Source organism: Neoarius graeffei, chromosome 8, assembly GCF_027579695.1.
Source record: "Neoarius graeffei isolate fNeoGra1 chromosome 8, fNeoGra1.pri, whole genome shotgun sequence".
Taxonomy (NCBI): Eukaryota; Metazoa; Chordata; class Actinopteri; order Siluriformes; family Ariidae; genus Neoarius; species Neoarius graeffei.
The window spans coordinates 16,570,852-16,715,030 of record NC_083576.1 but is presented as its reverse complement, the minus strand read 5'-3'; the positions used below and the strand labels follow the sequence as shown (position 1 = coordinate 16,715,030).

General features: G+C 43.0%; 1 protein-coding gene across 4 annotated transcripts; it reads left to right on the top strand.

Annotated features, from left to right (window-relative positions):
- Positions 1-81,961: 81,961 nt before the first annotated feature.
- On the top strand, positions 81,962-138,619 carry fmr1 (fragile X messenger ribonucleoprotein 1). 4 transcript variants are annotated; one of them, XM_060927384.1, is made up of 16 exons: positions 81,962-82,250; positions 86,348-86,400; positions 86,686-86,779; positions 86,873-86,944; positions 87,134-87,282; positions 89,900-89,993; positions 90,090-90,251; positions 99,903-100,073; positions 100,176-100,254; positions 102,487-102,599; positions 110,318-110,404; positions 110,760-110,955; positions 119,686-119,871; positions 126,722-126,801; positions 134,209-134,319; positions 134,498-138,619. In XM_060927384.1, the coding sequence occupies exons 1-16, from the start codon at positions 82,200-82,202 to the stop codon at positions 134,663-134,665; spliced, it is 1,866 nt and encodes a 621-aa protein (XP_060783367.1). In that variant the 5' UTR covers positions 81,962-82,199; the 3' UTR covers positions 134,666-138,619. The 4 variants fall into 4 exon arrangements, with proteins under 4 accessions (XP_060783367.1, XP_060783368.1, XP_060783369.1 ...); XM_060927385.1 differs by having other exon boundaries at positions 81,963-82,250; positions 90,090-90,206; XM_060927386.1 differs by lacking the exon at positions 134,209-134,319 and having other exon boundaries at positions 81,963-82,250.
- Positions 138,620-144,179: the final 5,560 nt, after the last annotated feature.

The following is a 144,179-nucleotide window of genomic DNA, read 5'->3' as shown; positions in this document are numbered from 1 at the left end:
AAGTCGCATATGAAAAGAGCGGATAGGAATCGGAATTAGGACCACATATCCAAACGGCCTGGGTCGGATTTGAAAAAATCGGATCTGTGTCGTTCATATTGTCAATAAAAGATCGGATACAGGTCACATATGGGCGAAAAGATCGGATTTGAGTCACTTCAGCCTGCAGTGTGAACGTAGCCTAAGAGGCAACATTTAACTTCTGATGGAATCTAAAAACTGATTGGTTGAAATTAATTTATGGGAAAACAAACTGTCCTGAGTCTCCCTGTTCCGAGTTTCCCTGCTCTCCCCAACTTGAAGCCATCATAAAATCCTATATACACATACCTATAATTGAATTTTGTATTCATAAACCATTGATCTGAAACATTAAGCCATTTTCCTGTCCTTAGAATATGCAAACCTTTGCCTGTTATATTGCTTAGCAACCATTATTAACAGACTACATTGCATGGCATAAGAATTGCCTATTGTGTAGACATTACCGTACAACAACATGTAATACATCATATATTAAAGTGTCATGTGTTACAGTGACGTCATCATGTGTACTTTTTTTTTAAGGCACTCTACTGAAATGCACTTTAACTAGTGAACACAGTAACGGGAATTAAAAGACAAAAGGTACCCCAGTTTAGAAATTCATTTTGACACATTCAAACAAAGAGGTCTAAGTACACAAAGAAAGACTAATTACAAAGGATATGCTTGAACAAACTAGACACCCGTGCAAACAACAGTTACTTCCCATTGCCAAGAATGTGGAGGACAGATTTCTGCTAATCTGAAGATATTTGCAGCCATGTTACTTTGAATAAGCTTTGCAAGTCCATAAAAACAGAGAATGCATTTGTAAGAGTTCAAAAGGTGCTGAGTATTTGTTTTTAGTTCTGGCAGCTTCATGAAGTTTCCAGCTTCATGAGCCATGACTGATAGCTAAATTACTTTCAATGTTCCTGAGCCAACAATGGGAACAGTCTGGTGGGAATGTGTTTGACTGACCTGGAATTAGTGAGTACATTGGAATTGTAATAAAGGTAATAAATAAAAGTAATAAAAAGAATTACGTAGTTGATGATCAATATCACCTATTTTCCAGGATCATACAACCCCAATTCCAAAAAAGTTGGGATGCTGTGCAAACTATAAATAAAAACATAGTATGAAAATTTGCAAATCGTGGAAACTCTATATTTCATTGAAAATAGTACAAATATAACATATCAAATGTTGAAAATGAAAATTTTTATTGTTTTTTGAAAAATATATGCTCATTTTGAATTTGATATCAGCAACACGTTTCAGAAAAGTTGGGACAGGGGTAACAAAAGACTGAAAAAGTTGTGTAATGTGAAAAAAAAAACAACAACCTAATTTGGTTAATTGGCAACAGGTCAGTAGCATGATTGGGTATAAAAAGAGCATCCCAGAGAGGCGGAGTCTCTCAGAAGTAAAGATGGGGAGGGGTTCACAGCTCTGTGAAAGACTGTGTGGGCAAACAGTGTAACAATTTAAGAATAACGTTCCTCAATGTAAAATTGCAAAGGATTTGGGGATCACATCATCTATGGTACATGATATCGTTAAAAGATTCAGAGAATCTGGAGAAATCTCTGTATGCAAGAGACAAGGCTGAAAACTGACATTGGATGCCTGTGATCTTCAGGGCCTCAGGCGACACTGGATTAAAAGCAGACACGTATCTGTAGTGGAAATCACTGTACGGACTCAAGAACACTTCAGAAAACCATCGTCTGTGAATACAGTTCATTACTGCATCCACAAATGCAAGTTAAAACCAAATATAAACAATATCCAGAAACACCGCCACCTTCCCTGGACCCGAGCTCTTTTACGATGGACTGAGGCGAAATGGAAAATTGTCCCAAGGTTTGACGAATCAAAAGTAGAAATTCTTTTTAGAAATCATGAACACCACATCCTCCAGGCTAAAGAGGAGAGGGACCATCCGGCTTGTTATCAGTGCACAGTTCAAAAGCCAGCACCTGTGATGATATGAGGGTGCATTAGTGCACTTGACATGGGTAGCTTGTACATCTGGGAAGACAGAATTAATGCTGAATGATCTATACATGTTTCAGAGTGATATGCTGCCATCCAGACAAAATCTTTTTCAGGGAAGGCCTTCCTTCTTTCAGCAAGACAATGCCGAACCGCTTTCTGCACATATTAAAACTGCATGACTCCTTAGTAAAAGAGTCCAGGTGCTAAACTGGCCTGCCTGCGGTCCAGACCTGTCTTCTATTTAAAACATTTGGTGCATTATGAAGCGTAAAATACGACATAGGAGACCCCAAACTGTTGGGCAACTGAAATTGTATATCAGGCAAGAATGAGACAACATTTCTCTTTCAAAACTACAGCAATTGGTCTCTTCAGTTCCCAAATGTTTACAGAGTGTTGTTAAAAGTAGAGGTGATGCAACACACTGGTAAACCTGCCTCTGTCCCAACTTTTCTGAAACGTGTTGCTGACATCAAATTCAAAATGAGCATATATTTTTCAAAAAACAATAAAATTGGTCAGTTTCAACATTTGATATGTTGTCTTTGTACTATTTTCAATGAAATATAAGGTTTCCATGATTTGCAAATTATCGCATTGCGTTTTTATTTACAGTTTACAAAGCATCCCACCTTTTTTGGAACTGGGGTTGTATTTTCAGAATCAGAATTACTTTATTAATCCCTGGAGGGAAATTCAAATTTGCTACCAAGTTCCTGAATCAAAGAAGAAGTAAACATGTTTAAGAAGTAAACATGTCTAAAAATCCCCTCCTAGAACTGCCACCTTATTGTGGTGGAGGGGTTTGTGTGCTTGAATGATCCTAGGAGCTATGTTGTCAGGGCATTACGCCCCTGTTAGGGTCTCCCAAGGAAAACAGGTCCTAGGTGACAGGCCAGGCCAAGAGCAGTTCACCAAACTCCTTATGGAAATTTATAAAACAAGGACCATGACGTTGCCCGGTATGGCGCAGCCGGGGCCCCACTCTGGAGCCAGGCCCGGGGTTGGGGCTTGTATGCGAGCGCCTGGTGGCTGGGCCTTTGCCCACAGGGCCCGGCCAGGCTCAGCCCGAAGCGGTGGCATGGGTCCCACCTCCTGTGGGTTCACCACCCACAGAGGTAGTAGTAGGGGGCCAGTACAGTGTGGATTGGGCGGCAGGTCGAAGGCAGGGGCCTCGACGACCTGATCCCCGAACACACCAGCTGTTGTGGACATGGAATGTAAACATGTCTAAAAATAGAAAATAAAATCATCTGAAAAAAGAATAAATAAAAATCAAATACATTTAAATAAGTTCAATAACTTAAGTAAAAGCAAAATGAAGTGATTTTATATATAATGATTCCTATATTGCACCTGAGTTAAGGATACAGTATACATGGTAAGACAGTGTACCACAGTTATACAGTGGCATTGTACAGCTTGACTGCAACAGGTAGGAATGATTTCCTGTGTCTCTCAGTTGTGCAGCGTGGAAGAATCAGCCGTTTACTGAATGTGCTCTTGTGGCTGATCAGCTCCTCATGTAGAGGGTGGGAAGGACAGTCAAAGATTGTCCAAAATAAAAACCGTGTCCTCTTCCCCAACACCACTGTCAGAGAGTCCAGTTCTATGCCTATAACATGGCCGGCCTTCCTGATAATCTTATTGAGTCAGTTAGTGTCCTTCACCTTCAAGCCACTGCCCCAGCAGACGACAGCGTACAGGATGGCACTGGCCACCACAGACTCATAGAACATCTGCAGCATCGTTCAGCAGATGTTGAAGGACCTCAGCCATCTCAGAAAATAGAGACAGCTCTGGCCCATTTTGTATACAGTGTCCACATTTTTGGACCAGTCCAGTTTATTATCCAAGTACACCCCCGGGTATTTATATTCCTCCGCCATGTCCACACTGACCCCTTGGATGTTAACAGGGTTCACTGGAGCCTTGATTCTCTTCAGATCGACCACCAGTTCTTTCGTCTTCATCACACTGAGCTGTAGGTGGTTCTTCCTGCTCCACGTGACAAAGTTGTCCACCACCGTCCTGTACTCACTCTCATCACCACCGGTAATGCGTCCAACCACTGCAGAGTCATCAGAAAATTTCTGGAGGTGGCAGGTCTCCATGCAGGTCTCTGTGCAGTAGTTGAAATCAGTGGTGGAGAGAGTGAAAAGGAAAGGAAAAAGGACAGTCCCTTGCAGAGCCCCAGTGTTGCTGATCACTCTGTCCAACACACAGCACTGCAAGCGCATGTACTGTGGTCTGCCAGTCAAATAGTTTTCAGTTAAAGGTATGGTGTGTACTGCTTAAACATGTTGCTAATGGTTCAAGTTGTTCGTTTTCTTCTTCTTTTCTGGCCCAGAACATAATTCCCATCCCATCCCATCCCACCCCCCATTCAGGACTGAGTTGCTTGACTCTACAACTTCTTCATCATAGTCCACAGGTGATTTGATCCAGAGCTCTGGATACAGGCTGTACAGAGTGTCACAGGCTTTCTCAATGTCCGTGTGGGCTTTCCCCAGTTCTTCAGTTTCATTTACCTCCCAAAATGCAATGCTATGGGTGCTGTGTGAGACGGCTGCCTCTCCAGTAGCTCTGTAGATTTTAGCTTTTTAAACCTCTTTTTTTCCACCTTTTTTTTACTTTTCTGCTCTTCTTACGAAGACATAGTGTGTTTTACTATATAACATGGATATATTTAACTTTAACACGCAACCAGGAACCAGTTTTCTCACTTATTCGAGAGAGGAGTTGCTGAGCCTGAAAACAATGGGACGAGCTGGGATATGACACCCCATCCTGGCCGAGCTGAGGAGGAAACCCAGGGGCTGCAAGGCTGGAGCTAAGCTAAAGGTTAGGCGAGCGGACAACCGGCAGCACTACAAACCATCCATTCCCTCCGTTATCATGGGGAATGTGAACTCGCTGCCGAATAAAGTCGACGAGCTGTCCGCACTGAACAACCAGCGGATTTACCGGGACAGCAGCTTATTTATCTTTACGGAGACATGGCTAACACATCTTGTACCAGATGCTAATGTGGACCTGAGGGGATTCACTGCTGTGAGAGCTGACAGAGACACTAACACATGCGGGAAAAGCAAAGGTGGGGGACTCAACATTTATGTTAACAACTGCTGGTGTAACCCGGGACATATCTCCGTAAAGACAGTTTTATGTTGCCCGGACTTGGAGCTGCTAGCCGTTAGCCTGCGGCCATATTATCTGCCGAGGGAGTTCAGTCACGTGATCACCATCTGTGTTTACATCCCTCCGAGGGCAGATGCAGACACTGCATGTGAGAGGATTCACTCTGTCACAGCAAGGCTGCAGACACAGCACCCTGAGGCATTTATGATCATTTCTGGGGACTTTAATCACGCTACTTTGGACTCTACTTAGGCTGCTTTTTACCAGGCTGTGGATTGTCCAAGAAGGAACAACAGGACAATTGACTTGCTGTATGCTAATGTGAGGGATGCATACAGAGTCACACCCCTCTCCCCACTACAGAAGTCTGACCACAACCTGGTTCTTCTACAGCCAAAGTACACCCCCCTGGTTCAAAGGCAGCCTGCAACAACTAGCTCCATCAGGAGGTGGTCCCCTGAAATGGAAGATGCCCTTAGAGACTGTTATGACATCAAGGACTGGGATGTGCTGCTTAGCCCACACTGTGAGGACATAGAGGGGCTGATACACTGTCTGATGCATTACCTTAACTTCTGTGCAGACGTGGTCTCCCCACTAAGACTGTACAGTGTTACCCTAATAACAAGCCATGGGTAACACAGGAAGTCAAAGCTGTCCTCAACAGGAAGAAGGCCACCTTCAGGAGCAGGAACAGGGAGGCAATGAAAGCAGCACAACAGGAGGTAAAATGCTGCATGAGGGAAGCTAAGGACAGCTACAGGAGAAAGGTAGAGCAGAAGCTGAAGGAGAACAGCATGAGGGAGGTCTGGGAAGGTGTGAAAACCATCACAGGCCACAATACAAAGACCAGAGTTATTGAGGGAACAGTGGAGAGGGCAAATGAGTTGAATGACTTTTTCAATCGGTTCAACCAGCCCATGTCCCCCCACCCTCTCCCTCACTGCAGCCATCTCTCCTTCTTCCCTCAACACACCTCCCCCCAGTCATCACAGCAGCCCCCTCCTCCCCCACCTCAACACAGACTCCTCCATGCATTACTGCAGACCAGGTCAGAGGTCAACTGAGGAAGCTTCACCCCAAGAAAGCAGCAGGCCCGGACAAGGTGTGTCCCTGACTACTGAAGACCTGTGCTGCTGAACTGGGTGAACCACTCCAATGCATCTTCAACCTCAGCCTGCAGCTAGGGAGAGTGCCCACCCTCTGGAAGACATCATGTATCGTTCCAGTTCCCAAAAAGAATCGGCCCAGCAAGCTGAACAACTTCCGACTGGTGGCAGTCACTTCACATCTGATGAAGACATTGGAGCGGCTCTTCCTCAGCCTCCTCAGACCCCAGGTACAACATGCCCAGGACTGTCTGTGGTTTGCGTACTGGGCAGGTGTCAGTGTGGAAGACGCCATCCTCTACCTGCTACACCGAGCCCACTCACATCTGGATAAGGGAAATGGCACAGTGAGGATCCTCTTCTTGGACTTCTCAAGTGCCTTCAACACCATCCAGCCCCTATTGCTTCAGGACAAACTGAACAGGATGCGAGTGGACCCCTGCCTGGTCACCTGGATCTCCAGCTACCTCACTGACAGGCCGCAGTACGTCAGGCTGAAGGACATCACATCTGACACTGTGACTAGCAGCACCGGAGCACCCCAGGGCATGGTGCTGGCCCCTCTTCTCTTCACTCTGTACACCGCAGACTTCTGCTACAACTCGGAGCTGTGTTACATTCAGAAGTTTGCCGATGACACAGCCATTGTTGGGTGTATCAGTGACGACAGAGAGGAGGAGTATAGAAGCCTGGTGAGGGACTTTGTTGTGTGGTGCAACAGGAACCATCTGCAGCTCAACACCTCGAAGACCAAGGAGCTGGTCATTGACTTTGGGAGGTCCAGAGCAAGGTCACGACCAGTTCTGATCGAGGGAGTCGAGGTGGAGGCTGTGGATTCCGACAAGTACCTCAGGCTGTGGCTGGACAGCAAACTGGACTGGACTTGCAACACCAAACACTTATACAGGAAGGGACAGAGCAGGCTATACTTCCTTAAGAGGCTGTGGTCCTTTAACATCTGCAGGAAACTCCTGTGGATGTTCTATCAGTCTGTGGTCACCAGTGTCCTGTTTTACACCGTGGTGTGCTGGGGGGGCAGCACATCCAAGAAGGACACATCCAGGCTGGACAAACTGACAGGTGGGCCGGCTCTGTGGTCGGCGTGAAGCTGGACTCTCAGACAGTGACAGAGAAGTGGCAGAAGGACAGTGGCAGAGAAGAGATCTATGGACAAACTATTGAACATCATGGATGATGCCAGTCACCCTCTGCACACCGTCATCAGCAACCAGAGGAGCCTGTTCAGTGACAGAATGCTTCTTCCCAAGTACAGGACGAACAGACTCAAAAACTCCTTTGTCCCTCACGCCATCAGACTGTACAACTCCTCTCTGGGGGGGAGGAGGAGTAACAGGAGGACAGAGGATGGGAAGGAGCAGTAGCCTAGCCTAACAATAAGCAATACCGGACAATGTGCAATATAATGTGCAATATAAAGTGCAATATCTCTCCTGCCACCACCCCCTTCTCCCCCCTTTCCCCCTCCTTCTCTTCCCCATATCTTATTCTTTTTATGTTTGTAAATGTAAATACTTCATTTATTTTAATTTATCTAGAAGTTTTCTCTATTTCTTTTCTCTGTTTATCTGTAATGATGCTGCTGGAATCTTAATTTCCCTGAGGGAACCCACCCAAAGGGATCAATAAAGTTTTATCTAATCTAATCTTATCTAATCAAGAACATACTAGTTGGTGGATTGACCATACTAGGTTACCTCTAATAGTGAATGACTGAGCAATATGTACGTATGTGTGCCTGGTGTTCAATATTGCTGTAATATCCCTGCAATAGGCTCCAGATTCACCGTGACCCTGACAGTTACTGAAGATAAATGAATGCTGTGAGTTGCTTAATTAACAGTTCACTGTCTTGGGATTGTGTTGTCACAATTAATTATGGATCTTTTTTGTTTATTATAATGGGAAGTTATCAACATGCACTCATAATAGATTCATTTTTGTAGGATCAAAACTTCTGGGTATTCTACTTGTAATGTACTTTATTTTAACTGGGGCAGCAGAAAGTAGAAAGCACTAATACTATACTATCAAGAATCTATAAAGAGCTACACTACAAAGAAACTATAAAACACTATACTATACCATAAAGAAACTATACAGCACTATACTATACTGTACTATACTTTAAATTTATAAATAAATACTATACAAGAAAGCACTATATTATACGATAAAGAAACTATAAATAACTATGCAAATAAATAAACTCTAAAGAATTATATCACAAAGAAACTATAAAGCACAATACTATAACGAAACTATAAAGCATTATAGTATACTCTAAATAAACTACAAATAACTATACTGTGCATGAATTATAAAGCAAATAAAGAACTACACTATACTATGAAGAAACTATAAAGCACTATAATCTCCTATCAAGAAAGTTTAAAGCACTATACAAATAAAGAAATTATAAAGCAAAATACGAGCCATCCATTATCCGTAACCACTTATCCTATGCAGGGTCGCAGGCAAGCTGGAGCCTATCCCAGCTGACTATGGGCGAGAGGCGGGGTACACCCTGGACAAGTTGCCAGATCATCGCAGGGCCGACACATAGAGACAAACAACCATTCACACCTACAGTTTAGAGCTACCAATTAGCCTAACCTGCATGTCTTTGGACTGTAGGGGAAACCGGAGCACCCGGAGGAAACCCATGCAGACAACATGCAAACTCCACACAGAAAAGACACTGTCGGTCACTGGGCTTGAACCTAGAACCTTCTTGCTGTGAGGCAACAGTGCTAACCACTACACCACTGTACTGTCTGCAAAATGCTATACTATAAAGAAATTAACAAGCACTATAATCTCCTTTGAAGAAAGTTTAAAGCACTGTACAAATAAAGAAACTATCAAGCAGTTCATTATACTATTTAGAAACTATCAAGCATTATACAAATAAAGAAAGTATAAAGCCATATACTATACAATAAAGAAAGTCTAAAGCACTATACTTTACTCTCAAGAAACTTTGCACTATTCAAACATCTATATCCCCCACCCTATATACCAACTATTGAGGTATTTCACCTGACGTCACAGGGTCACGTGACGCCCCGGTGTCCGACATTTTGGACGGCAAGCTAGCTAATGTCAACATCATAGTACCTAGTATGTTGCTGTAGCAACGTTAAGTTCAGTCATTTGGATGACTGTTAAAACCTTTCAGTCTCAAGTTTTTCCTTTACTGTATTTACTGGTTTACTGAGCCAGCCAGCCCCGGAGCGCTAGCTAGCGCCGGCCAGCCCCGGAGTGCTAGCTAGCCCCGGAGCGCTAGCTAGCGCCGGCCAGCCCCAGAGCGCCAGCTAGCGCCGGCCAGCCCCGGAGCGCTAGCTAGCGCCGGCCAGCCCCGGAGCGCTAGCTAGCGCCGGCCAGCCCCGGAGCGCTAGCCAGCCCCGGAGCGCTAGCCAGCCCCGGAGCGCTAGCTAGCCCCGGCCAGCCCCGGAGCGCTAGCTAGCCCCGGCCAGCCCCGGAGCGCTAGCTAGCTAGCCCGCCCCGGCCAGCCCCGGAGCGCGCTCAGTAAACTAGTAAATACAGTAAAGGAAAAACTTATAACGGGCCATGTCTCAACAGACTAAGAAGTTATTTCAATGACATTTAATAACATTTTGTTTATCCTGAGGACCGAAAGTAAATGAAAATGTGAATAAATCTTAGCTGTCAGTGAACAATCCTGGTGGAAGCAGGTAAATGTCATTCTCTAAGCCTGCTAACCTCAGTTTTTGCAAATACCTCTCCCTCTGCTCGCCCTGTAAATGCCCTACGTCGCTGGATAGTGAAGGTGTTTTCTGCATCTCGCTCCTTTTTCTTTTATGTTTTTCGTTTGTCGCCTTCCTCGCATTCAAACTGATTCAAGCCGTGCCGTCCAAAATGGCAGCATCACATGACTTGGTCACGTGAGTGAAATACCTCAATATACCAAGTTTCAAGATATTATTTGTCACATTTTTCAAGTTCTGCTGCAGGAAACCAACCCTACCTCTTTACACTGACCTCAGCAGCCCATGGCATAAACCCACCGGACCTTTGGTCCAGGTGAGCTAAAAATGAAAATTTCTCATATTTCTTAGTATCAAAAGGCACATATACATTACTTAATCAACACACATACCAACTTTCAAGACCATACCACTCATAGTTTTCAAGTTCTGCTCCGGAAACAAAACTTACCCCAAGACTAACCTGAGAGACTAAGTCTGAAATTGTTTCTATAGAAACATGAAAAATTAAAATTTCTCAAATTTCTTAGTATGAAAAGGCACATCTACATCACCTTGTTAACATGTACACCAAGTTTCAAATCCGTATCCTGAGTAGTTTTGGATATATGCTCCGGAAATGAACGTTGCTCTTAGAACTAAGTCAAAATCCATTTTTTATGTAAAAATTAAAATTTTTTTTTTCAAAAATCCAAAATAGCAAAAGGCACCAGTTCATATGTTATTTGATATGTATACAAAGTTACATGAAGATATCTTCAGTAGTTTTCAAGATATGGTCCAGAAACAAAAATGTGACCAGACGGACAGAACCCGTTTCAATATCTCCCATCAAACTTCGTTTAGGTGGGGGATAATAAAGCAACTAGAAAGCATAGTATGATGCAATAAAGAAACTATAAAGCAGTATAATCTACAAATAAACAAACTATGATAAAGTCTAAAGCACTATACAAATAAACTATAAAGAACTACACTATATTATAAAGAACCTATAAAGCACGATATCATATATAGCCAAGTGATATATAAAGAAAGTCTAAAGCACTATATTATAATATAAAGAAACTATCTGCTTTGTCCCCGAGGATTAAGTCCAGGGAATGGGGGAGGTAACAAAGTACATCAACCGAAAGAAGAAGAAAAACAAAAAAATAGAGGGGAAATGGAAATATGTGAGTGAGTTTATTTATAAAACAAAAAAATAAAAGGGTCACAACAAAACGGAAAACAAAACCCAAAACCACTCCCTATGAAGTCAAGGTTGCGCACGTAGGCGCACTGCGACACCACTATTAACACACACACACAGCGTAATCACTGTTATCAGAAATCAGATTTCAGTTATCCACACAGCATAACTGCTGTAATCCGACAACACCAAAAAACACACACACAGAGTGAGCTCTGTAATACAGGGTTAAATTGTGCACACAAGCACGCACACTCGCAGCATCCACACTGCTGTCTGGCCAACGGCTCCGTCTGTAGGTTTCCCCAGGTCTTTTAAAACAGCCACTTCCGGTGAACAATTAAGCGCCGGTGCAGCTAACCACTCACAGCAACGGTGGAGGGTGGTACCTGGAGAGAGACATTAAAAAAACACACACCCAACACCACAGCCGTAACACCCCCTCCCATAAGAGCGAACGGGTAGTTTGCTAAAATACACATTGCATACAAATACAAATGACATTACATAACGACAATGTGTACACCATTCCATTTTTTTTTTTCAATTAGACCCTCTTACCCACAGGACAGTGCGTCAGCCACAACATTGTCTGTCCCTTTTTTATGCCTGGTTTCAATGTTGTAGCCTTGTGCCAGCAGAGCCCAATGCATCAACCGCTGGTTATGGTTGTACATCTGGGCCAAGAAGACAAGGGGGTTCATCTCATCTCATCTCATCTCATTATCTCTAGCTGCTTTATCCTGTTCTACAGGGTCACAGGCAAGCTGGAGCCTATCCCAGCTGACTACGGGCGAAAGGCGGGGTACACCCTGGACAAGTCGCCAGGTCATCACAGGGCTGACACATAGACACAGACAACCATTCACACTCACATTCACACCTACGGTCAATTTAGAGTCACCAGTTAACCTAACCTGCATGTCTTTGGACTGTGGGGGAAACCGGAGCACCTGGAGGAAACCCACGTGGACACGGGGAGAACATGCAAACTCCACACAGAAAGGCCCTCGCCAGCCACGGGGCTCGAACCCGGACCTTCTTGCTGTGAGGCAACAGCGCTAACCACTACACCACCGTGCCGCCCGACAAGGGGGTTATGATCAGTATATACAATTACTGGAGAAGAACTGGAGCCAACATACACTTCAAAGTGTTGAAGTGTTGGCGAATAGCATGGCTAAGTTTTCTTTTTCAGTAGTGGAGTAGTTCAGCTGATGATGTTTGAACCTGACCAAGAAGTAGCATACAGGATGGCAGACACCATCATCCCCATCCTGTAGTAATACAGCACTGGCACCAGAGGCACTTGCATCAACTTCTAGTTTGAAAGGAAGAGAGAAGTTAGGTGCAGCCAGGACTGGAGTGCTACTGAGGAGAGACTTAGCAGCATCAAAGGCATCTTGACAATCATCATTCCAATCAAAAGGAACAGCAGGACTACACAGTTTGGTGAGAGGCGCAACCACAACAGAGAAGTTTTTACAGAAACATCTGTAGTAGCCAATCATGCCAAGAAAACGACGGAGTTCACGTCTGGTAGTGGGAACTGGATAGGACAGCACAGCTGTGACTTTAGCATCTACTGGACGGACCTGCCCATGACCAACCTGTTTCCCCAGGTAAGTGACAGTGGCCTTAGCGAACTCACACTTGGTAAGATTAAGGGTTAACTGACAGTCAGCTGTATGGTAGATTTTCAAATTCTGAGTTTCTGTCTAACATAGAAACCCATTTGTCCTATCTTCCTAAGTGTCAGAGGGATGATGTTGTTACGCTCCTTCACTCCTACCCCACTTTGTTCAATGATGTGCCATCACGTACAAGTGTGTTACACCATGACATTGATGTCGGTACTGCTGTCCCCATTAAGCAGCATGCCTACTGCTGTCCTATAGAAAAGAGGGAAATAACGAAGGACGAGGTTAAGTATCTGTTGGAAAATTTATTCAGAAACAGTTCATTATACTATGAAGAAACTATAAAGCACCATGCGCCATAAATAAAGAAAATCTAAAGCATAACATTACACTATAAAGAAACTATAAAGCAGTACATTATACAATGAATAAACTATCAAGAACTCATTCTCATTATCTCTAGCTGCTTTATCCTTCTACAGGGTCGCAGGCAAGCTGGAGCCTATCCCAGCTGACTACGGGCAAAAGGCGGGGTACACCCTGGACAAGTCGCCAGGTCATCACAGGGCTGACATATAGACACAGACAACCATTCACACTCACACCTACGGTCAATTTAGAGTCACCAGTTAACCTAACCTGCATGTCTTTGGGCTATGGGGGAAACCGGAGCACCCGGAGGAAACCCACGCGGACACGGGGAGAACATGCAAACTCCACACAGAAAGGCCCTCGCCGGCCCCGGGGCTCGAACCCAGGACCTTCTTGCTGTGAGGCGACAGCGCTAACCACTACACCACCGTGCCGCCCCTATCAAGAACTATACTCTGTAAATATACTTTTAAAAAACATCGTCGTTTATCTTTAATACAACTCATTTAATAAATAACATGACTTCAATGTTATTTTTTTTTCTCCACATGATTCATTTATGTTTTTTTTTAACACATGAATCATAAACCATGGTTGTTGGGTTTTTTCTTGTTTGTTTGTTTGTTTGTTTGTTTTACACACTTAATTTTTTCATGTTAGTTTTTCATACAGTTAATTTATTTTGACTTTTGTACACAAAAGATTTCTTGCTTTTAATTTGAAATTTTCAAATGTGATTTATTTTCATGTCAGTTTGAGACAAGAATCATTTATTGGAAATCAAGTAAAATTTGTACGCATGATTAATGTATTTTCGCGTGTTTTTCTACATGGTTCATGTCGTTACTGTAGTCAGTCTTTCATGCTTCATTCACACACTCACGTCCTTCATTTTTCTCTCCTATTTCATATTTGTATCCCTCAGTGCCTCACGTGAACAAGGAAAGCCCACCATGTGATGCATGACGTAGTATTTTGAATTGCGTCATGGTGAAGCAGGAAAAAATAGCAGAGAATTTAAGGCCATGTGGCCCTAAATTCATTAATTGTTCTACAACCCCGATTCCAAAAAAGTTGGGACAAAGTACAAATTGTAAATAAAAACGGAATGCAATAATTTACAAATCTCAAAAACTGATATTGTATTCACAATAGAACATAGACAACATATCAAATGTCGAAAGTGAGACATTTTGAAATTTCATGCCAAATATTGGCTCATTTGAAATTTCATAATAGCGACACATCTCAAAAAAGTTGGGACAGGGGCAATAAGAGGCTGAAAAAGTTAAAGGTACAAAAAAGGAACAGCTGGAGGACCAAATTGCAACTCATTAGGTCAATTGGCAATAGGTCATTAACATGACTGGGTATAAAAAGAGCATCTTGGAGTGGCAGCGGCTCTCAGAAGTTAGATGGGAAGAGGATCACTAATCCCCTAATTCTGCCCCGACAAATAGTGGAGCAATATCAGAAAAGAGTTCGACAGTGTAAAATTGCAAAGAGTTTGAACATATCACCATCTACAGTGCATAATATCATCAAAAGATTCAGAAAATCTGGAAGAATCTCTGTGCGTAAGGGTCAAGGCCGGAAAACCATACTGGGTGCCCGTGATCTTCGGGCCCTTAGACGGCACTGCATCAGGTACAGGCATGCTTCTGTATTGGAAATCACAAAATGGGCTCAGGAATATTTCCAGAGAACATTATCTGTGAACACAATTCACCGTGCCATCCGCCGTTGCCAGCTAAAACTCTATAGTTCAAAGAAGAAGCCGTATCTAAATATGATCCAGAAGCGCAGACATCTTCTCTGGGCCAAGGCTCATTTAAAATGGACTGTGGCAAAGTGGAAAACTGTTCTGTGGTCAGACGAATCAAAATTTGAAGTTCTTTATGGAAATCAGGGACGCTGTGTCATTCAGACTAAAGAGGAGAAGGACGACCCAAGTTGTTCTCAGCGCTCAGTTCAGAAGCCTGCATCTCTGATGGTATGGGGTTGCATTAGTGCATGTGGCATGGGCAGCTTACACATCTGGAAAGACCCCATCAATGCTGAAAGGTATATCCAGGTTCTAGAGCAACATATGCTCCCATCCAGACGACGTCTCTTTCAGGGAAGACCTTGCATTTTCCAACATGACAATGCCAAACCACATACTGCATCAATTACAGCATCATGGCTGTGTAGAAGAAGGGTCCAGGTACTGAACTGGCCAGCCTGCAGTCCAGATCTTTCACCCATAGAAAACATTTGTCGCATCATAAAACGGAAGATACGACAAAAAAGACCTAAGACAGCTGAGCAACTAGAATCCTACATTAGACAAGAATGAGTTAACATTCCTATCCCTAAACTTGAGCAACTTGTCTCCTCAGTCCCCAGACGTTTACAGACTGTTGTAAAGAGAAAAGGGGATGTCTCACAGTGGTAAACATGGCCTTGTCCCAACTTTTTTGAGATGTGGTGTTGTCATGAAATTTAAAATCACCTAATTGTTCTCTTTAAATGATACATTTTCTCAGTTTAAACATTTGATGTGTCATCTATGTTCTATTCTGAATAAAATATGGAATTTTGAAACTTCCACATCATTGCATTCTGTTTTTATTTACAATTTGTACTTTGTCCCAACTTTTTTGGAATCAGGGTTGTATTAAAAAAAAAAAACAATGAATAAAATTGGAAGTCAGTGATTCAAATTCAGTAGCTTTCAGTCCGCTAAACAAAAATAATTGAGTGTCGGGAAAATTCTTTTTATGACGTAAACTTGAAAAATCTGAAACACAGTCTAGCTTTAATATCTTAATGTCACCTGGTCTCAATTTCTGTTGCAACATGCAGACAGAAGTCACAGTTTGAGATCAAAATCATGAATCCATGGTATTCAGTACTCAAGTCCTTCACCTTCCAAATAAAGACACTTGGGGTCAAAGGTCATTTCTGATGTTATGGGGTTTTTTTTGGGGGGGTTGGGGGGTTGTTTGTTTGTTTTTTTAGACTAGTGCTGTCTTTATCATACACAGTACATCTTCAGTTTCAGTTCATGACTCTGTTTTCATGTTATTTTTTACATGATTCATTAATTTTCATATTATTTTATGACAATATTTATTTATTATCATGTATTTTCAAGTATCATTTCTTTTCACACAATTCATTAATTTTCATATGTTCGTCACATATTAGTCACATACAGTGGTGTTTGAAAGTTTGTGAACCCTTTAGAATTTTCTATATTTCTGCATAAATATGACCTAAAACATCATCAGATTTTCACACAAGTCCTAAAAGGAGAAAAAGAGAACCCAGTTAAACAAATGAGACAAAAATATTATACTTGATCATTTATTTATTGAGGAAAATGATCCAATATTACATATCTGTGAGTGGCAAAAGTATGTGAACCTTTGCTGTCAGTATCTGGCGTGACCCCCTTGTGCAGCAATAACTGCAACAAAACATTTCCGATAACTGTTGATCATTCCCTATTCTTCTTTAACCATTCTTTGGTAGAACGACTTGTGTGCTTAGGCTCGTTGTCTTGCTGCATGACCCACCTTCTCTTGAGATTCAGTTCATGGACAGATGTCCTGACATGTTCCATTAGAATTCTCTGGTATAATTCAGAATTCATTGTTCCATCAATGATGGCAAGCCGTCCTGGCCCAGATGCAGCAAAACAGGCCCAAACCATGATACTACCACCACCATGTTTCACAGATGGGATAAGGTTCTTATGCTGGAATGTAGTGTTTTCCTTTCTCCAAATATAACGCTTCTCATTTAAACCAAAAAGTTCTATTTTGGTCTCATCCATCCACAAAACATTTTTCCAATAGACCCTTCCCACTGACGTCACCAGAAACCGGAAGTAAACAGACCCTGTGCCATATTGGAAGACCAACAAACTCGTGATCAGGGGGAAATAACGGCAGCGTGCGGAATTTAAACCCACGAGGCACTTGATTCATCATAAACCTACAATGGTAAACTTTTGTGCTGTGTTAGGGTGTTCCAACAAAGCTGATGGGAAAGGTGAAAAGAAGTCGTTCTTCAGAATACCAGCTGTGATTGAGACACAAGGGGAGCAAACTAAGGAGCTTTCTGCCAGGAGACAGAGAATAAGTGCATTACTGAGTGTCTGTGAGCAAAGAAGAGCCTGAACGTTGCAACCTCCCTACTGGCTGTTTATTGGCTGTTTGTAAAAATGTATCAATTGTTGCCCTTCATCGCGGACTCGAGAGACGAGACCTGACGAGTTAGTTCGTTGGTAGCAGAACAAAATGTCTGGACACAAATCGGGTTTTCAGAAAAGGAAAGAAAATAAACGCAGGGTCGAAAATACAAAAAAGGAGGCAGAAAATGCAAAACAAGTTTTAAGGTAGGACAAATGGTTACTTTTCTGAGGCAGCCCGCCGTGGCTGCAGGCTTTCAGTTGTGTCATTGAATGGTTACTTTTCTGAGGCAGCCCGCCGTGGCTGCCTGCAGGCTTATTTATTATAGCCCATTTAGTTAAAATAGTTGATCTAAAATGTTTATAGTTATAGTTATGTGATGGTTGTCCTCAGTGTTCGAACTATGCCGATATTTTCGGGGGGTCCCTTTTTTTCCCTGGGGGGTGCTTGCGCTTGTCTCGGAGCGCGGCTCTCCAAACACATGAGAAGCCTATCTTACGCACACATCACGTGAACTCCACACCTCCACACATGCATCGCATCTGAAGTCATAACTCATCAGGGGAAATCGTGTCCGCATTGGCATGTTCAAAAAACAACCTCGCGTCAACAATGATACCACACGCAAGAAAAAAAACAGTCAGGCTACTCAACAACCAACCTGGCAGCAGCAGTCGTTGTCATATCGGTTTATTTTATCTTTGATGTAAACACAACACTTCGGATATGCAAATGCTTCCCGTTACACACGATTGCTATGTCAATAAACATCATTTTGCCAATATTTTAGAGACCCCTCAACATTTCCCAAATCATGTTTTCAAGGGATCTCATGTCTGTTTCAGGGGATCTCGGATCCCTCAAGTACCCCCGCAGTTCGAACACTGGTTGTCCTGATTTAGACTGGTGTGTTTTGTTTTGGTTTTTTTTTTTTTTTTTGGGGGGGGGGGGGGGGGGGGGTTGCGCGATGTTGCACCCGGGTCCAGATTAGGGCAGAACCGGCCCTGGCTACATTTCAGGTGTAGTTTGTTTTATGTATGTATGTACTTGCATAGATGTGTACTTGGTCTTCCAATATGGCGACTACCGAAATCTCGCGGCGCGGTGACGTCATGCGGGATCCCTCTATAGCCTTCTGGCTTGTCCACATGATCTTTAGCAAACTGCAGATGAGCAGCAATGTTCTTTTTGGAGAGCAGTGGCTTTCTCCTTGCAACCCTGCCATGCACACCATTGTTGTTCAGTGTTCTCCTGATGGTGGACTCATGAACATTAACATTAGCCAATGTGAGAGAGCCCTTCAGTTGCTTTGAAGTTACCCTGTGGTCCTTTGTGACCTCGCCAACTATTACACGCCTTGCTCTTGGAGTGATCTTTGTTGGTCGACCACTCCTGGGGAGGATAACAACGGTCTTGAATTTCCTCTATTTGTACACAATCTGTCTGACTGTGGATTGGTGGAGTCCAAACACTTTAGAGAGGGTTTTGTAACCTTTTCCAGCCTGATGAGCATCAACAACGCATTTTCTGAGGTCCTCAGAAATCTCCTTTGTTCGTGCCATGATGCGCTTCCACAAACATATGTTGTGAAGCTCAGACTTTGATAGACCCCTGTTCTTTAAATAAAACAGGGTGCCCACTCACACCTGATTGTCATCCCATTGATTTGAAAACACCTGACTCTAATTTCACCTTCAAATTAACTGCTAATCCTAGAGGTTCACATACTTTTGCCACTCACAGGTATGTAATATTGGATCATTTTCCTCAATAAATAAATTACCAAGTAAAATATTTTTGTCTCATTTGTTTAACTGGGTTCTCTTTATCTCCTTTTAGGACTTGTGTGAAAATCTGATGATGTTTTAGGTCATATTTATGCAGAAATATAGAAAATTCTAAAGGGTTCACAAACTTTCAAGCACCACTGTAATCCCAGGTGAAAAACACATGTTCACTTGTGAAATGCATGTGACGGAAATACTATGTTTACGTGACAGCTGTTACGTAATAACAGTCTGGAAGTTAAATACAGTATGTCAAGATTCGACTTCAGTTTCCTTTCGATATCAAAGAAAAGGCTGAGAGGAAGCATTTGATTTACTGTTCGCAGTCATAATCATATAATCATAGTCATGCAAATTTGTGAAATGTGTTTGAAAAATTGTTGTTCTTGTAGTTCCTTCTGGAAAGGTCTGGAAAGCCAAATAAAAAAAACAATGGAGATAATGTCTGTTAACGGCAGATAGTTGGCTTTTTCTAGTAAGCATCTCTAAGCGAATGGCCCTATCATCTAAACAAGACAGCAGGCACAGCCACCTGGTGTGCTTGGCACCCCACCATCCTCATATTGGAAACTTTATTAAAAAAGAGTCTCACAACTGCCAGCCTGCGATAGCCATCATGCTTTGAATATTTAGACATCAGTAAAAATAAAAAAATAAAAAACACTGATCATGATTCAGCTTACTTTACAGGGAACACATGATTATTGCCTGATTGATCTGATTTACATTTTATATGCTAATTATATTGATAAGTAGCATTTTTTGTGTGTGAAACAACTATACTGTCAGAAATAGGGGTACAGTTGGAGTCCATTTCTGTCCCCTAAGGTACAATCTACACTAACATACCCCATAAGGTCTCATTATTACACCAAGTTAACTCTGTGTGCCATTTTAGAGCCAAGTAGTTACATATTTGTTCCCAAGCAGTATATAGAAGGTATATATAAATAAGTACTTTAGAGGGTCCTGCCCCAGTGACAAGCCATTATACTGCTAAAGGTACAATAATGTACTTTATTTCCTGAGTGTACATATGAAAAAAAAATCCATAAATACATTTAACAGTTATTCCACGAAATCAAGTCGTACATGAGCTGATAGCCGATGAGGTGTGTAGCACCAAGTCGGCTATAAACCATGTACAGTGAGATTGAGTGGAATAACTTCTATTTCATTTCTCCTGACCACCAGAGGCTGTGCTTTAAGCACCTGAATGTCCATCACATGCGCATGCAGTTCGAGTGTGTGTATACCAACAAGGTCGCTTGCGACAGGGGGTGACGTATGTCACTGCACCGGTACTTAAGGTGCGTTCACCCCGGAAGCGTCCTCTTGCATCTTCTCGTGCAGAGCAGATTATTCGAGTAGTACTATTTTCTAAGAGCAATCGCTGGAGTCTTGCAAACCCTTAACAGGTTGGAGCTGCGTTTTTTTTCGCCGTCTTAAAGACTGCGATTTGCCATTTGCTTAAGGTAAGAACCCGTTTATGAGTAAGTTCGCTGACTTTGGCAGCTAGCAACTTCCAATTATAAATTTCAGTTTTACCGCGATCATAGGGGTGTTTTCTCGCCTTGTAGCGATCTAATAAGTATCGTTTTGTTGCAAGTATGACACTTATTTGGTGCTTGTGTGCGCTTCTGATTCGCACGGTAGCTTGTTTACTTCAGCTAATTGCTGAGTGAAGTTCGCTCTGACTTCAGCAACTAGCAACTTCTAATTATAAATTTCAGTTTCACTGTGATCATAGGGGTGTTTTCTCGCCTTGTAGCGATCTAATAAGTAGCGTTTTGTTGCAAGTATGACACTTATTTGGTGCTTGTGTGCGCTTCTGATTCGCACTGTAGCTTGTTTACTTCAGCTGATAGCTGAGTGAGTTCGCTCTGACTTCGGCAGATAGCAACTGCTAACTATAAGTTTCAGTTTCACCGCGATCATAGGGGTGTTCTCTCGCCTTGTAGCGATCTAATAAGTATCGTTTTGTTGCAAGTATGATACTTAATTGGTGCTTGTGTGCTCTTCTGATTCGCACTGCAGCTTGTTTACTTCAGCTGATAGCTGAGTGAGTTCGCTCTGACTTCGGCAGATAGCAACTGCTAACTATAAGTTTCAGTTTCACTGCAATCATAGGGGTGTCCTCTCGCCTTGTAGCGATTTAATAAGTATCGTTTTGTTGCAAGTATGATACTTAATTAGTGCTTGTGTGCACTTCTGATTCGCACTGTAGCGTGTTTACTTCAGCTGATTGATGATTACCTAAACACGGCTGGGTGAGCGTGTTCGCTCCTGACTCTGCCGCGGATATTTCATTTGGTTGTTTGGCTCTGTATTGGTACTTCGACACTGCTTGTTTACAGTCACCTAATCCATATTTAGGTAAGTAGAATAAACAGTGGTCATGTTTATGTGCTGATTGTCTCAAACCTTTAAGGTAAGTAAAGTATTTTCAACTAAACCGGTTATGAGTGAGTCCACTCGGACTTCGGCAGCCAGCAACCTCTAATTATAAGTTTCAGTTTCACCGCGAGCACATGGGTATTTTCTCGCCTTGTAGCTTGTTTATTTCAGCTTTGATTGCTGATTACCTGAACGCGGTTGGGTGAGTATGTTTGCCTGACTCCACCGCGGATATTCGTTTTGTTTGCTTGACGCACTGCTAGGCTTGCTCAGCTGGAAAGCAGTTTGGGCTCTCGACTGCCCCCAGCACCGAGCGACTATGCTCTGCCTCCTAAGTCTAGGAAGCACCCTAAGCAGCCGTCACGGGAGGCTCCCTGTAGGCCCAAGTACCAGAAGGTGGACCCCTTGGCACAACAAGTGGGCACCTTGGCTCTTTTTGTATTGTATTGATTTATTTCGCAATAAAAACATAACATGTAAACATAATATAAATATTACGGAGGATAACACAAAAGTAAAAATACTTTTTTCCATTGTGGTCCTTCAGAGCTTGCTGAGATTAAGGCTTTGCTCTATAACCTACAACCGTCTGAAGCACAGCCTGCTGATGCTCTCGCCTCTGCTGCTTCATTTACTCCTCCTGAGCCACAGCCTCCGGTGCTGTCCCCGGCCGCGGAGCTTCAAGAGGAGGACGTGCTTTCCACTATGGTCAAGCCCACGATAAAAATGGCACCTGGGGTTGGACACGGCACCATCTGAAGTACGGATGCAGAGTGCCTTTTTTAGACTCCCCCTCTGCTGTTTTCACTGTTCCACCTTCAGCCCCCTTTATTGAGGAGCTGTAGAGATACAGGATGCGTCCAGTCAGGGTCTGGTCAGCATGGAGGCGTTGAGACCCGACACTCGCTGTCCACGGCCACAGTGTCGTTTGACCGATGACTTCATCAGGAAGAGCTATGATGCTGCAGCACGGGCTGCACGCATAGGCAATTCGTTATCTCACCTGATCCTGGCCCAGTCTCAGGCTCTTCAGTCTTCTGGAGCAGACCCATCACTGCAAAGCCTAAGTGAGGCTTCGCTGCAGGCATTTGCTTTCATGTCCAGGGAGCCGGGCAGACTAATGTCGTCTTTAACTCTCGCCAGGCATCAGGTATGGTTGGCTCAGTCACCACTCTCAGATCCCTGCAGGAGGGCCCTCCGCACTCTCCCAATGATTCCGGGACAGCTCTTTGGTGCCGCCGCACAGGCACGTCGGGGTACAATTCCCACTCCCCCCCATAGGGGGCGTGGAGGCAGACGTTGACTACTCCACTCCGGCGGTCAGACACTTCACCAGTCAACAACTTGCCTACTGGGAAGTGGTAACATCGGACCCCTGGGTTATATCCACCCTCTCTCAGGGTTACAGCATACAATTCAGATGACAACCGCCAAGATTTCAAGGGGTCAAAATGAAAGCTCTGGCAGTACGCCAGGAGGTCTTGACCCTCCTGGAAAAGGGGGCCATTGAGCCATTAGATCCACCTTCACAAAACAGTGGGTTTTATTCCACCTATTTCATCATCCCCCCCAAAAAAAAGGGGGTGGACTTCGCCCCATACTGGATCTGAGACATTTGAACGACCATCTCAAGGTCTTCAAATTCCGTATGCTGCGCACATCCGATATCTTAAACAGCATCAGACGGGACGATTGGTTCACAACCATCGATCTGAAGGATGCATACTTCCCAGAATCTTTATGAGATTCGTCGCGGCAGCACTGTCCCTACTTCAGAGCAGGGGAATGCGTATCCTCCCCCTACCTGGATGACTGGTTGATTGGTTCTCAGTCAAGGGTAGACGCGCTCAGCGACCCAGCCGTGCTGGTTTCTCACATCACCAAACTTGGGCTCAGGGTGAACCATGCCAAGAGCTCCCTTACACCCAGCCAGAAGACTGTTTTTCTTGGCCTTCAGCTGGATTCTCAGCTGTTGAAGGCAACCCTGTCTTAGCGACGGGTGAGCGATATTGTCCGACGGCTACATTGCTTCAGGAAGGGACGAACCCTGACCTTCAGGTCTTTCCAGACACTACTAGGTATACTCACCGCAGCCTCGTCGGTAGTTCCGTTGGGCCGCCTCACTCTCAGGCCTCTACGAATCTGGATGAACAGCCTTGGGTTACATCCACAACATCACAGGCACAGACCAGTCAGAATCACGGCCAGTTACTCCTCATGTCTACGTCCATACCCTCTCGCAGAGAAGTAGTCGCCACCGATGCATCACTAATCGGCTGGGGCACAGTGTGGCAGTGCAGGACTGCCCGGGGCGTATGGGCCCCACAACAGCAGGGACAACACATCAATGTGTTAGAGCTGCAGGCTGTTTTCCTCGCCCTGAAACATTTCCGTCCGGTTTTAGCGGGTCGGCAGGTCCTTATAAAGACTGACAATACATCTGTGGTCTATCATATAAACCACCAGGGTGACACCAGGTCACTACCTTCCCTGAAAGCTCACTCGGCACCTACTGACATGGGCTTACCCTCGTCTGGTGAGCCTGAGGGCAATGCATTCACCAGGAGTGAGGAACACTGCTGCGGATCTTCTGTCACAACAGAACCCCGATCCGGGGGAGTGGAAGCTGCACCCGGAAGTGGTGCAGAGTATTTGGCTGCAATACGGCAGGACAGAGGTGGACCTTTTCGCCTCCCAGGCCATGACACATTGTCCCCTGTGGTTTACACTGAAAGAAACGTCAAGCCCCTTGGGCCAAGACGCACTGGCACACGAGTGGCCACAGCAGCTCCTATATGCTTTCCCACCACTCCTGCTAATTCTGCCCACTCTCAAGAGGATCCTCAAGGAGGGTCACAGGGTGCTGTTGATAGCCCCCTATTGGCCGGGGAGAGTCTGGTTCCCTACCCTGTACGGGTTGCTGCACAAGGAGCCTTGGTGTCTCCCTACACGGATGGACCTCCTCTCACAGATGGAAGGTCAAATTTGGCATCCGAACCCAGTACGGTTGCAGCTGTGGGTGTGGCCTCTGAAGGGCCCAACCCACTGCTAGCAGAATGTGAGTCGACCGTTGTGCGGACCATCCAGTGTTCCCGCGCACCTTCCACCAATGCGCTCTATGCCAATAGGTGGAAGCTCTTTGTAAGTTGGTGCCAAGCACGCCATCAGGAACCGGCATGTTGCCCGATACCGGGGATTCTCAGCTTTTTACAGTCTCATCTGGACAAGGGCCTTGCACCCTCCACCATCAAGGTGTATGTAGTGGCTATATCCGCAATGCACAACAGGGTAGACGGGCTGACTGTGGGATCCCACACACGGGTGAGCCACTTTCTTAAAGGTGCTCAGAGCATAAGACCCCCTCAACACAGTCCAAGACCAGCTTGGGACTTGCCTCTGGTTTTAAGTGCACTGTGTAAACCTCCATTTGAGCCCCTACAGGGGACAGAGCTCAAGTGGCTATCTTTAAAGACAGCCGACGTCATAGCTAAAAGGAATGCTAAGAGAGCGGGTGAACTACACGCCCTGTCTATCGGCCGGGAGTGCTTACAATGGAGCCTGATGGCACGGGTGTAACATTGTGGCCTAATCCTTCGTTTATGCCCAAGAACTTCTCCTCCTCTTCATACACCAATCAGCCCCTCAGCCTGGAAGCCTTCAGACCACCACCTGAGGAGAATGAGCAGAGCCAAGGTCACGTCCTTCTTTGCCCAGTTCGAGCACGGAGGGCATACATTGAAGCGACTGCTGCATTTCGGCAGTCGGATGCACTGTTTGTGGGCACACTGGACATAGGCACGGCCACGCGCTGTCCAAACAGACTGTCGAACTGGACCATGGAGGCCATTAGCAGCAGCCTCCCGGTCCCTCCCCACATCCAAGGCCACTCCACTCGGAATGTGGCTGCATCATGGGCGGCTCTACGTGGAGTTCCACTCTCTGATATCTGCGCCGCTGCCTCATGGGTCTCAACTTGCACGTTTGCAAGGTTTTATAGGGCTAATGTGGCCATGCACAATCCACTGGCCACAGCCACCCTTTTCAGCCATTCGTAGGGTAAATAGGTCTTCCTCGTGACCCTGTTGGTATTAGTCATCCGGGTGCTTAAAGCACCGCCTCTGGCGGTCAGGAGAAATGAAATAGAATGATGGTTACGTATGTAACCGCAGTTCTATGAATTTCGGATGACTGCCAGAACTTGGCCATCACTCGGAAGGCTGACAAGAAGACTGCCAAGAGAACGCTTCCGGGGTGAACGCACCTTAAGTACCGGTGCAGTGACATACGTCACCCCCTGTCGCAAGCAACCTTGTTGGTATACACACACTCGAACTGCATGCGCATGTGATGGACATCCGGGTGCTTAAAGCACCGCCTCTGGCGGTCATCCGAAATTCATAGAACCGTGGTTACATACATAACCATCGTTTTATTCTATCCACATTCACTAGATTTTGAGAAACAGAGCCTCATCTCATCTCATTATCTCTAGCTGCTTTATCCTGTTCTACAGGGTCGCAGGCAAGCTGGAGCCTATCCCAGCTGACTACGGGCGAAAGGCGGGGTACACCCTGGACAAGTCGCCAGGTCATCACAGGGCTGACACATAGACACAGACAACCATTCACACTCACATTCACACCTACGGTCAATTTAGAGTCACCAGTTAACCTAACCTGCATGTCTTTGGACTGTGGGGGAAACCGGAGCACCCGGAGGAAACCCACGCGGACACGGGGAGAACATGCAAACTCCACACAGAAAGGCCCTCGCCAGCCACGGGGCTCAAACCTGGACCTTCTTGCTGTGAGGCGACAGTGCTAACCACTACACCACCGTGCCGCCAGAAACAGAGCCTTTTTATTTTTATTTTTTGCAAATTCGATAAATAAAAACTTGATACAAAGCATTCGACAAAATCATTTCCGATTAGAATGTAAATAAACCGGTGAAATGACAGTATCAATTTGTGAAAAATGCGAACATAATAATTCTTTAAAAATGAAAGATACATTCTTACCATCAAATACTTTTCTTCCATATTTTTTTTTTAATTTTGTGGGGGTTTTGTTTTCGAGTAGAGTTTTTATTTCATTCTCCGTTGGTTCAGCAACCTTTACAAAAAAGAAGTTTATTCAAGTGTGCGTCTCGTACACTTCTTTTAAACTAAAAATAAGAGAGTATGCTTTCAGTTTACTTTTTATTTACTTATCAGAGATATACTTCATAAAGTTATACATAAGTATATTTGGCTAAAACTGAAAAGTATATAGAAAAGTCTGAGTATATTAAGCTTATACTTAAACTTTTGATCAAGATAGACTTAACAAAAGTGTAATAAAGTATTAAAATATTTGTGCCTTATGTTTAAAGCTCATAGTCAATGGCTTTAATTTTATGCACATTTGAAACTTTATATGTTAAAAAACCCTCTGTAATTTTCTTCTGGTCCCAAGAAGTATTGTTAATAAGTAATAATTAAAATAAGTTAGCGCGGATGGCTGCGAATTTCTGTTTGGCGATTTTCGTGACCACTTGGCGCGTGACGTCATTCCAGACAAACAAACCGCTTGAGCTGAGTCCACTTCCGTTTACTTGCATTGCCGTTCGGCTTGAGTGCAGACGTGTGTTCGGGAATTTCTAAAGAAAAACCATGCCTTATGCATGCAGTGAACTGTAACAATGGGACCGGTTCAGGAAGAAGTTTTTACCTTTTTCCGAAAGACAAGAAGAGGCGGAGAGAGTGGAATGTGCGCGTGAAGCGAGAGGGTTGGCTTTTCTGAAAGGGAAGAAGAGGCGGAGCGAGTGGGTCGGCTTTTTCCGAAAGAGGAGAAGAGGCGGAGCGAGTGGATTGTGCACGTCAAGCGAGAGGGTTGGCTTTTTCTGGAAGAGGAGATGAGGCGGAGAGAGTGGATTGTGCATGTGAAGTGAGAGGGTTGGCAGGTGGGTAAATACGCCACTCTGTGCTCCGATCACTTCGATGACGATTCATTTTTGAAGAATCCCCATCTGCTGGAGAGTTTAGGTGTCAGTGTCGGACAGAGAAGGCTCAAACGTGGCGCTGTTCCGACAAAATTTGAGCACAAACTCAAGCAGTCAAAGAAGAAATGGACCAGCAACGCTCAAGCAAAAAGGAGAAGATTGGAAGTAAACATTTTTACCTTTTTCATTTAAATGCTCAGTCGTTGAAAAAAAAATTGATAGACGAGATGAGATGTCAGGCCCGATATATTGACACCGGGAAATTCCGCAGATGGCAGGCTAATGTGGTCTACCGGCACACTGTCAAGTAATCGTTACCTATAGTCACTATGGCTTCGCAACGGCCATAGGTTCATACATATATGGTTTCACTTCTTGATATTCAATTTGGAGAGTTCCTACTTCAAAATTGCTGTCGCTTTCAGACATTTTACACAACCTCTTACAACCAAAGTCTGTACACGTGTGCTCGGTTTGCAAGTAAACACAGAATTGCTCCCAGTCTGTTTGCCTTGAATGATGTCACGACGACTGCCCCCTGGCGGTAAAAGTGTGTGTAAGTGAGACGTAAACAAACCTTCGGAACTTGCGCAAACCAGTATGTTTTAACCATTTTATTCAATTTTAGGGTGCAAATTAGACACCAGGAAGATTGAATTCACTTTTTGGGTCGTTCTTCTAGAAAATAAAGTTGATATTCTACGTTCCACCTCCGACTCTTGCCTATGACCTTTAAGTGTCCTTGCCCTGTAGTTGTGCTTATCGTTTTGATAGTAGCCTATAAAATACTTTTTTTTCCACACATATTGGCTTCTTTGTGATATATGGCAGCATGTTTTAAATCCCATGTTTTAAACCTTCATGTACCATAAGTTTGTGGTCAGCTCTGGGGTGGAATAGCTTAAGAGTAAACAGTGTTATCTTTTATGTATTTAGTGTTATTAACCCACAAAGAGACAGATAAATATTTCTCTTATTTTATTTGCCAACAAATTTGAAAACAAAGGTGAGAACATTGTGACAGACTTGAATCATACTGGCTGTTGTTATACACCATCACCAAAATAGATCTGATTTTTTTTTACAATTTCATCAAAAAACAAGTCAAATTTCGTCAAAGGTGTTGTTGTTGTTGTTGTTGTTGTTGTTTTTTTATTTCTCCTGAGTGGGATTTTTTTTTTTCTTTCGAGCTTGGATGTCGATTTCAGTTGTCATTGCCATGTTTTTATACTTTGGCATTTAATACAATGTTGCTTTAAATTTTGGTTTTTAAAGAAAATGAATATGTTCTTAATCCTGAGTATCTGTTATTTTGTGAATGCTTACCTTTATAACATCATTGTAACTTAAGGTACAAAACACTTAAGTTGTCTACTGGTAGTGTGCATGAGGTCAGGGTTATGGGGCTAGAAAACTAATAGTATACCTAGAAGGGTAATTGCAGTATCAAAACTAAAAAGTGGACTAGATGTACTGTATATAACCAGTAACTAACAGTATATTTCCAGTATGCTGGAAAGTATACTTTTATAAACTACAAAGTACAACCCCGATTCCAAAAAAGTTGGGACAAAGTACAAATTGTAAATAAAAACGGAATGCAATGATGTGGAAGTTTCAAAATACCATATTTTATTCAGAAAAGAACATATATGACATATCAAATGTTTAAACTGAGGAAATGTATCATATAAGAGAAAAATTAGGTGATTTTAAATTTCATGACAACAACACATCTCAAAAAAGTTGGGACAAGGCCATGTTTACCACTGTGAGACATCCCCTTTTCTCTTTACAACAGTCTGTAAACGTCTGGGGACTGAGGAGACAAATTGCTCAAGTTTAGGGACAGGAATGTTAACCCATTCTTGTCTAATGTAGGATTCTAGTTGCTCAACTGGCTTAGGTCTTTTCTGTCGTATTGATGTACCAAATGTTTTCTATGGGTGAAAGATCTGGACTGCAGGCTGGCCAGTTCAGTACCCGGACCCTTCTTCTACACAGCCACGATGCTGTAATTGATGCAGTATGTGGTTTGGCATTGTCATGTTGGAAAATGCAAGGTCTTCCCTGAAAGAGACATCGTCTGGATGGGAGCATATGTTGCTCTAGTACCTGGATATACCTTTCGGCATTGATGGTGTCTTTCCAGATGTGTAAGCTGCCCATGCCACACGCACTAATGCAACCCCATACCATCAGAGATGCAGGCTTCTGAACTGAGCGCTGATAACATCTTGGGTCGTCCTTCTCCTCTTTAGTCCGAATGGCACGGCGTCCCTGATTTCCATAAAGAACTTCAAATTTTGATTCGTCTGACCACAGAACAGTTTTCCACTTTGCCACAGTCCATTTTAAATGAGCCTTGGCCCAGAGAAGATGTCTGCGCTTCTGGATCATGTTTAGATATGGCTTCTTCTTTGAACTATAGAGTTTTAGCTGGCAACGGTGGATGGCACGGTGAATTGTGTTCACAGATAATGTTCTCTGGAAATATTCCTGAGCCCATTTTGTGATTTCCAATACAGAAGCATGCCTGTATGTGATGCAGTGCCGTCTAAAGGCCCGAAGATCACAGGCACTCAGTATGGTTTTCCGGCCTTGACCCTTACGCACAGAGGTTCTTCCAGATTCTCTGAATCTTTTGATGATATTATGCACTGTAGATGATGATATGTTCAAACTCTTTGCAATTTTACACTGTCGAACTCCTTTCTGATATTGCTCCACTATTTGTCAGCACAGAATTAGGGGGATTGGTGATCCTCTTCCCATCTTTACTTCTGAGAGCCGCTGCCACTCAAAGATGCTCTTTTTATACCCAGTCATGTTAATGACCTATTGCCAATTGACCTGATGAGTTGCAATTTGGTCCTCCAGCTGTTCCTTTTTTGTACCTGTAACTTTTCCAGCCTCTTATTGCCCCTGTCCCAACTTTTTTGAGATGTGTTGCTGTCATGAAATTTCAAATGAGCCGATATTTGGCATGAAATTTCAAAATGTCTCACTTTCGACATTTGATATGTTGTCTATGTTCTATTGGGAATACAATATCAGTTTTTGAGATTTGTAAATTATTGCATTCCGTTTTTATTTACAATTTGTACTTTGTCCCAACTTTTTTGGAATTGGGGTTGTAGACTAGAAGTGTGTAACGAGTAAACCAATAGTATATTTCCAGTATACTACAAAGTATGCTTTAGTAAACTAAAAAGTGGACTAGAAGTATAAAACAAGTAAACTCATAGTATATTTCCAGTATACTATGAAGTATGCTTTTGTAAACTAAAGAGTGGACTACAAGTATAGAACTAGTAAACTATTAGCATATAAGTTTACTCGTGGTATACACTACCGTTCAAAAGTTTGGCGTCACCCAGACAATTTTGTGTTTTCCATGAAAAGTCACACTTTTATTTACCACCATAAGTTGTAAAATGAATAGAAAATATAGTCAAGACATTTTTCTGGCCATTTTGAGCATTTAATCGACCCCACAAATGTGATGCTCCAGAAACTCAATCTGCTCAAAGAAAGGTCAGTTTTATAGCTTCTCTCAGGCCAAGTTTACATTAGACCGTATCTGTCTCGTTTTCTTCGCGGATGCACTGTCCGTTTACATTAAAACGCCTGGAAACGCCGGGAAACGGGAATCCGCCAGCGTCCACGTATTCAATCTAGATCGTGTCTGGTCCGGTGCTGTGTAAACATTGAGAATACGCGGATACGCTGTGCTGAGCTCTAGCTGGCGTCGTCATTGGACAACGTCACTGTGACATCCACCTTCCTGATTCGCTGGCGTTGGTCATGTGACGCGACTGCTGAAAAACGGCGCGGACTTCCGCCTTGTATCACCTTTCATTAAAGAGTATAAAAGTTTGAAAATACTGCAAATACTGATGCAAATACTGCCCATTGTGTAGTTATGATTGTCTTTAGGCTTGCCATCCTTCCACTTGCAAGTGGTAAGTGATATGCACTGGGATCACACACACAGCGGCTCAGTCCCGAATCACTGCTTGTGCACTTCACTCGCGCGCTCTGTGAGCTGCGCAGGGCCGGAGTGCGCACCCTCCAGAGGGCACTCGCTGTTCAGGGCGGAGTGATTTGGAGCGCAGGATGCCTGCGGAGCCGAGCGTATCCGTGTATTGGTGTTGCTGTGTGCACGCGAATCGTGTATTGGTGTTGCTGTGTGCACACTAATCGTTTTAAAAACGTTAAGCTGATGATCCGCTGATACGGTCTACTGTAAACCCCACCTAAAGAGCTAAACTGTTGTCAGCTGTGCTAACATGATTGTACAAGGGTTTTCTAATCATCCATTAGCCTTCTGAGGCAATGAGCAAACACATTGTACCATTAGAACACTGGAGTGAGAGTTGCTGGAAATGGGCCTCTATACACCTATGGAGATATTGCACCAAAAACCAGACATTTGCAGCTAGAATAGTCATTTACCACATTAGCAATGTATAGAGTGTATTTCTGATTAGTTTAAAGTGATCTTCATTGAAAAGAACAGTGCTTTTCTTTCAAAAATAAGGACATTTCAAAGTGACCCCAAACTTTTGAACGGTAGTGTCCTTGCAGTACAAAATAAAAAATACTCGTTGTATACTCGAAGTTTACTTCTCTTAGACTTTCAGTATACTTTTTATAAACTAAATGTGGGCCAATTTAGTCCCAAAAAGTATTAGATTAGTTTACTTACAAGTATACTGTAAGTACATTGATATCAGTATACTTGGTACACAAAAGTATACTTAAGGAAATATACTTTAACTTTACTTAAGTATACTTCATAAAATGAACTTGAGGTATACTTCTTTTTGATAAGGGAACACGCGCTGCCATTTTGTTTTTCTTTACTCGTGGTATATGAGCTGATATCCTAGTAGTAGAGTAGCCAATCAGAATGCGCAATTGCTCATATCCAGTGAATGTGGATAGAATAATTTGTGATAGCATTATTTTATTAATTTATTAATCTCTGGCACAGTGGATCAGGAGCCTATTCTGAGAAGACTGGACACAAGTCTAAACAAGTATAAACACCTATCATAGAGCAATTCCGAGTATTCCAGATCAGGGTCACACTGAAGCACTGAACGTGATGCGGGAACACATCCTCAATGGCTCACCAGTCCATTTCAGGATACCACGCATACACAGTGACACATTCATTCACACCTAAAAAAAAATTTGCATAGCTAATTCACCTACTAGCATGTCTCATCTCATCTCATTATCTCTAGCCGCTTTATCCTTCTACAGGGTCGCAGGCAAGCTGGAGCCTATCCCAGCTGACTACGGGCGAAAGGCGGGGTACACCCTGGACAAGTCGCCAGGTCATCACAGGGCTGACACATAGACACAGACAACCATTCACACCTACGGTCAATTTAGAGTCACCAGTTAACCTAACCTGCATGTCTTTGGACTGTGGGGGAAACCGGAGCACCCGGAGGAAACCCACGCGGACACGGGGAGAACATGCAAACTCCACACAGAAAGGCCCTCGCCGGCCCCGGGGCTCGAACCCAGGACCTTCTTGCTCCTACTAGCATGTGTTTTTGGAAATTGAAAGGAACTAGAGAGCCCAGAGGAACTCACATGGATATGAGGAGAACATGAAATGCCACACAGATGAGTAACCTGAGCTCAAGATCAATCCAGGGACCTACTGCTATTCGATTAGCTATTTTTCTTGTTATTACTTAGATTACTCATGATACTGTGTGTTGATATTGATTTTTAGTTGTTGACTGCAATTTTCTGACTCCAGTTTAGGGCCTTTTCATACCTTCGCCTGGTTCCTGACTCCACATCGGAGGGAAATTTGATACTTTGGGTTCATTTGCTATTTGGTTTGGTTTGGTTTCTCACTGTACATAAGAAATGAACTGAGAGAGCGAGAGAGAGAGAGCAAGGCAAGGCAAGGCAAGTTTATTTATATAGCACATTTCATACACAGTGGCAGTTCAATGTGCTTTACAGAAGTAAAAGCAAAACAGTAAACAATAGAAAATAAAATTACATAAAATAAATGGGGAAGAAAAATAATAAGAATTAAACAATAGTAGAAATAAAATAATAAAATGAAGTAAAAGTTCAGTAAAAGAAAAAAAAAATAGCCTGGGGAGCAGGTAGGTAAAAAAACGAAACACTGGAAACAAATGGGTAGCACAGTGGTGTAGCGGTTAGCACTGTCGCCTCACAGCAAGAAGGGTCTGGGTTTGAGTCCAGTGGCTGACGGGAGCCTTTCTGTGTGGAGTTTGCATGTTCTCCCCGTGTCTGTGTGGGTTTCTTCCAGGTGCTCTGGTTTCCCCTACAGTCCAAAGACATGCAGGTTAGGCTAATTGGTGGCTCTAAATTGACCGTGAGTGTAAATGGTTGTCTGTCTCTATATGTCAGCCCTGCAATGACCTGGAGACTTGTCCAGGTGTACCCCATCTCTCGCCCATAGCCAGCTGGGATAGGATCCAGCTTATCCTCGACCCTGCACAGGAAAAGCAGTTACGGATAATGGATGGACGAATGGATAAATAACTGGTTTATGCCATTTTGTGGTCACACCCAGTGTTTATTTTCTCTTCTTGTTTATAGATGACAATCTCAAACATATCACTTTTCTGCAGTTCTACAGCTCTCTCCTTTGGCTTAGTTTAGCAGCTCATATCTACAGAAGAATGTCACAAGCAATCCAAAACTGCACTGCATGTTTGGTTTATTTTGTGCATCTGGATGGACTTGGTTATTCAATTTGATCAACCTTTGCTGGATTAAAATCATAGTGAGACCACCAAGGTTCAATTCAAATTGATTAACATTGCATATGTAAAACCATCCTGAGTATCTACTCAAACCAGGCCATGTGGAAATGATAAAAATGGACAGTGTGTGAGTAATAGCCATCATGCTTGTTAAACTTGGATGCAAAAGTACAATGGGAATGATATAAATCATTACAGAAATGTCAGAAGTACAAGGTCAGGTTTATTTTCTTGCTGCACAAAGAAATACTGACTATAATTCCATCTGTCCATACAATGATCCTAAATATAGGCTTCAAATTAAAAAAACAAATGAATACAAAAGGACAAGAAAACACTGGAACACCTTTCATCATCTCTTTCTTTTACAACCCATAGATTCCAAACCTTTTTTTCCAGCTTTACAGCTCTGACATTTCTGGGCTTCATGTTTAACCACCATTTTAGCTCTTATCTCTTGTAAGAAGAAACCTTTGTGAACCTCCCACCAAGGATCAGGAAGCAGCCAGCCAATATTCTTATCAAAGCGTTTTTATTTCTCATATCCTGCACCACACGACTGGTCGATAAGTTGCTTCTGATTTGGAAGGAGTGACATCAGCTCCAGATAGCACCACGGCTATATGTTTTTCTTTCATGTCGTTTGACAAACGGTGCAGGAAATGTCATTGTGAGAGATGAGAATTTGAAGAGGATGTCTGATCGGATTGGTCTGATGAGATTGCTAGAGCTGGTCAGTTAGATTTAGTGTTTAACGATATCATGACAAAGTTGTTTGGTTTGTTAGTTGAAGCATTTTCGTTACATAGCGAATTGGATAGCCAGCTAATAAGTTAAGTACATGAAGTACTTTGCTGGTTTGCTTGGTTGTTTGCGCATTCATTCATTCATTCATCATTTATTTTTATGTACGTTTGTTTGTTTGCTTGTTTGTGTATTTATTTATTTATGGTTTTACTTACATACATGTTTATTTCCTTGTTTGTGTGTTTATTTACTTGTGGTTTTAATTATATGCATGTTTGTTTGTTTATTTACATGTTTGCCTTTTTATTTATTTATTTATTTATTTACACCCTTGCTAATTTGTTGGTTGGTTGGTTGGTTGGTTGGTTGGGGCATTGGACAGCTAGCAAATGGATACCTAGCTAATGAGTTATGAGCTTATTTTTTATTTATTTATTTATTTACACCCTTGCTAATTTGTTGGTTGGTTGGTTGGTTGGGGCGTTGGACAGCTAGCAAATGGATACCTAGCTAATGAGTTATGAGCTTATTTTTTTTTTTTTATTTGTTTGTTTGATGGATTGGTTGTTTAAAGTACATGATTGATTGATTAATTGATTGTGTATTTATTTGTTTATTTTTGGTTTTGGACGGCACGGTGGTGTAGTGGTTAGCGCTGTCGCCTCACAGCAAGAAGGTCCAGGTTCAAGCCCCGTGGCCGGCGAGGGCCTTTCTGTGCGGAGTTTGCATGTTCTCCCCATGTCCGCGTGGGTTTCCTCCGGGTACTCCGGTTTCTCCCACAGTCCAAAGACATGCAGGTTAGGTTAACTGGTGACTCTAAATTGACCGTAGGTGTGAGTGTGAATGGTTGTCTGTGTCTATGTGTCAGCCCTGTGATGACCTGGCGACTTGTCCAGGGTGTACCCCGCCTTTCGCCCGTAGTCAGCTGGGATAGGCTCCAGCTTGCCTGCGACCCTGTAGAACAGGATAAAGCGGCTGGAGATAATGAGATGAGATGAGATTTTTGGTTTTAAGTACATGCATGTTTATTTTTTTGTTTATTGACTTGTTTGCCTATTTATTTATTTATTTATTTATTTGCATCCCTGCTTATTTATTTCATTGATTGTTTGAATACTTTCTTGCTGATTTATGTATTTATGCATTTGTTTTGTTTGCTTGCTTGCTTGCTTGCTTGCCCAGGGCAATGTAAAGACGTTAAGACAATGTAAAGGCATTTGAATGTGGGGTTTTTTTTAGCACATTTTAAAAATAAAAGTAAATGGCTAATTCCATTAATGATATTAAATGTTTGCAGTTTGTTGTTGTTGTTGTATGTACGGTGGACATAAGAAGTCTATTCACCCTTGATAAAATTTCAGGTTTTTGTGAAGAAAGAAAGAAAGAAAGAAAGAAAGAAAGAAATCAGGTGAGGTCTTTTGTTTTACGCAATGTTTCAGGAAAAAAAAGAAAAGGAAAAAACTTGAACCTGATTGCATGAACGGACACACCCCTTACCGAATACTCTGTGAAAGCACCTTTTGCTTGGAATACAGCACTCAGTCCTTTTGGGTAATAGTCTGCCAACTTAGCACATCTTGATTTGGTGATTTTATTCTCCTGTTCCTTGCAAAAATCCTCCAGCTCGATTACACTGCAAGTCAAATCAACAGGTTTTCAATAGGATTTCGATCTGAGCTGTGACTGAGCCATTCCAAGATGTTGATCTTCTTCAGAAAGCCAAGCTTTTGTTGGCTTGGATGTGTGCTTTAGATACAGTGCCCATGGATATAAAACACTACATCATGCTCAGCAAGATTTATTTATTTTTTCACAACTTTATACATTCAATGGAACACAACAAATCCTGCATCCTGCAACCACTGACTGCATCCTGAGTAAATCAGTAAAGCTGACATGTTTGAAATGAAATGAGTGTTTGTAACTCATTTCTACAACAAGCTGATTCATTATGTATGACATGGAACCACAAGCTTGCACTCGTACATGTCTGTGTTCATAATGCTGTCCTGAGAGCAGGTGAATGATCACTAAAAACAAACTTTGCTCACTAGTTTTGAAGGGTTTTGTGTTTTGGGAAGGAATGGATGGATTTAGTTGCATACAAATGCCACATTTCTGCAGGATATTTTCACTCATCTTTCTGAATTAGTGTTATCTCTTGCAGTACAGAGCTGTGTATTGTCCTAAATCACATACCACAGTAGCTTACTAAATAGTATGTGGCAACAGTGTGGCACCAGCTGGTACTTTTAGACAGGGATGTGAAAATAATTCCTGAATAATAACCACACTGCACTAGGGACAGATTTCATGTTTTCCCAGTGCCACTCCAGCTGACAGTCGAAAAAGCACCAAAGACAGGGAAAAGTCAAAGATTGCAGGAAGATTACAAATGTTTTAGTGGGTTTTTCCAAACCAACAACCAAACATAATCCTTTATATAGGCAACTTAATCTTCCTCAGGCAGTTTAGCATGATTTAGTTGTCATGTCGTCCAACATTGGAGGAAAATGTGGCTGAAACAAAGCCATTTTAGCTCCACTCATTACTGTGACACAGACACAAATCACAAACTCATTTGAAAAATGCTGAGCAATGACAAGTTATGACAATTCAGAATGAAATAATAAATCAAAAGTTTAGGTTAAACCCAGAGTTGAACTTTTATTTCATTTATTCTTTGCATCCAAACTTAACGCTTCTGTCTCTGCTCTTGCAGTATCTGGATTTCGGTCATGTGTTGTTGTTGTTCTCTTATCTCTAAAAGGGTACAAATAATTGGATTTAGCCAGCACCCTTAAAGCGATTAACTAGGAAATTTTGGAGTTATGAAATGCCATCATTATACATTAATACAAGATGTTCCATCCATCCATCACCTGTAATCACTTATCCTGTGCAGGGTCGCAGGCCAGCTGGAACCCATCCCAACTGACTATGGGCGAGAGGCAGGATACACCCTGGACAAGTCAGTAGAACATTGCAGGGCTGACACATAGAGACAAACAACCATTCACAATCACATTCACACCTATGGACAATTTAGAGTCACCAATTAGCCTAACCTGCATGTCTTTGGACTGTGGGGGAAACTGGAGCACCCAGAGGAAACCCACGCAGACACAGGGAGAACATGCAAACTCCACGCAGAAAGGCCCCCATTGGCCACTGGGCTTGAACCCAGAACCTTCTTGCTGTGAGGCGACAGTGCTAACCACTACACCACCGTGCCACCCTCGTATAAGATATTCTAGATGAAAAAAATTAAGTGGACTTTAGCTTAAAAAACATGTTAAAGTTGTAACACCAGTCCACTGGGCCATTTCCCATACTGAATTAACTAGATACATGGAGGTATTAGGAGACGAAAATGAGGGTGGCGCTGCGTGACGTAGGATTCCGCACGTCTTCCTCATTCTATCCTGGATCTGCCATTGCATGCAGCCAAAGCTATTATAACCTTCCATTTTTTTTCAAGCATTATTTTGTGTGTTTATTACATTTTAAGCAGCATAATTCTAGTGGTTTGGGAAGGAGTATTGTCTTCATCTATATCTTCTCAAAGATGGGTAAATGCACTGACACTGTCATGGCACAGCTATCCTTTGAAGGAACCAAGATGTTTGGCCGAGTGGCTTCATCAAGTAAAGTGAGAACTTTACTTCTGGAAAAAGCAGCAAATTGTGCAGTGAGAATTTTACAGAAGGTTGTTTTGTGGAGTACTTGGATGAAAAAATCACTGGGAAGAAGCAAAACACAAGACGGCAATGACAACTGAAGCCAGATGCAATCCTGGCTTTGTCTCACCACAAAACACCAACACTGGCAGCACGACAGCACACCATGTCACGCATCAAACAGATGGAAGATAAGCAGGTAATTTTTTTTTCAAAAAAACAGGCAATAAACTAGCCACTCCTTTATTTTGATTCCTTTTCTCATACTTTATTGCCATAATTTTTGTGGAGAAATGCAAACAAATTGACTGAGAAATCACGCTTGACCGTAATATTATACTATAGGTCTAGTATAGCATGCACTTGTGCACCTCCGCTGTGCTCGCAGAAACTAACATCATGCACAATGGAGTTATGGCAGCCTCCCTGAAAAAAATAGTCTCGTCTATTTTCATCACTTTAGTGGTTATATCATTAAGAACAAATTCAACATGCAGCTTTTTTATAAAGGACAGACATAAAGACCGACTTTCAGCTCAATCTGTTTACTTGCGATATATTTCCTTTAATTTCATTTGAGATTATTTGGTTGAAATACACCGCAAAAGAATGACATCTTAGCAATTTAAAATATCTTGAAAATAGGTCAATTTGTAAAGGTAGACATTAACCTGTTAGGCTCTAGGCCTGCCGCACCTCCACTGGTGCCTTTCTGGTGAGCTGCAGGGTCATCAGCCAGGGAACACCATTCCTAGATGTTTCGTCTCTTATCCCAGAACATCTCCTGGTGGCGGGGCAGTGAACAGGGACATCTCCCTGACACTCCCTATAGCTAACCTTTCTCAGGAGTCACTGGCTCCCCAAATATTGTCCCGCCTTCTGAGCCATAGCCAGATTCTGGCCTTCTCCGCTTCTTCGGAGAGCTCCCAGGTGTCTTTGTGTAGCTCTTTGCCCTGTAGCCCTAAGTCTTGGAGCAGGTATAGTTTTGAGCTTCCAGTAAAGTCCCTTATGCCAATTTTCACGGGACAGTTTTGTGCTCCAACCACCTTCCCTGCACTCTGCAACCAGGTCTGCATATTTTGCCCTCTTCCTTTCATGGGCTGCCTCCAACTCCTCCTCCCAGGGCACAGTCAGTTCCACCAGCAGCACTGATTTTATGCCCATTGACCAGAACACCATGTCTGGTCGCAATGTTGTGCTGCAGATCTCTGCTGGAAAATGGAGCTGCCTACTGAGCTCAACCTCCAATGTCTGTGATGGTTCTCAGTCATCCAGGTTATTGTAAACCATAGGTGCTAAAGAAGGCAACTGAACTTGCTTGAAATCCTTGAAGACGTTTCACTTCTCATCTAAAAGGCTTCTTCAGTTCTGTCTGACTAGTGGGGAGTTTCAAGTATTTATCCTCTAGTGGGCCAATGGCAAACCTAAGGAGAGTTGTTGAGGTCCCATGGGTCATTGACCCTCTCAGTCATCCTGTAGGTGTTAGGGTCACTGGAAGCCGGGTGTGAATGGATTAGCAGCCTAGGCTCTCTTTGCCATCATGTGAGTCATAGAGGTCAACTGAGTCTTGGTGTGGATGTGTATTCAGTTTTCTGGGAAGTGTGCTAAGAACTGTATTGTAGGTGGCTGATAAGTGGTGTCTCAAACCGCCTCCTCTGTTCAACGATGGTTGTTCCAGGTTGGCAAGGATGGCTTCTTTCACTCCTCTTTCAAACCACCAGTCTTCTCTGGCTAAAATGCATACATTGCAGTCCTGAAATGAGTGTCCTTTGTTGTTGAAATGAAGATACTGCAGAGTCCTGGCCTGAGGAACTGGCTCTCCTATGTTGAGCCATGCGCTTGTGAAGCTTTTGTTTCGTTTCCCCAATGTACCAGTCTGTGCATTCCTCTGTACAATGGGGGGACCTGTACATTGGGGAAATAAAACAACTGCTTCACAAGCACATGACTCAACATATGAGAGCCAGTTCCTCAGGCCAGGACTCTGCAGTCTATCTTCATCTCAATAACAAAGGACACTCGTTTCAGGACTGCAATGTACCGTATACATTTTAGCCAGAGAAGACCAGTGGTTTGAAAGAGGAGTAAAAGAAGCCATCCTCGTCAACCTGGGACAACCATCATTGAACAGAGGAGGTGGTCTGAGACACCGCTTATCAGCCACCTACAATGCAGTCCTTGACACACTTCCCAGAAAACTGAATCCACATCCACACCAAGACTCAGGTGGGGTTTACATGAGACCGTATCAGTGGATCATCAGATTAACGTTTTTAAAATGATTAGTGTGCACACAGCAACACCAATACACGATTCGCGTGCACACAGCAACACCAATACACGGATACGCTCGGCTCCGCAGGCATCCTGCACTCCAAATCACTCCACCCTGAACAGCGAGTGCCCTCTGGAGGGTGCGCACTCCGGCCCTGCGCAGCTCACAGAGCGCGCGAGTGGAGTGCACGAGCAGTGATTTGGGACTGAGCCGCTGTGTGTGTGATCCCAGCGCATATCACTTACCACTTGCAAGTGGAAGGATGGCAAGCCTAAAGACAATCATAACTACACAATGGGCAGCATTTGCATCAGTATTTGCAGTATTTTCATACTTTTATACTCTAATGAAAGGTGATACAAGGCGGAAGTCCGCGCCGTTTTTCAGCAGTCGCGTCACATGACCAACGCCAGCGAATCAGGAAGGTGGATGTCACAGTGACGTTGTCCAATGATGATGCCAGCTAGAGCTCAGCACAGCGTATCCGCGTATTCTCAATGTTTACACAGCACCGGATCAGACACGATCTAGATTGAATACGTGGACCCTGGCGGATTCCCGTTTCCCAGCGTTTCCAGGCGTTTTAATGTAAACGGACAGTGCATCCACAAAGAAAACGAGACAGATACGGTCTAATGTAAACTTGGCCTCAGCTGACTTCAACGACTCACATGATGGCAGAGAGAGACAACAACCCACAGATCACCCTAACGACCCTCTAGGCTGCTAAATCTGCAAATAGAAACAATTCCAAGCTTAAAACATATCGAGAAATATCATGTTTCATATATTATCATCTCATCTCATCTCATTATCTCTAGCCGCTTTATCCTTCTACAGGGTCGCAGGCAAGCTGGAGCCTATCCCAGCTGACTACGGGCGAAAGGCGGGGTACACCCTGGACAAGTCGCCAGGTCATCACAGGGCTGACACATAGACACAGACAACCATTCACACTCACATTCACGCCTACTGTCAATTTAGAGTCACCAGTTAACCTAACCTGCATGTCTTTGGATTGTGGGGGAAACCGGAGCACCCAGAGGAAACCCACGCGGACACGGGGAGAACATGCAAACTCCACACAGAAAGGCCCTCGCCAGCCATGGGGCTCGAACCCAGGACCTTCTTGCTGTGAGGCGACAGCGCTAACCACTACACCACCGTGCCGCCCATATATTATCAGATACTTGGTAAATAATAATCTCATATTGAAATATTGGATATCTTTTCCCTGATTCAAATATCTTCACTTGCTCAGACATCATTTCAAGTGTAGTGTAATATTCATGAGGTCATTTTGTAAAAGAAATGATTCAAACAGAAATAGAGATTCTGATTTTCTCTCATGCCCTCATTTGTAAACTAGAAGGGCACTTGAAGAATGCAAGCAGACCTTTGCCAAGGATAATAGTCGACTCTTCAATGGTATGCAAATCTGCAACCACAACCACTTTATATATCTACATATATTTCCAAAACTATTAGAATTATGTGCCTACATGTTTATCCCAGAGGATTGGTGGGCCCCAGGAATGTGGATTGTGATATGGAGTCATCGTATTTCTACCCTGGCTACGTTTTGTCACTACTGAACTTAACTAGGAGCCATCTACTGGATTTTAAGATATATGGTAAATGCCATATCTCAAAATGTTAGTAAAATTGATCATAAATTATTGGATCTGCTCCATAACTTGGATCCAGTCCAAAATGTAATGGCTTCTTCCTGAGTTTCCATGCTACACCCTTCCACCAAGTTTCATAGTAATTGGGTTGGTCATTTTTACACAATTCTGCTGACAGACACACAAACAAACAGACAAACAAACAATACCATCACAGATGCTGGCTTTTGAACTGTGCACTGATAACAAGCCGGATGGTCCCTCTCCTCTTTAGCCTGGAGGATGTGGTGTCCATGATTTCTAAAAAGAATTTCAAATTTTGATTCGTCAGACTACAGGATAGGTTTTCACTTCTCCTTAGTCCATTGTAAAAGAGCTCAGGCCCAGAGAAGGTGGCAGTGTCTTTGGATATTGTTTATATCTGGTTTTAACTTGCATTTGTGGATGCAATAATGAACTGTTTTCACAGACGATGGCTTGCTGAAGTATTCCTGAGCCCATACAGTGATTTCCACTACAGACGCGTGTCTGCTTTTAATGCAGTGTTGCCTGAGGGCCTGAAGATCACAGGCATCCAATGTCAGTTTTCAGCCTTGTCTCTTGCATACAGAGATTTCTCCAGATTCTCTGAATCTGTTAATGATATTATGGACCATAGATGATGTGAGCCCCAAGTTCTTTGCAATTTTACATTGAGGAATGTTATTCTTAAATTGTTGCACCGTTTTGCCCATGCAGTCTTTCACAGAGTGGTGAACCCCTCCCCATCTTTACTTCTGAGAGACTCCGCCTCACTGGGATGCTCTTTTTAGACCCAATAATATTACTGACCTGTTGCCAATTAACCAATTTTTTTTTTTTAACATTACACAACGTTTCTAGTCTTTTGTTGTACTTGTCACATCTTTTTCGAATTGTGTTGCTGGCATCAAATTCAAAATGAGCATATATTCAAAAGAAAAAGATTTCTCAGTTTCAACATTTGATATGTTGTCTTTGTACTACTTAAAATGAAATATAGGGTTTGCATGATTTTCAAATCATTGCATTCTGTTTTTATTTACGTTTGACAGAGCATCCCAACTTTTTTCACATTGGGGTTTGATATAATCATTGATGCAGGGAAGTTTTCTTTAAGAAGACATTCGTTTAACTTTTATGGAAGGAGTCTCCAGTGTCAGTGTTTTGTAAAGGTCAGTAACTTTTCTGCTAAAGGAGAGATTTCAGGACAGAGGACTTTGCACTTATTGGTTTCTCTGCTGTCTTATTTCGATGCCAAGAGAAAAAAACACTGAGGCTGATGAAGGAGCAGCTGTTTATAGCTGTTATAACGTCATTGAAAACAGGAACTAAGTTGTCTCACAAACACTCCACAATATTAAATGTAACTACAAACTGTTCAAACGCATAATGTGTTCACTCATTCATTAACCTTCATCCTACCAAGTGGGGTCCATCTGGACCCCGCACCTATATGTTTGTTTGCCATTTTAAAAATATGTGACATACTGCCTCACCGTTTTATGAATTTGTCGGAATTTATGTCTTAATTAAAACACTAAAGCACCAGAAGATCAGCTTTTTGCATTGTGAAGGTATAATTAATTTGTTACTGGGGTCCAACCGGACCCCAGAGTAAAGTTTATCTGTTTTTCATTTTATAATTGAATAGCACACTGAAAGTTAACTTCTTTTATTTCTTTTATGTTCCATAATGAAACTACCAAGGCATTCCTTCTTGGGGTCCGTGTGGACCCCACTGCTGCAATAAGCACAGGCTGCAAAACAAAAGCCCTAAATTATTTTACGATTACTTTTTTGTTTTAAATTCTGTAAGAAAAGACCTAAGTTGTAATCCAGAATGTTTTACAGCTGCATGAGCTGCAAAAATCATGTATATAATGCCAATTTTTTTTTGTGGCGCTATAATTTGCTACATGTATGCTAGTTATTGCAATATTATTGCATTGTTATTGCAGTTATAATACATCATTGATATTCAGCCATAGTGGATTTTGTTCTTCAATAAAGTTATGTCTGTTTGCTGCATTGAATTGGTTCTTACTGCATTGATTTCAAGGTATTCCCTCCTGGGGTCCATACGGACCCCGCCTGGTAGTTTGTGTATTGGCTGGTAGGATGAAGGTTAAGTGTGTTCTTTATGCCTTGGGCCCTTTAGTGTCTCATCTCATTATCTCTAGCCGCTTTATCCTTCTACAGGGTCGCAGGCAAGCTGGAGCCTATCCCAGCTGACTACGGGTGAAAGGCGGGGTACACCCTGGACAAGTCGCCAGGTCATCACAGGGCTGACACATAGACACAGACAACCATTCACACTCACATTCACACCTACGGTCAATTTAGAGTCACCAGTTAACCTAACCTGCATGTCTTTGGACTGTGGGGGAAACCAGAGCACCCGGAGGAAACCCACGCGGACACGGGGAGAACATGCAAACTCCACACAGAAAGGCCCTCGCCGACCCTGGGGCTCGAACCCGGACCTTCTTGCTGTGAGGTGACAGCGCTAACCACTACACCACCGTGCCGCCGCCCTTTAGTGTATTGCTGTTATTAATACAAGATGTTCTGAACAAAACTTATCTGGTGATTTTGTCTTTATAAGCTTTAATTTTAAAGAAAAGTATTGGGGTCCAAACGGACCCCACATGGTAAGATTAAGGTGTAAAATAGCATGGTAGGATGAGGGTTAAACATTGTTAAGTCAAGTCAAGGTCCTTCCCGCACCATTCATGGCGCGTTTGGCGGCGCCGATCTCCATTTCATTTTACAATTAAACATTGTAATCATTGCAAATTTCTGTAGTATAAAGGGAATAAAACCCATGCTGTTTTAGGAAAATAGTCCGCTTTTGGTTGGTAATCATAACTCTGCTTCATACTGGGATGCATTACACCTATCTGTTCATCTTTAAATAATGAAACAGTACACTGATTTTTTTTTTCCATCTTTTAAAGTTAGCAGATTTTAGCCATGCTAGCACTTTTATACTGGCCACCTCTGGTGTTATGTAATGAAGAGGGGAACTGTCAGGGCCTTCTAGGCCTTCAGAGAAGGCCCAAACATATCAGCATTTTAAATGTTATATTTAATTCCTTTCATTCTTTAATTGCTTTCATTCTTTCATCGTTTCATTTTAATTATTGTCTTCGAATTCTAATTTGGCCTCATTTTCTCTCAAATTTGCTTCAGAAATGAAAGGGTTACTGTCCTAAAAACATTAAAATAGAGTTATCCAATGAGTTTTTTTTGTTTGTTGTCTCTAGACTGAGAAGAGTTTAGAGCTGGCTCATTCATTGGTTAGGACTTCAATGCCAGGATAGAAGGCCATGGCAGTGTATGTTTATATAGGAAGTGAGAAATGAATTAACCAATCAGATTTTGAGTTATAGTGCAAGGGACCCAAAATTTATCGCTCTAGGCCTTCTCAAAGGCCAACGCTAGCTTAACTGCGAGTTGGCGCCGTCAGCGCTGCAGTGAAGTCACCTTCCAGTCGGTGTAGCGTTCATCAGTAGTGTTAGCGAATGCTATTAAAGTGGTCAAACCAGTGCTATTGAGAGCAATGACCGAGAAACTCAGATTTCTGTCTCCAGACTCTTCTTCCACGTACGCTTGCGCGCCATAGTATTTTTCAGTCATATTTAAGTATTCATTTCCCTATATAATTCACTTAGTTACTTTTAAAATCAACATTGACAACAACACACAATGGAGCTACCTGGCAATCTGCCGCTAATCCCTTGCAAAATCCTTTGCCCTGTTGCTTTTTTGGTGTGTCTGGCTAAGTTTTGGCTGAGCTGAAGTCCCAGCTCTAATAGTTACGGTTTGCCATTGATGTAATGTAAATAAATTCTGTGAATAAGGATGGTTTTTGTCATACTGAGCTGAAAAAAAAACTGTCAATAAGTACAGATTTTTACACTTTCTACATATGTCATTGCAACTCCTTTGCATTCCCAATAATGATGTCACCGATGAAAGCACATATGTTCTGTTCCTGTCTGTCCTTCTCCCATGCATAACATTACCCTATCCTAATTAGCAATTAGTCTGTTTCCTGTAATCTAAACAGAGACAAGGATGTTCCCTGTTCTCAAAGTCATATCTGGACTCACGATACGTAACAAGGCTGCATGCAGGGAACTGAGCAGCAGACTGTCCATATGACTGTTCTCTTCTGTCCTAGAATACTGAATTCACTTTCTCATGCCAGACAGGAAAAATATGATCCACTGTCGTATCTTTCTGCTTTTTGGCAGGCCACCTGCTCATAGCCGAGAGAGAGAGAGAGAGAGAGAGAGAGAGAGAGAGAGGAGGTTGTGATCTCAGAACTGGCATCTACACACTGCTCACTCTGTCACTCTGAGTGGCAAGAAGGTTGTCTGGAGATTACACACACACATATACACAGACACTCATATATATATATATATATATATATATATATATATATATATATATATATATATATATACACATGACCACACAAATCCCATGATGCTGGGTCAATAGTACAGCATGTCTGCACACTTCATATCAGTAATATTTGTAAAGCAGGTTTATATTGCCACTGAATATGAATAATGCATTGTAGTCGAGCCTCAGAATGTCTTCACAATCTCATATTGCATGTTCTTAAGTGCCTCATAACGTCTTTTTTTTTTTCTACACGGGACATCTGCTGGTGTTCGTGCTCAAGTCTGAGCACCAGAGCATCATAATAACGTTTTAAGGATTCGGTTTGTTATAAATGGATCTGTCTCTCTGTGGTGTGTGAGCAAATTATTTAAAGTGCAATACTGATATCTAGTGGTTGCTTTTAAAGCAACAAGCACTGCTTGAGTACACTTAAAGGTGCAATAGGCAATATTTTTCATTTCTTAAATGTACAAATAATATGGAAAATAATGTTTTAAAAGGTATAATAATAATAATAATAATAATAATAATAATAATAATAATAATAATGAGACCGTCAATGACATCATAGCTCACTCCGGCCCAAATCTGGGTAGAAGTTATATGCACCCTAGGTACCCCTGCATGCCAGAAAGAATCAAAATCGGTGAAGAATTCAGGGAGAAGAAGCGATTTGTGTAGAAACTGCTTGTTAGGGCTTAATTACTCCATATCTTCATTATTAATTGCAATTATGTAGATTTGGGTAGAAGCTATATGCACCCCAGGCAGACCTACCTTCGTGCCAAAAAGAATAAAAATCAGTGAAGAATTGAGAAAGAAGCCATTTTCGTGAAATGTGGATGACACTGGACGGACAACACATGATGGCATAAGCTCATCGCCTGTTGGCCAGATGAGCTAATAATAATCATAATAATCATCATCATCATCATCATCATCATCATCCTGGTCCAGAATGACTGACTGTATTTAGGTTGGCATTTTGTCAGCCATTTATCAGACACACCTCTAATGCCTCTTCATATCCTCATAAATCATTTTGAGGACATTTATCGAGTTGTAACATGGCTTTAAAGCAGTTGACTGTCTGAGCGCAGTCCATTCCATTGGTAACTTGAGACAACATGTTAACTCTAGTTGAACCACCATAAGTTTTAGGGGCAGAGCTTTGTGTACGTGGGTGGAAGTGGGGTGGGCTCAATGAGTTAAAAAAAATTAAACCCCACCCATTTCAACATTAAACACCTATTTTTCAGAAATCTTACCTAACATACAGAAAAGTCTTAGACACACTATTTTTTTCACCCAAACTTTATTATAGATTTCTACTTTATGACTTCTACATTATCAAGTCAGTCCAAAAACATTTTATAGTTCCAAAGATTCGTTTTCCAGCACAAAATGAAATGGGACAGAAAAATGTTTGTATCTGAGCAGTAGATTACATAAGAGAGCACTTTTCAGATTAAAAAAGAAAACATAATGAAAGCTACTGGGTTTTGCTGCAAAATGAAGTGTCCAGAAGAACTGTGGCTGGTTCTGCAAGATGCTCAGTAAAACCTACAGCTCATTTCCTGATAAAACTGAACTCATTGTTCCTGAGACGACTATTTTTTTTTAAAGCAAAGGGTTGTCTCACACCAAATATTGGCTTTGTTTCACTTATTATGGCTTACTGCTGTTTATAGTATTTTTTTTATGTTGAAACATTACATTTCATTATTTTTAAGCCATTTTTGGTCAACAGCATTTCTTTACATGTGCCTAAGACTTTTGCACAGTGTTGTATCTTTAAACGTACTTTCTTAGCTATTAGTGCTTTTGTCTAGACTGAATCTGAGATATATTTATTGACATTGTGGTTAGATTTCATTTTGGGGATTGTGGAAATGGGCACACTGAGAAATATACTCTCACAGGTCTTTAATTTATTGGTCAACTTGGTCAACAATTTGGATTGAATTATGCTGTCACAAATAAACAGTGAGAAAAGATTCTTTTTTTCACTTGGTCTTGTTTTTATTTGATTTATTTTTATTCATTTATTATTTACTAATTTGCACCCTAGTTTTCTTTGACTTTACAAATGAAGAATTTATGGCGAAAAGGCCAAATTTGACATGCTTCATCAAAATCGTTTTCTTAATTTCATGAAAATTCATTAGAGAATTAACGAGTTACAGCTGTTTAAGTAAACTGATCTCTCTGAATGAATAACTTGGCCTGTGGGAGCCAGATGGTTTGAAAATGTCAAGATGTTTTGGATAATTCCGAGGCTCAAACACTTCTGAGTAATGTGACACCAATTTTGTGATGATAAGGCTAAAACCCAAGGATTAGTTGTGCAAAATTTGGTTTTGAATTGCATGCAAATTAGTTGAAATCGAAGTGGGTGAGGCTACGAGGCTCGTTATTTTTTTTTTTTTAATGTGCCAGGGAATGATGAATAAAATGGCAATTCATGTGTTCATAACTCAAATGAATCATAACACTGCAGAAAATCTCAATTTAAATGAGTTTTGTCATCTTGTTTTTTTTTACTTTTTGCTGTTGCTTTGCTCCATGTCACAAACTTAACATCAAAACTGAGACCTTTGTTTGTTTAGGAAGGAAAATTCAATCCTGAGCTCAGGTCTTCACATCTCCTTGTGTCCTTGTGTGTCCTCCAGGTTCTCTGGTTTCCTCTGACCTCCCAAAATTATGCCATTAGGTGGATTAGCTGTGATAAATTGCCCTTGGTGTGAATCTGCTGACTAAGGCCCTGTCCACACGGCAACGGATTCAGGTGAATCTGATAAAATTGTTTATTGTTTCGGCCTGGCGTCCACACGGCACCGGTGTTTTGGGTGCCCCACAACGATATTTTTTGAGAATGGGTTCCAGAGTGGAAAAATCTGGTAACGGCGCCGTTGCGAAGTCGTCTGGATGAGTAGAACGGATTTGTTTACGATGACGTCACAACCACATGACTAGAACAAGCAGCACTCTCACTGTTTTGTATGAACCACTGCATTGCATTCACTTTTGTATACAGCTTTTCTTTTAAATAAACAAGTAACTGAACCATTTCTTGAATTTCTTTTTTTATTGGATAAGACTGCTTTTCAAAATGTTCACACACAATATAAAAAGTTATCTAAATTATATAAAAATGCTTTTAAAAATGTTCACACACAATAAGAAAATTAAGTTATATAAAACTATGTACACTAATAAAACTAATTTGTACACACAGAAGGCACGATTTCCTCGCGTAGTCGCAGCCATCTTTTTCTTGTTGTGTGTTTGTTCCTGACAGTGCTTCACACCGGGTAGAAGAAGGGGTTTATGCGCATGCATCTACTTCTTCTATTGTTCTGGTGTCTCTGATGGGACCATCTTACAGCGCCCCTTGAGGTGTGGCATGTGTATTGCATTGTTTTCAGCAAGCGTTGCGTTGCCATATGTACCTGATATTTTACTGATCTGTTGCCCATGTGGACGCGATATTTTTTTTAATAAAATCTCGTTGCCGTTGTCGTGTGGATGTAGCCTAAGGCGATGCAATACACATGCCACACCTCTAGGGGCGCTATAAGACGGTCCCATCGGAGACACCAGAACAATAGAAGAAGTAGACGCATGCGCATAAACCCCTTCTTCTACCCGGTATGAAGCACTGTCAGGAACAAACACACAACAAGAAGAAGATGGCTGCGACTACGTGAGGAAATCGTGCCTTCTGTGTGTACAAATTAGTTTTATTAGTGTGCATGGTTTTATAAAATCTCGTTGCCGTTGTCGTGTGGATGTACATCCACATGACAACGGCAACGAGATTTTATTAAAAAAAAAATATCGCGTCCACATGGGCAACGGATCAGTAAAATATCAGGTACATATGGCAACGCAACGCTGGCTGAAAATGATGCAATACACATGCCACACCTCAAGGGGCGCTGTAAGATGGTCCCATCGGAGACACCAGAACAATAGAAGAAGTAGGACGCATGCGCATAAACCCCTTCTTCTACCCGGTGTGAAGCACTGTCAGGAACAAACACACAACAAGAAGAAGATGGCTGCGACTACGCGAGGAAATCGTGCCTTCTGTGTGTACAAATTAGTTTTATTAGTGTGCATAGTTTTATATAACTTAATTTTCTTATTGTGTGTGAACATTTTGAAAAGCATTTTTATATAATTTAGATAACTTTTTATATTGTGTGTGAACATTTTGAAAAGCAGTCTTATCCAATAAAAAAAAGAAATTCAAGAAATGGTTCAGTTACTTGTTTATTTAAAAGAAAAGCTGTATACAAAAGTGAATGCAATGCAGTGGTTCATACAAAACGGCGAGAGTGCTGCTTGTTCTAGTCATGTGGTTGTGACGTCATCGTAAACAAATCCGTTCTACTCATCCAGACGACTTCGCAACGGCGCCGTTGCCAGATTTTTCCACTCTGGAACCCGTTCTCAAAAAATATCGTTGTGGGGCACCCAAAACGCCGGTGCCGTGTGGACGCCAGGCCGAAATGATAAACAATTTTATCAGATTCACCTGAATCCGTTGCCGTGTGGACAGGGCCTAAATTATCTTGTATTCATGCTTTTTTTCCCCAAAAAGAGTGACTAGCTTATCTATGAATCCGTAACTAAGTTAGCTAACTAACTGACCACCTGAAGCTACTTTAGGGTATGCTAACATTTGTAAATAGCTTTGTTGACCCTGAACAACTTTTATGAGAGGTGTCAAACATATGGCTAAGGTTCTAATCTGGTTCACCAAATGAGTTTAGAATCAATTTCGTAACTTAAAATTGTATTATACAGCAGTTACCTTTGGTCCTCTAATCTCATTGGAAGAGCGTCATTCTAAGAGTGCTTATATTTAGCATACCTGTGGTGGGACTTTCAGTGTTTGTTCATTATGTAAAATTACAATTCTAGAAAGGGATTTTTTTTAGATTAGATTAGATTAGATTAGATTAGATTAGATTAGATTAGATTAGATTAGATTAGATTAGATTAGATTAGATTAGATTCAACTTTGTCATTGCACAGAGTACAGGTACAAAGCCAATGAAATGCAGTTAGCATCTAATCAGAAGTGAAAAATACTTTGTTATTTATAGATAAGTGCAGAAGTAAGTACTGTAGCATACTGATGCTAGAAGTTACAGTATATGGGTCATTCTAGAATTTGGGGTACATGTCGCGTCTCCTAGATAAACCTTTTGTTATTTTCCACAAAAGAAATCTTTATTGGATCAGTTTTGAACAATAATGCAATTTATGACAAACTTTCACCAATAGTAGTGTTTGATATACATTTTAGACCCAATTTATCCATAAAACATTAACTAAAAGGCTCCCACCCCCCACATTATTGACTGTCTTTGGCTACTGAGTCATACATTCAACTTGAATTAACATGAAGTGATTCAGTCTAACAATCTGTTTTGGGGGGCTTATTCTATTAACTGTTATAAAATCAGTTGCATAGAAAGTCTATTTTCTGTATTATTTGATATATCCTTCCCAATGTTCTTGTCAACTCTGTTAACTCTGTTATAAAACCGCATAAAATCCACAAAGACTTTTAATAATACGCATGACACCTGCACCGAGAGATGTCACTTCCTCTGGCAGAAAACTTCAGAAAGGCAGTGAGGTATGTTCTGTTTCTTCTCTCATTAATTTGAACAAAATGGTGAGGATACACCAGTAGCAGATGAACTATTCGTCAAATCGGTTATTGTGATATTGGAGTGAACCTCTGACTCATTTTTTTTTTAAAACAACAATATGATTAAAATCCATAAAATTCTGTTTTTATGCATGTCATGTGGTAGCTGGTTTGAGGTTAGCATGTGGAGTTAAGACACAAAATGGTGGAAAATGTCAACTCTGTTGTCGTCAATTCTGTTAAAGGAACAGTCCACTGTACTTCCATAATGAAATATGCTCTTATCTGAATTGAGACGAGCTGCTCCGTACCTGTCCAAGCTTCGCGCGACCTCCCAGTCAGTCAGATGCAGTCAGACGCGCTGTCACTCCTGTTAGCAATGTAGCTAGGCTCAGTATGGCCAATGGTATTTTTTGGGGCTGTAGTTAGATGTGACCAAACTCTTCCGCGTTTTTCCTGTTTACATAGGTTTATATGACCAGTGATATGAAACAAGTTCAGTTACACAAATTGAAATGTAGCGATTTTCTATGCTATGGAAAGTCCGCACTATAATGACAGGCGTACTAACACCTTCTGCGCGCTTCGGCAGCGCATTGATACGGAGCTCAGATATCAATGCGCTCTCGAAGCGCGCAGAAGGTGTTAGTACACCTGTCATTATAGTGCGGACTTTCCATAGCATAGAAAATCGCTACGTTTCAATTTGTGTAACTGAACTTGTTTCATATCACTGGTCATATAAACCTATGTAAACAGGAAAAACGTGGAAGAGTTTGGTCGCATCTAACTACAGCACCAAAAAATACCATTGGCCATACTGAGCCTAGCTACATTGCTAACAGGAGTGACAGCGCGTCTGACTGCGTCTGACTGACTGGGAGGTCACACAAAGCTCGGACAGGTACGGAGCAGCTCGTCTCAATTCAGATAAGAGCATATTTCATTATGGAAGTACGGTGGACTGTTCCTTTAATGGATTGCCCAGTTTAAGATTAACAGAGTTGACGATGACTAATTTTTGTTGTTTGTTTGTTTGTTTGTTTGTTTGTTTTCTTTCAACACTTGAAATGTACCCACAATTATAGAATGGGCCATGTACAGTGATGGACAATGGAAAGTTACAATATACAAGTACTATGTTTGTATAAGTCTCTATTTTAAGTCTCTGTTATTCCGCCAAGAGGTGAAATAGAGCAATAAACTCAGGTCTATAAACACAGCTACTGACAACATGTGCTCAGAGTACTGTATGTAATTCCTTATTAGCAAATTAAATATTTGATGCTGTAATCACTTGGTTTCATATTTTTCATTTGTAAAGAACTTGTGGGGCAGCATGGTGGTGTAGTGGTTAGTGCTGTCACCTCACAGCAAGAAGGTCCGAGTTCGAGCCCCATAGCCGGCGAGGGCCTTTCTGTGCGGAGTTTGCACATTCTGTCCATGTGGGTTTCCTGCGGGTGCTCCGGTTTCCCCCACAGTCCAAAGACATGCAGGTTAGGTTAACTGGTGACTCTAAATTGACTGTAGGTGTGAATGTGAGTGTGAATGGTTGTCTGTGTCTATGTGTCAGCCCTGTGATGACCTGGCGACTTGTCCAGGGTGCACCCCGCCTTTTGCCCGTAGTCAGCTGGGATAGGCTCCAGCTTGCCTGCGACCCTGTAGAACAGGATAAAGCAGCTAGAGATAATGAGATGAGATGAGATATAACTTGTATGTAAAGTTGTAAATAACAAATTAATATTGATTTTTTTCCCTTTTCAGGCAACCAATCATACAGTGGTTAGTGGTGATATGTCATCAATATATTGAAGCTCTCCACAGCCCCCTGCTAACATTTTTCTGGCAAACAAAAATTCTATCTGGACACACACTTACCCATTTCGGGTATGAGGTTGTAAAAAGGACCTGAAGTAGACTTAATGATGCATTTGATTAAAGATCTTTACTCGGAATTTCCAGCCTGTGACTTGGAAACCACAAATGCCCCTTTTCCACCAAATCAGTTCCAGGGCTGGTTCGGGGCCAGTGCTTAGTTTGGAACCGGGTTTTCTGTTTCCACTGACAAAGAACTGGCTCTGGGGCCAGAAAAACTGGTTCCAGGCTAGCACCAGCTCTTTGCTGGGCCAGAGGAAAGAACCACTTACGTCGGCTGGGGGGGCGGAGTTGTTAAGACCAACAACAATAGCAAGACCGCGAAAGGTCGCCATTTTTAAGCGACGAGAAGCAGCAGCTGTACAAACATGAAGTCATCCATTATTGTTGTTGTTGCTGCTTCTTCTTCTCCGTGTTGTTGTTGCTTCGATGTTTGCGCCAAGGTTTATGCAAACGCAGCGACGTAATTGACGTATACAGCGACGTAACTGACGTATACAGTGACGTAATGACGTGGCTCCCCTTAGCACCCTGAGCTATGGAAAAGCAAACTGGTTCTCAGCTGGCTCGCAAGTTGAACGAGTTGTGAACCAGCACCAGCACTGGCCCCAAACCAGCCCTGGAACTGATTTGGTGGAAAAAGGGTAAAAGAAAATGCAACTCGAAATGCAATTCCTACTGAAAAGTTGGGAAGGTCTACTCAACCCTAAGTTCAGCAGATTTATAAATCTGTTATAAAGTGCATATACTAGTAGTCACTTTATCTCAATAAACACAGACCTGTACACTTGTTAAATCTGTAACATTGATTATAGAGTTCGCTCATCACTCATCACAGTTAACTTGCTTGATTTTTGTGAACAAATATGGAGGCATTAATTTTTTTCCCTACTTCGTAGCTTAAACATGCAAAGTGATGTAGCTCAAAATAGCTGTCAATGAGAGAATATTTATGACTCAGAAATGATTATTAAATATGAAATATTGAATATTAAGTCAGGAAATTATTTTTCCCACTGATAATAAATGAACATACAATATTTGACCATTTTGTTACTTGTGGTAATGAAGTGTGAAAATGAAGCAATGAATGAACAACTGCGAAACCTAACATACATCTTGTTGCTATAAATTACACTTTTTTTGTTCATGTTGTGTGAATTGTATTCAAACCATTGCACTTGACTTTATAACTTTATATGCATATATATTATTTGGGGGAGTCATGGTTTAATGGTTAGAGAAGCAGCTTTGGGACCAAAAGGTTGCTGGTTCGATTCCCTGGACCAATAGGAATGGCTGAAGTGCACCTAACTCCCAACTGCTCCCCAGGCTGCTCTGGATATGTTGTACGTCACTCTGGATAGAGGTGTCTGCTAAATGCCAATCATGTAATGCATATAAAACTGAGTTTAAGAAGAAGAGTCTGTAAATGAACCCTGTCTTTTGATATCACAAAGCTTAAAACTTGACTCCTTTCACTTCCGCACTAGTGGAATAATTTGCTCAGCTTTGCTCGCTCTGCAGATTTCCTCATAACCTCATCACAAACAAGAAATGCCTGAAGCTCTTCTGCCAGCACTGATGCAGAAACACACTCAGTACCCTCCCTGAGCATGAATGAATTCGTATATACAATGTTTCTGTCTACTATGGTTCTCTTGCCAGCTCATTTAACAGATCTGTGCTTGGACTGCATTCTGCCTCACTTGCAAGTCGCTTTGCATAACAGCACCTGCCAAATGAATATGGAAATGTATATATAATAAAGATATAAATGGATATATGTGTTCTATTCTCTCAGTCACAGCCTTAAATACCACAGTCCTGGTAAATTATTGAATCTGATGTCTTTTTTAAGCATAATCGTTGATACGGTGAAATATAAGGAGACATTTATTTCGCATTTTTTGAAGGAGTCTCCAGTGTAAGTATTATATAACAGTCAGATAAAGCTGTCACTTGCTTTTCTGACAAGGAAAAGTCTTCCACTGACAGTTCATTGTTGTTTTTATTAAGTTTAAGAAAGATAAAAAAAAGATAGGTGACAAATTATGAATGGAACTAATATTAAATGTAACTATAAGCTTCTAGCTTTCCTTCTTTCTTTTTTCTTGAAAAAAATCCATCCCATGTACATTTTCCTTTCTTTCTTTCTTTCTTTCTTTCTTTCTTTCTTTCTTCATTTATTTCCAGTAGAAGAGGTTTTATTTATTTATTTATTTATTTATTTTAAAGAGAAATAGGACCTGTTCCATTTAGGCTAGTAAAAAAATACAAAATCTTACGTTTAATGTTCTTTCTTTCTTTCTTTCTTTCTTTCTTTCTGGTAGAAAATTTTTTATAAAAGAGATATAGGACCTGTTCCATTTAGGCTCGTGAAAAAATACAAAATCTTACATTTAATGTTCTTTCTTTCTTTCTTTCTTTCTTTCTTTCTTTTTTCTTTCTGGTAGAAAAGTTTTTTATAAAAGAGATCTAGGACCTGTTCCATTTAGGCTAGTGAAAAAAATACAAACTCTTACATTCATTCATTCATTTCCAGTAGAAAAGTTTTTTATAATAGAAATAAAGGACCTATTCCATTTAGGATCATGAAAAATACAAAATCTTACATTTAATGTGCTTCTTTCTTTCTTTCTTTGCACAACTAAGACCTCAGTAATTGCAAATAATTCAAAATAAAACCAAAGGTTTTGTAGCATAATAACATATTAGGGCATATAAAGAACTTATGCCTGTTCATGTTTATTTCATTTCTAATATTCCAGTAAAGTTTTGCTATCATAATCAAGTTTTCTTTGTAAAAACTGCAAAGATGTTATGAAAAAGGTATGAACAGGGCCTGCTTTTAATATAAAAATGAGTCCAACTGTAGTGGAAAATAGTTTCTTTGGGAAAATTATGACTACTGAAGGGGGCTATATTCAAGCCATGTAGAACCTTTAAATAGGCAACAAACTGCTTCCCTGGGCAATTTAGTGTGATGAAGTTATTATTTGTGGCTGTCGTGCTCCATTTGGGAAAAGTGGCTGAAAAGAAGCCATTTTAGCTCCAGTAATTACTGCACCAAGCACACAAATCATAAACTCATTTAAAGGCAGCAGGGGGGATTTCACAAAGTTTTCAACAGGCTATAGTATGCCTGCTCAGGAGAAGAAGAAAAAAGTAAATGACATTCTTTTTGGACAGCTCTGGCTATTGAATTCAATAATTTTACCATATGGGAAAAAATTCTCATTTCTTGCATAGATAAGCACTGTTATCTGTCGTATTTTTCTTTTTTTGACAAAGAAATTGTCTCACAGTGCAGTGCCTAATGGGTAAATCTACAAATACACTGTCTCAGTTCTAGGTTTGGGCTTTTTAAAAGTATTAACAGTATTGGTGCTTTTACTTCTGATGTTTCTTTTTTTAATGATCCAGATATAAGAATAACAATACTCTGTACTGATAGTGTTAATCAAGCAGATTGTAACCCTGAAAAATGAAATGCTAAACTATGTAAGATTAATGTGCAGAATTTTTGCTCCTTCTACTAGCTCCCTCTACTGCACGCGCACGCATGCGCGCGCACACACACACACACACACACACACACACAAATGCACTTTTCCAGGCTTTTACCACTACTTCTTTCATTTGTATTATACGATTGTAAAGATGGCTGGCAGGCAGGCAGGCAGGTAGCCGTCTTCTCCCTTTCTGCAGGTGCTGCATAGTGGCTGTTGTGCTGGAAATACAGCACCCCACTCACCATGTTGAAAGCAAGCAGTGGCAGTTCAGCACCACAGGCAGAAAACAGCACCACACACACATTAAGGGAGGAGTGGCCAAACACAGCATGATACGAATAATGGCGCATGCATTCACCCTCCCGGAGCTCGCAGCGGGGTATATAAGGGTTATGTGCAGCATAGCATGTGAGTACATTCCCTCTGAATGCACTATCTAATAACCTGCATTTTCTGTGACCAGATTCCAGTTCAGACAATGCACTCACCTGCTCGAAGGATGGAAGAGCTGCCTCCTCACAGTAAGGAACAGAAGTTTACCAGTCCTCACCTCCTGACCCACCTCCTCCGACCTGGACCCTTACTTACACACCAACTGGCTCACTCCATGACACCACAAAAGAAAAACAAAAAAAACCCACCTGCTTTGCACTTTATGCATGTTTTCCATGTGTTACTCCTTGCCACTAGGGGTGCGACACTAGTGGAGAATGTGGGCAAGCGACACAGACTCTGGAGCCTCAGACATGGACCCCATGGTGAGGCATCTCCTGGACATCAGTGTACATCAGGGGCAGATGTTCCAGGAGTTAGCCCACAGCCTCCACACCCTTATCCAAGAGCATCTGAGATCAAGACAATCGCCAGGCACAGCCACGGTCCCCCTCACTGACCCAGCCTGTGATGCCCTGCGACTGCTTACCAAACTGAACGTGGACGATGACATAGATGCATTCCTGAAGATGTTTGAGAGGGTCGCTGAAAGGGAAGGCTGGTGATCCCATGAGTGGGCTCATATCCTCGCCCTGCTCTTCACTGGCAAAGTGTAGCAGGCCTACCATGCCCTCTCACTGGCTGGTGCTGAGAACTATAATATACTCAAAGAGGAGATTCTGGCCTGCTGTAGGCTCTCTCCCACCTGAGCTGCCTCAGTGTTTCACCATTGGAGCCACAGACCAGGTCAGAAGCCCGGGACACAGATGGACGGCCTCCTACAGATTACTCAGAGGTGATTCCAACCAGACCAGCTAATCCCTGCAGGGATCATGGAATGGGTTGCTCTCAACCGCTTCATGCAGGGCCTCCTGGGTGAAGAGCAAAGAGCCATGGGGATGAAAGTGGCCTGGACCACCAGCAACATGGTCACCACACTGGAATGTGCACTAGCCACCTTGGAGATGGGGAGGGGAGAGAAGAAGATCTCATTCCAGCACAAGCCCCACAACCTTGGCAGCCAGAATTGTAGTATGCCTCAGAGGGCACAGGAAGACCCCCTGCTGCAACTGCCACCTTGGGACGAACCGATGCCCACAGACCTGGAGTGCCATGCGACAGCTAGGCCCTTCAGACCCTGGTTGGCAGGGTGCATCCTTCATACTGCCTTTGAGCCACATGCTCCCACCATCACACTCCAACTGAACAGTGTTCCAGCGCCTGCACTCCTGGATTCAGGGAGCGCCATCACTCTGGCTCATCCCTCAGCCCTGACCAGGACCTCTTACCCTTGTGGAAGCCTGGCCATCACCTTTGTACACAGGGATGTGAGAGAGGTCCTTGCTGCAGAGGTCCAGATAGAGGGCCAAAGAGGTGAGTGGCCCATGATGGTCAGTCAAATCCTCAATCTCCCTGTGCCTCTCCTCATAGGTAGAAACTGGCCAGGGTTTCCCACCTCCATAGCTACCCCAAAGCAGAGGATAAGAAGAAAAAATTCCTGAAGACCGCAGAAGCATCCACAGTGCACCCTGCCAGCTGCCCCTGGGACCACATTCCTAGCCTAATGAGACACAGCAGCTGCAGAAGCCAAAGCTGAAAGTGAGCCCTCCTTACCCTCTAACCCTCTCTCTGCTTTATTCCAACAGGCTGTAAGGGATGGAAACTTTGGGAAGGAGTAAAAGGAGCTGCCGACAGCCTACTTTCTGGTGAAGAGTGGATTACTGTACTATCACTGCAATCACCAGAGTGAGCTCTGTGACCTCATCATCAGACCCAGGGCCAAGATCCACTTCGTCATGCGCCTGGACCATGCACACCCACTAGGCAGCCACCTGGGTCCCCCAAATCTACTGGAGAAGTTCCAGGACCAGTTTCACTGCTAAGGTACACAACTTCTGCCAACAGTACCCCCAGTGCCAGTGAACCTCCCCTTACAGGCCAGCGCTGGCTCCATTGATCCCCCCTCCCATCATCGAGGTCCTTGTCGAGCAGGTGAGAATGGATCTTGTAGGGCTGCTGCCTAAGTCTGCCTGGGGCTACAAGTACATCATGGTGATTGAGGGCTACACCACACAATATGCAGGGACCTGAATGGCCCATGGGACCCCCTTCATCTCCAGACTCATGATGGACCTGTGTCAGCTGTTGCAAGTCAAAAATCTCAAAACCTCAGTCTACCACCCTCAAGCCAATTAGATTAGATTAGATAAAACTTTATTGATCCCTTTGGGCAGGTTCCCTCAGGGAAATTAAGATTCCAGCAGCACCATTACAGATAAACAGAGAAAATAAATAGAGAAAACTTCTAGATAAATTAAAATAAATTAAGAATTTACATATACAAATATAAAAAGAATAAGATATGGGGAAGAGAGGAAGGGGGAAGGAGGGGGGAAAGGTGGGGAAAAGGGGGGCGGCAGTAGGAGAGATATAGCACTTTATATTGCACATTGTCCAGTCTTGCTTATTGTTAGGCTAGGCTACTGCTCCTTCCCATCCTCTGTCCTCCTGTTACCCCTCCTCCCCCAGAGAGGAGTTGTACAGTCTGATGGCATGAGGGACAAAGGAGTTTTTGAGTCTGTTCATCCTGCACTTGGGAAGGAGCATTCTGTCACTCAACAGGCTCCTCTGGTTGCTGATGACGGTGTGCAGAGGGTGACTGGCATCGTCCATGATGTTCAATAGTTTGTCCATAGACCTCTTCTCTGCCACTGTCACCAGAGAGTCCAGCTTCATGCCGACCACAGAGCCAGCCCACCTGATCAGTTTGTCCAGCCTGGATGTGTCCTTCTTTGTCCAGCCTGGAAGTATAGTCTGCTCTGTCCCTTCCTGTATAAGTGTTTGGTGTTGCAAGTCCAGTCCAGCTTGCTGTCCAGCCACAGCCTGAGGCACTTGTAGGAATCCACAGCCTCCACCTCGACTCCCTTGATCAGAACTGGTCGTGACCTTGCTCTGGACCTCCCAAAGTCAATGACCAGCTCCTTGGTCTTCGAGGTGTTGAGCTGCAGATGGTTCCTGTTGCATCACACAGCAAAGTCCCTCACCAGGCTCCTATACTCCTCTTCTCTGTTGTCACTGATACACCCAACGATGGCTGTGTCATCGGCAAACTTCTGAATGTGACACAGCTCCGAGTTGTAGCAGAAGTTCGCGGTATACAGGGTGAAGAGAAGAGGGGCCAGCACCGTGCCCTGGGGTGCTCCGGTGCTGCTAATCACAGTGTCAGATGTGATGTCCTTCAGCCTGACATACTGTGGCCTGTCAGTGAGGTAGCTGGAAATCCAGGTGACCAGGCAGGGGTCCACTCGCATCCTGTTCAGTTTGTCCTGAAGCAATAGGGGCTGGATGGTGTTGAAGGCACTCGAGAAGTCCAAGAAGAGGATCCTCACTGTGCCATTTCCCTTATCCAGATGCGAGTGGGCTCGGTGTAGCAGGTAGAGGATGGCGTCTTCCACACCGACACCTGCCCGGTACGCAAACTGCAGACAGTCCTGGGCATGTTGTACCTGGGGTCTGAGGAGGCTGAGGAAGAGCCACTCCAATGTCTTCATCAGATGTGAATTGAGTGCCACTGGTCGGAAGTCATTCAGCTCGCTGGGCTGATTCTTTTTGGGAACTGGAACGATACATGATGTCTTCCAGAGGGTGGGCACTCTCCCCAGCTGCAGGCTAAGGTTGAAGATGCGTTGGAGTGGTTCACCCAGTTCAGCAGCACAGGTCTTCAGTAGTCAGGGACACACCTTTTCCAGGCCTGCTGCTTTCCTGGGGTGAAGCTTCCTCAGTTGACCTCTGACCTGGTCTGCAGTAATGCATGGAGGAGTCTGTGTTGAGGTGGGGGAGGAGGGAAAGGAGGGGGCTGCTGTGATGACTGGGGGGAGGTGTGTTGAGGGAAGAAGGAGAGATGGCTGCAGTGAGGGAGAGGGTGGGGGGACGTGGGCTGGTTGAACTGATTGAAAAAGTCATTCAACTCATTCACCCTCTCCACTGTCCCCTCAACGACTCTGGTCTTTGTATTGTGGCCTGTGATGGTTTTCACACCTTCCCAGACCTCCCTCATGCTGTTCTCCTTCTCCACCTTTCTCCTGTAGCTGTCCTTAGCTTCCCTCACGCAGCGTTTTACCTCCTGCTGTGCTGCTTTCATCGCCTCCCTATCCCTGCTCCTGAAGGTGGCCTTCTTCCTGTTGAGGACAGCTTTGACTTCCTGTGTTATCCATGGCTTGTTATTAGGGTAACACCGTACAGTTTTAGCGGGGGAGACCACGTCTGCACAGAAGTTAAGGTAATGCGTCAGACAGTGTGTCAGCCTCTCTATGTCCTCACAGTGTGGGCTAAGCAGCACATCCCAGTCTGTGATGTTATAACAGTCCCTGAGGGCATCTTCCATTTCGGGGGACCACCTCCTGATGGAGCTAGTTGTTGCAGGCTGCCTTTGAACCAGGGGGGTGTACTTCAGCTGTAAAAGAACCAGGTTGTGGTCAGACTTCCCTAGTGGGGGGAGGGGTGTGGCTCTGTATGCATCCCTCACATTAGCATACAGCAAGTCAATTGTCCTGTTGTTCCTTGTTGGACAATCCACAGCCTGGTAAAAAGCAGCCAAAGTAGAGTCCAAAGTAGCATGATTAAAGTCCCCAGAAATGATGATAAATGCCTCAGGGTGCTGTGTCTGCAGCCTTGCTGTGACAGAGTGAATCCTTTCACATGCATCGGCTGCGTCTGCCCTCGGAGGGATGTAAACACAGATGGTGATCATGTGACTGAACTCCCTCGGCAGATAATATGGCCGTAGGCTAACGGCTAGCAGCTCCAAGTCTGGGCAACATAAAACTGTCTTTACCGAGATATGTCCCGGGTTACACCAGTGATTGTTAACATAAATGATGAGTCCCCCATCTTTGCTTTTCCCGCATGTGTTAGTGTCTCTGTTGGCTCTCACAGCAGTGAATCCCCACAGGTCCACGTTAGCATCCGGTACAAGGTGTTTTAGCCATGTCTCCGTAAAGATAACTAAGCTGCTGTCCTGGTAAATCTGCTGGTTGTTCAGAGCAGAAAGCTCATCAACTTTATTCTGCAGCAAGTTCACATTCCCCATGATAACGGAGGGAATGGATGGTTTCTAGCGCCGCCGGTTGTCCGCTAGCCTAGCCTTAGCTTGGCTCCGGCTTTGCAGCCCCTGGGTTTCCTCCTCAGCTCCGCTGGGATGGGGTGTCGTATCCCAGCTCATCCCATTGTTTTCAGGGCCAGCAGCTCCTCTCTCGAATAAGTGAGAAAACTGGCTCCTGGTTGCATGTTAAAGTTAAAAATATCCATGTTATATAAGTAAAACACACTATGTCTTTGTAAGAAGAGCAGAAAGTAAAAAAGGTGGAAAAAAGAAGTTTAAAGAGCTAAAAACTACAGAGCTACTGGAGAGCTACTGGAGAGGCAGCTGTCTCACACAGCGTCCATTAATATACCATAATAATGATCTCATGGAGAGATTAAATTAGGCCCTCAAACATATGCTGAAAAGGGGGGTAGATGAAGATGGCTGGAACTGGGACCTACTCCTCTCCATGTCCTCTTCTCTGTGCGGGAGACTCCACAGGGCTCACACCCTTCAAGCTCCTCTTTGGCTGACAGTCCAGGGACCTACTAGATATTGTCAGGGAAGCCTGGGAGGAGTAGCCATCCCCATTCCATTCCCTGATCAATTACATCCAGGAGATGCAAGAGTGGATTGAGATCGTGGCCCCCATCATACAGGAGCATATGTGGGTGGCCTAAAGGGAGCAGTAAAAAGTCTACAATTGGCCAGCCCAGCCTTGAGAGTTCCAGCCCAGCAACCCTTGTGCCCCTGCTCCTTCCAAGTGTGATTTCCAAGTTCCTCACTACATTGTCCTGGAATGAGTAGGTCCCTTGAACTGCCACCTGCAGCAGCCAAGTAAGAGAGCCTCCGGCCAACTATATCACATTACTTGCTGAAATGATGCATTGAACCAGTGCCAGCACTTTCAGCCTTCTCCATAAACATAAACACCATCAACTCTGTCCCCCTCATGTCCCACCGAGCCAGAGCAGATCCATAAAGGTGAGGAATCCACCAGCCCCTGTTCTAGCCCCATTATCATTGTACTCAAGTCTAATGGGAGCCTACGGCTCTGTAATGACTTACAGATGTTGAGCAAGGTATCAGAGTTTGACAGCTACCCCCTGCCATGAGTGAATGACCTCATAGAGTGCCTAGGGAGGGCCAGATTCATCTCCGCACTCGACCTGATGAAAGGGTACTGGCAAGTGGCCCTCTCCAGAGAAGTGTGGCCCAAGATGGCGTTTAGCACCCATTTGGGACATTGGCAATACCAGGTCTTCCCCTTTGGGCTCCATGGAGTGCCTGGAACATTCCAAAGGTTAATGGACATTGCCCTAAGGCCACATTTTCCCTATGCAGCATCATGACTAGATGATGTGGTCATCCACTCCACAAGCTGACAAGACCACCTTTACCATCTTAAGGAAATGCTTGGTGGACTCCACAATCTGGAACTGGTGACAAAGCTGAATAAATGCATGGATTAAAGCAAAAAAAAAAATCATCTGACTGAAAAAAAAAAGCTCCATGTCGTTGGCCCCTACCACGTCAGCGATGCGTCAAATTTTAAATGCCGTGTTGTCCATTATCCCCTCGGCCCCTACTTATAGTACATTTACATAATTTTAACAATGATTAAAGCTAAGGCAAGACTTGACCATTGTCATTACTGGCTATTCATGATGAAACGTCAAGTTTTCAGTGCAAAGTGCAAATTTATTTCAACAATACTTTAGTAATGCACAGCAGTGGTTAAGAGAAAAGTGCAAGTGCAGTTGAACTTGAACCATGCTTTCAAAAGGGTGGAACAGAAAGAAAAATAAGAAAATCTGTTGAAATAAAGCCAGGAAACAAGAAAAGTAAAGTGAAAGTTCACTTTTTCTGCTTCTTCGCAGTGAAGCCAAAAGCATCTAGTTTGGCAACACCTGATGCCTGTTTTTGTTTCTTTTTCCTTGGCACAGCAGCAGGAGCTTGCCATTATCACCCATTTCATTTCGCCAAGCCCATCTCCACTTATTCTTTACCGTTTTGTCGATGTCTGACACATCTGTGCCTTCATTTAAAAGAAGCGTGTCCATGCTGGCAAAACCAAAAGTAATTTGACGCGCTCTAGTGATGGAAATCAAAGGGCCTATGTCCAGTGAAATATGGCCTTATATGCAGTACTCGAGTTGAGGGGGGATGTGGGGGGAGGCATTCCCCTTCTGAAATAAAAATCTCAAATCATCCCCCTTATAAAACGGCCATCCCCCCATCACATCCCTTGGGCCATTTTACCAATTAATGTGGAAATTAGCCTACTATTATTTTAACAAATATTACTACCATTTCAACATTAGAGGCTTTGCGCAGTGATAGCCTACATGTAGCCGGATAAAAAAGACGCATATTTATTTATTCGGTTGCACCTCTCATTCACACCTATACGGAGGTTTCAGTCACTGAAAACAGCTACTTTCACAAACTCAGGGCAGAGTGGAGATTTCTGAAAACTCCATCTTCAGACACTCGTGTAAATCGGGAAAATGAAGCAACAGTGAGCGAGAGGGTGCGCGTGAATATAATGAGTCATAGGTGTGAATCTTTCACCGAATGCCATTTGTCCCGGTTCTTCATGAAATCGCACGTGCACGCACAAATTCATTAGGTTAACTTTCAAATAACTGTTCTTGTGCACTTGCAACACCGGAGACACTTTCCTGAATTTTGAGCTTTGGAGTATTCGCTTCTTTATCTATTTAATCAATGAATTTATTTGTCACATACATTAAATTACTAATGTAAAACATTAGTAGCCTATTTAAGCAATAGCTGTTTTCTCCACTGTTTTCCGACCCTTTGTGCTTAGTGAATGAGACACTTCATTACACTCCACTGACCGACTTCCAATTCCGGACTTTTTTGAAAATGTAAAATATAGGCCTACGAGATGTTTTTTGGGACTTAATTCGCATTGGTCCTTCACTATTAATTTTTGAGACTGACGAGGCACTAAATACTGTGGAATTATTTTCTCCTTACTATGAAGTTTGGCATCTTAAACAAGTGTCGGGAAATCTTGCAGCCCGACTCTGCAGCCTCCAATGTTTAACCTTCATCCTACCAAGTGGGGTCCATCTGGACCCCGCACCTATATGTTTGTTTGCCATTTTAAAAATATGTGACATACTGCCTCACCGTTTTATGAATTTGTCAGAATTTATGTCTTAATTAAAACACTAAAGCACCAGAAGATCAGCTTTTTGCATTGTGAAGGTATAATTACTTTGTTACTGGGGTCCAACCGGACCCCAGAGTAAAGTTTATCTGTCTTTCAGTTTATAATTGAATAGCACACTGAAAGTTAACTTCTTTTATTTCTTTTATGTTCCATAATGAAACTACCAAGGCATTCCTTCTTGGGGTCTGTGTGGACCCCACTGCTGCAATAAGCACAGGCTGCAAAACAAAAGCCCTAAATTATTTTACAATTACTTTTTTGTTTTAAATTCTGTAAGAAAAGACCTAAGTTGTAATCCAGAATGTTTTACAGCTGCATGAGCTGCAAAAATCATGTATATAATGCCAATTTTTTTTTTGTGGCACTATAATTTGCTGCATGTATGCTAGTTATTGCAATATTATTGCAATGTTATTGCATTTATAATACATCATTGATATTCAGCCATAGTGGATTTTGTTCTTCAATAAAGTTATGTCTGTTTGCTGCATCGAATTGGTTCTTACTGCATTGATTTCAAGGTATTCCCTCCTGGGGTCCATATGGACCCCACCTGGTAGTTTGTGTATGTAAAATTGGCTGGTAGGATGAAGGTTAAGTGTGTTCTTTATGCCTTGGGCCCTTTAGTGTATTGCTGTTATTAATACAAGATGTTCTGAACAAAACTTATCTGGTGATTTTGTCTTTATAAGCTTTAATTTTAAAGAAAAGTATTGGGGTCCAAACAGACCCCACATGGTAAGATTAAGGTGTAAAATAGCATGGTAGGATGAGGGTTAAGCGAACTGCTGAAACCATAATGTTTAAAGATTAAATCGTAGGCTAATCAAACCAAAGAAAAACACAGCCTTTCCAAAACGTTGTCTGCCAAAGCCTGTTTAACCTACAAAAGGCTTAATAGCATAGATCTTGCTGCGGCTTCAACAGGGCTGTTTAGATTTTTCACCTGATCGCATTTCAATAGGCTATTATTATTATTATTATTATTATTATTATTATTATTACTACTACTACTACAATAGGCCTAGTATTAGTAGTAGGCAAGTAGTTGCCTAGTAGTAGGACAGCCAGATGATCCATCAGTGGAGCCGCCGTTAAAAGGAAACTGATGCGGAGCGCCGCGGCTCGCCTCGGGGTGAATCACGTCCGGAGGCGCGGGGCTGGCCCGCCCTGGCAGCGCTGGTTCGTTGGGGAGAGGGCAGAGGTCACTGGCTGCCAAGTTTGGAGAGGCTGGGACCTCCCCTGGCCGAGTTACGACCGTGCAAAGTCGGGCTGGAGCCGCCGATAGAAACGAAACTCAAGCCGAGCACCGCGGCTCACTGCCTACGCCCAGCCTCCCCGGGACTAGACAGTAGCAGAGGCTATATTTATTTATTTAGGCCAGGGGTGTCCAAACTGATCCATAAAGGGCCGTGTGGCTGCAGGTTTTCATTCCAGCCATGCAGCAGCACACCTGATTTGGCTTATTCAATCAACTGACACACCCACCCTTTAATCAAGGGTGGGTGTGGCTGCAAGTATTTGACCGTGTGAAGACAGTTCAGTTGATTGAATGAGCCAAGTCAGGTGTGCTGCTGCATGGCTGGAATGAAAACCTGCAGCCACATGGCCCTTTATGGATCAGTTTGGACACCCCTGATTTAGGCCTATCTAGCGCAACAACTTATTTCTTTACATATACTCAAACATATCACAAGAAAGGGTTCAACAACAGGCAATCACAGCAGCTTGGCGAAGTTCTAAATCACATCGGTGTCAGACCTATGGGCCTACCCCCCCCCTTTTTTTTCCTCGGATCTGCATCACTCTCATTATTGACCTTTAGCGCTCCCAGTTGACGGAAATCCGTCGTAGCGACAGAAAACTTTAATCCATGTAAATGCTGACCGAGGTATAGTACCTGAGGAAACCGCATTGTCCAGCACAGAGCTCGAGCCCGAGTCTAGTCCAGAACCTGAGTCATCTCCAGAGATCAAGCCTGAGCCATCTCCAGAGCCCAAAACCAGTGCAAGTCAGGAGTCCAAGTTTCGTCCTGAGCCTGAACCCGAGCCTCCACCACAGCAAAGTAGGATGGGTTTTTGCTCCTGGAAGGGAGCTCTTTGGGGGGGGGGTCCTGTCAGTCCTGCCCGCTGTGGTGCGTGCACTTGAAGGCACTCCAGCATGCGCTCCATTAATGATGCACACCTGAACTTAATTAAGGAGCTATATGTGCACCTGTTTAAGGACAGTGCTGATGCATGATCAGTGCAAAGTATTACACTACATCAGTACGCATTACTGAGCCTTACTACCCGTGTTTCTGATTTCCTGTTTCCTGTTTCTTGATTCCTGTGCCTGTTTCTCATTCCCGTTCTCGCTTTGCCTCTGATATCCTGTTTGCACTTCACCCCACCCTTTTGCATGTTTAACGTTTTGGATTCAGCCTGCCAATTTGGACTGTTTGCCTGTGTGTGTTTGCACTTTGTAAATAAATAGATACTTCTGCACTTACATCCGCCTACCTTGTACCTTGACAGTTGATGTTCAGAGTAGCACCTTTTTGTGTGCTATAGACAAAGAGGCAACACCAATATTCAGCACCTTCACATTCATGGAGGAGGATAATGATGATTATTACAAGGTGGTAAATAGGAAGTTTAACAAACATTTTGTATTCAAGTAAACTACCATTCAAAAGCGTGAATGCTTTCACAGATGCTCCCAGCAACAGGGAGAGAGTGTGGAGGTTATTTCTAAGGCATCTTGACAGAACATTCTGATTTCAGAGCTACCAGGAACAAACAGATAAGGGACTGCTGTTAGGTACGAGGTATGAGGTGGATGTAAGTGTAGAAGTAGTTTATTTACAAAGGTGTAAAACACACACAGGCAAACATTCCAATTCAGCAGGCAAAATCCAAAATGTAATACAAGCAAAGGGTCGGGCGAGGCACAAACAGGATATCACAGGCAAAGAGAAAATGGGAATGAGGAACAGGTACAGGAATCAGGAAACCAGGAAATCAAACATGTGTAACAAGGTTCGGTAATGCGTACTGACATAGTGTAATAATTCACACCAATAGTGTGTCTAAACAGCCCTTGTATAGGTGCACATATAGATCCTTAATTATGTTCAGGTGTGCGTCATTAACGGCATGCATGCACGAGTCCACTCGACACGCGTGCAGCCCGGGGTGTGCCTGAGAGTTCTTCAGGTGCATGTGCCACAGTGCGCAGGACTGACAATTGCATTGTCATTGGAATCTTCGATAGTGATGTGTCTCAGAAACTACATCAGCATTGCTTACCAGTCAACCGATTAAAGTGCAAATCACTGGCATTTTTGCAGTGACACACAAATTCAACCTTGAGAATGCAAAAAAAGGCAAGCACCAAGTTAAAGGAGCATCTAAATCAACATCTGAAAAGAGTTGTTCAAGCTGTGTTAGGATACATGACTGTGGATCATGTCCTGCAACAGGAAAATGCTGCTGTAAGTGCAATAAGACTGGCCACTTTGAAATAGTGTGTAAAAAAAATTACACTGAGAGGGGCAAGGAAAAGTACAGATACTGATGGCAATGAGGGCAGTACAATTTTCCTAGGAGCCATTTCAGAGGATGGAAATTATGGTGAGGACAAGTGGTTTACAGATTTGCCAATTAATAGAACCACTGTGCAATTCAGGAGTGACACAGTACAGATATTACAGTAATATCAGAACAGACATACTTAAGCCTGTCCCAACACCCTCCTCTGAGAAACACTAAAGCAGTTTTCACAAGTCCTGCTGGAAGACTTGTTTGCAAAGGCAAATTTCTGACTGACTGTGTGAGGCATGGATAGAAGAACACCTTCTGGATATATGTGGTGAAGGGTACATCCTTGGATGCAAAACAGCAACTAAACTGGGGCCCATATGCAAGTTGAAGAGGAATTAAAATGAATGCAGTCTTTGGAAATTATTGTGACAATGAAAGACACCACTGGCTCCCATGGTGCTGGTGATTAGAAAGAATATGAAATCCAGAATCTGTGTGGACTTAATAAAGCTCAACAAATCTGTGAAATGGGAGAGGTTTCTTCTCCCTATGCTGGAGGACATTGCACCAAAACTCTCGCAACAGATTTCTCCCACTGTGGATTTTGGCAAATATCACAGATTCAAGACCATATTCATTATGGCACCCATACTATGTCAACCAGACTCAACCAACATCCTGCCACCTACTGGATGCACAATCTTCTCTGCACTAAGTATTTGTAGCTGAACATGCAGTCTGATATTCACAAATATGTCACCTCCTACCCATCCTGTACTCAGGTCATGATCACCTGAACAATCCCCACTGGGAAGCTCATGCAACATGGTTATTCTGGTCATCCTGGACTGATTCTCAGGCTCCTTGCACTGAATCCCATTACCAGCACTTCCCACTGCTTTTGAGACAGTTGTTTGTTCAATTATGTGTTCAGGTATTACAGCATTTTGGATGACATCATCAGTGACGGGGGGGGGGGGCTCAGTTCACATCCTGGTTAAGGTCCAGTTTCATGGAGAAATTGGGGGTTTCAGTGAGTCTCACATCTGACTACCATTCTCAGTCCAACAGACAGGTAGAGTGTGCCAAGCAGGAATTCAGCTGCTTCCTGAGGACATCCTGCTTAGAGGACCAAGGAGACTAGGCTCAGTTTCTCCCATGGGCAGAGTTGGCCCAAAACTCCCGGTGTCATACCACCACACACCTTGTTCAGTTCCAGTGTGTGCTCAGATACCAGCAGCACCAGTTCCCATGGACCACCAACCCCACTGAATCCTTCACCAAACTCCATTTCCCAAGAGTACACATGGCATACAAGCATGGCCAAAACAAACTCCAGTTCTATCACTAACTCTCACAAACTCAAGTTTACCCTCGTACTAATCATACATACCTGCCTCTCATCACACACACTCACACTATGCCAAGCAACGCTCAATACTGTATCTTAGAATGTTCTTTTCAAGTGTTGCATAGTATAACATGTGATTTGATTTGTCTGCCTGTCTGTGCTCAGTAAAAGAACTGAACTGCACCTGTATCGCAACAGTCATTATTGCGAAATAAACTCCAACAGCAGTGCTCGGTGATGGAAGTGGGCGTGGTGGTTCGGATCCCCGACGCGCCAGGAGCCGCCCTCGATCAGGCCGGAGCGTATTGCATACTGGTGAGTATCCAAGGGGATACATATTAGGCATTGGTGGATTCTGGTTGTAATCAGACCTCAATCCACCAAAGCCTGGTGCAAGACGAGGCATTGGGGGGAGCACAATTGGTGAATGTGTTGTGTGTGCATGGGGATGTTCACAGCTACCCTTTAGTGTCAGTCCACATTTTTTTCGAGGGGAAAAATTTATAGTGAAGGCAGTGGTTAATCCTTGCCTTACCCACTCAATAATTTTGGGGACTGATTGGCCGGGATTTGGGGAATTAATGAGGCACCTAGTAAAGAGTGGGTCCTGCAGTAGTTTAATAAGGGGAGGTCCCGGTGTCGCGTTGGCTGGAGCAGCTGTCACAGAGCCATCTACGTCAGCTCCCATTAGAGCAGTCATGAGACGAGACTCTGCGGCATGCGTTTGACCAAGTGAAAGTAATCGATGGTCAAACGCTCCCGCCGAACACCACCTCGTCCTTCCCCTACTTCGTGATTATGAAGGATAGATTATACCAAATGACACAGGACACTCAAACTAAAGAGCAAGTCACGCAGCTTTTGATTCCGAAAAGCCGCCGGGAATGGGTATTCCAGGCGGCTCACTTTAATCCCATGGCTGGACACTTACGGCAGGATAAAACACTAGCCCGAATAATGGCCTGATTCTATTGGCCGGGGATTCGTGGCGATGTTTGTAGGTGGTGTATGGCATGCCGCGAATGCCAGTTAGTAAATCCAGCGGCCATTCCAAAAGTGCCTTTGCGCCCTCTCCCATTAATCGAGACCCTGTTCGAAAGAATTGGGATGGATCTCGTCGGGCCATTAGATCGGTCAGCACGAGGGTACCGCTTTATATTAGTTCTGGTGGACTATGCAACGCGATACCCGGAAGTAGTGCCTCTTCGAAATATCTCAACACGCAGTATTGCGGAGGTGCTGTTCCACATTGTCTCCTGAGTTGGAATCCCAAAAGAGATTCTGACTGACCAAGGCACCGTGTTTGTCACGTACACTAAAGGAACTGTATGGGTTATTAGGTATTAAGCTGATCCGCATCAGCGTGTATCACCCACAAACGGATGGTTTAGTTGAACGGTTCAATTGCACCCTCAAAAATATAATTAAAAAATTCGTAAGTGAGGACACACGTAATTGGGATAAGTGGCTCGAACCCTTGTTGTTTTCAGTGCGAGAGGTTCCCCAAGCCTCCACGGGGTTCTCCCCGTTTGAATTGTTATATGGGCGTAAGCCGCGCGGTATTCTAGATGTGCTGCAGGAAAATTGGGAGGAGGGACCTTCACAAAGTAAAAATGAAATCCAATACGTTATTGACCTGCGCGCAAAACTCCACACACTCACCCACCTAACCCAGGAGAATTTGCGGCAGGCCCAAGAACGACAAACCCGCCTGTACGACAAGGGTACGCGCCTCAGGGAGTTTGCACCGGGAGATAAAGTACTCATACTGTTGCCCACATCGAGCTCCAAATTAGTCACCAAGTAGCAAGGACCCTTTGAGGTCACACGGCAAGTCGGGGACGTTGACTATGAGGTGAGGCGAACGGACGGGGTGGGGCGTTACAAGTTTACCACCTCAACCTGTTCAAACTCTGGAACGAGGAGGTCCCCGTGGTGTTGGTGGTTCCAGAGAAGGCGGAGCTGGGGCCAGAGGTTCAAAAGGGAACACTGGCATTGCGTACCTCTCCGGTCCCCTGTGGAGACCACCTCTCCCCGACCCAACTCGCGGAGGTTGCCCAGTTGCAGACCGAGTTTTCGGACGTATTCTCACCCCTGCCCAGCCGCACCAACCTCATAGAACACCACATCAAGACGCCCCCGGGGGTGGTAGTGCGTAGTCGCCCTTACAGGCTATCCGAACACAAGAAAAACGTGGTTCGGGAAGAACTCGAGGCCATGCTCAAAATGGGCATCGTCGAGGAGTCCCACAGTGACTGGAGCAGCCCGGTGGTCTTGGTACCCAAGGCTGACGGGTCGGTCCGGATCTGTGTGGACTATAGAAAAGTCAACGCGGTGTCTAAATTCGATGCGTACCCAATGCCTCATATTGATGAGTTGCTCGATCGACTAGGCACGGCTCGCTTTTACTCGACACTGGATTTAACAAAGGGTTATTGGCAGATCCCCTTGACTCCATTATCCCGAGAAAAAATTGCCTTTTCCACACTGTTCGGCTTACACCAGTTTGTCACACTTCCTTTTGGGCTGTTTGGGGCGCCCGCTACGTTTCAGTGGCTGATGGACAGGGTCCTTCGCCCCCACGCCACCTATGCGGCCGCCTATCTCGACTAGAGCCCTGCACTCCCGCGGGACTCCCGCGGGACTCGCGGGACCCGCCGCAAAACAGTGCGGCGCGGGACAAATTTTGAAAGCTCATTGCGGGCGCGACCAGAAGTGCACATATGCGCGTGCGGGCGGGAGCGCACATATGCGGCACGGGCGGGAGCGGTGATAAGCTGCAGTCCCGCTAACTAAAAACGTGTTTGAAATAAAATTTATAAATTATTAATTTAGGTCTATCATATATAATTTGTGCTGGATATTTTATTTGGCATTAATAAAAACATTTTAAGATGCCTAAATTTGCAGAGAGAGTCAGATTGCCAGATTGAGTGAGGAATGGCATGTTAAATTTGCCATTGATCATCCTGACGGGAAATCCTTTGATCACTCTAATGACTCGCAGTTCACACTCAGCTAGCAAGAGAACCATGAGTGAAGTGATTTACTGCTTGTGTTAGTCTACAACTCTAATCAGAGAGACAGGTTACACAGTGACGGTAGGCTTGACTCAATGCTATCCCAGAAATCCTTCCTGTAATATGCAAATTTGGCTGTCCAATCAGAGGCGGCCAAATTTGCATATTACAGGAAGGATTTCTGGGATAGCATTGAGTCAAGCCTACCGTCACTGTGTAACCTGTCTCTCTGATTAGAGTTGTAGACTAACACAAGCAGTAAATCAATTCACTTCTCGCTCTGCTTTGCAATAAAAGAAAAAAAAACACACACCATTGGTACAAAGCAAGCCCATTCACTTTTTTATGCTGATCAGAGAATTACAATGGTTTCTCATGTGATAAAAATGTGCGATTCGCGATTAAATATTTTAATCGCTTGACAGCACTAATTATTATTATTAGAGACACTACATGCTGAATTCAGAAACAAGGTAAATAATAACAAACGTGAGCTGTAGATATTTATGCTCAAATCCACTCAAAGTAGGGGGCGGGGCACCATCACGCTGTGTCAAGACAAGAACTTTCCTGAGAAATAACGCGAATGTCTGCATCATGCGGGATTTGCAGGTGGGAGCGGGACAAAATATGGCAGGCACGGGTGGGAGCGGGACTGAAAATCATAATTTTTTTGTGGGCGCGGGCGGGAGCGGGACTGAAAATCATAATTCTTTGCGGGCGCGGGCGGGACTGCACAATGCGGGCGCGGGCGGGACTGCACAATGCGGGCGCGAGAGGGAGCGGGACTGAAAAATCCGACCCGCGCAGACCTCTAATCTCGACGATGTCATTATCTATAGTAATGACTGGCCGAGGCACCTCCAACATCTGAGGGCTGTCCTCAGGTCGCTGAGGCGGGCGGGTCTCACAGCCAACCCGAAGAAGTGTGCAATTGAGCGGGTGGACATACGGTATCTGGGCTTCCACTTGGGCAACGGGTAGGTGCGTCCCCAAATTAACAAGACAGCGGCAATTGCGGCCTGCCCGAGGCCCAAGACCAAAAAGGGGGTGAGACAGTTCCTGGGGCTGGCTGGCTATTATCGTAGGTTTATACCTAATTATTCGGACATCACCAGCCCGCTGACTGATCTCACTAAAAAGGGGGCACCAGATCCGGTCCATTGGACGGAGCAATGCAGCGGGCTTTTTCTGAGGTAAAGGCTGCACTGTGTGGGGGGCCACTGTTACACTCCCCTGACTTTTCTCTCCCTTTTATATTGCAGATGGATGCGTCGGGCAGAGGGCTGTTTTGTCCCAGGAGGTGGAGGGGGAGGATTGCCCAGTGCTGTATATAAGTCGGAAGCTGTCAGTGCGTGAGGGGCGCTACAGCACCATAGAGAAAGAGTGCCTGGCCATCAAGTGGGTGGTCCTCGCCCTCCGTTACTACCTCCTGGGACGCCCTTTCACCCTCTGTTCGGACCACGCGCCCCTCCAGTGGCTCCACCGCATGAAGGATGCCAACGTGCGGATCACCCGTTGGTATCTGGCACTCCAACCCTTTAACTTCAAGGTGGTCCACAGGCCGGGGGCGCAGATGGTCGTGGCAGACTTCCTCTCCCATCAAGGGGGGGGGAGTCGGCTGCGGGCCGGACGGCTGCCCCGCCTGAGTCGGACGGTGGGGGTATGTGGCAGTAGTCTGGCTAACGCAACTTCAAAGCTCTATGAGCTATTGGTCTGGCCAAGATATTCAGCCCAACCGTTTCACAGAGCCCGTGGTTGACCCGCCTCCCTGAAATGCCTCAGTTTACTACTGGTCAAAGGCAGAAAAGGCTGTGACGAAGCTTAAACCAATCACATCACTCTTTCCTCTGACGTATGTGACGCGACGATAGGATTCTCGCTGAGCCCCATTGATTTGGCTACTAGCGGGGCTAACTGGTAGATTAAACTCTTACCGAAGCCGGTCGGGAGCAAGGCGAAAACGTCCTTCTCATCTCATCTCATTATCTCTAGCCGCTTTATCCTTCTACAGGGTCGCAGGCAAGCTGGTGCCTATCCCAGCTGACTACAGGCGAAAGGCGGGGTACACCCTGGACAAGTCGCCAGGTCATCACAGGGCTGACACATAGACACAGACAACCATTCACACTCACATTCACACCTACGGTCAATTTAGAGTCACCAGTTAACCTAACCTGCATGTCTTTGGACTGTGGGGGAAACCGGAGCACCCGGAGGAAACCCACGCGGACACGGGGAGAACATGCAAACTCCACACAGAAAGGCCCTCGCCGGCCCCGGGGCTCGAACCCAGGACCTTCTTGCTGTGAGGCGACAGCGCTAACCACTACACCACCGTGCCGCCCCGAAAACGTCCTTCCTTTCAATAAATACCTCCAGGCTGCTCTTTGCTCCGCTTTCAATGAGAACTTCCCGTTGAATGCTTTCAATACAGCATGATTCTGTAAACAATCTATGGCTTCCGGTCGCAGTTCTACTACGTCACTGCCTTGAACACGCCTCTACCCAGGGCCGTTGGAGATGCTCAAAGTTGATTGGCTCCCGATTTTTCCGGAGCTTGGAAGAGCTGTAGATAGCTTGCCTGGCCAGACTAAGCTCGCAACAGGCCCTCGTGTTGCGTCATGCTTAGGATGGGCGGGCCCAGGCTAATGTGGCAGTGGGGGCATGGTCAAGCATCGTTCTGTGACCGGAGGGTGGAGTCAGGGAAGGTAAGGGCCTCTGCATGCTCTTGCAACAAGGCTTTCGCAGATAGCTTTTCACAGACAGTTGTAATTTATCGTTGAGCGGGGAGTAATAGGCATGTGCAATGTTATTCACCACCACAACGCAAGGGGGCGTAAAGTCACGAAATCGCTAGGAGTAGTTGGTGGGTGTGGTTAGTGGAGTGTTTATCCTCCGGTTACTTATAATGACTAGAACTGGAGTCGTATAGATGTACGTACTTCCTCACTTCCTCGATCAACCGCTCTTCGTGCTGCTCCATCTCTGCTCGTGTTTTTAAAAATGGCGGTCATGAAACCAAACCAAACCGGGAAAGTAGGGAAGCGGAAGTGCGTGTACAGCTGATGTAGAGTGGACCAATCAGAGCCCTCTTGTCTGCGACGCTGTCTGCGAGGCTTCTGCGGTGGTCACAATTTTTGGGAGGTGTGCGCAGAGCGTCTGCGAAGGTGGGGGGGCTACGCAGATGCCATCTGTGACGCCATCTGCGAGGACTGCATTGTCAGCATAAATTGGCCTTAAGTGGCAGAATCACTACACCTGATGTGAATTAACCTGTGTTTGTGTGTCTTCCCAGCAGCCGCGCCCTATTTAAGGAAGAGAGGGAGAGTAGAGGGGGCTCTCTCCCGACCGGAACATGTGTGTGTGGCGTGTGTATAAAGATATATGAATAAATGTGTAGAAGCTGAAAAACTGATAATAAACGGTTTTGTGAACTCAGTTCTGGCCTGCTGTCCTTCTGTGCTCCACCCACCCATCCAAGTTGCTACAATTACAATGTTGGATTTATTCATGTACGAAACTGCACATTTTAATAATTTGCAGTTAGATTTAATGCTGTGGAAAGTCAACAAGACAAGTGAGTTCCTGTTCTCACTTAAGTTATAGCCACAGCATAAACTCCTCTATCTTGAAGACTTTCCTGTGCTGATAAACTTTGCAAAATGATAACAACCTAGTCACCGGATCAATGATTAAAGGTTTTACATTGTTAAAATCAAGGTCCCTTCCCATGCCAGGACCTGATCTTCCCAGTCAGTCTCCTGTCCCAGTATTAGCCAGGCCCTTGAGGCACATTGGGCAGCGACAATCTCTGTTTTGGTAGCCCTTGGCCTCTTGCCTATTACATATTTGGGGTTACAGTGGGGGCCAGTCCTCTGCTAACCACGAGAGTTTGACTCCCCACTCGCATCTGTTTTACAGCATGCCTCGTCAGATGGCAGTAGGTGCCATTTTGATAATGCCATTTGGTATGACCCTACCACAAGTAGAACTCACAAACTCTTGGTCAAGAGGCAGACGCACTAACCACTCGGCCAGCTTGCAGTGCTATATTGTTAGACACCACATTTTTTTTTTTTTTTTACATTTTTCTGCTAATTGTTATTATTAGTCTTGGATTAAGTGACACATCCCCCTTACAAGTCCCTTTGTGTGATCTGTTACTACAGAAACAATAACACATAAGAATGGTCACATGAATATTAACCTATCGTTCATGTTACAAACAGAACTACTTTCCAAGCTGTGCTGTTATACTGTATGACAATAATGCACACCTTCTGAACAATGAAATTTGAGCATTCACCTGTGCTGTGGTCTAATATAATTTGTACTTAAAATAGTTCCAATCCACTAATTTGATTGGATGAGCAGTGTTTCAAGAGTACTTATATTTAGTATAACCACACTGAGATGCGGTTATACTAAATATATAACCATTTATGTCACAGTAGAGTTTGTGACATCATCAACAGACATGGCAAACTATACAATTTTCATGATTATAACTTCAGGCTTAAAATATTAAAGCTCATCAGATGAAGTTGAAAAACAGAGTGGTGCAGTGGTTAGCATTGTCACCTCACAAAAAAAGGTTTCAGGTTCGAACCTCATGGCCGATGGGGGCCTTTCTGTGTGGAGTTTGCATGTTGTCTGCATGGGTTTCCTCCAGGTGCTTCAGTTTCCCCCAAAGACATGCAGATTAGGTAAAATACCCAGCCACTGGGGTTGTCCAAGCCAGTGCATACTTAGTGCTGGTCCCCATCCCAGATAGCTTTGGGAAGGTTGTGTCCAGAAGGGCATCCGGTGTAAAACCCGTGTGAAATCAAATATGTAGAACAGATCTGCTGTGGTGACCCCTAATGGGAGCGGAAGAAGATGAAGTTGAAAAGGAAGAAGGGACGTTGATTTCACTTCTGCAACAATTAGTTTGGCTCCATTAATTTGATTGGTCAAGTGGTGTTCCAAGAGTGCTAATATTTCACTTCCTAGTTCCAAACGGGGGCGGTACGGTGGTGTAGTGGTTAGCACTGTTGCCTCACAGCAAGAAGGTCCTGGGTTCGAGCTGAGCAGCCGGCGAGGGCCTTTCTGTGTGGAGTTTGCATGTTCTCCCCATGTCTGCGTGGGTTTCATCCGGGTGCTCCGGTTTCCCCTACAGTCCAAAGACATGCAGGTTAGGCTAATTGGTGGCTCTAAATTGACCGTAGATGTGAATGTGAGTGTGAATGGTTGTTTGTCTCTGTGTGTCAGCCCTGCGATAACCTGGCGACTTGTCCGGGGTCTACCCCGCCTCTCACCCGTAGTCACCTGGGATAGGCTCCAGCTTGCCTGCGACCCTGTCGAACAGCATAAGTGGCTACAGATAATGGATGGATGGATGGATGGATGGATGGATAGTTCCAAATGGTTACTATGGTCGTTCGCAGCATCATCAGCAAACATGGCAAATGATACTTTTCAGGAATACAACTTTTCACTTAAAACATGATGAAGATGAAATGCCAATTGTACACATCAATCACATCGATGTGAGCTTGCTAGCTAGCCTGTTAGCCAATGTCCTGTAAAGTGAGTGTAGATTCTTCGGGATCTATTTCTGCAAGCAAAGCAAAAATAAACAGAACATTTGGCCAGATTGTGTCCAAAGTGTCCATTACTGAATAGCTCGAGAATATTAGTATTGGAGAATAGTATAAGAGTCAGCCAATCCAAGAGAAGGAGGCGGGGTTTTGGGGAAAACTCGCCTTTCTGATTGGTGGGACTTGCTGTAATGTAATCCGTTTTTTTTTTTAGCCAATGTCCTGTAAAGTGAGTGTAGATTATTTGGGATCTATTTCTACAAGCAAAGCAAAAATAAACAGAACATTTAGCCAGATTGTGTCCAAAGTGTCCATTACTGAATAGATCGAGAATATTAGCATAAGAGAATCATATTAGATTCAGCCAATCCAAGCGAAGGAGGCGGGATTTTTGGGAATAGTCGCCTTTCTGATTGGTGGGACTTGTTGTAATTTAGTCCATGTTGGTCTAATGAAAATTAAAAAAAAAATGTTAGCCAATGTCCTGTAAAGTGAGTGTAGATTCTTCGGGATCTATTTCTGCAAGCAAAGCAAAAATAAACAGAACATTTAGCCAGATTGTGTCCAAAGTGTTCATTACTGACTAGATCGAGAATATTAGTATAAGAGAATAGTATAAGAGTCAGCCAATCCAAGCGAAAGAGGCGGGATTTTTGGGAACAGTCGCCTTTCTGATTGGTGGGACTTGCTGTAATGTAGTCCATGTTGTTGTTTTTTTTTTTTAGCCAATGTCCTGTAAAGTGAGTGTAGATTCTTTGGGATCTATTTCTGCAAGCAAAGCAAAAATAAACAGAACATTTGTGTCCAAAGTGTCCATTACTGAATAGATCGTATAAGAGAATAGTATTAGATTCAGCCAATCCAAGCGAAGGAGGCGGGATTTTTGGGAACAGTCGCCTTTCTGATTGGTGGGACTTGCTGTAATGTAGTCCTTTTTTTTTTTTTTTTAGCCAATGTCCTGTAAAGTGATTGTAGATTCTTTGGGATCTATTTCTGCAAGCAAAGCAAAAATAAACAGAACATTTGTGTCCAAAGTGTCCATTACTGAATAGATCGTATAAGAGAATAGTATTAGATTCAGCCAATCCAAGCGAAGGAGGCGGGATTTTTGGGAACAGACGCCTTTCTGATTGGTGGGACTTGCTGTAATGTAGTCCATGTTTTTTTGTTTTTTTTTAGCCAATGTCCTGTAAAGTGAGTGTAGATTCTTTGGGATCTATTTCTGCAAGCAAAGCAAAAATAAACAGAACATTTGTGTCCAAAGTGTCCATTACTGAATAGATCGTATAAGAGAATAGTATTAGATTCAGCCAATCCAAGCGAAGGAGGCGGGATTTTTGGGAACAGACGCCTTTCTGATTGGTGGGACTTGCTGTAATGTTGGTCGAATGAAACTTTTTTTTTTTTTTTTTAATTTTGGAATATCAAGAAAACGCGGTTTATAATTTATACAGGAGAACTGTACGCCGTGAGTCTAAACATATATAGTTATATATATATATATAAAAAAAATTACTTCCGGAAGTTGACGTTTTCAGCTTGGTTTTTTTAATAATCCGGGGAAGCCAGACGTAAGGAAGAGCACGTCGGTCACGTGACCCGGGTAAAAGGGGAGTCTCTGTTGTATGTGTTTACATCAACGCGTTCACGCGCAGCTGCTGTGTCCATGCTAACGCTAGCCGCTTCTGTATATATGTTTCGTTTTCGCGTAAACTTCGACGCACAGCGACGTTAAACAACAAGAGAAAGCTGTTGTGATTAGCGAAGAAGGAAGTGCGACAGACGAACGCAGTAGTGTGTGTGTGTGTTTAATCGGCGTCATGGAGGAGCTAGCGGTGGAAGTGCGGGGCGCGAGCGGGGCTTTCTACAAGGTAGGTGCCCCTCTCTGAAGCACTCACTCTCACATCCGTGTGGATGGATTTATCCGCGTTTATTCTGCACACTTACTGCATTAACACTCGGCGTATGGGCCTGGATCGACTCCCCAGGCCTACATGACCATGTTCGGGGCTTGGATTTTGAGCTGCCGCCCTTCTAGCAGCTCCATCCAGAGGCCTTTCGGTCCCGTATTTATTCTTAGACGCTCCATGGATTTAACTTTAAGCTCCATTGGCTGTTAGTTAAACCGGAAAAAAAAGGATCCGCAGTGCTGTTTAGGCCTCCAGGAAAGACTAAAATAATGTTGGCCTGTTGGTCAGGCAGCACTGAATCATTTTTATGAGGCTCCTGCGTGCTGGATTATAGATTACACTGTCTTTACACTACCGTTCAAAAGTTTCGGGTCACCCAGACGAATTTTGTGTTTTCCATGAAAAGTCACACTTTTTTTTTTTTTTATTTCCCTCCATAAGTTGTAAAATGAATAGAAAATCTAGTCAAGACATTTTTCTGGCCATTTAATCGACCCCACAAATGTGATGCTCCAGAAACTCAATCTGCTCAAAGGAAGGTCAGTTTTATAGCTTCTCTAAAGAGCTCAACTGTTTTCAGCTGTGCTAACATGATTGTACAAGGGTTTTCTAATCCTCCATTAGCCTTCTGAGGCAATGAGCAAACACATTGTACCATTAGAACACTGGAGTGAGAGTTGCTGGAAATGGGCCTCTACTGTATACACCTATGGAGATATTGCACCAAAAACCAGCTAGAATAGTCATTTACCACATTAGCAATGTATAGAGTGGATTTTTGATTAGTTTAAAGTGATCTTCATTGAAAATATCAGTGCTTTTCTTTCAAAAATAAGGACATTTCAAAGTGACCCTAAACTTTTGAACGGTAGTGTATATTACCTTTATTGTCATTTTCACAAGCCACAATGACACAAATGGACGTGTTAAGATAATACATACATAGCGTAAGCAACTTTTTTTTTTTTCCTTAGCAACATACCCTACATGTTACTATTTCAGAATTTCCCATTGCCTGGAATTGTCTCAGAAAGTCCCTTTTTTTTTGCATTGTCAGTTTCTAAGCTCTAAGCTAAAGCAAGCAATGCATGGTAAGTATTTGCCTTCTGGGTTGTTTTACAATCAGGGTACAAAGTTTGTGTCGCAGGGGTCCAAAATACAGATTGATTCAAACTGGTTCTTGTACCAGTTTTTAAATGAAGGACAAGTTAAAGAACAGATAGGCATGTGTAATAGTTTGTATTATAACAAGATTAAGTAGCTTTAAGCAGGGCTGGGAGAAACAAATGAAGTGATTCTCGGAAAGGACTTTTTTTTTTTTTGACATTTGCAGCTAGAATAGTCATTTACCACATTAGCAATGTATAGAGTGGATTTCTGATTAGTTGAAAGTGATGTTCATTGAAAAGAACAGTGCTTTTCTTTCAAAAATAAGGACATTTCAAAGTGACCCCAAACTTTTGAACGGTAGTGTATGTTTGTTGGCTCGTACCAACAAAGTACAAAGGATTTTGTCATGTCTGTCTTTTTCTCTCTCTGTATGTGTGTTGCTATTTTTCCCAACTTCAGATCTGCCTTTACAGTCTCAGGACAGACTGTACTCTTCCTTCTAATCATCTTAATATTTCCCTGAAACCAACTCAAAGCCTCTAGATCTGACTTCCTGCTATTTTTATCTCTAACTCCTGTCATAAATTCTGCATTAAAGGTGCAGTATGCGTTTTTCGCAAGCCTTCGGTCGACTGGGATATCGCTACTGTATTCTGTTGTCACAGTCTTGTACGGTCCTCACTTCTGTTCGCACCATCTCTGCGTACGTCCTCAATCCGAATGTGCAGTACCGTTTTCAGATAGATATTTATTATATAGGGGCGGCACGGTGGCGTAGTGGTTAGCGCTGTCGCCTCACAGCAAGAAGGTCCGGGTTCGAGCCCCGTGGCCGGCGAGGGCCTTTCTGTGCGGAGTTTGCATGTTCTTTCTCCCCGTGTCCGCGTGGGTTTCCTCCGGTTTCCCCGACAGTCCAAAGACATGCAGGTTAGGTTAACTGGTGACTCTAAGGGCCTCTGCATGCTCTTGCGACAAGGCTTTCGCAGATAGCTTTTCGCAGACGGTTGTAATTTATCGTTGAGCAGGGAGTAATAGGCGTGCGTGATGTTATTCACCGCCACAATGCAAGGGGGCGTGAAATCGCTAGGAGTAGTTGGTGGGTGTGGTTAGTGGAGTGTTTATCCTCCGGTTACTTATAATGACTAGAACTGGAGTCGTATAGATGGACGTACTTCTTCACTTCCTCGATCAACCGCTCTTCGTGCTGCTCCATCTTCGCTCGTGTTTTTAAAAATGGCGGTAGTGAAAACAAACCAAACCGTGAAAGTAGGGAAGCGGAAGCGCATGTACAGCGGATGTAGAGTGGACCTGGAGTGGACCAATCAGAGCCCTCTTGTCTGCGAGGCTTCTGCGGTGGTCACAATTTTTGGGAGGTGCGCGCAGAGCGTCTGCGAAGGGGGTGGCTACGCAGACGCCATCTGCGAGGACTGCATTGTCAGCATAAATTGGCCTTAAATTGACCGTAGGTGTGAGTGTGAATGGTTGTGTGTCTATGTGTCAGCCCTGTGATGACCTGGCGACTTGTCCAGGGTGTACCCCGCCTTTCGCCTGTAGTCAGCTGGGATAGGCTCCAGCTTGCCTGCGACCCTGTAGAACAGGATAAAGCAGCTAGAGATAATGAGATTAATTATATATGCGTATATTTGTATTTTTCTGTACAGTTGCACTCAGTTCGACAGCCTTACATAGCTCGATTTAGTAATCTCCCTGTTTATTATAGTGGTTTTAGTGCTCAAGAGTTCAAGTGTACTTGTGCAGTAAACTTTTTTTTATTCTATTCTGTTCTGTTCAATGTTATGGTCCGGCTATAAGCTAGCACTAAGAATTAGAATCAGAATCGGGTTTATTGGCCAAGTATGTCGACACACACGCACAGAATTTGGTTCTGGTAGTTTGTGTGTCTCTGGCGATACAGAGGAGGGGGAAAAAAAGTGTGAAGATATGTATATGTAATATAAGAAAAATGTGCATATATAATGGACATTATATACATTATACAATCTAATAAATATGCAATCTACAACAACTATTATAACTATACAATATACATGATATATTATGCACAATGTCTATACAATATCGATCTGTAATCTGAATATCTCTACCTGTCTGGAACAAACACTATAATATACAATAGCTATGTAATGCATAAAAATATCTATAATAGCAAAAATTAAGTTATTCCACGAAATTGGGTCGTACGTGAGCTGAGAGCCGACGAGGCACATGGCGCTGAGTTGGCTATAAGCCATGTACGACAAGACTGAGTGGAATAACGGTTTTATTCTATCCACGTTCACTGGATTTTGAGAAACGGGGCTTTTTTTTTTTTTTGCAAATTCGATAAATTAAAAACGTTATACAAAACATCCGACAAAATAATTTCCGCTTAGAATGTAAACAAACCGGCGCAATGACGAGAAAATTGCTATAATAATTCTTGAAAAATAATTTTAAAAAAAGATACGTGTTTACCATGAAATACTTTTATTCCATGTTTTGTTGCCTTTTTTCATGTATTTTTTTTTGTGGCTTTATTTTTGAGTAGTTTTTATTTAGTCCTCGGCTGGTTCAGCAACACGCTCCGCAATTTTGCTTTTCAGTACTCCTCGTAGTAGAGTAGTCAGAGTGCACGATTTCTCATATCCAGCGAATGTGGAACAATACAGTATCTGTAATATACGTTATACATGACAAGCTGCACGGCTTTCCTTAAAAGTGAGTTGTACAAACAGTTTATGGTGCGATAGAATTCTCCCGAAAGATGAGAGCTTCGGTTGGTCACAAACTTTGAAATCTGATCTGGTACAAATTCAAAAGAAAATTCTAGTGCATTGTGAGAAACCGTTTTCCAGGTAGGTTCTTGGACAGTTGCGAAAGGAATGTCATGTATTTTCATGTTGTTCTGGGGGAAAAAAAAAATTGTTGCGAATAATTGTTTCATCACGCAGGCATTCGTGAAGGACGTTCATGAGAACACGGTCACTGTGACGTTTGAAAACAAGTGAGTATCGTCATATTGCAGTGACACTCCTGTGTCAAATATGGCACACTTAAGCTTTATATTGACCTTTAAGAGATTTAATAATTATGTACAATCTTTGCATTATGTATTGTAATATGTTATTATAATGTAATAATGATTGTGCACGACTCGTGGCATTTACCCAAATCTACATTCATGCGCTTGAGTGCCTATACAGGCCAGTGTGTGTTTCCAGAAGTTCTAATGAAGCAACCATTTTTAATTTTTTTTTTTTCATCTCTCTCTCATTATTCGATGTTGTAGTTGGCAGCCGGAGCGACAGATCCCTTTTCATGATGTGCGGTTCCCTCCTCCTGCTGGGGTTCAGAAAGAGATCACTGAGAGTGATGAGGTTGAGGTATGTGCTATTTAAAAAAAAAATCAGAAAACAAGACAAGCGTACAGTTTTTTTCAGTTTTAATTGACTCATTTGTCTTTGTTTGGTTTGAAGGTGTACTCCAGGGCTAATGACAAGGAGCCGTGTGGGTGGTGGCAAGCTAAAGTGCGCATGGTGAAAGGAGAGGTGGGCAGGATTTTAAGTTGGATGTTTCGTGCATAGTTTAGAATTCAAATTAATTATGCAAGTCTTGAACGATAGTTTTGACGTCACAGGAAGGAAGTGGATATTTTCATGCTTCCTTCGTTTCAGTCTGAAGAAATTACGGCTGTTTTTCAGCTCGCAAGTGGTAACTTGTGGCTTTGTTTCCTCCAGTTTTATGTCATCGAATACGCAGCCTGCGATGCCACACTCAACGAAATCGTCACGTTAGAGAGGCTGCGGCCCGTGAACCCGAACAAAGCCACCACAAAGAACCCGTTCTTGAAAATCAGACTGGACGTTCCAGAAGACCTGCGACAGATGTATGCATTTCATTACGTTTCCATTTCAAGCTTATTCAGTTGACGTGTTTAAGATGTTCGTTCTAATTTTCTGTAAATATCCCTGAAGAAAATAGGGATTTTTTTTTAAATAATAATTTATTTATTTACGGGTCAGCCACAATCAGATTTACCTACTTGTTTGAGATCATGTAACACCATGTAACAGCCTTCTATTTATGTTTATTAAACTATTTCATATGTTGTAATGGTAGACTATCATTGCCAATGTATGACGTTTCAAAGCCAGATCATAATTTACCACCACTGAATCCATGGTTCAGGTTTTTTTTTTTTATCAGACAAACTCTTCATATTGCACATTTTCACCATGTAACGCATGTTCATTTGATTTAATACCCCAGAATGCATCATTGCTGCTTAAACTTGGCAATAATTTGTCAAACACTAACTGTTTTAGTAAATCAGCAGATTTTTGAGGAACAAATTGACAGCTGAATCACGGAATTCCGATAAAAATGAAATCTTTCACAATAGTTTTGTCAATGGGGGGTGCTGAACCTAATTTGTTTTCTTTGTCACTGCAAAGTTGAAAATGGCCTGAGAAATCTTCTCATCTCATTATCTCTCGCCGCTTTATCCTTCTACAGGGTCGCAGGCAAGCTGGAGCCTATCCCAGCTGACTACGGGCGAAAGGCGGGGTACACCCTGGACAAGTCGCCAGGTCATCACAGGGCTGACACATAGACACAGACAACCATTCACACTCACATTCACACCTACGATCAATTTAGAGTCACCAGTTAACCTAACCTGCATGTCTTTGGACTGTGGGGGAAACCGGAGCACCCGGAGGAAACCCACGCGGACACGGGGAGAACATGCAAACTCCGCACAGAAAGGCCCTCGCCGGCCCCGGGGCTTGAACCCAGGACCTTCTTGCTGTGAGGCGACAGCGCTAACCACTACACCACCGTGCCGCCCTGAGAAATCTTATTTAATGCATTTTAATAAACACTTTAAATTAAATACAGACATTTTATGTAGTATGTGAGATGATTTGATACAAAAACCTTGTCGCTGGGGGCATATGTTTGCAAAATTCACATGCCAAAGATTTTGCGTGTCATTTCCGTTGTTTTCTGTAGTGTCCATAACAGAATGTCTTGCTGTAACAGAATGCTGCAGAATTTTTTACCATTTTTGGTGATTATGACATGCATTGGTCCTGTTGGCCTCATGCAGGGCTCTAGTTACATATTCATACGTCTTTAGTTGTTAGATATATTTGCAATATGTAGTGTCCGTAACGCCAAATTGATATTTTGGTAAAGCCAGTTAATTGAGACTTCTTGACAAATTTAAATGAAACCTTCATGTGAGAATGACGCAAATTAATCCTATTCTTCTCTCGAAGTTGTAATTGATTGAATTAAGACCCCACAGGCCAACTATTTGAACACTAAATTATTATAATCAAGATGTTACCAAGACGGTGGTGTAGTGGTTAGCGCTGTCGCCTCACAGCAAGAAGGTCCGGGTTCGAGCCCCGTGGCCGGCGAGGGCCTTTCTGTGCGGAGTTTGCATGTTCTCCCCGTGTCCGCGTGGGTTTCCTCCGGGTGCTCCGGTTTCCCCCACAGTCCAAAGACATGCAGGTTAGGTTAACTGGTGACTCTAAATTGACCGTAGGTGTGAATGTGAGTGTGAATGGTCGTCTGTGTCTATGTGTCAGCCCTGTGATGACCTGGTGACTTGTCCAGGGTGTACCCCGCCTTTCGCCCGTAGTCAGCTGGGATAGGCTCCAGCTTGCCTGCGACCCTGTAGAACAGGATAAAGCGGCTAGAGATAATGAGATGAGATGTTACCAAGACATATTTTGACCATTCAAGATACAGCCCTGGCTTGTTAATAACACTTTTCTTTTTTTTTTTACATAATGTGCTTTTTAACACTTTTGTTTTTGAGACGGCTATTCATGTACAGTTGAACCTCGTTTGAGTGGCCTCCCCTATTGCCGGCCAAAAGTGGCCTTATAACGTAGTGTCCGTAACGTCAACAACCTAGCAGAATGGGGCATGTATAAAATGAGGTATATTTTCAAAACGGGAAGAGAATGCTACATGAAATTTTAGGTATGGGACCCCAATATGTTCAAGCCCATAATATCACAGTTTTGACCATTTTGGGTAACCTTGGGTTTTTTGTTATTTTGGAACCTATAAGGTCCATCTGATCTTGGCTGACTCGTTATTTTTTTAAATGCAGAGCATCATGATGATAACGTATAAGGTTCATGCTTCTGTTTGCATTATTTCTGGCCTGGAAATGAGCTCCACCCCTCGGGAGAGCAAAGCTGCCCAAGACTGTCCATTTCCTTAAAAGGAATTCGAAATTTTTAAATGAAATGTATCAATTGGAGGGGGGAAAAAAAAGTTTTTATTTGTTTATTTATTAGCAGCAGCCATCTACGTTGCCCTGAAAATGATATACTGCAAAAGGACCAGTGTGTCACAGTGTCGTTCTGGTCTAAAACTGTAGTATAAAAACGGTTTATGCTATTTGTCCCCCCCTTTTTTTTTTTTTTTTTTTGTACTTATGGTTGAATTGTAATCAGGTTGTGGTCTGTTAATTTCCACAGCTGCGCAAAAGACTCGGCTCACAAAGATTTCAAAAAAGCCGTGGGAGCTTTCAACGTCACGTATGACTCGGAGAAGAAGCAGCTGGTCATTCTGGTGAGTCAAAAGTCTGGAATCAGCATTTAGTCATTTCTCCAGTGATCTCTCGTTTTCTCCTTATCTCCATCTTGACGTCCTTTTGGTCCATTCCAGTCAGTCAACGAGGTGACGACTAAACGGGCGACCATGTTGACGGACATGCACTTCAGGAGCCTGCGCACCAAAATGGCCCTCATGCAAAGGAACGAGGAGGCCAGCAGGCAGCTGGAGGTACGGCCGCTAGTACGCAGATATCCTCCTGCGTTCCACTCGCTTGTAATTACTTACTTACTTATTTACTTACTTACTCTGTCCAGTCTGCCCCAATCGACTGCACTGCAATAGAATCTAGCTGCTAAATCTGTTTCTGCCGTTTGGGAATGGAGTGTGTCACGTAATGATGGGATTGTGGCCTGCAAATGTGCTGTGTGGCACTTCAGTGTCTATATTTAACAGGAGCAAGAGGGTTTTGCTATCTCGTAAGTTGTTCGGATGCACAGCTGTTGCATTCCAGACCCTGGCAGAACGGGCTTCCACACTGGCGCGCAGAGCGAGGGCAGCGTCAGAACAAATAAAGATTAGCAAGCGCTTTTTTTTTGGAAGTGTTACGATTCGGACCACGCCTGGAATCATTAAACCCTTTTAAAGCAGTTTGCTTTGTGCCCAGAATAAGTTTTAATTTGCATGTTCGCTTAAGTGTATTCTGAATTTTCTCACTCTTCGCCCAAGTATATGTCTAAGAATATATTTTCGAATGATTCGTTAGATCCTTTTATTCAAAGTAACTAAACGGCGAGGCAGACCTTCGTGTCCAAGTTCAAAGTGCTGCGGGTTGATCTGTAAGATAAAGTTTAATGCAAATGATGATGAAACGATCTCATCTCATTATCTCTAGCCACTTTATCCTGTTCTACAGGGTCGCAGGCAAGCTGGAGCCTATCCCAGCTGACTACGGGCGAAAGGCGGGGTACACCCTGGACAAGTCGCCAGGTCATCGCAGGGCTGACACATAGACACAGACAACCATTCACACTCACATTCACACCTACGGTCAATTTAGAGTCACCAGTTAACCTAACCTGCATGTCTTTGGACTGTGGGGGAAACCGGAGCACCCGGAGGAAACCCACGCGGACACGGGGAGAACATGCAAACTCCGCACAGAAAGGCCCTCGCCGGCCACGGGGCTCGAACCCGGACCTTCTTGCTGTGAGGCGACAGCGCTAACCACTGCACCACCGTGCCACCCACGATGAAATGATCATTTTTACAATTTTTTTTTTTTTACACACATTTGATCACATTTTCAAGTGTTTATTGTGTATACTATATTTACAGTCAGCTCCAAAAGTATTAGCATCCCTGCCAAGGTTCCCGCCGGCTTCCGTCATTGACGAGCATAATCCATCAGTGACTAAGAGAAAAATTACTAGCAGTCATCACAGTGACGGATGTGTTTGTCATCATTATCATAAGTCATCGTTTATAGAAATCGCTCCATAAATCCTTCCGTTTGCTGAAATCCAGCTGCGGTGAAGAGACTGCGGGAAGCCAGGGTGTAAACAATGAGCATGTGACCAATAAAAATCGACCACATAATGAGCGCCGAACTTTGGACCAATCACAGCGCATCTTAATCGACCTGGTGCGGTGGTGTAATTAGGCCAAAAAAAAAAAGATAGTGTGTTTCAGGTAACATGAAATACTAAAATAAGGTCGGTAGGTAGGAAAAAGTTTTTTTTTTTTTTTTTGTTTGTTTTTTTTTCCCCCTTTTTTTTTTTTTTTTTTATTTTGTTCGAAAAAATTAACACAAGTAAACATCTTACAAAATAGTATTTTGGCACAGAATCCTTGATACCACACATCATAATAAAATAAGTGTTTTAAATCTTTAAACGAATAAAAAAAAATCGCGAGAGTTCGAGTTATGATCTACGGAAGTGTATTGCTGCCACACTAAAAAAAAATTGGCTTAGAATCAAGTAATTACGTGAAAAGATATTGTTAACAAAGTTATCATGTTTTTACAATATATTTATCATGTAATAACATCACGTAATTTCATGATACGAACTTATCACGTTATTTCATGATATTTTCATGTAATAACGTGAAAAAACCTTATCAAGAAATAACGTGAAAATAACGTCCTAGGCTAGGCTACTTCCATTAAAAGCAGACGGCCTAGCTGAGCCTACTGTAGAACTTGGGTCGAGCAAAAACACCGAGCAAAAACATGGCTGAATCCTGAATGACTACTATTTGTATAAATCGGGGACTACATAGGCGGCAAAATGTAGTGTTTTTCCCTGCCATGGAAGTGCACTTGTATACTGAAGAGGAAGCAATTTGCATTACAGCCTTGAATGAGGATTCAAAATGGCGGCTCGGCTCAGTTTTACCTTCCTCCTTCAGTATACAAGTGCGCTTCCATGTTTATGCAGGAGGGCTGATAGAAGTGGCGAAACATTTTACTTTTTATCGTTTCTTTCACAACTTGAATGCGTTGAAACAAAAAATTGACAAACTAACGCCGCTTACACTAAAATATTGAGGGAAATTTGTAATAACTTTACGGTCGGCAATTTCGACGCGGAAATTCTCGATCGGTCGGGTTACCTGAAACACACTTTTTTTTTTTTTTTGGCCTTATCTCTGTGCAACTCAAACAATGGCGCAGTCGGAAGCTGATAAAGGTTTTCGGCGGGCTTCTTCAAGCACTGAAAATGATTTTAAAGGAGATACGCCGAGCCTTTATTTTTAAATAAATTTCCGAGTGGATAGTATCTCCATCCTTGACCCTTGTATGCTGCATGAATGGGAATAAAAAATATATATATTTTTGAGAGTTAAAATCGACCACAAAGTTGGTATTTGAGCTGCCCCGCTGAGCCAGCCAGCCCCGAGTGCGTGACGTCACAGTGGGAACCGGTTTTAAGGCCGAGGCCTTTTACAGCTATTGATCAAAGTCATATAATGCCGCTTTTCCACTACCAACGCGGCTGAGTCGGGCTGAGCCGTGCGGTGCTGAGTTGGGCTGAGTCGAGCTGAGTGGGGCTGTTGGAGTTGCATTTCGACTACAACCGCGCTGAACCGTGCTGGCTGGAAGTGGGTGGACACATTGGGTGGAGTTAGCGAAAGTGGGTGGACGTCACGTGATGTCGTTAGGTGGCGCAAACAGTGACATCAGTGATCTTTTAAGCGGTAGTCTCACAACCCGGATAGTCAACAATAAACATGGAGTCGTTAGTGTTGCTGGTCTTGGTGCTGTGGCTTGTTGTCACCGACAGCGCCAACAGATACTGGCAAGAGCGTATAGATGAGGCGAGGCGCATAAGGCTTCAGAAATTCTCGTAATTCGTAATTATTCTTCTTCCGGGTTTACGGTGTTTACAGATCCCAGCGTGCTCGCGGGGCGTGTGTGGGCATGTGAGGACACTCCTCCTCACCAATCAGTGCACAGGGGAGTGTCTCCTCACGCCCCTAGCCCCACTCGGCTCGGTTTGGCTCGCTTCAGCCCCACTCCAAAACCGTGCGAGTTTTGGGTGCTAAGCAGGGCTGAAGCGAGCTGAGTCGTGCTGCTCTGAGGTAGTCGAAACGCGAGCCGTGTCGGGCTGAAGTGAGCTGAAAAAGGGTAGTGGAAAAGGGCCATATATAAAAATTTATGATGAAGGTAAGAAATATCGTTACCGACTTGCTCAACTAAGACTGATTTAACTTCATTGATTGTGGTTGACTCTCCTTAAAACAGGATAGGGTGTTATAACTTGTGCAACACGCATGTACATGCATGCATTTTCACTGATGAAAAGTAAAAGGCTAATTAAATAATCAGATGAACTGAGACAATCGCATTCTGAAGCAAATTAAATAATCTTATACCTGTAATTTAAATACACAATACAAGCTACATGTATTAATCTAAATGCAGGTAAACAATTATTATTATTTTTTTTAATCCAAATGAGAGTCGGAGCTTACCCGTCCGTGTTCTCACTTCTTGAAGGCTGATCTTGTGGCCGGTTTGTTTTTGAAACAAACAATCTGACTGTCAGTTCTCCATTCATTCACTTCTTCCACGGAAGGGCGAGATGGCAGCAATATCCAGTTTAGAAATAAGACGGCTGCTCCACTTCTCTTCATACTGTGCATTCCGCCATTACTGCTCTGCTCAGGCAATTACTAAAACCCGGGACGGAACGGGATGTCACCGGTTTTAGCAACAACTGCAGGGAGGTCACTGCCCAAGCGATATGTTCCGTCTCGGGTTTTAGCAGCAACCCTCAGCTCACTCGGGAAGACTGGTGCAACCGAACTTGCCTTCCTTTTAAAAAATAAATAAAATAAATACTTTCCTTTTCGGGGCGGCACGGTGGTGTAGTGGTTAGCGCTGTCGCCTCACAGCAAGAAGGTCCTGGGTTCGAGCCCTGGGGCCGGCGAGGGCCTTTCTGTGTGGAGTTTGCATGTTCTCCCCGTGTCCGTGTGGGTTTCCTCCGGGTGCTCCGGTTTCCCCCACAGTCCAAAGACATGCAGGTTAGGTTAACTGGTGACTCTAAATTGACCGTAGGTGTGAATGTGAGTGTGAATGGTTGTCTGTGTCTATGTGTCAGCCCTGTGATGACCTGGCGACTTGTCCAGGGTGTACCCCACCTTTCGCCCATAGTCAGCTGGGATAGGCTCCAGCTTGCCTGCGACCCTGTAGAAGGATAAAGCGGCTAGAGATAATGAGATGAGATGAGACTTTCCTTTTCTTGTAGTTTTCCTTTCCTTTAATTGGTGCTGCACCCTCTTTCAATACGGGCTTATAGCCAGCGCTCCTCAACAGATCAGAGGTCTCGTACGAGTCTTCAGTAAAATGTGCAGAGGAGAGACCACTTCACAGGCGTCCAACGTGCCCGTGAACTTCTCGCAAAACGCGTCCAAATCTTTGCAGTTTGAACATTCTTGGGCCCTGAATGCAACGTAAATCCAGCTTCTGTCATGTTGCTGCATGGCATGGCGATAAATTAGCTCAAAATGGAGGATCGGAGTGGCAGTCAGCTGTGTTTAAGTGTAGCAGAAATGGCGACGAGACCGATAGACTTCCTGCTGTGACGTTACGGACGCCAAGGTCGTTCACTCAGGCCGCGACCTATATAAATCATTTTAATCGTAAAAATTACTATATTAGATTTATTGTTAATGCTTAAAACTATTCCTGTGCCATTCTTGAGGTCTCAAGGCATTTATAAACGAAAGTAAGGCCATGGCTCTGCGTATCTGCTTTAAGGGCTGAAGCCGGCACAGGGGAGGCACATTCAGAGCTAGGGCTGGGAATCGATCCAGATTTCCTGGATCGATTCGATTCCGATTCATAAGGTCACGATTAGGGATGTTAACCGATGACCGTTTGACCGGTGGTTGACCGAATCAACGTTAACTGGCTAATTGTTTTTTTTTTTTTTGCTTGTCGGTGGGAAAAAAAAAATCAATCGTTTTGAAGCTGCCGATTTTGGAGCGGAGAACCTGGAATTCTGTGTTTGTAAACGCTTGGGCCATGCCATGCGGTGTAAGGACGACAGCTGACAAATCAGAAGCACCCATTCAGTCATGCCCCGCCCCAGTTGAACACATCTGCCACCAGTGTTGCCAGATTGGGCGGTTTTAAGTGGATTTTGGCGGGTTTTGAACATATTTTGGACTGGAAAATGTCAGCAATATCTGGAAACATTGGCTGCCACTCGGCGAAAGAAAAAAAGTGTAGACGCAGGCTTTTTAGCTTACAAATTACTATTTTTTTTTTTTAAATTATTATTAGAAGGCACATGGAGTTTAGTCCTGCCTTGGCCAGTGCATTCTGAAAGTATGTTTCGGTCTGTAGCCAACAATGCATGTTATTGCAGATCATATCTCTCCACACAAACTAAAGGCGCAGATGCCGACTTTTTCACGGCTTTTTCATGGACTGCAACGGCATTTGCTTATGGAGTAATTTTAATACAGAATTTACTCTGATAAAATTATTCAGACACTCCAACGCGTGAAAAAGGCGCGCCGTTTGCATCCCTGTTTAAACTCATAGGTTAACCGGCTAATGAGGCTCGGTGGTCGGTCAAGATTTTTTTTTTTTTTTTTTTTAGTTTTCGCTGTCCCTAGTCACGATTCGATCCGATATCGATCTACTTAGATATTGCTGGATTGTCACTTTAAAGTAAAAACTGTCCCTATTGACAGGAACAGCCACATATGTGTTTATGCATGTAATTTAACACCAAATGCCTTCTCCAGTGCAGTCTGATTCGCCGCAGGTTTAGCTGAAACGGTGTCGGCATGGTGCCTGGATAAGTGGTTGCGGAGACTGGTTGTATTGCCACTATAATTTACTCTATGTGGCACAGTTTGCACACTGCTTTTGTTCTGTCGACTTCGTCTCTGTCCTCGTAACGTTTGAATCCAAAGTAACGCCATACATCAGCTTTCAGGCCAGGTGGTGATTTTAGCTGTGCAGCTTCAGCCATCTCGCGTTCTTAAGTTTCGGTTTCATTTGCCGGCACCCGCTTTTTATAGCGGTACTTGCGCGGCCGAGAAAATAGTGCCTATAGACCCTTTTCACTCACGTGACCTTCGTAAACGCGACCGCCATTTTGGACATGAAGAAATAACGGTTTATGGCACAGACCCTTTCGGTTTTCGCTCATCTAGCTGCTACAATGACTGCTTAGACTGCAACAATAATACCTAACACACATTTAAGTATCCGTCGTAAAGACGTGAAACTCGTCGAGTGACGAGTGAGTTCGTTGATAAGCTAACACAATCTAAAAGTAGACATACCATCACACTGCCCTGGCGCTGTGTACAGTTTACCTTCTATGGTTTGTGCACTCACTATTTGCCATTACTTTCTCCAACCCAGTGTTCGAACTATGCCGATATTTTCCGGGGGGGTCCCTTTTTTTCCCTGGGGGGGGCTTGCGCTTGTCTCAGAGCGCGGATCTCCAAACACATGAGAAGCCTATCTTACACACATATCACGTGGACTCCACACACGCATCGCGTCTGAAGTCATAACTCATCAGGGGAAATCGTGTCCGCATTGGCATGTTCAAAAAACAACCTCGCGTCAACAATGATACCACACGCAAGAAAAAAAAAACACAAAACAGTCAGGCTACTCAACACATCTGATCCACAGCAGCACCAAAGCATCACTGGAAATCGCATCAACAAACAAATGGCACCACAAACATGAACGAATCGGTCAGGCTACCGATTCCAAACCACAGCAGACGAATAATTAAATGCATCTTACCTTAAAGCAGAATCGACCACAAAGGAAGTCTGTTGGCACACTTCCTTTCTACTAGTTTGTGTCCCCAACCTGGCAGCAGCAGTCGTTGTCATATCGGTTTATTTTATCTTTGATGTAAACACAGCACTTCGGATATGCAAATGCTTCCCGTTACACACGATTGCTACACCAATAAACATCATTTTGCCAATATTTTAGAGACCATCCATCTTCTCCGTCGGTCAGCATCTGTCGGGATCCGATAAAATGATAAATCTTGCCTTGTGTTGATGGTTACTACATCCAGGTGCACAACAATATAATGGTCTTGCTGAAAGTAAAAACTTTCTTTGATGGCTATATTCCTTTCGGTGCTTCGCCGTCGTTCCTCGTTGTTGGCTGTGGTAAGGCCAATTTATGCTGACAGCCCAGTCCTCGCAGATAGCGTCGCAGACAGTGTCTGCGTAGCCCCCCCCCCACCTTCGCAGACGCTCTGCGCACACCTCCCAAAAATTGTGACCATCGCAGAAGCCTCGCAGACAAGAGGGCTCTGATTGGTCCACTCTACATCCGCTGTACACGCACTTCCGCTTCCCTACTTTCCCGGTTTGTTTTGTTTTCACGACTGCCATTTTTAAAAACACGAGCGAAGATGGAGCAGCACGAAGAGCGGTTGATTGAGGAAGTGAGGAAGTATGTACATCTATACGACTCGAGTTCTAGTCATTATAAGTAACCGGAGGATAAACACTCCACTAACCACACCCACCAACTACTCCTAGCGATTTCGCGACTTCGCGCCCCCTTGCATTGTGGCGGTGAATAACATCGCGCACGCCTATTACTCCCCGCTCAACGATAAATTACAACTGTCTGCGAAAGCCTTGTCTCAAGAGCATGCAGAGGCCTGTAGACTACTGGTAGTTCATGTCCAAAATGGCGGCCGCGTTTGTCGTGACGTCACGTGGGAAGGGTCTCTTGCCACCTGGAAGAGATCAATCCACACATTTTTGAATCGATCTCGTATTTTTTGAACGTCAATCGATATCGGATCGTTTTTTTTTTTTTTTTTAACCCAGCCCTATTCAGAGCCCCGACCGTCCACGAGCACATCGGATAGTGTCAGTAACACAGGGGTCGGTAAAAAAAGCACCAATGTGAAAGTGCTGTCAGTCCGGCAGGCGACTAAAGGGAGCGATGTTTCAGGTGCTATGGCCTGTTGAGATCCCGTGCTGAACATATGCTGTGTCGTTCTGTGTTCAGTTTATAAATTGACGGGAAATTCAAATTCCTTCACTGTTGGTTGTTCCCAGACTCTTCTCAACTCTGTTCAATTGTAAATCAGGTTTTGTGTTGAAGTAAGGCCTAAAGGGAGTCCTAATACCGCTTTTGAATAATTCCCTGTTAAAATGACCTTCAGTAAGCTCAAGCTAAAGAGGTTTATTTTGGCTTAATGGTGCACAGGGTGCCCAAAATCGAGTCTTTCTTATTAGAGGCTGGAGTGGAGCCTAAATTTCATATGTAATGTAGAGGCCTAGTACAGTTATTTGAATTGTTTTTTGGTTGGTATAAATCTGTACGAAGTCCACTTTGATATGTCGGTAACTAAGAAGAAATACAGAGTGAGTGAAGAATACTTCTTTGACTTGGTTTTCCAAGGAACAAAAGTGGCGAATATTTTTCAGAGCCCAGGGGGAACGCTGCCCTGCTAAAGATGCATTAAAAAGCTTCAAAATATCTTTGTTGGTAATTTAATCCGGCATGAAAACTTGGTACTTCTCAATGAAGGAGCTTTACGCGAAGTATATTAAAAGGCCTTGTCGAACCATGTGTCACAATCATGCATGTAGCACCTCTGCATTTAGTACTTTGTGCAACCCCCAGTTTCATGGCTTTCATCCAAGGTGAAATTTCAGAATACAGACTGAGAAATTTGAGACCGCTCCTCAGTCCAGAAGTCCCTGTCTTGTGGATTCGTCTCCTGAGCTGTTGTTCAGCACAGATTTTCAGCAGGTTTTAGGTCGGGGGACTGAGGCGGAACTGGGCCGTGTCGAATGTTGACTCTGTGGTAATTGAACCGTTTTTCTGAGGATTTGGGTGCGTGTTTGGATCGTTGTTCTACTGGAAGATCCAGTCATGACCAAGCTGTAACTTCCTAGCTAGAGTTTCATCAAATCTGCTGGTGCCGGATGCCACGCATCTAAACAAGGTTCCCAAGGCTTTTAGAGGAGTAACTGTGCTACATTCTCACAGATCCTCCACCATATTTAACAGTGGGGATTAGGATGCGGTTTTAGTCGCAGTTTTAGTCGCATCTGGTGAACATCAGGCTCCTACTTTTAAAGATGAAAGGAGGAGAAAAAGCTTTCTTCTGGTGCACGTTCCAAAGAACTTGTCGGTATCACTTTCTGATCTTCCCCATATTCATGAATGACTAAAGGAATCTAGTGAAAACAGGAAGTCGTGGACACATGCTTGAGTTCCTAAACGCTCCCATGAATTTTAAAATATAAATGGTAATGTACGTGTGTGTGTGATAGAGTTCTTATTGTCTAGGATAATTAAGTGGTGTTCATCTTTTGAACCCCCAAAAAATACGAGTTAAAAAGATGTTTTGGGTAAATCAGGTTCATGGTCATGTCCTCCGTTTTCTCCAGAGCTCTCGTCAGTTAGCGTCAAGGTTTCACGAGCAGTTTGTGGTGCGTGACGATCTGATGGGTTTGGCCATCGGCACACACGGAGCCAACATCCAACAGGCCCGCAAAGTTCCCGGAGTCACCAACATCGACTTGGACGAGGAGACGTGCACCTTTCACATCTACGGCGAGGTACACCGCAGGCCTGCTTTCACATAATCGCGTTCAATCTGAAACTCTGGCTGTGCAGGATTTTTTTTATTTTTTTTTGACTGGTAGGGTGTGTGATTGCAGGACCAGGATGCTGTGCGCAAAGCCAGGAGCTACCTGGAGTTTTCCGAAGATGTTATCAGGGTACCCAGGAATTTAGTAGGTAAAGACAAATCAATGAAATGTCCATGCATTAATAAACATGTGTAATAGGCATGTTTCTGAGATGTATATTAGTTTAATTTCATTCCATCCATCCCTCGGTTATCTATCGATCGATGTTAAAACTTTAGTTACTTTACTAAACGTATCCTGGCACTAAAAAGTATCCTTTTGGAAATGAGTTGCAAAGGTAAGGACGAAAGCTCAGGATTTCAGTTTGATGTCAGAATTAGAGATGAGAGCAGGAAATAAGTTGTCCACTGCTAATGTTTAACCCTCTGGGGTCGAGAGCTTCGCTGGCAAAGCTCAACAGGTTTAGAATGTGTAGGTCATGTATTTAGATAAATATCTTTGCGAGTTTTTATCGTACAAGCATGATGAACGTATTGACACAAACGTTACACTTTTCCACGTACCCACTGCCAAACATAATATTTTTTTAAATGACCTAAATTAGATGAAACGTAAGTTGTCACCTTACTCGGTCACACCAGAGTTGGAGCGCTGAGCTCCCACTTACACATTTCATAAAAGACTCGTCACATGGTAATGGCATGATAATCACTTTCACTCTTTCGGTTTTGATTGGTTTCTCTTTCGCGGTGGAAACGCCGACCGTAAACAGGATAAAATCTGTCCGATGGAGTTTAGGCTATTTGGAGGTAAAACTTGTTGCGAGATGGCACGCGGATTTTATGCGCTTCGGATGATTCAGGACAGCATTCAAGTCAATCTTGAGAACCGCGACACTGATGATGAGCGATTGGGGGTGGGGTGGGTTTAAACCTCGACTCGATCCAGCTGAAGATCAACTGGAGTAAGTGTAAATATTTCTCCTATTTATTATGAGCAGATTAGTTGATGTGTGTGCTGTAGTGCATACGCAGGAAAAATGACTGAGCAGTTTTTCCAGAGTTAAAAGTATTTTCCTCAAAAATTGAGTTTGGAGAGTAAAATTTGGAGTGGGAGCAAAATTACAGAGCAATTGTGTAACCGAGATGGCTGTGGCTTTGAACTGCGTAAAAATAATACAAGATTTAATTTCAAGACTCACTGAATCGAGTCAAATACCAGATAAATGAAGCTGGTTTAAAAAGCAGTTTTAGTATGGTGTTGGAATGTATATTTAAAAAAAAAAAAAACATGACCTTTACCCATTGTGATTTGACCTGATGGGATTGAGAGTTGGCAGTGGGAGGGATTTTCACTCTTCTCATTCAGTGGAATGGAAATTTTTACCCTTCTCATTGAATACCCCTCCCACTGGCAACCCTTTATCCCAGAACAATAGGACGTAGGTTTTTTGACGGCCAGTTAATTGTCCAAATCAGTGGAGCAGATTTAAGTTTTGGTGCTTGATCCATTCCGAAGACTGAACAGAATCACCTCAAGGGATTGAAACGGTTCACCACAATGGGTAAGGTAGTGCTTTTTCACACATTCCAACACAGTTCTAAAACTGCTTTTTACAACAGCTTCATTTATCTGTGGGTTTTGTTTGTTTTTAAAGTACCATCATGGCATGGGTACTACATATTGTCGCTGAACTTGTGCTGAATACAAGTCATATGACTTTAAAAATACTGCTTAGATTTATTGAAATGGACAACAGTGCCAGAAAATGCCCTCAGACCCCAGAGGGTTCACTGCTAGAGACCTGTGCAGGTCTGAGCTCAGCCTTTGTCTGATTGGGAGATAGAAGCTATGGTGTGTGGATATACAAATAGAAAAAACGGGCCACTCAAATACGATAACGGCAGGATTCAAGCCGACGTTGCAAAATCCAGTCCTTTCCTGGACAGCACTCTAGAACGCTCAGCCACAGAGGAGTACATCGCAAACTGAGGTTATGTAATATGGCACTTAATACATAGTCAGTATGCAGTGGTGCCACACCGCGACTATGAAATCACTACCTGAGGCTGGCACGCCAATTTACTTTCTTAAACGCACTCAAACTCTGTTAAACATACACAGACAGGTGTCGCTATAGGTTTCAGCCAAAGGCTGTTTGTAATTGGACATGTTAATTAAAAACTTCAGTAAAGCACAGAATAGTTTGGCTTTGTTTTTTGATTCGATAGTAAAATAACAGAGCTGATGAAAAAGTACTGCGTCAAAGCTTGAGGTGTTTTTCGGGGGGGGGGGGGGGGATTTTGTCAGGTCTGACTAAAATGATGAGGTATTTTTTCTTTTATGCTTCTGCCATTTACCTTTTGCTCCCCTCCACCAGGAAAAGTCATTGGGAAGAGCGGGAAGCTGATTCAGGAGGTCGTGGATAAATCCGGAGTCGTCCGAGTGAGAGTGGAACCAGAAAACGAGAAGAAATCCTCTCCACTGGAGGAGGTCAGGATGTGTTTATGACTTGCTGTCAATGTACATGACCTCTTAGACAAGGACAGACATTATAAATCAGAAATGGAAAGGAAGCTGATCTCTAGTGAGGTGAAGTGGAAGTGTTAACTGAATTGACTACTTTCACGTTAGCCATAATGCTTTGCGCCTTGGGGGGGTAATGCCTCGGTCATAACCGGCTGTATGTGCTCCTACGGCCAGTCTACGTGCAAGAAACGCACAGAGGGCGCGTGTGTGACGTGCTGATTTTCGAGCCGTAGATTGGCCACAGACCGGCTGCAGAGGTTCTTTGTCATGTCAAACAAACTCTACAGGCGCTTACGTTTTTTTCAGGTCGCAAGACAAACTTACGGCCAATGTGCGTCTTTCTCCACGAACAAAAAAAAAAACGCAGCGATTTGGGAAACGCCAAAAATCGCACGGACAAAAAATCGTACGTCCGGTTGTGACCTAGGCTTAAGCAAAATATAAACTAAAACAACATGGTGTCGCACATGGACAGTAATCTTTCTAATTTAAATCTCCCTCAAACTTTCAAAGAGGCGTCAAAACTAACTAAACCAAAGCTTAAAGAAATCTGCAAAGCCTTTTCTGTGGACTTTGAGAAATCAATCGGTAAAAAAATGCTTGTAAATATCGTATCGAACGCTTTGAACCTCTCTACTTCGGGTGACGGTCAGCAGCCGTGTTTGTCTGTCAACACGGGCGTTCTGACGATGACTTACCTGAAGAAGTTAAAAGATTGACAGTGATCGTAGAAGAATCCACAGTGAAATAGTTTTTACTGGTTACGACGAGAAAGCCGTGAGAAAATGCAAAACACTTTGTTGGAACGCAAGCAAGGAATTCACTCAGTCAGGTAATTACTGTAAACGCAGCAGAACTGTCCAATTTCTTTTTTAAGTTTAAGTTGATTTTTGTTTTCCTTCACTCTGATTTTCCGAATGCTCGTATGCTACCAGGTTATGACAGTCTTTGGGCTCTTAGAGGAAGCTGTTAGGACTACAGGGTCAAATACTACATTCGATCTACAGCGCTCAGCGTAAATGAGTGCACCCCCTTTGAAAAGTAACATTTTAAGCAATATCTCAATGAACACAAAGAATTTCCAAAATGTTGACAAGACAAAGTTTAATATAACATCTGTTTAACTTATAACGTGAAAGTAAGGTTAATAATATAACTTAGATTACACATTTTTCAGTTTTACTCAAATTAGGGTGGTGCAAAAATGAGCACACCCCACTGAAAGTCTCTGGAGCAAAGCTAAATTGTAGACTACAAATGTCTAATTTAACAAGAATACAATCACAGGCGAGTCTAATTATGCCCCTTTTCCACCAAAGCAGTTCCAGGGCTGGTTCGGGGCCAGTGCTTAGTTTGGAACCGGGTTTTCTGTTTCCACTGACAAAGAACTGGCTCTGGGGCCAGAAAAACCGGTTCCAGGCTAGCACCAACTCTCTGCTGGGCCAGAGGAAAGAACCGCTTACGTCAGCGGGGGGGGCGGAGTTGTTAAGACCAACAACAATAACAAGACCGCGAAAGATCGCCATTTTTAAGCGACGAGAAGCACCAGCTGTACAAACGCAAAGTCATTTATTATTGTTGCTGCTGCTTCTTCTTCCATGTTGTTTTTACTTCGATATTCGCGCCAAGGTTTATGCAAACGTAGCGACGTAACTGACGTATACAGTGACGTAATGACATGGCTTCCCTTAGCACTGCGAGCTATGGAAAAGCAAACTGGTTCTCAGCTGGCTCGCAAGTTGAACGAGTTGTGAACCAGCACTGGCCCCGAACCAGCCCTGGAACTGATTTGGTGGAAAAGGGGTATAAGTCATTACACAGGTGTCCAGCAGACAGTTGACTATAAAAGGGTGTTAGTTAAAGAAAACCCCTTCCCGTTTCATGCTGTCAGCAACGGCACCACATGGAAGAGAAATGACACAAGACCTGAAAAAGAAAATAGTTTCTTTCCACCATAAAGGTAAAGGCTACAAGAAGATCAGCAAAGCTTTACTTATCAGTCAGAATACTGTAGCAAAAGTGGTACAAAAATTTAAGAAAGATGGAACTGCGACCATCTCACAGAGACGTCCAGGTCGTCCACGGAAGTTAACACCTCGACAGGAGCGTCTTCTGATGAGAAGGGTTAAAGAAAATCAGCATGCAAGTTCACTGCAGTTACCTAAAGAAGTAGAAAGCCAAACTGGGGTGACTATTTCCCGTGACACAATACGGCGTACGCTGCAGAGGAATGGCATGCATGGAAAGAAGCTTCTCCTAAAGCCCAGGCACAAAAAAGGCCGCCTAGAGTTTGCCAGGGCCCATGCTGACAAAGATGAAGACTACTGGGACTCTATACTCTGGAGTGATGAGACCAAGATAAATGTTTTTGGAACTGATGGCATCGCAAAGGTGAGGAATACAAAGAAAAATGCCTGGTGCCTACAGTGAAACATGGTGGTGGCAGTGTCATTATGTGGGGCTGCATGAGTGCTGCTGGTGTCGGGGAGCTGCATTTCATTGATGGCATCATGAATTCACAGATGTATTGCTCTATACTGAAAGAGAAGATGCTATCATCACTCCGTGCCCTTGGTCGTCGTGCACTTTTCCAACATGACTAAACACGCATCTAAGGCCACTGTTGGATTTCTGAAGAAGAACAGGGTGAAAGTGATTGTGGCCAAGTACCGTATGTCTCCTGATCTGAACCCAATTGAACACCTATGGGGAATTCTGAAGAGACAAGTTGAGCGTCACTCTCCATCCAGTCACTAAAAGAGCTCATTGTTGAAGAATGGATAAAGATTGATGTTGCAAAATGTCGCCAACTAGTTCATTCCATGCCTAGAAGACTTGGTGCTGTCATTAAAAATCATGGAGGCCATACAAAGTACTAGATGTAGTAGTTTTTGTCGTGGGGTGTACTCATTTTTGCACCACCCTAATTTGAGTAAAACTGAAAAATGTGTAATCTAAGTTATATTATTAACCTTACTTTCACGGTTAACCCTTTGGTGACTGACCCATTGAAAATGGTTCCTCCAGGAACGATGACGTTTCAGTTGTCAAGACAACGGAAAAACTAAAATACAAAAACAGAAAGATACGTCACAATGCTCTTGTGCACAAAACAAAATGCTCTTGTATTTTAGTTTTTCCGTTGTCTTGACAACTGAAACGTCATCGTTCCTGGAGGAACCATTTTCAAGGGGTCAGTCACCAAAGGGTTAAACAGATGTTATATTAAACTGGGCCTTGTCAACATCTTGGAAATTGTTTGTGTTCATTGTGGTGATGTTTAAAATGTTACTTTTCAAAGGGGGTGCACTCATTTAGGCTGAGCACTGTACCTACGTAAACACTAAAAGGGGAAGTACATGTACGCTTGCTTACACTGCATCGTTTGCGCTTTGTTTTGGAAGTTGATCCTTTGATAAAGTTGTCCTTTTCAGTTCTTTGACTTGTCCTTGTTTTTCTGTTTTTGCACTTTTTGAGTGAACACACAGACCGAGGGGTTGTAGGCTTTGTGACTTGGATCACCAGGCTTTACTCCACCACTGAAGTGTGCAGAACACAGTCACGTGTTGTCTGTCGGCAGTGTTGTAACCTCGAGTCCCCAGTGTTCAAGTCCTAGTCGTTAAAAAAAATTGAGTCAAGTCCACTATTGATCCGAGTCGAGTCTGAGAACAAGACTCCAACCGCACCATTTGACGGTGGCTGTTTTGGTGCCATGAACATTAGTTTGTTCCTGAACATGACGTATGAACAGGTAAATGTGCATTTTCTTTATCAGGCCATCCTTAAAAAAAAAATCCGTTTCCTGTCCACCGGGCGAGCAAAAAAATTTTCAGTAGGGAGGGAGGGTTTTTTTTTTATTTGTTCTTTTTTTTTGCTACAGACACAGTTTTTAATTCTGTCCAGCCAACCTGCATTAGTTCCATAAACGCGTTTTTTTTTTTTTTTTTTTTTGTTCAGTTCTGTTCTCATTTTGAATAGATCTATTAGGTTCTCCTACAGATCTTTCAGGGTCATGAACAAAGTAGGTAATGAATTTCGCATAACAAAACTCAAAAGCTGTTTGTAACGTCTCGGATGGATCAAGATCAAACGAATTTTCCAGTAAAGGTTTGTGATGGTCCGACACACGGACTTTTTGTAGTTCTAAATCACGGGCGATTGCTCTAAGACAACGAGGGAGGCTCAGCCTCCTCTAAAAATGACGAACATCGTGTAGGATGAATTGCGCTAGGCTTATGTTATAGCCGACCTTATAACATTGCTATTTCAGATCCAGAATCATAGAAATATATGTGCTCAACCCACTACAGTGCGAAATCATTCCCTTATAACTTTAATGTGTGCGTGAGTTTTTCCCCCTCGTGACAGCGCAATGCAGCCCAGCCTCAGTGGACTTCAGTGGCATTTGGGAGCTATGCGCTTTCAATCTCAAAATGCAAGACGATGATTGGACAAATACTGCGAAACCGCCCGCCCACGGAGTCTCACAGACTCCCAGCCTCAGTGGACTTCAATGGCATTTGGGAGCGATGTGCTTTTCAATATCAAAATGCAAGACGGTTATTGGACAAATACTGCGAAAACGCCCGCCTACGGACTCCCAGCCTCACATGGGAGGGACATGGCAAAGCTTTCCGCGAGGAGACTGGTGATTGGTGAAAGCGGCCGGATATTTTCTTTGATTGACAGCTCGTTTCAACTATAGACAGGCAGCGGTGAATTAAGGTTCAGTGCCAGTGTTGCCAGATTGGGCGGTTTCCCGCCCAGTTGGGGGGTTTCAAGTGCATTTTGGCGGGTTTTGAACATATTTGGGACTGGAAAACGTCAGCAGTATCTGGCAACACTGGTTCAGTTCCATGTGGATTCGCAAGTGCTGTGATGTATTGTAAGAGATCAGCTTACATTTCGATTTCATTCATTACATACGGTTTCTACCAGCTTTTTTAGTTTGTATATATTTTCATTGTAAATAAAGTGTAAATATAGTGTTGTCAAGTTTGCTATCTTAGTTCCAGAAATTTTGTTTGAGTGACTGAACTTGAACTTGAGGGGGCTAGTCAGCTAGCAAGAAAGCTGCGCACGGATGCCAAGCATTGCTGATTTAATTTTGGCGAAGCCATTTGCCAGCCTTCCTTTCGAAGAAAAAATTAAAATTAAAGAGCAGGGTAGACCAACGCCTCAAATTGACTTGGTGAAAAAGGTAGGGAATAATACTCATTCCTTTCAGCTCTCCTGGTACGAGAAACTGAATTGGCTAACAGCAAGTGACCCACATCAACAACAGTAAATAGGCTACTTTAGTAATATGTCATGGATGGACCAAAAATATAGAATCTATTTAAAATGTTTATGCTGAGTATATTATATTGGAATATATATTTCTCTGGATATGAATTAAACACGGCTACAATTTGGAAAACATTTTTAAACAAAAACACAGCCGAGAACATTTCACACTACAGACCTGGATTAAAAGTGAAGGGTTATCAAAATTGTCAATAAAACATTTCTCAGTCAAAATAAGTAAAATATAGGGAAAGTGTCATTGAATGAAATGTGTGGCACCCAGCTCTATGTTTGGCTCCCCAAGGTCAGCGCTTGTGCCTATTCCAGAACACTCTGCTGTTACTGCTGAGGTTCCTGACAAAGAGCTGCTTTCAATAATGATCAATTTTTAAACAGCATGCCACAATTTTAAAATATAAAATGTTAAAATATACCCCCCCCCCCAACACCACCATCATGTATATTGGACAGGAGGCTAATGGGCCTAAAGAACCTGTTATTTCACAGTTTGTGACCCTGCCAACAATCAGCCAGATCAGAGGCAAGAGTATGGGCAAAATTGATGTGTTTTTTCTTTTTTTCTTTTAAAATCTGGAAATATCGTAACCGACCAGCCTCCCCTGTTTGAAAGACTACCAGCCGCCACTGTTCTAAATCGACCGTTAGGCCTAGTTCGGATGAAATTACACTATTAAAACGATCACTGAATGATTTGTTTTTCTGAATCTTTACTATTTTGTTGTTCGCTAGAATACCATTTTGCGATTTCATGCTTAAGCAAATGTTTGAAAACTCCGGATCTCCTTCCTTCATGGTGGCTGCCATTTTTTTTGTGCCGCACGGCGCATGCGCAGAGCTGATTCGATTCTATATTCTGCGCGGAATGCGTAAATGTCAAGTTCGATTTTAGATTTACGAACCCCAAAAAAATGTCGAAAAACCGGCGTTAAAAAAAAAATTAAACGGCACTCACCCGGCCGGTGGACTGGAAACGGAACATTTTTTAGTAATGGCCTCAGGGAGTGTGAAGTATTCTGTCAGAGAAGGTTGGGAGACGGTTTTAAGTGCAGAAGGTGTGTTTATTAATCCAAGTGAAGACGGTAAGCAATCCAGAACGGCAGGCCAAGTCGTAAAACAATGAAACGGGCAGTAGATCGGGCGAGGCACAAACAGCCTATCGTAGACTCGGCAGAATCAAAGACGAGAAATCAGGAAAAAGAAACAAGGAAATAAGGCTGAGTAACGTGTCAGCAACACAACTCAATACTTTGCAAAGTAAGTGTGTGTTCAGTTTTTATATGGACCCTTTTACGTCATGACAAACGCGGCCGCCATTTTGGACATGTACTACCAGTAGTTTACCACAGCCAACATTGAGGAACGGCAGCCAAGAAAGTGTTGATTTTCAGCAAGACTTCCATCATGCCACTATATTGTTGTGCACCTGGATGTAGTAACCATCAACAAACAAGGCAAGGGTTATCATTTTATCGGATCCCGGTAGATGCTGACCGACGGAGAAGATGGATAGTGGCATACCAACGCTTGTGTAGTGACCACTTTGTTGGAGGTAAGACAAATAAAATTAGCCAGAAAAGGCATTACATTGCTGTTAACATTCCATTCTAGTTTACTGTAATTATGATCTGGCAGCTGTTTACACCGGATCCAGTGTAAATAGCTGCCGGAGCCAACGTCCGAGGTTCCGGAGCACGCTCGCTCGCGGCCGGCCGGAGCGCGCTCGCTCCGGCAAGCTCGGACGTTGGCTCCGGCAGTTATTTACACTGGATCCGGTGTAAATAGCTGCCAGATCATAATTACAGTAAACTAGTAAATACAGTTTTCTGCATCTCGCTCCTTTTTCTTTTATGTTTGTCGCCTTCCTCGCATTCAAACCGATTCGAGCCGAAGTCCACTACATGTCCAAAATGGCGGTCGTGTTTACGAAGGTCACGTGACTGAAAAGGGTCTATAGGCACGCTTATTGCACCTTAATCCTAGCATCGAAAAGCGTGGTGAGACAGAATTTGCCATCAAAATTTTAGACCGACAGACAGGCTTGTAGGAATACTACAGTACTCTAACCATGCTTTTCGACGCTTGGCCTTTTTAGGTATTCTGTAAAACTTTTTTTTTTAAATCAGGATTCCTTTTACGGTTATTTGAGCAAGTTGGTGCACAGCAAAAGTCATTTTTCCCCTCATGTGAATTCAAAGAAATGACTGAGGTTATCTGACTTGGTAAACAAATATAGCGCCTGGTTAACCCCACCCCCCAGGCGTAAAGTGTTAGTAGAGAAGAGAATGGTCGTGTTGAATGGCTTCATGACTTATAATTGTTTCATTGTTATTTCTCTCCACATGTAACGCTGATTGAATTCTGCGCCTGACCTAAAGGGCATGGTGCCGTTTGTGTTTGTCGGGACAAAAGAAAGCATCTCAAACGCACGCCTACTGCTCGACTACCACCTCAACTATCTCAAAGTAAGCCTTTTCTTTTTACATTTTTCCACTAACCTGCTTTCCTGTGGGATTGATGGTAAATAGAGCTGGAGCATCAGATGAGAACTATTTCTCAGTGTAGTTGGACACCTTTGGAACAGTGGCGAGAGACTGTATTGGTCAGCTCGTCTGTAGTCTGTGTAACCCCTAGTGTGTAGTAATCATGTTGCTCAAGCAGTGTGCTGATAGACCATACCGAAAAATGACACAAAATGGGAGCAAAACCAAACTTTTTTAGATTTTAGTTTATTGGAGTTGTTGTGGAAACAAGGGTGAGGTGTTTGCTTGCTTAATTTATTTATTTTATTTATTTATTTATTTTTTTGTTAAAATTGAGGAGGTGGATCAGTTGCGGATGGAGAGGCTGCAGATCGATGAGCAGCTACGACAGATCGGCGGAGGCCCCAGGGCTCCATCAGGCCGACCGGAGAAGGAAAAACCCTTCAGCTCTGATAACGGCATGGGACATTCCCGAGGGGGCAAGCCATTCGGCCGTGGGGGCCGAGGAAGACGAGGGCCTACGTTTGCGTCAGGTACACGTCCCTCATCAAAAAAATTTTCTGTAGCTTGGCATTTTTAAATCTGCAGTTTTCAAGGATCCCAGAACTTAGAAAGGCATAGGGGTGTAAATGTACACCACTTGGCCAAAAAAAAAAAAAAATTCACCGTTTGGATTTAAATTAGCAAATACTTAAAAGCCTTTGATTTGATAATTACTGCAGTGATTAATATATTTCAGTTGGAAACAATTCTTTATACATCCGCTCCGAAGGAGGGGGAGTATACTGGTTTACGTCTGTCTGTCCGTCCGTGTATCCATCTGTCTGAAACACCCTTTTTCTCAGCAACCACAAATCCTAGCCACTTGGTACCAAACTTCAGCTTGGGGTTCTATATCGTGTATACGATTTTCAGGTCTGTCGCACATCAACTTCCTGTTTACCGACTGAATGTCTTTATAAAAGTGTAGCGTGGCTTGACAATTTTCGTAACACTTTTCTCAGGAACTACAAATCACAACTGCTTGATATTTGGTAGTGAGCTTCAGCTTGGGGTTTTATGCTGTGTATACCGTTTTCAGGTCTGTCGCACATCGACTTCCTGTTTACCAACTTGCTGTATTTATTAAACATATATATACGCACACAAGTGCTGTCAAAAATGTCGCGTTATTAACGCGTTAACTTGACTCAATTTTAACGGCGATAATTTTTTTTTTATCGCGAGATTAACGCTCTGTGACGTGGGTTTTTCATAAGCTTTTGAAACTGCCAGGAACTTGGAACAGAGACTTGGCTTAGAAAAACGATAGCAGCTAGACTGTAATGCCCTGCCCCGCACAGCCAGAGTCCTCTGCCCTCCCCCGAAGAGCCACGGTGCTCGGCTTAGGTTTCGCTTTCCCATCGGCGGCTCCAGACCCACTTTGCAGTGGCTGTGATAAGACGTGTTATGCTCTGCAATAAAAAAAAAAAACATTGGTACAACCAGTGTTCGAACTATGCCGATATTTTCGGGGGGTCCCTTTTTTTCCCTTGGGTGGGTGCTTGCGCTTGTCTCAGAGCGCGGATCTCCGTCGCGCGCTCACTTCGGATATGCAAATGCTTCCCGTTACACACGATTGCTGTGTCAATAAACATCATTTTGCCAATATTTTAGAGACACCCCCCCCCCAACATTCCCAAATCATGTTTTCAAGGGATCTCATGTCTGTTTCAGGGGATCTCGGATCCCCCGAGTACCCCCGTAGTTCGAACGGTGAGCAAGCCCATTCACTTTATGCTGATAAGAGAATTACATGGTTTTTCATGTGACAAAAATGTGCGATTAAATTGCGATTAATCGCGAGTTAACTATGACAGTCGCTACATTAATCGCGATTAAATATTTTAATCGCTTGACAGCACTAATATATATATATATATATATATATATATATATATGGTGGATTTTTATGCCTCCGCCACCGTAAGGTGCAGGAGGCATTATGTTTTCGGGTTGTCCGTCTGTCCGTGCGTGCGTCCGTCCCGAAACCTTGTGAACGCGAGATCTCAAGGGCTAATGAAAGGAATTTCACCAAACTTTCACCATTTGTGCGCTTTGGGACAAACATGAACTGATTAGACCTTTTGATCTCAAAATCTAAGGTCAAGGTCACTGTGAGGTCAAATGTCTGTCCGAAAACCTTGTGAACACAACGTCTCCAAGGCGAATACAACTAATTTCACCAGGTCAAGATTACTGTGAGGTCAAATATCCATCCCCAAATCACAACTTAATAAGGCGTGTAGTCTACCGGGCGGAGGCATCCCCATCAACGCCGTTGGCGTCGAGTTCTATCTAGTTGATGCTATTTCAAGAAGCAAAATGCGATTTGAAAATGCCAGTTTACCAGGATGCTATTTGAAATCCCTGGGGAGAACACGGCTCTTTACTGATTTGTGTCAGGGTTAATTATTTTTTGAAGTCAACATTTCATAATAAGTGTCCTATTCCTTCGATTGCCTGCATTCTGATATAAGTAGGAGTGGGGGTATACTGTATGTAGCTGAGCAGTAGCTCACAGTTGATCTTGTTTAACCCTAACTGACGCAGTGAGTAGCTTCTCGTTACCTAAACAACCATGTTGGAAGACGTATCCTGCGGTCATGGAAAAGATGATGATAATATATTACATTTATATAGTGCGATACATGTGCACTCTCTATAGCCAGTCCCCCCAGGATTTCGCGGGCGTTTTTTGTGATTGTTGCGGGCTAAAATGTCTGATGTTGCAGGGGGTTTCCAAAAAATTGCGATGAAAGTTGCGGTGTTTTTTAGGTTTTTGTTGCGATTACATTGCGGGAGGAAGTGAAAGTTGCGAGAAATTGTTGCGATTTTCTCTTTGTGATTAAAATTGAGTGATATGTTAAATATTAAGTTATTACTGAAAAACTATTGATTAAAAAAAACAGACACTGAGAAATGGTCCTGTAAACAACTTTACCAATATAAAAGATTACCAGGACTACAAAAATGCAGAAAAATAGGCTTTACTTATCCAAATGCACCTGTTGGTTCAAAAGTTAAAGTGCATAGAACCTCACAGCACAACATGAAGCTACCTTAAAATATAATATAAATGCCTCAGCTTTCATGTAAGAAAAAAAACTATTAATACTAGTACTGTGTGCAGGCAGTCTCTCCTGAAGACTAAATTAAACAATAATTATAAACTAATAAAATAAATGGCTCAGGTTATAGAAGAAAAAAAAAACAATTTGAACAGAATCTCTCAGTATGATGCTGAAGGTGCCTAAACAATGGCAAATAAAATACCATTTTGGTAAAAATGTTGGCATCCATTAATTTCTTGTATTAAGTAAAAAAATAAAGTGCACACAGTCCTTCACTGTAAAAATAAAACACTTTCAGTAACAGAATTTAAGCCTACATAAACACTGACTCGCACAAGCTGCTTCTCTTGAACGTATAGAGGATGTGCAGTCACGTGACCTGTCTGTGTTTACTCCGCCTACTCCACCATATTGGACGGCTTCAGGATTGTTTACCTTGCGCGAGCGTAATGGATCCAGGGAGTAATCCCCAAGAAAATTCGGAAAATACCCCATCTACATCGCGCGATTACTTGTCTAAGTTTGTTCAGCATCTTGAAGGTGACGTGGAAAAGCGTTACGTGGAAAAGTGTTCCAGGTTGGGGATTGCAGATCCGTACAACTTGCCGCAATCCTTGCTCAGTGAAATTCGGAGCTGCGGTGCTGGCGATTTGCCCGATCTGGCCTACCACGACATTTACAATTTTCTCATTAATCGTGAATTGTGTTAGACTGGCAAAGCCCTCAAAGCTTACAAGAGCCTGGAAGCTTATAAATATTTTGTTGTGGGATGGATATCCCAACTATACCTCTGGAAGGTCCCGAAGAAGAATGTCTCTACTTGATAACCTCACGGGTAAGTGGCATTAAGACGTTTATCATAGACTATGCAGGACATTTTATCGTAAGAATTTTCAAAATCTAAACTCAGTTCCAGATAATGACAGGGTTGTAAATATGTATGTTTTTGTCTGAAAAACAGAAAATCGGAAAACTGCGCACGTTTGCACGGAAGCTGCTCAAATGTGCGCAGCTTTCTGAGTTACTGTTTTCTTCTCATACTAATGTCGCTTTTCCACTACAAATGCGGCTGAGTTGGGCTGAGCCGTGCCGTGCTGAGTTGGGCTGAGTCGAGCTGAGTGGGGCTGTTGGAGTTGCATTTCGACGACAACCGCGCTGAACCGTGCTGGCTGGAAGTGGGTGGACACATTGGGTGGAGTTAGCGAAAGTGGGTGGATGTCACGTGATGTCGTTAGGCAGCGCAAACAGTGACATCAGTGACCTTTTAAGCGGTAGTCTCACGACCCGGATAGTAAACAATAAACATGGAGGACATGGAGTCGTTAGTGTTGCTGGTCTTGGTGCTGTGGCTTGTTGTCACCGACAACGCCAACAGATACTGGCAAGAGCGTATAGATGAGGCGAGGCGCATAAGGCTTCAGAAATTCTCGTAATTCTTCTTCTTCCGGGTTTACGGTGTTTACAGATCCCAGCGTGCTCGCGGGACGTGTGTGGGCATGTGAGGACACTCCTCCTCACCAATCAGTGCACAGGGGAGTGTCTCCTCACGCCCCTAGCCCCACTCGGCTCGGTTTGGCTCGCTTCAGCCCCACTCCAAAACCGTGCGAGTTTTGGGGGCTGAGCAGGGCTGAAGCGAGCTGAGTCGTGCTGCTCTAAGGTAGTCGAAACGCGAGCCATGTTGGGCTGAAGCAGGCTGAAGTGAGCTGAAAAAGGGTAGTGGAAAAGGGCCACAATACTTCATGGACTGTAACGGCATTTGCTTATTTAGTAATTTTAATACAGAATTTACTCTGATGAAATTATTCAGACACTCCAACACCTCCCCCCCCCCCCCCCCCCCCCCCAAAAAAAAAATCAGATCTGCGCGATTCAGCCGTGAAAAAGGCGCATCCGCCGTTTGCATCCCTGTTTAAACTCCTAGGTTAACCGGCTAATGAGGCTCGGTGGTCGGTCAAGATTTTTTTTTTTTTTTTTAGTTTTCGCCATCCCTACTATGGATTGGCCTTTCAAAGGCACATATGAGCCAAAACGATAAAACATTGTCATAGACTAGGCCAGGGTAGTAGGGCTAGGCATAGCCATTTTAAACGTTAGAGACTGTCTAGTTTCTAAGTATGCAGTTATCATTCAATCCGAAAATCAACTTAACAGATGTACGAGGAGTACTGAATTAGAAGATTACACCTACCTGATAATGAAGTGTTCACCACAAATTCGGCTGGTAGAACTGGGGTACCAGTTTTCTCTTCGCACAGCGGACACCCATTTTGCGCGTCTCTCCTCGTCTGCGGGGAATCTATAAAATGACAGGCCCTCCTTTTGGCCCTGTCTATTGGTACAACCAAATGCTGAACAAGATAAAACCATTCTCGAAACATCTACTCCCACACACTTGATAATTAGAACGGGTTCGTCTAAGTTCTATGCGCGACCTTGCCGTCCAAAATGGCGGATAAACAAATATCACGTGACCTCGTGACGTCACATGCACGCTCTCTATACATGGAAGTAAGCAGTGTTGCCAGATACTGCTGACGTTTTCCAGCCCAAAATATGTTCAAAACCCGCCAAAATGCACTTGAAATCCCCCATCTGGGCGGGAAACCGCCCAATCTGGCAGCACTGGAAGTAAGGCGGAAGGTAGTTTGTTGACATCACCTCAAGACGACGCCAACGATTGGTCAAATTTGCGGGAAAGTTGCGGTGATTGGATATAATTGCAACGCCGCCCTGAATTCGCGGGGATTGGTTGAATTTGCGTTGAAGTTGCAAATCGCAACATCGCGAAATCCTGGAGGGTCTGTATAGCACTTTACAATTCAAAAATACTAACACTAATTATACTTCAAGTCTAAAATCACTACAAAATAAAAATTTAGTTTTCAATAAACAAGTCATAATCTCAGAAGCATTAGCTGATTATTTAAATAGGAAGGTTTTCAATTGTTTCTTGAAATTGCTAATGTTCACACACAACTTAAGTTCCCTCAGCAAGGTATTCCATAACTTGGGACCTGCGTAGGCTAGCGTTCTTTAACCAGAAAAACTTCTCTTGATACTCGGAACCAGCAAATCGTTGTTGTCTGCTCTAGTTCTCTTTAGGAGCCTTTTCGTTAGAAGTTGATGTGTTTCAGAAGGGTTAAATTATTGGCCTGCATCAAGCAAAGAAAACAATTCAGGAGATTGCTGAAATTGCACAGGGCTCCAAGAACCCGCAGGATTGGAGCTAAACAGCTGTGTGGCCATAAGAAAACCACTTGTTAATGAGGCGAATCAGAAGGAAAGGCTTCGGTTTGTTAGGGAGGATAAACATGGGACTCTGGAGCAAAGGACAAAGGTCATGTGGTCAGAGTCCAGATTTACCCTGTTCCTGTGCTATGGGAGTGTCAGGGTAAAGAGGGAAGCGCATGAAGCGATGCACCTATCATGCATAATGGCCACTGTGCAAGTCTCTGGAGGCAATGGTGTGATCTGTGGTTGCTTCAGTTGGTCAAGTCAAGGCTCAGAAATGTTATGGGGCAATAAAATGAAGTCAGTTGATGACCTGAATGACCAGGTTATCACATGAATAGATTATTATTATTTTTATTTTTTTTCTTCCCTGTTGGCATAAAATTAGGGCTCAAAATCTGAAGGCATGGTTCATGGAGCACAAGGAATCATTTTCTCACACACATTAGCCACAACAGGGTCCTGAATTGAATGTCTTTAGGATGTGCTGGATAAGACTTGAGTGGTTCGACTTTGCCATCATCAATACAATATCTCTGTGGAAAAGTTGATGCAAGTCTGGATAGAAATAAACATTGTGAAGTTTCATAAGGCCGTCGAAACAATGCCACAGCGAATGCACGCCATAATCAAAGCTAATGGCGGTCCAATGAAATACAGTGGTGCTTGAAAGTTTGTGAAACCTTTAGAATTTTCTATATTTCTGCATAAATATAACCTAAACATCGTCAGATTTTCACACAAGTCCTAAAAGTAGATCAAGAGAACCCAGTTAAACAAATGAGACAAAAATATTATACTTGGTCATTTACTTATTGAGGAAAATGATCCAATATTACATATGTGAGTGGCAAAAGTATGTGAACCTTTTGCTTTCAGTATCTGGTGTGACCCCCTTGTGCAGCAATAACTGCAACTAAACGTTTCCGGTAACCGTTGATCAGTCCTGCACACCGGCTTGGAGGAATTTTAGCCCATTCCTCTGTACAGAACAGCTTCAACTCTGGGATGTTGGTGGGTTTCCTCACATGAACTGCTTGCTTCAGGTCCTTCCACAACCTTTCGATTGGATTAAGGTCAGGACTTTGACTTGGCCATTCCAAAACACTCACTTTATTCTTCTCTAACCATAATTTTGGTAGAACAACTTGTGTGCTTAGGGTCGTTGTCTTGCTGCATGACCCCACCTTCTCTTGAGATTCAGTTCATGGACAGATGTTCTGACATTTTCCTTTAGAATTCGCTGGTATAATTCAGAATTCATTGTTCCATCAGTAATGGCAAGCTGTCCTGGCCCAGATGCAGCAAAACAGGCCCAGACTATGATACTACCACCACCATGTTTCACAGATGGGATAAGGTTCTTATGCTGGAATGCAGGGTTTTCCTTTCTCCAAACATGTCACTTCTCATTTAAACCAAAAAGTTCTATTTTGGTCTCATCCATCCACAAAACATTTGTCCAATAGCCTTCTGGCTTGTCCATGTGATCTTTAGCAAACTGCAGACGAGCAGCAATGTTCTTTTTGGAGAGCAGTGGCTTTCTCCTTACAACTCTGCCATGCACACCATTGTTCAGTGTTCTCCTGATGGTGGACTCATGAACATTAACATTGGCTAATGTGAGAGAGGCCTTCAGTTGCTTAGAAGTTACACTGGGGTCCTTTGTGATCTCGCCGACTATTACACGCCTTGCTTTTGGAGTGACCTTTGTTGGTCGACCACTCCTGGGGAGGGTAACAATGATCTTGAATTTCCTCCATTTGTACACAATCTGTCTGACTGTGGATTGGTGGAGTCCAGACTCCTTTTTTTTTTTTTTTTTTTTTTTTTTTTTTTTGAGATGGTTTTGTAACATTTTCCAGCCTGATGAGCATCAACAGCGCTTTTTCTGAGGTCCTCAGAAATCTCCTTTGGTCGGGCCATGATACACTTCCACAAACATGTGTTGTGAAGATCAGACTTTGATAGATCCCTGTTCTTTAAATAAAACAGGGTGCCCACTCACACCTGATTGTCATCCTGTTGATTGAAAACACCTGACTCTAATTTCACCTTCAAATTAACTGCTAATCCTAGAGGTTCACATACTTTTGCCACTCACAGATATGTAATATTGGATCATTTTCCTTAATAAATAAATGACCAAGTATAATAATTTTGTCTCATTTGTTTAACTGGGTTCTCTTTATCTACTTTTAGGACTTGTGTGAAAATCTGATGATGTTTTAGGTCATATTTATGCAGAAATATAAATTCTAAAGGGTTCACAAACTTTCAAGCACCACTGTATTCATGCGTGTGGGTTTATTTATTTATTTATTTTTTGGCCAGGCAGTATTCACTCCAGATTTTGTGAATAGATGAAACACTCCCAAACCTTGATGCATCAATCCTTTGCTCTACCAGTGTGTCATGGCCTATCTTTGTTTACTGGAATGTGATTGGCTCTTGTATTGTATTTTGATGACCTTATGAACCGTACGCATTAATTCTTCCCCCAGTGACTCATTCATAAGTGTAGTTTGACAATAAAGTAGTTTGAATAACCATTAGTTGCATGACATTTATGTTTTAATCCCTTGAAAGTTTTAAATGGATTCTTCGCTTAAAATACTTCGACTGAATAAAAACTGCTGTAGCCTGAAGTAACACAGATTCATATGAATCTCAATTAGTTGCGTGACATTTTAACTGCAGTGTAAAAATACCTTTAATCGGCTTCTTGAGCAGAAAATATTCATCGAGTAAGCATTAAGCTGGTTAATGTTCATCATAAAAATGCAAAGCAACGAAACATTATGACTGTGTTTTAAAGAGGTCTTTGCTCAGAAAGGCTAATCTAGTGGAGACAGTTTTAAGCTTTCGTTTATTTTAAGGTTTGTCTTTTTTTTTTTTCGTCCGTATTGTGTTCTCAAGGCACCAATTCTGAAGCGTCCAATGCATCTGAGACTGAATCAGACCACAGAGACGAGTTGAGTGACTGGTCTCTGGCTCCCACCGATGAAGAGTCTATGGGTTACCCCAGACGAGTCCCAGATGGACGAAAGAGGGGTGGCGGCCGGGGACGAGGTGGACGAGGAAGAGGAGGAGGAGGCTACAAAGGTAATTGCTTACATTTCTAGAATTCTTCTATTACTGTATCTCTTTGATTCAGGAGGTTTGTGTTAGTGATATAAGTAAGGATTAAACACTTGGAGGCCTGGTTTTATAGTGAAAATGATCAAAAACAAGGTTTTGTGATGTCACTCTGAGAATGGGATTGTTGATTATTTACCAATAACATAACATCTTGGAGTGTTTCCTTCCTCTTGTGCTGCAGCAATTTGCTAACGCTTTTTTCTTTTTTTTAATGGAAAAACAACTAATCAGGAAAGTACTTACAACTTTACCTCTGTTTATAAAGTGCTGACACGTGAAATAAACATCTTGCATAAACCTTCACCCTTATGAGAATGAGCACTTTAAGAAAAAAAAAACCCCTGCTGCTGTTATACAAAGCTAATCAACACCTTCCGACCAATCAGAAGCAACGCTTCAGCAGTGCTGTGATTAGAAACAATATTAATGAAAAGATACCATCTCATCTCATTATCTCTAGCCGCTTTATCCTTCTACAGGGTCGCAGGCAAGCTGGAGCCTATCCCAGCTGACTACGGGCGAAAGGCGGGGGGGGTACACCCTGGACAAGTCGCCAGGTCATCACAGGGCTGACACATAGACACAGACAACCATTCACATTCGCACCTACGGTCAATTTAGAGTCACCAGTTAACCTAACCTGCATGTCTTTGGACTGTGGGGGAAACCGGAGCACCCGGAGGAAACCCACGCGGACACGGGGAGAACATGCAAACTCCGCACAGAAAGGCCCTCGCCGGCCACGGGGCTCGAACCCAGGACCTTCTTGCTGTGAGGCAACAGCGCTAACCACTACACCACCGTGCCGCCCGCAGTCGGTGCATCTCAAGTAAAAACTAAACTTCAATTTTGGTGAGTAATTTTCATAAATTTAAGAGACAGGTTTTCCACCAACATCAAGCCCAGCAAACTAATGGCCTGCCCTGTAATGTAAAGTTGGGTCGAGGAATGAAACCAGGCAGGGTTCTGGTAAAAATTGTTTTAGCTGTCTTCTCTTAAAGAACTTAAAAGAATTTAGATTGAACTGAATAATCTCAAATGCTTTTTATAGCTTTAAAATGGTCCCAGCAGGTGACTCTGAAGAAAAATACTGTGTGTTTGAACACCGCCCGCTGTAAACACTTTGCATACACCCCAATGACCGACTCCACTGACCGCCACGACACCACCGCACACGATTCCCTCATCGGCACAGTGGAGCACCACAAATTGCTACCTGGTCTGTAGGAAACACTGCAAATATGTGGAACAGAGCCGCTGTGGTGACACCTAATGGGAGCAGACGAAAGAAGCAGCAGAATGATCAAATACCTAAATTCCTTGCAATCGTACATTTGAGAAATGTTGTTCTTAAACTGTTGGGCTGTTTGCCCCATCCTCGTTTATGAATGACTGCGCCTTTCCAATTAACCAGCGTCTGATGGCGCAATCAGACATTGATGTACCTTGACCTTGGAGTTCGACTTTTTTCTCTTTGGAAGTTGTTCTTGGCTGTCTCCCATTGGCACTATCCTTCTGTTCAACCTGTGATGGATTTTCCTCTTGCAGTCACGTCCAGGAAGGTTGGCTGCAGTCCCATGGAACTGAAACTTCTTAATAATATTTGCAACTGTAGTCACAGGAACATCAAGCTGCTTAGAGATGGTCTTATAGCCTTTGGCTTTAATATGCTAGTCTATAATTTTCTTTCTGAGGTCCTCAAGCGACTCTCTCCTTTGCTTTCTCTGGTCCATGTTCAAGGTGGTGAACACGATGATCCCAAACAGCAGAGTGATGACTTTTTCTCCATTTAAATAGACTGAATGACTGATTACAAGGTTGAAGATGCCGGTGATTTTAATAATTCAAGTTAAACAGTTAGTAATCTAATATACAATGCACGGAGAGGCTCCGGTTGAAATTATGGATTCTCTTCGGTGACTGGCATCGTACTATTTTGTGAGGAGCACAGCCCTGAAAAGAATAGTACTATGCCAGTCACCGAAGAGAATCCATAGTTACTGGTGCTTGTCAGTGCGTGGTGCATTGGTTTTATATCCCTCATCAAAAAATTCCAAACAAAGTGTTAACTACAAAGAATTAGAAATAAATCTGAAAAAAATTATCATGACTCGTAGATCTACACAGACAAATGCTCGCAGAGCCACAGCTGTGACTCGAGTCGGCTGTATAGCTTGAAATTGTGACGTCAGTTCATGGTATACCCAGGATATACCATAACCGACTCGCACCATATCCATTTATGTCACAAGATACCATGTAGGTTAGGCTAATTGGTGGCTGTAAATTGATCGTAGGTGTGAATGCGAGTCTGAATGGTTGTTTGTCTCTGTGATGACCTGGCGACTTGTCCAGGGTGGACCCCACCTCTCGCCCATAGTCAGCTGGGAGAGGCTCCAGCTTGCCTTGTACAGGATAAGCGGTTACAGATAATGGACGGATGTCACAAGATGCATTGCTTAATCAGTGGTGGAACTATTTGATATCACTGTGGGTGGTAGAAATGGGCAACTGGACTTGCTTGAAGATTCTTGAAAACGTTTCACCTCTCGTCCGAAAGGCTTCCTCAGTTCTGTCTGACTAATAGGGAGTATCAGATATTTATCCTCTCCTGGATCAGAATTCTGATGACCAGCTCATCTAAGGCAGGGGTGTCCAAACTGATCCATAAAGGGCCGTGTGGCTGCAGGTTTTCATTCCAGCCATGCAGCAGCACACCTGACTTGGCTCATTCAATCAACTGAACTGTCTTCACACAGTCAAATACTTGCAGCCACACCCACCCTTGTTTAAAGGGTGGGTGTGTCAGTTGATTGAATAAGCCAAATCAACTGACACACCCACCCTTTAAACAAGGGTGGGTGTGGCTGCAAGTATTTGACTGTGTGATGACAGTTCAGTTGATTGAATGAGCCAAGTCAGGTGTGCTGCTGCATGGCTGGAATGAAAACCTGCAGCCACACGGCCCTTTATGGATCAGTTTGGACACCCCTGATCTAAGGTGTCATTGAGGCATCATGTTGGTGTGAGTCACTGGAGGCTGGGTGTGAACGGCAAGTCATTAGGGTGATCAAAGGATTGCCCGTTGGCGTGATCAATGGCAAGCTGACTCCCTCTGTCCTCCTGTGAGTCACCGAAAACAGCTGGGTCCTGGCGTACACCCAGCCGTCTGGGAAGAGTGTCCAAGACCGCATTGTAGATGGTTGATAAATGATGTCTTAGACCCCCACCTCTGTTCAGTGGTGGCCGTTCCAGGTTGACAAAAATGGCTTCTTTAACTCCTCGCTCATACCAACGATCCTCTCTGGCTAAAATGTGTACGTTACAATCCTGAAATGAGTGTCCTTTGTTGTTAAGATGAATGTAGACAGCCGAGTCCTGGCCTGAGGAGCTGGCTCTCCTGTGTTGAACCAAGTGCCTGTATAGCGGTTGTTTTGTTTCCCCAATATATGAGTCCGTGCAACCCTCACTGCACTGAATTGCATACACTACGTTGTCCTGTTTGTCCTCGGCTGTCTACATTCATCTTAACAACAAAGGACACTCATTTCAGGATTGTAACATACGCATTTTAGCCAGAGAGGATCGTTGGTATGAGCGAGGAGTTAAAGAAGCCATTTTTGTCAACCTGGAACGGCCACCACTGAACAGAGGTGGGGGTCTAAGACATCATTTATCAACCATCTACAATGCGGTCTTGGACACTGTTCCCAGACGGCTGGGTGTACGCCAGGATCCAGCTGTTTTCGGTGACTCACAGGAGGACAGAGAGAGGTGGGGTTTACATTAGACCGTATCAGCGGATCATCAGATTTATGTTTTTAAAACGATTAGCGTGCACACAGCAACACCAATACATGATTCGCGTGCACACAGCAACACCAATAAACGGATACGCTCGGCTCCGCAGGCATCCTGCGCTCCAAATCACTCCACCCTGAACAGCGAGTGCCCTCTGGAGGGTGCGCACTCCGGCCCTGTGCAGCTCAGAGCGCGCGAGTATAGCGCACGAGCAGTGATTCGGGACTGAGCCGCTGTGTGTGATCTCAGTGCATATCACTTACCACTTGCAAGTGGAAGGATGGCAAGCCTAAAGACAATCATAACTACACAATGGGCAGTATTTGCATCAGTATTTGCAGTATTTTCATACTTTTATACTCCTTTAATGAAAGGTGATACAAGGCGGAAGTCTGCGCCGTTTTTCAGCAGTTGGGTCACATGACCAACGCCAGCGAATCAGGAAGGTGGATGTCACAGTGACGTTGTCCAATGACGACGCCAGCTAGAGCTCAGCACAGCGTATCCGCGTATTCTCAATGTTTACACAGCACCGGACCAGACACGATCTGGATTGAATACGTGGACCCTGGCGGATTCCCGTTTCCAGGCGTTTTAATGTAAACGGACAGTGCATCCGCGAAGAAAACGAGACAGATACGGTCTAATGTAAACTTGGCCGGAGTCAGCTTGCCATTGATCACCCCAACGGGCAGTCCTTTGATCACCCTAATGACTCGCCGTTCACACCCAGCCTCCAGTGACCCACACCAACATGATGCCTCAACGACACCTTAGATGAGCTGGTCATCAGAATTCTGGTTCTGATCCAGGAGAGGATAAATATCTGATACTCCCTATTAGTCAGACAGAACTGAGGAAGCCTTTCAGACGAGAGGTGAAACGTTTTCAAGAATCTTCAAGCAAGTCCAGTTGCCCATTTCTACCACCCACAGTTCACTATGACCTGGATGATTGAGAATCTTCACAGACATATTTGATGTTACGTGAGCCATCCTTGGCTAATTCCTGCACAGGATATATATATACAGGGTTCTCACCAGGATTTTTTTTTAGCGTAATGGGTTATGGCGAGGGAGCGTAGCGACCGAGCGGGGGGATGGTGCGGAGATTTTGAAAAATCATGCCCAAAATTGGCCATATTTGACGTTCCTGGAGGGGATAAATTGCATTTTTTATGTTGTATATCCTTGATGGAAAATTGTTACATCTTTGGATCTTGGCAATGTGTTACCTACTGTTGTATTTCACTGAACTACAAAGGGTGTTGTCAAAAGATATGTAAACTCAGACACAACCAAAGAGATAATGAATGTTTTATTGTATTAAGAAATTAAGAAATGCCTGAGCACATAAAAATAAAAAAAAAACAAATTGCATTTTCATTCAGGCATAACATACACCCAGCCCCCTTAATAAATAATTAATATATAATCTACACCACGGGAGTAACTTTGATTGTAACCACTGTTAATTCTCTGATTTAAAGCCACAAGGGCGATCACGTTTGGCACATTGGAGCTGAATCCCATGACTAAAATCATATCATTAACCTCATTCTCACCTGTGAATTTCCAGCCTCTGCTCGTCTTCCTCCATCTCCTCCTCTATCTCCAACAGCGGGCTCTCCCCCACTAGGCCTACCTCCATCCTCTGCCCGTTTATCTGCTACCTCCTTTCCTCTGCCTCCTATGTCCTTTCCTTCATCTCCTCCAACCTCTCTTGTGCCTGTCTCCTTATAGAAATATAACGATGGATGGCATGCAGGCAGATTACCAGTGTGTTAATGTTAGCCACAGTGGGATCCAGTAAATTAGCGCTAATCATCCGATACGTGCGCCCTGTCATATTGCTAAACCTGCTTACAAAGTAGACGTTTTCATTCATCAAAGGGCTTTGGGTTAAGTTTTCAAGCGTGATGGAAAACCTGTAGAAGTGGTGCACTTACATTTCTAACTGTGAAGAAAGAGCGAATGTCTCTTTTTTTGCGAGGGGGTCCGTCATCCATTGTCATTCACCGAAGTCCAGCTCAAGAGAAAGTTATCGCCAGGATCTCTCTCTCTCTCTCTCTCTCTCGGAACTGATTTCCAGGCATGGGTTTCCTAACAAACGTAGGCTGATTTTGACACCTTGAAAACTGCTCAAGTGCGCAGGAAAAAAAAAACTTTTGGCGATGGTGGTGAACAACTGAAAACAACCGTTACGCTATATTAAAAATTTAGCGTAGCGGGGGGAAATTACCGTTGCGGTCTGAAATTTTAGCGTAGCGGGCCGCAACCATATAAAGCGCTGGCGAGAACCCTGATATATATATATATATATATATATATATATATATATATATATATATATATATATATATATATATATATATAATTTTTTTTTTTTTTTTTTTTTTTTTTTTTTGGATGAGGTATATAATTTGAAATATTACTATAATCTTTTCTAGGGGTACCAACAAATCTGTGCAGCCCATTTTAGAATCTCTTTGTAAAATAAACACTAATAAATCATTTCTTTTCACAGAACACTTTTTTTTTAAATAAAGCCTTGTTTCAACGGGCTGTAAGGGTACCAAGAAGTTTGTCCATTTCTGGACACTTTGATTAAAGCTGCAGTGAACATGGTGTTACTGAGTGCTTATAGGGTGTTGTAGTGGTTAGCGCTGTTGTCTCACAGCAAGAAGGTTCCGGGTTCGGACCTCACGGCCGACAAAGGGCCTTTCTGTGTGGAGTTTGCATGTTCTCCCCGTGTCTGTGTGGGTTTCCCCCACAGTCCAAAGACATGCAGTTAGGTTAACTGTCTACTCTAAATTGTCTATCGATCAAGCATGGAGAGGGATGGGCTCCGCCAAGTTTCAATGCCCTAGACACGCCAACGATGGACTGGAAGGGGACCAAGGCAGGACCCCTCCAGCCCTTCCTGGCAAAAGGAAGAAGAAGAGTGCTTGTATTGTTTGATCATCATGATGTTAACGTTTGCGCTATATTAACGTGATCTTGTATTTAATCAGGTGAGGACGTACACTGGAGTGAGTCACGCCCCCGGAACTCCAGAGACTCCAAGCCGAGGCTGCAGGAGGATTCACTACAGGTAAGCAGTTACTCTAACCATCAGTGGTGATGATGAGAATCTTTAGTTATGATGGTTAAACTCTCTGTTCACTCTAAACTGTTTCAGTGTTTATTTTGGGGAGGGCAGTCACTTCTGTATTTATTTAGATCATTGTGTTCATGTGTGCAGTTTGCTAAGCATTAATGTCTTTTTCTGTTTAGTTTGATATGAACTTAATTTGCTGACTTACGAAACTCTTATTATTAACGACACAAGCAGTAGAGGAGAGGACGATAAGGGAACAGAAGAGAACAAGCGCTCTAAAATAAGTGATAACAGGATTGAACTTTTCATGAATGTTCCAAAACATTAAATGGTAACCATCAATGTACTGTAAAATGCTTCCCCCCCCCCCAAATATATGCTTATTGAGCAGGGTATTTATTTTATTTTTTGACAGAGCAGAGAAAATAAAATCTTCAGACATACACAGACGTCCAAGCAAAATAAAATAAGACAAATAACCCATGATAAAATAATAGATAGCTAAATTAAAAGTAGACAGCCTTGCGATTTCATAAAATCGGTGAAATTTAGTTCCCTCTGAAATTTGGTCTTTGTGCTACGTTTTTATTTTTGTAATATCTTTTAAAAAAAAAAAAAAAAAACAGGCAATTCTGTGGCTGGGAAGTTATTTAATTCGAGGGGATTCCCAAGCAAATGATGTGCATGAAATCGCTCGCTTTGCGCAGCCAGGCAAACAGAGGAAGTCCATGTGTGCATGCGCAGGATTACCACCTTCTTTTGGGTTTTACGGCAGCTGGCATCCAGTGTTGCGTTACTTAGTCATGAAGGTGTTCCGGATTTCCCCGGAATTCCAGATTTTTAGATTTTCCTCCGGATTTTTTTCAGCTAATGACCCGGAAATCCAGATATTTGACAAAACTCTTGGAAAATCTCCCGTTTTCCAAACGGAGAAATTTTATTTTTCAGATTTTTCGCGTTCGTAGACGCGGCGTAATACTTCGCATCGTCCTTGCATGGGCGCAGTCCTTAAATAGCCCAAACATTGTTCGTTGATTAAAGACAGGTGTTCTTTGTTAACAGCGCGCGTGCCAGAGCTCATTAGGCGCGCGCATGCCCATGGCGCGCCTTCAGGTGCACGAGCTAAGGCGCGCAGGACTGACACTGTTCTGCGCAACACAATCGCACTAGAAAGCATGGTCAAGCTGCCAGTGTAGCTGCAGTCTTTTTAGTTGTAAATTACGAGTATTTTCTCTTGTGTTAATAATTCGCCATGTCAAAACAAGCAAAACTTTCCTCCTTCTTTTGACGTGAAGAGAGGTAAACAATTTATTATATATTTTTTTTTCCATCAAAGTTGCATTTTGTGGCTTCAAAGCTAAGTTTTAGTGCCGTTTCTAGAACACTCTAGGGATGTTCACACGGCAACTTTTACTGCGGTGTAGCACCGGGGCTGCCCCGGTAGAGCGTTCACACGGTACAAAGTTATACCAGTGTAGCCCCTGAAAGCTGCTTAAACCGGTGCAAATCTAACCCTGCTCGGGAGGTGGTTTAAGAAATTTACTCCGGAGTAAATGCTAGTTTGCGGGGCAGCACCGATATAAAATGGGACGTCTGAACGCTACAGGGGTAGACTCGCTACGCGTGAGGAGAGTTGATTACATACGGGCATTGCATAATTTGCGTCCTGGTGTTTTGCGCTTCCAAAATGGCGAATATCGACAACAACAGAACTGCGCGTCTTCCAGTGTTGCCAGATTGGGCGGTTTTAAGTGCATTTTGGTGGATTTGAACATAGTTTCGGCTGGAAAACGTCAGCAGTATCTGGCAACACTGGTGTCTTCATCCACGTTGTTTTCCCGGCGCTTGGTGATGCCATGACAGCCGGGAAAAGGAAGTACATTTTCACGCATGCGCATATTTAATTTCCACATTATTACTATCGTATAGCACGGTCGCAAAAACTGCCGTGTGAACGCAAGTGGGGCTGCACCGGTGCTAACACGCTTCTCTCTAGTAAGCAGGTTTGTAACGTGTGAACGCTCCACAAAATTTACACCGGTGTAAGATATATCGCAACAGAATACATCGATGCAAATATGTGCCGTGTGAACACCCCTAACATCAAGAAAACGTGGAAGAAACAGCAATAACGGAAGAGCCGGTTTCTAAGCTGCCTAAAGCTAGCAATGGTAATTATTTTTTGTTACATAATGTACTCAGGCTGCCAGTCAGTGTGTGACACACACACACTACACCCCTGATTTACATGAGAAATTTGGTATTCGTTGGTGTGTTTAAATTTACAGACAATATGAACTAATGCAAACAATTGGCTTCAACTCGCATAAATATGAATTGGAAATGTTTAGTTCACTTTAGCTTCTGCAAACGCACAACTCCTACTAAAAGACTGAGCCTCGTTTATCAATGTCCCCAACATTGAAACCTGAAAGCTTTAGGAACTCTAACAGACCTTTACTTTTTAACAGTACTGTTTTGGGATTTTGCTGAGTTTACCTTCAACTGTCTGATTTTTTTTTTTTTTTTTTCAAAGTAATGAACTGTGTAGGCAGGAAAATCACCACGTTTTCTAAATGCACTTCTGAAAATTACTCATTAACTAGGGGAATTAAATTTGATATTTTTGACATGTTAATCATTAATGTACATGAAAGAAAAAGGCTTAAAAGTTATAACTTGTTTTAGTGAAAATAAGTACTAAAATGCACGAGAATGCAGGGGGTTTGCGTGTTATGTTATTAAAATATTTTCGGGGGACATTGCCCCCACCCCATATTTCAGGGTTTTTTTCCTTTGCTCCACTTTCATCTCTAATTACTGCCATCTACAGGTTTACCTTTGACCGTGCACTGATAGTTACATCATTCCATCGCTAAGCGAACAGCTAATCACACCGAGGTGCTCGCTGACCGCTGATATTTATTAGTTTGGTCCTGCGTTTCTTTTCCTTTGTATATAACATAACGCCTTTTCTTCTCGCTTTCCGTTACTGTAGTCAGTCTTTCACGTTTCATCCGCACACTCACATCCTTCATTTTTCTCTCCTGTTTCAAATTTGTATCCCATAATTCTTTGCGTGAACGGGGAAAGCTCACCATGTGATTCGTGATGTAGTATCTTGAATTGGGTCATGGTGAAGCAGGAAAAAATTTTGGAGAATTTAGGGCTACATGGATCTAAATTCATTAAATTGTTCTATTTAAAAAAAATAATAATAATAAACTTGGAAGTCTGATTCGAATTCCGTCGCTTTCAATCCATTAAACGAAAATAATTGGGTGTCGGGGAAACTTCTTTTTCTGACCCATGCTTGAAAAATCTGAAAGGCAGTCGACCTTTAAAATGAATGAATTAAGAAAAAAAATTAGGAGTCCACGAAGCTACTCTTACATCTGGGTAGCCAGATATGTTTGACACTTCGCATGCATTCGCAACATACCAAGCTATACTTCAGCATCCTTTTTCCAGGCCAGTTCCATCAATCCTAACTTGATTCTTTGCGATTTCGTGGTTCCCAGGTATTCAAAGAAGGGGTCCCAGATCCGGTAGGATAAAAAAGATTTGTCTTTAAGGCTGTGGAGAAGGCTTCAGAAGGAATAATACTTGTCACAGTCTGTAGCCACTGATTAAGAGTGGGACCTTTATCAGAAATCCACATGCGTTTCTGAGCGGAGTTCAGCAGAATACGTGAAAGTTAGCCGGTAATTCATCATTTCGTACCAGGAGGCAAGTCCTCGCACCAATATATAACGGGCGCTTGAAACCGTTAAGCTGTTAAATTCTTGCAGTCCAATACTTTTGGATATGAGGTCGGTTCTACAGACAATGGAAAAAATTAACCGGCAATAGATTGACATTTAATACAAACATCTGAAAGATTTGGCTTCATTCTGTGTCTGGCTTCAGGAGTAATATAAAGCCTGTGTAAAATCTTAAACTGCCTCTCCCAGGCTGAATTAGATGCTCGGGAACTAGAAGGCTGGCTCTGCGATGCACTCCCGGCCTCTGGATCGATTGTATCAGATTCCCTCCCGCCTTTAACTTTTTGTCCAAATAATCCGCGGTGAGGCTGCGGAATATCTTATACAGCCGCTTAGCAAAGGATTTAAACTGCATCTCGTCTTTTAACAGAGACTCAGTTGGGAAAATGGCAAAACCGCCAGAGAACGCTTTTAATTCAGTAAAATGCTTAATTAAAAAATAAAAATAAAAAAATCTGAATTTGTCATCTTTGGCGAATTTCTGTAAGTACCCCTTGCGGCAGAACAAAAAAAAAATCCATGCACTGGAGTCTGATCTGATCCAACCCATGTGCCATTGAGTCACAAATCAAGGGGGTGGAGACAACTGTGTGTTAAGTGCGTTTTCATGACGTACAGTGTCGTGTTTTGGGTTAGGCTTAGACTTGGAGAAGGAGTTGGATCACATCCAGCTCCAACCCTTGGACTTTTGGTTTTGCTGGGAGAGGGATCTCAGTTTCTGTGCTGTAAGAGGAATACTTCTGGCTGCTCTGTTGTAGGAAAATAAGCAGCTTCAGGTTAGTAGCAGTAACGGCGCTTTACATCCGGCTCCATTACACCAGCATGTCGTCGGTGATTTGCCGATAAACAATACCCTCCAAGAGTTTTATTCCTTGGTGCAGTGGTTAACCCTGTCGCCTCACAGCAGGAAGGTTCCGGGTTCGAATCTCACAGCTGACGGGGGCCTTTCTGTCTGGAGTTTGCATGTTCTTCCTGTGTCTGCGTCAGGTGCTCCGGTTTCCCCCCCCCACACAGTCCAAAGACGTGCAGATGAGGTAAAATACCCAGCCACTGGGGTTGGACAAGCCAGTGCATACTTGGTGCCAGTCCCAAGCCTGGATAGATTGCATCAGGAAGGGCATCCGGTGTAAAAACCTATGCGAGATCAGATCTGCTGTGACAACCCGTAATGAGAGCAGCCGAAAAAAGATGATCTGTGTGATTTTTAGTTTCTTATCCATTGTGTTAGTATTAGTCATTGTTCCCATGTCTGGCAAGCTACAGGTTTCCTCTGGATGTTACTTTGCTGTCGTTTAAAATATAAACAATCGGGAAAGGGTTAGAGCTTTTAATGTTGATTGGATGATTTCATATCATCCCAATTCACTGGGACAGGTAATCACAGAAAAGGATGGAATGTGTGAGAGAACGAAAGAGAGTACCAAAGTACAGTAAATAAATGTTCTGACTCAGGCTTTCGTCTAAACCGGGGAACAGGGGCGCCGCGCCCTCTTACTCTCGGAGTGCGCCCTCTTACCGAAATGCCGATTGAACCCCAAGTCACACTTAGGCCATGCACTTACAGTGGGGCAAAAAAGTATTTAGTCAGTCACCAATTGTGCAAGTTAAAAAGAATGAGAGAGGCCTGTAATTTTCATCATAGGTATACCTCAACTATGAGAGACAAAATGAGAAAAAAAAATCCAGAAAATCACATTGTCTGTCTGATTTTTAAAGAATTTATTTGCAAATTATGGTGGAAAATAAGTATTTGGTCAATAACAAAAGTTCATCTCAATACTTTGTTATATACCCTTTGTTGGCAGTGACAGAGGTCAAACGTTTTCTGTAAGTCTTCACAAGGTTTTCACACACTGTTGCTGGTATTTTGGCCCATTCCTCCATGCAGATCTCCTCTAGAGCAGTGATGTTTTGGGGCTGTCGCTGGGCAACACGGACTTTCAACTCCCTCCAAAGATTTTCTATGGGGTTGAGATCTGGAGACTGGCTAGGCCACTCCAGGACCTTGAAATGCTTCTTACGAAGCCACTCCTTCGTTGCCCGGGCGGTGTGTTTGGGATCATTGTCATGCTGAAAGACCCAGCCATGTTTCATCTTCAATGCCCTTGCTGATGGAAGGAGGTTTTCACTCAAAATCTCACGATACATGGCTTCATTCATTCTTTCCTTTACACGGATCAGTCGTCCTGGTCCCTTTTCAGAAAAACAGCCCCAAAGCATGATGGTTCCACCCCCATGCTTCACAGTAGGTATGGTGTTCTTTGGATGCAACTCAGCATTCTTTCTCCTCCAAACACGACAAGTTGAGTTTTTACCAAAAAGTTCTATTTTGGTTTCATCTGACCATATGACATTCTCCCAATCCTCTTCTGGATCATCCAAATGCTCTCTAGCAAACTTCAGACGGGCCTGGACATGTACTGGCTTAAGCAGGGGGACACGTCTGGCACTGCAGGATTTGAGTCCCTGGTGGCGTAGTGTGTTACTGATGGTAGCCTTTGTTACTTTGGTCCCAGCTCTCTGCAGGTCATTCACTAGGTCCCCCCGTGTGGTTCTGGGATTTTTGCTCACCGTTCTTGTGATCATTTTGACCCCACGGGGTGAGATCTTGCGTGGAGCCCCAGATCGAGGGAGATTCAGTGGTCTTGTATGTCTTCCGTTTTCTAATAATTGCTCCCACAGTTGATTTCTTCACACCAAGCTGCTTACCTATTGCAGATTCAGTCTTCCCAGCCTGGTGCAGGTCTACAATTTTGTTTCTGGTGTCCTTTGACAGCTCTTTGGTCTTGGCCATAGTGGAGTTTGGAGTGTGACTGTTTGAGGTTGTGGACAGGTGTCTTTTATACTGATAACGAGTTCAAACAGGTGCCATTAATACAGGTAACGAGTGGAGGACAGAGGAGCCTCTTAAAGTTGTTACAGGTCTGTGAGAGCCAGAAATCTTGCTTGTTTGTAGGTGACCAAATACTTATTTGACCAAGGAATTTACCAATTAATTCATGAAAAATCCTACAATGTGATTTCCTGGATTCTTTCCCCCCATTCTGTCTCTCATAGTTGAAGTGTACCTATGATGAAAATTACAGGCCTCTCTCATCTTTTTAAATGGGAGAACTTGCACAATTGGTGGCTGACTAAATACTTTTTTGCCCCACTGTATATGCTACTGCACAACATGCAATCTTTCTCAAAACGATCTTTTCTCCGTGAAAACATCCCAGCAACACCACGTGACAATGTGTCTGATCATCAAATACGTTATAATTACTCCAAAAATACTCCAATCATAGTAGATACACCGCCAGACGGTGCAAAAACAATCCGAATTGGCGTTTTCCAGACTGAGGCGCCATGTTGTTTACTTGTCGCGGCTGCTCTCGCGAGATTTGACATGGGTTACATACAAGGTCAGCTGACTTGTAGAGCGAGCGTTCTCGAGACTGAATGACCTTTCACTCACCAGCACGGGAGTTTTTGACAGAAGTAGTTCGCGAGTTGTTTTTGTTGACACTTGGGCATTTAAAGATGTCATCCCGCGGCACGAAGCGGAAGAAAGCCAAAGACTGTCCAAGACAGAAGAAGATTACTTCTTTCTTTTTCAATGTTGACAAACAATTTGTTACAATTTCCCTCTCAGATAGCCTCAGAATGTCCCATTGGAGCCTCAATTTTTCAAAGGCTTCGCACGGCGGAGGGGGGGGACGGACAACCGGCACCATCCCCCCCGTCACTTCGTTCCCTCGCTATGGTGAGCACCCTCATACTAGATTTTTCTAGAAAAAACCCTGTAACGCAACTAATTGACCACAAATAACGAGCGTAAGAAGAGAGGTGCGGGTTTGTGCGTGATGTTGGTGTGTATCAGTTGGGCTGTGATCATCTCCTGCCTTCTTTCTTTCTTTCTTTCTTTCTTTCAATCTTCACAGATTCGCGTCGACAGCAATAACGAGAGGAGCGTCCACTCCAGCCGAGGCCCTCAGGGGCCCAGTGGCGATTCCACCGGGCCCCGACAGAGGAGCGTCAAGGAGCGAGGGTTAAAGAAAGAGAAGCAAGAAGGGCAAGACAGCCAGGTCGTCATGAACGGCGTGTCGTAATTGAAAATCCCCTGTGTCTAATCTCCCAAACAGCTCCACCGTTCCAGAAGCTTCTTTCATTAGAGACACATTAGGCCAAAGAGAACCAGGTCAGTAGGGCTTAAGAGGAGAAAAAGAGAGAAAGGAAAAAATAAATAAATAAATACCCAGACGTGACATCAAGCACATTTTGTAACTGTTAACGGGGGTACTAGACAAAAACGTCTCTGCTGTCTCTGAATTTTGTAGTCTGCATTGATTAGAGGTGTAGAGGTGTCAGTCTCTAAAATCGAAAGTTTTGTAATCAACTTTCTAGGCAACTAACAAAGCTGTGGGTGTATTAAAAAAAAAAAAAGTGTGTTTTATTTTTATTTTTTTTCCCCTCCCCTTGCACGTCAGGGGGGACGTCAGATTTGATTCAAATGTGTGCCATTTCTTGTGGCAAGGTTTTTTTTTTGTTTTTTGTTTCCCCCCTACTCTTTTGGTGTCTGATTGTTATTGAGCCCATCATGATGTGAGGTTCCAGCCACACTGCTTAAAAAAAAAAACAAAAAAAACACAAGTAGACATAAACTAGATGATCTGTGCCTTTAACTAGTGGGATAGTTTCTGAATTTGGATCTCTAAATCAGGGAAGATGACATGGATTCTGCATAATCTCAGCCAGTCAGTGAAAATAAACCATGGTGCATCATGTACAGTACTTCACCTGTGACATTTTTGGTACATCTAAAGGGCAACTCATAATCGTTGGGGTTTTTTTTTTGTTTGTTTGTTTGTTTGTTTTGACTGTGTAAAGGTGAGCTCGTCCTGACAGCCTGACACTTGAGGCGATTTATATTGATGTACTTAATTTGTGAGGTATTTGATGAATTAAGTGAGGCATAAGTTAGCTTTTTAGCTGCCGTAGTCATCTTGTTTTTCAAATAGTTTTGTTCTTTTTTTAATTTAAAAAAAAAAAAAAATTTTTTTTTTTTTTTTTTTTTGCTTCCTAGTATGTACCCTCCAAACTTTTAAAGCGATGCTTACAGGGAGAAGGTGAAATTTCATCATAAGCCACGTCCTGTTGCCCCCCCCTTGTGTTTACTCCACTTTCATGTTCAGGTGTAAAAAGCACTGATATCAGATATTGCTGTAAAAGCTTCATTATCGGTAACGGCGTACGTATTGTACATGACGTGCTCGCTGTTATTTTGAAGTTACGATTGAACTTTTCAAGCGTGCACTTACTTACGTTTCGTGTTCCTCGGCAACTACTTCTTCGTTTTAAAGATGTACGCTTGTAACAAGACGGGCGAATCGTGTACACCCTCATCGTAACGATCATAAACTTTTTTTTTTTTTCCCTCATTTTGACTCTGCTGTATTTTTCGCTTCAGGAGGGAAGATGAAGGAGATGCGACATTGAGTTTGATATAAAGCTGTGCTACCTGATCCGTGCTTGTGCATTTCCTTTTTAGTTTACAGTTTAGAGGTTTAGACGAGTGTTCTACACCCGGATGTTTTCTTTCTTTCTTTCTTTCTGATAAGGTTTGTTTCATTTAATTTAATTTTAATTTTTTTTTTTTTTGGGAAACCTACTGTGACGCTAACCCTAGTAGTCCTTTTCTCCGCTCTGTACAGCTGTAACAGTAACAGTTCATTTTCTACTTGCTATCTCCTGCTAGAACTATCTTTACCAGTAATGATGAGTCAGACCTAATTGTTGCAGCTTGAACCACAATCTCTTAACTTTATTTGCCTGAATCGACATCCTGCGACAAATAAGACTGAATGAAAGCAGTGAACATCAGCCTATACAGTTATACATAATAATTGAGCTGTTAATACCAATTGTCTGGCTCAAATGGGCAAGATGTACTGTAGAGAGACTGGAATCTGGGTAATAAAACTATAGCTCTCAGCCTAGATATCCAGTACGGTCTGCTGTTTTTCCCCTTAATTAACACACCTACTGTGAACCTCCTCATAAATACTGTATAAATGCACTGCACTATTATATGACTAGATACAAGTGCTCACCATCAGAAATGAAGTTACCAAACTGTTGTTCTCCTTCACGCTGTGGTGGTAACATCAAAGCTACATAACCTTTTGTACCTTTTTAGTGTGTGGGTTTTTTTTTTTAAATAATTCACCTTTCCAGGTGAAAGAATATATATTATACATACAGGACCCTTTTTTTTTTTTTTAATTCCCAATGGAATAAAATCCTGTGTTCTATTCCCTTCTAGCGGGTTTCATTCATTTGGTTTGCTAGCATGCGATATTGTTCGCATATCTCTTATCACTACCCAGTGGAGAACGAGCGTTGAATATGGCTTACGATATCGCATGACTGTCAAGACATGACGTAAAACTTCGGTGCCAGCAGGAGACTGAGACAATTTGTAAACAAATATGGCCGCCGGGTTTGCTTCGTTAAATATGGAAGATTTTGAGAGAATTTTGGAACAAAGACGCGTCGAACACCCGAAAGGAATGTGTATGGATGATAATATTGGCTGGGTTTAAAAAAAATTTTTTTGTTCGTGGTATATCCGATATATTCCATTGAGCTACTCGTCTTCGACTCGTTCAATATCATGCTAGCCGAATGGAATATATCTGATCTACCATGAAAAGCAAGGTCAGCCAATATTATGTAATGTATGCCTTTCAGATAATTACATTCCTGGATCTACGATCAACCTTTTACTCTTGACTCACCACGTGGCCCCTCCCAGGTAAAACATGACGTACTTTACATACCACAGTACAAAAGGTGTTACCTTAAAGGTACCGCCACCTCAGCGATAAGGAAATGAACCTTTATTTCTGCATGATGTATTGTAGTTTAATCATGTAAGAGCTTTGTAGTTTGACTAAAATATGCCAGACAAACCTGTAGACTGGCAAAATGTTATTTTAGCACACCTTAATCTAATCCTTTACGGTATATAATGTTCAGGTTTAGTATTTAAATGCTGTAGTGCATTTCTAATACTTTTTACAGAACAATTGAATATTTTAAATGTTGTTAAAGATGAATTCGATAATGGTGTCAGGTTTTATTTGTGTGTGTGTGTGTGTGTGAGAGAGAGAGAGACGGTCTGTTTCAGAATTAATAAATTATTATTGTTATTACTACGACTACTACTGCTACCAATTTACCTTTTGTATTTACATGGTAATTTTTAGTAGTAGTAATTAATAATAATTTTACTATCTAATTTATGATGCTTATTAATTACTAGTCTTTACGAACATTTTTGTCTTATGACTGCTTCATCTCAATGTAGTAGTAGTAGTAGTAATAATTTACTGTGTAATGCATTATTTTGGATTTTTATTGTTCATTTTCTTAATGAATTAGTGAGTCTTTACTAACTTTTTTATTTTATTTTATTTTTAGTTTTATGACTGCATCTCGGATGATGATGATTTATTATTATTATTATTATTAACCCAAGCAGTAGGTGTGTTAAACAGGGAACTTGCCCGTTTCTGCCAGACTCCAAACAGAGAACGACAGTTAGGAGTTTCTTCTCAGTCTCTTTTCGCAAAACTCATACAAGGCTCGATTTGTGACAGTCTGTTAATGCAAAGTTTAAAAAAAAATGTTCTGAAAATCTTAAATGTTGCCAAGCAGGCTGTTTCCGAGGTATCTATTTTTCAGACTGTGTATGAGTTTACAAAAACACCAATTTCTTAGGAAAAAAAAAATCATCTCTCGCTCATATTGTTAGGCTGGTGTGAAAATGAAATAAATTAATTATGAAATACAATTAACCAGACGGGGGGAAAAAACCAAGATAAACTGTAGATACTGAACCAAGGTAGACCGACCTTGTATGTTACTGCACTTTGGGTAAGAATTTCTTTGTACATAAATAGCAAGACAGACTGGGTTTTATGTTGACATTGTTTGGTTATAGTGCAATATATTTTGTATGCAAGCAGTTTCAATAAATAAAGGTTGATCTTCCTCTGCAAGCTGAAGTGTGTTTTTTACTCTTTGAAAGTGAGCTTTAGGGCTTTGACATGCCATATATTCCGGGGGGTGGGATTGTGAAATAATTGGCACAGTGGTGTAGTGGTTCGCACTGTTGCCTCACAGCAAGAAGGTTCTGGGTTCGAGTCCAGTGGCTGACGAGGGCCTTTCTGTGTGGAGTTTGCATGTTCTCAGTGTGTCTGCATGGGTTTCCCCCACAGTTCAAAGACGTGGTTAGGTTAACATGGGCTGAAGTGCCCTTCAGCAAGATACCTAACCCCTTACAGCGCACGGGTAGCAGTTGTGTGGCTGCCCACTGCTCTGCGTGTGTTCACTGCTTCAGATGGGTTAAATGCAGAGGATGAATTTCACTGTGTACTTGAGTATGCGTGTGATAAAGGCTTCTTAAATAATCCAGCTGTAATTAATGTGCTGTTCACTTTCCTCTCCACATGATGGCGCCCTTGCAGCAAGAACTGCAATAAAATGGCTCTCGTATCTGTTGCTGACATTTTCACCAGTTCATGGTAAATGTGGACGTGTATACTAATGTAAAGCGAGAACATCTCATCTCATTATCTCCAGCCGCTTTATCCTGTTCTACAGGGTCGCAGGCAAGCTGGAGCCTATCCCAGCTGACTACGGGCGAAAGGCGGGGTACACCCTGGACAAGTCGCCAGGTCATCACAGGGCCGACACACAGACACAGACAACCATTCACACTCACATTCACACCTACGGTCAATTTAGAGTCACCAGTTAACCTAACCTGCATGTCTTTGAACTGTGGGGGAAACCGGAGCACCCGGAGGAAACCCACGCGGACACGGCGAGAACATGCAAACTCCGCACAGAAAGGCCCTCGCCGGCCCCGGGGCTCGAACCCGGACCTTCTTGCTGTGAGGCGACAGCGCTAACCACTACACCACCGTGCCGCCCGAGAGAACATTTTGTCATCATTTTATAGAAATGTAATGTATGATATAATTACAGAGATGACATTCTTAAATCTGATTGGGCAGAAGGTGTACAGCAGCTATGATGAAAGGAGCAAGGTTAATAATAAACTAAAATCTAGCGTCATTGTCTGATAAATTGATATGGATTTTTATTCTCTTAGGGGATGTTTTGTTTAATGTTTATGAAAGGAGTCTCCAATGTTGCTTCTTTGAATAACTTTTGTCACATGTACACTTAAGCACACGATAAAATTCCTCCTCTGCATTTAACCCATCTGAAGCAGTGAACACATAGGTGAGCAATGAGCGCACACACACACCCAGAGCAGTGGGCAGCTATGCCCACTTCAGCCCAAGGCTGCCATATGTTAACCGAAACGCATGTCTTTGTGACCATCAATAAGTTTTAAACTATAGGAAAGTGTTCAGGACTGATAGCGTTGTGCTTTCTGGGTAACATGATGGGCTTTAACAGCTTTTATTAAACAACAGGAATGGGATTTTCCTGACTATTACATTTCTTGTGGAAATGCACTTGCAAACGATTTACAAATGGATTTGTCCAGATCTAAATAATTAAATAATATTGAGTGGTATGTCCGATATCTTCCATTTAGCTAGCATGATCTTGAACGAGTCGAAGACGCAACTTTCTCTTTCAAAATTCTCTCGTATTTAACGAAGCAAACCTGGCGGCCATGTTTGTTTGCAAATTGTCACAGTCGCTCGCTAGCGCGGAAGTTTTACATCTCCGACGTGTGACATGTTGTCTTGACATCCATGTAATATCGTAAACCATATTCAACGCTCATTCTCCATTGGGTAGAGTGACATAATACATGTAAGATAAGCGATATGCGAACAATATTGTGTGCTATTAAACCAAATGAATGAAACCTGCTAGAAAGGAATAGACCACATGGTTTTATTCCATTGAAAAAGTGTCCTGTATGTATAATAATGTCCAATATTATTGTATTTATACCACATGTGATGCAGCGCTTACTATTTGTTCCAGGAAGAAAAGTGATTTATTGCTCACGCGCACTGTGATCTGGATGATGCCTACAGGATTTCGGAATAGGTTTAGTTTTTTGTTTTTGATCACACCACCACCTCGAACACTTGGTTGAACCGTGACGTCTTTGCTGAGGATTGGATTTACATGTCCAAAATGATTCACTTAATACGTATTCCTTTTCTATCTTTTGGCGTTCTGACTGTTGATTGGAAAAAGAGCAGATCTTCAACAGTACAGTTTTGCTGATCTTCTGCCCACTATTCTTGGGTTTCACGTGACGTCACATCCGCCTCATTAGTTATTCAAAACTTTAGCTGGTGGTCTACCAAAGCTCAGTGGACAAAGTGTTTGTATGAAGAATGTGCATTGCTCGTATGATATGATTAGATTAGATTAGATTCACTTTATTCATCCCACATCGGGGAAATTCACATGTTACAGTAGCAAGAAAATGTCAAACAGATAACAAATAAAACTGAAATAAAAATTAGACAACCGAAGGATTAAATACAGAGGGCTATTTGCATTATCTACCGTGAAAAAGTATAGAAAAATTGCCTTATTGAGAGGCTCGGAAAAATTGCACATTACAGGTAGACTGTGTGTGTGTGTGTGTGTGTGTGTGTATACAACCCCGATTCCAAAAAAGTTGGGACAAAGTACAAATTGTAAATAAAACCGGAATGCAGTAATTTACAAATCTCAAAAACTGATATTGTATTCACAATAGAACATAGATAACATATCAAATGTCGAAAGTGAGACATTTTGAAATTTCATGCCAAATATTGGCTCATTTGAAATTTCATGACAGCAACACATCTCAAAAAAGTTGGGACAGGGGCAATAAGAGGCTGGAAAAGTTAAAGGTACAAAAAAAGGAACAGCTGGAGGACCAAATTGCAACTCATTAGGTCAATTGGCAATAGGTCATTAACATGACTGGGTATAAAAAGAGCATCTTGGAGTGGCAGCGGCTCTCAGAAGTAAAGATGGGAAGAGGATCACCAATCCCCCTAATTCTGCGCCGACAAATAGTGGAGCAATATCAGAAAGGAGTTCGACAGTGTAAAATTGCAAAGAGTTTGAACATATCATCATCTACAGTGCATAATATCATCAAAAGATTCAGAGAATCTGGAAGAATCTGTGCGTAAGGGTCAAGGCTGGAAAACCATACTGGGTGCCCGTGATCTTCGGGCCCTTAGACGGCACTGCATCACATACAGGCATGCTTCTGTATTGGAAATCACAAAATGGGCTCAGGAATATTTCCAGAGAACATTATCTGTGAACACAATTCACCGTGCCATCCGCCGTTGCCAGCTAAAACTCTATAGTTCAAAGAAGCAGCCGTATCTAAACATGATCCAGAAGCGCAGACGTCTTCTCTGGGCCAAGGCTCATTTAAAATGGACTGTGGCAAAGTGGAAAACTGTTCTGTGGTCAGACGAATCAAAATTTGAAGTTCTTTATGGAAATCAGGGACGCCGTGTCATTCGGACTAAAGAGGAGAAGGACGACCCAAGTTGTTATCAGCGCTCAGTTCAGAAGCCTGCATCTCTGATGGTATGGGGTTGCATTAGTGCATGTGGCATGGGCAGCTTACACATCTGGAAAGACACCATCAATGCTGAAAGGTATATCCAGGTTCTAGAGCAACATATGCTCCCATCCAGACGACGTCTCTTTCAGGGAAGACCTTGCATTTTCCAACATGACAATGCCAAACCACATACTGCATCAATTACAGCATCATGGCTGCGTAGAAGAAGGGTCCGGGTACTGAACTGGCCAGCCTGCATTCCAGATCTTTCACCCACAGAAAACATTTGGCGCATCATAAAACGGAAGATACGACAAAAAAGACCTAAGACAGTTGAGCAACTAGAATCCTACATTAGACAAGAATGGGTTAACATTCCTATCCCTAAACTTGAGCAACTTGTCTCCTCAGTCCCCAGACGTTTACAGACTGTTGTAAAGAGAAAAGGGGATGTCTCACAGTGGTAAACATGGCCTTGTCCCAACTTTTTTTTAGATGTGTTGTTGTCTTGAAATTTAAAATCACCTAAATTTTCTCTTTAAATAATACATTTTCTCAGTTTAAACATTTGATATGTCATCTATGTTCTATTCTGAATAAAATATGGAATTTTGAATCTTCCACATCATTCCATTTTTATTTACAATTTGTACTTTGTCCCAACTTTTTTGGAATCGGGGTTGTGTGTGTGTGTGTGTGTGTGTGTGTGTGTGTGTGTGTGCGCGCACATAAAAATAGTTTAGGGCCTATATTATTGCACATAATTGCATCGATGAGAGATGGCAGAGGTAGTAGTGGTGAAGTAGTGCAAATTAAACGACAAACAGGTTATTGGTGCTACGTTACAAGTTGTGGGTGTTATACAGTCTGACAGCAGTAGGTATGAATGACCTGCGGTATCTCTCCTTCTTACACCGTGGGTGCAGCAGTCTACTCCTAAAAGAGCTGCTTAAAGCCCCCATAGCCTCATGTAGGGGTTGAGAGGGGTTATCCATGATTGAGGTCAGCTTGGCTAACATCCTCCTCTCACCCACCACCTCAATGGAGTCCAGAGGACAGTCCAAGACTGAGCCAGCCCTTCTGACCAGTTTATTAAGTTTCTTCTTGTCCCTCTCTGAACTTCCACGGCCCCAGCAGACCACAGCGTAGAAAATCGCTGAAGCTACCACAGGGTCATAAAAAGTCCTAAGCAGTGTCCTGCACACACCAAAAGACCTCAGTCTTCTTAAGAGGTGGAGATGACTTTGGCTGGCCCTTCTTGTACAGGACATCTGTGTTAGTCCAGTCCAGTTTGTTGTTGAGGTGAACACCCAGGTATTTGTACTCCTCCACGATCTCGATGTCCAAACCCTGGATGTTCACTGGTGCAATTTGGGAAACCGTCCTTCTGAAATCGATCACCACCTCCTTTGTCTTGCTGGCGTTGATGCGCAGGTGGTTCAGTTCGCACCAGGCGACAAAGTTCATGATGACCTCTCTGTACTCCAGATCATCCCCCTCTGACACACGTCCAACGATGGCTGTATCATCAGAGAACTTCTGGAGGTGGCAGTATGGAAAAATGCCTTACGCTTGCGTCGTTTTAGGTTGTTTGAATCGATCAAACCGTGAAACTGCTAGTTTCTTCAGGGTTCCCTGTGAACTAATAAAAAAAAAATGGCTGAACGAACACAAGATTTCACAAAAAGACGTCGAGAAAGGTGGCTTTTGAACCTCTGTGAAATCGAAGGGAGCCGAGTCGAAGCATGCTCGAGTTTGCAGTGATCACTTGGTGAAAGGTTTGTATTTCCCTCTCAGCTCTGTCCTTGGTGTTTTCCAAGTACTTTTCTTGCTGTGTGTCATTTTACAGTACTTTTTTTTTTAAGTCATGAAGCGCTAAAGTCCCCAGCTGTTTCTTTGTTTCCACCTCACAAAGTCCGTATGCATGAAGGTCGCGACAAAATTCTTCCCCAGCCGTACAGTTACAATGCGCCGTGATCACTTCTCCATCTTGTTTAACTAAGATCCAGGTCTTTAAAGGGGTTTCTGATGATCTT

Excerpts from the sequence above, each read along its gene's own strand:
- fmr1 (XM_060927384.1), top strand. The coding sequence starts at position 82,200 with ATGGAGGAGCTAGCGGTGGAAGTGCGGGGCGCGAGCGGGGCTTTCTAC. Across the intron at positions 100,255-102,486 it reads GGTACCCAGGAATTTAGTAG|GAAAAGTCATTGGGAAGAGC; the intron begins GTAAAGACAAAT and ends CCCCTCCACCAG. Across the intron at positions 110,956-119,685 it reads AGGGCCTACGTTTGCGTCAG|GCACCAATTCTGAAGCGTCC; the intron begins GTACACGTCCCT and ends TGTGTTCTCAAG.